The 118,319-nt window shown below is 43.2% G+C and overlaps 3 protein-coding genes across 3 annotated transcripts; all 3 read left to right on the top strand.

Annotated features, from left to right (window-relative positions):
• Nucleotides 1-20,607: 20,607 nt before the first annotated feature.
• On the top strand, nucleotides 20,608-27,342 carry CXCL9 (C-X-C motif chemokine ligand 9). Its single transcript, XM_044224021.1, has 4 exons — nucleotides 20,608-20,719; nucleotides 22,515-22,641; nucleotides 24,207-24,291; nucleotides 25,288-27,342. The coding sequence occupies exons 1-4, from the start codon at nucleotides 20,656-20,658 to the stop codon at nucleotides 25,390-25,392; spliced, it is 381 nt and encodes a 126-aa protein (XP_044079956.1). The 5' UTR covers nucleotides 20,608-20,655; the 3' UTR covers nucleotides 25,393-27,342.
• Nucleotides 27,343-44,008: 16,666 nt separating this feature from the next.
• SDAD1 (SDA1 domain containing 1) lies at nucleotides 44,009-72,925 on the top strand. Its single transcript, XM_044268009.1, has 22 exons — nucleotides 44,009-44,236; nucleotides 46,383-46,487; nucleotides 46,949-47,047; nucleotides 51,395-51,505; nucleotides 53,157-53,228; nucleotides 53,362-53,462; nucleotides 55,046-55,103; nucleotides 55,703-55,777; nucleotides 57,122-57,223; nucleotides 57,762-57,831; nucleotides 58,524-58,627; nucleotides 61,081-61,138; nucleotides 62,227-62,285; nucleotides 63,048-63,124; nucleotides 63,287-63,384; nucleotides 63,489-63,565; nucleotides 64,511-64,637; nucleotides 66,714-66,808; nucleotides 66,948-67,138; nucleotides 67,239-67,323; nucleotides 68,155-68,316; nucleotides 72,778-72,925. The coding sequence occupies exons 1-22, from the start codon at nucleotides 44,147-44,149 to the stop codon at nucleotides 72,823-72,825; spliced, it is 2,064 nt and encodes a 687-aa protein (XP_044123944.1). The 5' UTR covers nucleotides 44,009-44,146; the 3' UTR covers nucleotides 72,826-72,925.
• A 14,209-nt stretch (nucleotides 72,926-87,134) lies between these two features.
• Nucleotides 87,135-112,916, top strand: NAAA (N-acylethanolamine acid amidase). The gene is made up of 11 exons (XM_044224595.1): nucleotides 87,135-87,337; nucleotides 87,977-88,141; nucleotides 91,590-91,716; nucleotides 96,152-96,242; nucleotides 101,054-101,130; nucleotides 106,302-106,474; nucleotides 106,624-106,686; nucleotides 107,623-107,689; nucleotides 108,572-108,600; nucleotides 111,615-111,692; nucleotides 112,306-112,916. Exons 1-10 carry the CDS (start codon nucleotides 87,135-87,137, stop codon nucleotides 111,688-111,690), a joined length of 1,071 nt encoding a protein of 356 aa, XP_044080530.1. The 3' UTR covers nucleotides 111,691-111,692; nucleotides 112,306-112,916.
• The last annotated feature ends 5,403 nt before the right edge of the window (nucleotides 112,917-118,319 follow it).

Consider the following 118,319-nt stretch of genomic DNA (forward strand, 5'->3'; position numbering starts at 1 on the left):
CCCCGCTAAGCAGAGAGCGCTCATATGCGCACTCTCTCTCTCTCACAAATAAATAAATAAAATCTTTCTCTCAGATAAATAAATAAAACCTTTCTCTCAAATACGTAAAATCTTTTTTTTCCAAAGATTTTATTTATTTATTTGACAGAGAGAAATCACAAGTAGGACAAGTAGGCAGAGAGGCAGGCAGAGAGAGAGGAAGGGAAGCAGGCCCCCTGCTGAGCAGAGAGCCCAATGTGGGGCTCGATCCCAGGACCCTGAGATCATGACCTGAGCCAAAGGCAGAGGCTTAACCCACTAAGCCACCCAGGTGCTCCAATCTGTTGCATTTTTAAGACTTACATTTATTTGAAAGAGAGCACGCGCTCACACACATGAGTTGGGGGGAGGGGCAGAGGGAGAAGGAGAAGCCGAACCTCCCATATCCCTGGCTGAACAGGGAGCCCTATGTGGGACTCAACCCCAGAACTCTGAGATCATGACCTGAGCCGAAGGCAGACACCTAACCAAATGAGCCACCCAGGCACTCTGATTTGTTGCTGGAATTAAACAACAGAAGAAAAATTAAAGAATCAGTCTCATTTACAATTGCACCAAAAACCATTAAGATACTTAGGGAATAAACCAAAGAGGTAAAAGATCTATACTCCAAAAACATAAAACCACGATGAAATAAATTCAAGATTACACAAAGAAATGGAAAGACGTTCCATGCTCATGGATTGGAAGAACAAATATTACTAAAATGTCCGTACCACCCAAAGCAGTTTACACATTTAATCCCTCTCAAAATCCCACCAGCATTTTTCAAAAAACTAGAACAAATAATCCTAAAACATGTATGGAATGACAAAAAACCTCACATAGCCAAAACAACCTTGAAACACAAAAGAAAAGGCATCTGGATGGCTCAGTCAGTTAAGCATCTGACCTCGGTTCAAGTCATGATTCCAGGATCCTGGGATAGGGTCCCACATAAGGGTCCCTGGTCAGCAGGGGGTCTGCTTCTCCCTCTCCCTCTGCCCCTCCCCCAAGCTCATGCTTTTCTCTCTGTCTCTCAAATAATTAAGTAAAATCTTTTTTAAAAATATTGTATAGAGGGCACCTGGGTGGCTCAGTGGGTTAAGCCTCTGCCTTCGACTCAGGTCATGATCTCAGAGTACTGGGATCAAGTCCTGCATCAGGCTCTCTGCTTAGCAGAGAGCCTGCTTCCCCCTCTCTCTCTGCCTGCCTCTCTGCTTACTTATGATCTCTCTCTGTCTGTCAAATAAATAAAAATAAATCTTAAAAAAAAATACTGGATTGAGTATTCAAAAGTTGCTAGTAGATATTAAAAATTCTTATCAAAAAATATTTCTGGGGCACCTGGGTGGCTCAGTGGGTTAAGCCGCTGCCTTCAGCTCAGGTCATGATCTCGGGGTCCTGGGATCGAGTCCCGAATCGGGCTCTCTGCTCAGCAGGGAGCCTGCTTCCCCCTCTCTCTCTCTCTGCCTGCCTCTCTGCCTACTTGTGATCTCTCTCTGTCAAATAAATAAATAAAATCTTTAAAAAATATATTTCTAACTATGGATAATGACTTACTATGGATAATCATTTCACAACATACATAAATATCAAATTACGATATACACCTAAAAAGAACAATACTTTATATCCATTATATGTCAATTAGAAAAATTTGGAGAAAAAAATTAAAATCTAATGCAATACCAAAAAAAGAGAAAGGAGAGCACGCTAAGAGTGCGCAATCTTCTGGTGCGTAACAGAGAAATACAGTACATACTAACCATTACTATGGGGCCCTTAACTAAACCATGGGAAAAATATGAAGTGGCAAAATTTCTCCTTCCTGCTCTCTCATTTATTTTTCCTGACCCCTAAGTCTACCCGAAAAGTCCCCTATTTTATTGCCTATAGTCAACTGATTTTCACAAAGGCGTTAACCAATAGAGATGTAAAATGCTCTCTGTTCAAAAAGCATAGCATTAAAAAAAAAAGCATAGCATTCATTTAACAAATATCTATTGCATCCACTACATACCAAGTTATAAAAATGAATATATCATGTGTTCCTAAGTTACTATCAGTGAGAGAGATAAAGGTAAATAAATTTGAACAAAAAAAAAATGCTGTAGACTGAAAAATTTCCAAATGTATAAGAAAAGAGAAAATTAGGAAAGCCTTTCTTGGGAAAGTATAATGGGGATCTGGAATTTAAAAGATGCATTGTATCTAACAGTAAAAGGAAAAAAATGAACTCTAGCAGAGGAAAGAATATGACCAAAGACAAGAAAAAAATATGCGTTTTCAACCTGAAATAATATAAAATTAGAGATAGTAATACTGTGGAAAATGATGGAGAGACAAGACGTAGATTATGAAAGGGTTTTTTTTTAAGATTTTATTTATATGTCAGAGAGAGAGACTGCGTGCACAAGCAGAGGGAACAGCTGGCAGATGAAGAAGCAGGCTCCCTGCTGAGCAAAGATTCCCGATGTGGGACTTGATCTCAGGACCCTGGAATCATGACCCGAGCTGAAGACACTCAGTGGACTGAACCACCCAAGTATCCCAGCCTTTTTCTTGGCTAAGCATGCCATCACCATTGTATATTTATAAACTACTTACATGTTATAAAACATACCCAAAAAATAACATAAGATTGTTAGACTATGCTGTAGTACTAAACCTCCCAAAATATTAAAGACCTAACACAATGAAAGCTTATTTTTTGTTCACACAAAGTTCCACGTAGGTTGGCAAGCTTCTATGCTGACTCAGGAATACAGTCTCTCTCTCTCTCTCTGTCTCTCTCTCAGTTGAAGATTGCCATGAAAGGAAATACAAGGATGGAAGTGGCTTACTGGCTTGAAAATGCTGCACTCCATACTACCTTGTCCAGCACAAGGTATTGCCTTACCTAATCACAACAAGGGGTAGAAATTGTAAGAGAAAGTGTACTTGTCTCTGCCACAGCTAGGTAATTTTTTAAATGAGTTTTTTTTTTTTTAAAAGATTATTTATTTATTTATTTATTTGACAGAGAGAAATCACAAGTAGATGGAGAGGCAGGCAGAGAGAGAGAGAGGGAAGCAGGCTCCCCGCTGAGCAGAGAGCCCGATGCGGGACTCGATCCCAGGACCCCGAGATCATGACCTGAGCCGAAGGCAGTGGCTTAACCCACTGAGCCACCCAGGCGCCCCTTAAATGAGTTGTTTAATTGTAAGGCAAAAAAAACAAGGCTAATGAGGAAATCTAGCTCAGAAAAAGTAGTCTACACAGATATTTTAAAAAGTCTAAAAATAGAGAAATTAAATCAGAGATGAAGAATTCCTTTTCTAGTTAAAAGATCATGTCTAGATGTAAGTAAAATTTGAGGTACACAGTGAACAAATGGACACATCTACTGTAATACAGTCATGTTATTTTGTTTTTTAAGATTTATTTGTTTTAGGGAGAGGAGGAGAGCACACACAGAAGCAGGGAGAGTGGCAGAGAGAGAGAGAGAATCCCCAAGCAGACTCCCCCACCTGCAACTCACTGAGCACAGAGCCCATGTGGGGCTCTATCCCAGGACCCTGGATCATGATCGGAGATGAAATCAAGAGCTGGCCACCCAACCAGCTGAGCCGCCCAGGTGCCCCTCTATAGTCATGTTATCTATCTGAGGGGCAGAATCTCTTTTTTCTAGGGAAATACATGATGCACAATGATCTCTATATTGCAACATGATCTAAGAACATGGCTTTAAGGATAAGGAAAAAAATGATTATAATTATGTCTCTTGATTTTGTCACGGTATATACTTAGGTAATTCATTGTTCGTATCTGGAACATGGCAACTATCATCATTCTTACTCCATTCAAGGGCTAGCTGAGAACCTCAATAAAGCACGAAAAATACGACAATAATTACTCTGATGATTCTCAACAAGTAATTAAAGTCTGCCTGCACCTCTGTCTTCTCACCTATATAACCAGAAATAGAAATCCTCCATAAATGTGAGCAAAGTAACGGTCAAGAATTAGTTAAAATACTATATCTAGATGATAGAATTATAGGTGATTTTTACTTTTTACTTTATTTTCCATGTTTTCTACAAAGAACATTTTCACTTTCTAATAAAAAAATTTAAGCAAAAGAAAACCAACTGTCGGGGCGCCTGGGTGGCTCACTGGGTTGAGCCGCTGCCTTCGGCTCAGGTCATGATCTCAGGGTCCTGGGATCGAGGCCCGCATCAGGCTCTCTGCTCAGCAGGGAGCCTGCTTCCTCCTCTCTCTCTGCCTGCCTCTCTGCCTGCTTGTGATCTCGCTCTGTCAAATAAATAAAATCTTTAAAAAAAAAAAAAAGAAAACCAACTGTCAAAGACAGTAAGTGTTAATCTTAAAGGGCTAGGATTTATGTTCTCAGTGACCATGAAATTATTGAACTCTGAGAAAGATCTTAAATGAAAACAGAACTATATATATATCATATATATCTCATACGTGTGTGTGTGTGTGTGTGTGTGTGTGTATCTCAAAACTTCTTTGTCCAATGCTAGATTAAAATTAAATTGCTTATATTAAAAAATCATTAAACCACTACTGGATATATTTCAGGTCACTAAATAATAATAATGTCATTATTAGTCTCCCTGCTCGCCCTCTTGCCAGCTATCATTTATTCTCTACACAACAGCCAGTAATACTTTTAAAACACAAATGAGATTATAGATCCCCTGGTCTCAGCCTTTCAACAGTATAAGTCTGTAAAGTGCTACATAAATTTCCCACATCATTCCTACTGTTTGCCTTTCACGGTTCCATTCTAGCTATACAGCCTCCTACTGGTTCTCAAGCACAACAAACACATTCCCACAGCATATTCCTTCACTTTATCCAGGTCTCTACTCAAATTATCACCTTCTCGGAGAAAGCTTTCCTCACGGATCTATTGAAAATAGCACTACTGGGAGGCTTGGGTGGCTCAGTTGGTTAAGCGGCTGCCTTCGGCTCAGGTCATGATCCCAGCGTCCTGAGATCGAGTCCCACATCGGGCTCCCTGCTCGGCCGGGAGCCTGCTTCACCCTCTGCCTCTGCCTGCCTCTCTGTCTGCCTGTGCTCGCTCGCGCTCTCTCTGACAAATTTAAAAAAAAAAAAAGGAAAAGAAAAGAAAATAGCACTACTTCTATCATTCTTGATCAATCACCATTTGTAAACATAGTATGTACTTTTTCATGTCTTTATTCTCTATCTCCATAAAGGTCTGTAAGAGCAGAAACTCTACCTGTCTTATTTGCTACTTACTGTTGGTACCTACAAGAGTACTAGACACATAATAATGCTCAATACTCACTTAATGAATAAAAAAGTTACTCGCATTTTCCATAGCTAGAATCCTTTGGAAACATACTCGCTCCAAGGACAGGACAACTTTCCAAAGACTTTAGAGACTTCTTGAGTCTTAGAAGAAACTAAACTTGGAAATAAAGAGAAGCTTACTAGTCTTGTTGAATCACCACACAAGCAAAGAAGGAATGATGACCTTCTCCCATTACAATATCCAACATGTGCACTGGCAAACTGTTTATTGGACTACAAAGTCCCGTGGGAAGAGAATTAAGGTTTTAAGCAGGGACTTATCTGACTTTCAAAAATAAAAATGTTTCAAAACTAAGTTTAATGCTTTAATAGCAGCAACAGCTGTTCAGAGGAGGGGAAAGTCGCTCCCACCCTGAACTTCATCCTGTAAGATAATTCTTTCAAAAAAAATTAAAAAAAAAAAACCTTGTTATTTTCACTTGACATAGAGAAGAGCATGTTGTTTACATATTATGCAACATTTTCCCAGGACACTCAAATCTAATTAAAGCCAGAATAGCATGGCTATCTCATTTTCTAGGCACAGATGCAGGAAACTCCCTTAGTTAACTTTAGAATGGGAAAGGAGGAGAAAAGAAAAAGGGGAGTTGAAAAAAGCTTAACATCAATCTGAATTTAAGAATTAAAGAATCTGCAACGCTGCTATTCCAAAACCAGATCATCCTGGGATGTGTCATTTTTAGAGATCAGCAACTTCCCTAAAATTATAAGCAAAATGAATATATATATACACATGTATTCATAGTTTTTACCAGACTCTCAGAGTTCGATAACGTCAATCATATCAGTTTGCAAAGCATTCACCTCAGCCATAGGGTTACCAATATACTATTTCGTATCTGGGAAATCCTGCATGCAAATTATACTGAAAATACCCAGTGTGGGGATTATTTAAGAAACTTAAGCTGACCTCAAAGATCTGGGCCCTGAAGAAGAAACTTGTGGTTATTTCCAAGGTATTCCTAAAATTTCCAAGACCATCTGGCCTATTTGATTAATCAAAATAACATCCCCCCTTTTTAACCTCTAGGACCACTCAGGCAAAAACTTTGTGATTAGAAATTAAAGACCTCCTTTAAATTATTATATGAGATGAAAGGGAAATATTCCTAGAATATTCCCAATTGCAATGAAGTTCAACTTAATAATTACTGTGCACTTACTAATCAAGATCCACTGGCATAAAAACAAGACATGGTACCTGACCTCAAAATTATAAAAATCTAGCTGAAGAAACAAAACATGTATATAAAACAAATGTCACCACCAACAAAAAATAAGAAATACTAATACTCAGATTAAGTGGTATTTATAAATAAAACAGGTGAAAAAGAATTCTATTATGTTGGAAGTAACAGATGTGTTGAGCATAGCAGAAATATGTATTAAATCAGACAAACATGTAATATCACTAAAATCCTGTAGTGGTATAAAACAAGGTAAAGTTTTAAAGATAAAATTAAACAATATTTATATTCTTACAATGATAACCCTAACCCTAACAGAAATCAAAATTATAACTTGCCTAAATGGAATAAAGGGTAAAAGCAAGACTAAACCATGAATGTGCCACTCTATACTGTGTAGGTAATAGAACTTCTCTTCTTGTCAATGATATTGTAAGAAAGTTCCAGGAGCTATCTGGGTGGCTCAGTCAGTTAAGTCTCTGACTTCAACTCAGGTCCTGACCTCAGTGTCCTGGGATGGAGCCCTGCAACGGGCTCCCCATCAGCAGGCAGTCTACTTCCCCTCTCCATCTGTCCCTCCCCCTCCTTGCCCCCCCCTCAAATGAATAAATTTTTTGGAAAAGGAAAGAAAAAATAAAATTCCATGCAGCAATGAAGTCAACAATAAGTAGGGACGTAATAATATGTGATCTACCTAGCCCTGCCTTAATAGTTCTAGGGAGGCGCTTGGAAAACTTCCTGGCAATCAACAAGAATAGTCCTGTTAAAAGGCAAATTGAGGAACACTGAAATTGTTAAAAGTTTATTTGAGTGTACATCAATTCAAATTGGGTAGCGCCAAACCAAAATGCTTAGGAACATTCCATAGAAGAAGCTCAGGAAGTTTTTATAAAGAAGATGTAGAGGCAAATCAAGAAAATTATCTGATTGGATATAACTTTTGCAATTGCCTTATTTGGGAAAATCTAGTTGTCTGTGATTGGTTGTTCTTAAGTTTAATTTTCTGAGATTCAAGTGCATTGGCTCTGGCTCAGACTTTGATTTGCTTGCATAGGCTTCCAAGCAACATCAATTTAACAACCTCCTTGTTTATTTACTTCAACAATCCATAATGAAATCATCAATTACAAGTTGTAAAAAATTATACTAAACATATTGCTCATGAATTTAGGTCTTAAAGAGCAATTATATCTCCTGATGATGGGTGATCAATATGAATAAATGAAATTTATATGGATATATGTTGTCTTGTCTAATCTCATCAATGCTCAATCATTACCCAGAAGGAACACTAATGGGAATAGGGTAAGATGGTCAACATTATAAATGCTGAAATAAGTTTAAAATTATTCAGGAAAGGGATAGATGACCTAAAATTGTAGTATATTCAGGGAAGATCTGACAAAGGAAGCTGAATGTGTAGCTGACTGCTCAAAGTAACTTCACTCTAAGTGAACCTCTTATTGAGGAGCACGCAGAACTTCAGCTTAGCCAGGGAGCAAGAATCACAGAATCAGCATTACAGATATACATCATTCCTCTACACATACAGACTTCTGTAAACAGTTCAACATACCTATGACACTAAGACAATTATGTAGCTTGGAGAGAAAGGAGGATTGAGGAAAAAAAATACTAGAAACATTATAATCTCAAGTCACAGACCTCAGACACTAAAAGTATACCATATATATGTGTATAATATATACATGTTTTTGTTTACTTATTCCAAATATATATGTAAACAAAAACTAAATTGGAATTATACATTTTTAGTAAACAGAAATATGAATATTAGTATCATGTCTACCTCTAGCTAAGTCACTCAAAATAAACACTTACAAAATAAGAATGAATTATTTTCAACAAACGACATGCAAGACACCAGAAAGCCTAATTAACAAATACCACAAAACTAAAGAAAAAAGTAAAATAGAACAGATCCACAATGGCAGACATCATAACAGGAGTTGAAAATGTTAGAGCACAATTTTCAACTGGGAGCACAACCACGATTCCTACCAGGAGAAGTACATTTAATCTTTTCAGTGAATGCCAAATGTAGTTTGAAAATGCACATTCAATTCGGTAATTTGAAAAACAGTAACATTATTTTTGTAACTAAGAACTACAAAAAATAAAGCTTATACAATCCTCATGACTGAAAGATTCTCAGAAAATAAAACAAAGTGTTTAGAATAAACTTTGTTAGTAATGCTATACATTAACATTCATTTGTTACAAACATAATAGGCACATCTAAACTCAAAAGAAGTACATTTTATTTTTTAAAGATTTTATTTATTTGACAGAGATTACAAGTAGGTGGAGAGGCAGGCAGAGAGAGGAGGAAGCAGGCTCCCCATGGAGCAGAGAGCTCTATGTGGGGCTTGATCCCAGGACCCTGGGATCATGACCTGAGCTGAAGGCAGAAGCTTTAAACCACTGAGTCACCTAGGCGGCCCCATTTTATTTTTTAAATACTTTGTTTCATTAAAAATTTTTTTAAAGATTGCATTTATTTAGAGAGTACATGAACACCCATGTGTGCTCAAGGCAGGGAGGGGCAGATAAAAAAGGAGAGAGAGAAATCTCCAGCATGACCCTGAGATTACCACCTGAGCCAAAACCAAGAGTTAGACACTTAACGGACTGAACCACCAAGGCACCCCTCTTTTATTAAAATTTAAAGAACAAAACTAATATGTGAAACAATTAAAGATTTATAAAGAAAAAATTCACCTCTCCTTCTTTCATTGTAACCAATGTTGAGATCCTTCCACATCTCTTCCCCCAGTCACACTAACATTCCATACATACACACGTGCAAAAGTTAGGATCCTCAATGTATAAAAAGGTAAGAGTAAGTACAAGACAAAGTGCCCTACCCACCCACCCCTGACTTTTTTTTAATTGTACAGGGAAAAAATGTATGAAGTACATGGTTTTATTAGGGTTCTTTCAGTTGCAAGATACAAAAACCCACTTAAACCAGTTTAAGCAAAAATGGGGAATTTATCTTGCATGTAACTAAACTACAGAAAGTGGGGTGAGGGGGTGGAGAGCCCGTGCCAGGGATGGAGGATTGAAAAATCCAAACATCCTCAGGTCTTTGACTTTTTCTCTTCTCCTCTTAATTTTGCAGTCTTTCTGTCTCAAGGAAGTTGATTTAATTCCCTTGAGAAAACTGGAACCATAGCTACTTGCAACTCTATGCAATCTTTCATTAAAGCACTTGAAAAAAAATTTCCTTCCAGCTCCAATGAGAAGAAATCCTGTGGCACAAAGTCTGCAACCAGAAAGATTTTAGAGATGAGTGCTAGAGAGCCAAAATAACTGCAGGTCAGGAATGGCTTGAGTGAAATTAAGAGGAGACCTATTTAGTGATCTGCAAAGCCTGATGAGTTAGGAAAACGATTTAAGGAAGAACTATCATTGATTTTTAATTCTGCTTTTACTAGATGTATGTCCCTGAAAAAAAAATATGAATTTTGGGGTCTCACTTTCTTCATCACTAAGGTTATTATCTGCTTTCTTTTTTTTTTTAAGATTTTATTTGAGACACAGTAAGACTGAGAGAGAGCATGCATGGCATAAGTGTAGGGGGGATGGAGAGAGGGAGAGAGAGAAGCAGACTCCTGCTGACCAGAGAGCCTCACATGGGACCACATCCCAGGACCCTGGGATCATGACCTGAGCCAAAGGCAGATGCGTAAACACCTGAGATCCAGGCATGCCTATTATTTGCTTTTGGGGCATGAAGCTTGTGGGGGGGGGTCAAATCGAGTGAGGTAACCATGTAAATACAGGACACAGGTATGAGATAATATATTTTATTTTAAAATCAAGGTTTGGTTTTTTGTGTGTGTGTGGTGCTAGAGTACATTACAAAGGGATTTTTAGTTCCCAAAAGCTAAGTTTTGTTGTATTGCTATTTCCTCTATTTCATGACTTGTAGATCTCCTGGACTCTAAAAGGTAGAAAATAAGCACATTTTCAAAATAATACCATTTAATACTAACCTGAAGTACCACTGAGTGATGAGATTAGAAGGGGATGGTTCCTAGGTTGTAAACATGGATATGTAGAAAAAAGGAACAAAATCTTCCCTTATTTCAGGTACAAATGAAAAAATAATGAATACTGTCTTTCTGAAAATAAATAAATTGGAAAAAAAAAGTATATTTTGCAAAGCCTGAGATGTAATGTCCTCATTTTAAGAGAAGATATACAAAAGTAACATTTGGAATTCAACTTTGATTCAGGTCTCATAGAGAACTTCCTGAAATCTACTTCAAATAAATTTTATCCTAACACACATAAGCAGGTCTGTGTGTTGTTCCATTTCTCTTGACCTACATTTATAGAGATATGGCAAGTCATTAGCTGACCACAGAGACATTGAAATGAAAACTTCATTAACCACACAAAACAAGGAATACATACTTTGCAAAAAATATTTTGGAAAGTCACCAATAGATAGTTCCAGAGGTCAAAAAGCAAAATCAACAATCCCTGAAGATTGAGAGAATCAGATTTCTAGAGTTACCACAATACTCAATGTCCAGTTTTCAGCAATAAAAACTCACAAAGCATACAATGAGACAAGAAAATACTGCCCAATCAAAGGGAAAAAACTGACAGAAAATCATTCCTGAGGAAGTCCATTCACCGGACCTACCAAAGACATTAAGGCAACTGCCTTAAACATGCTCAAAGAATAGAAGGAAACTGGAAAAATGATGTGTGAACAAAATGAGAACACCAATAAAGAGACACAAATTATAAAAAGGAACCAAACAGAAATTCTGGAGCTGGTAAGTAGAAAACTGAAAAGAAAAATTCTTTAGAGGGATGCGTCAGCAGTTGTGAGCCATCCAAAGAAAGAACCAGCAATGTGAAAATAAAACAACTGAAAATATTGAGTCTGAGCAGCAGAAAGAAAAAAAAATGAAGAAAAGTGAACAGAGCCTAAAGGACTTAGAATACCATCAAATGAACCAATATACTCATAATACAAGGCCCAGAAAGAGAAGAAATAAAAAGGAGCTGAGAAAATACCTGCCTAAATAACATAAAACATCCCAAATATTATGTGCTGGGCTACATGAATCCAAACATTCAAGAAGCTCAATGAACTCCAAGAAAGATAAACCCAAAGAGATCTACCCAATAGTTAAATGATCAAAACTGAGAGACAAAGAATTCCAAAGAGGATTCAAGAGAGAAGGGACTCCTCACATATAAGGGATCTTCAATAAGCTTACAGCCAATTTCTCATCAGAAATGATGGAGGCCAGAAAGAATAGGACTACATATTAAAGATGATGGAAGGAAAAAAAAAATCTGTCAACCAAAAATTCCGTATCTGGCAAAACTACCTTTTAAGAATGAAAAATAAATGATGACATTTCCAGATAAACAGAAGCTAAATAATTTCAATACCATCAGACTTGCCCCACAAGAAACATTAAACGGTGTTCTTTAGGCTAAAATGAAAGGACACTAGGGAGTAAACTAAAGCACTATGAAGAAATACAGAAAAATGGTAAAAGTACATAGTGAAGAAGAAGAGAGAAGAGGAACAGTAAAAGGAGAAGGAAGGATGGAAGGTAAAGATGGAGGAGGTAGAGGAGCTGCCACTGCCAAGGATATATTGCTAGTTAGAGAGCCCACATGGAGATTTCTTGGGCCAATTAATACCTGAGCTATACTGCTGGGGAAAGAGGCCACAAGGAGGCCTGTGATACTATTTTAACTGTCCAGCACAGGAAAAGGAAGCAAAAGAAAGGAAAGTATATCTATATATTACAAAAATAAACAGATATCAATATTATATAGAAAGGAAAAACTTCTAAACATTCAAGGGCAAAAAAATTAAGATAAAAAGAAGGCAATGAGCTTAATGCTATTTAATATAGATGAAAATGGAGAGTCAATGAAATTTTTATTCACTGGGTGGTGGAAGCATAAACAGTACACATTGACTATATACACACACACTATGAACCCGCAAGACTACTCCTAATAATACACTCAAAAGAAACACATATATATGTGCACCAAAAGATATGTACAAGAACATTCATAACAGCAACTCTCACTTTAGCCCAAAAGGGGAAAAATATCAAAATATCCATTAGCTCAATATACACTTTGTGGTAAGTCATGCAACAGAATTCAACAGAGCAATTAAAATGAAACTTCTCAGGTGCCTGAGTGGCTCCATTGGTTGAGTGACTGCCTTCAGCTTCAGGTCCTGATCCTGGAGTCCCAGGACTGAGTCCCACATTGGGCTCCCTAATCAGCAGGGAGTCTATTTCTCCTGCTGACCTCTCTCCTCTCATGCTCTCTCTCTCTTTCTCTCAAATACATATTTTTTTAAATGGAACTCCTCCATCATGACATAGATGAATCTCAAAAACATTAAGTCATAAAGATAAGACACTAAGTAGGACATACCTAATGTCATTTATATAGTTCAAAAATAGGCAAACTAATTTATGATACATCTTTGGGGAAGAAGGGAATGCTACAGTCAGGCCACTGACAGTGAAAATCCAGAGTCATGATGCTGGTATAGATTACTGTACACATACATATTTTACCCCTGTATATAGGCTATATGAGTTACTAAGGCTGTCACACAAAATACCATAGATTGAGCAACCTGAGCAACAAATTTATTTTCCCACAATTCTGGAGTCTAGAATTCCAAGATCAAGGGGTCAACAGAGTTGGTCTGTTTGTGAGACATCTCTCCTTGCTTTGTTGATGGCCCTCTTCTCCCTGTGTCTTCACATGGTCTTCTCTGTACATGTCTGTGTCCTAACCATTCTCATAATAACATCAGTCATAATGGATTGGGGTCCACTGTAATGACCTCATTTTAACTCTGTTACCTCTTTACAGACCCTGTCTCCAAATACAGTCATTCTGAGGTACTGGTAGTTAGAACTTCAACATATCATTTTGAAGGAACACAATTCAGCTTAGAACATGCAATATACTTCAACAAAAATTATGTAAGAAAAGACAACTAAATTTAAAAAAGCAGAACCTTTAACTGAAAATGAATTAAAGCTTCCTATTCAAAATATGTAAAGAACTGACTTACATTCATAAAATCAATACTCTGACCCCATTTGACATGTGATCTTGAGAAGACAGAAGATGCAGATACTAAGCCAAGACAAACTAAAAACTCAATAAGAAACTGAAATAAACACTGATCTCAGGTGCCAAGTTTCACACATTAAATAAACAAAAGTAAATACAAACGACAAAGGAATTGGGGAACGGGTACATCTACATACAGACAGGGGCATTACAAGTAATCAGTCAAAATGCTTTAGAAAATATAAAAATGTTTTTATCCCTTGTCTCTATGCTTCCCAAAAAGGAAAATATTCCAAAAAAGTAAAATCTTTGAAAAAATAAGGTTTTTTGAATTAATGAAATAGAAACAACTCCAACAGAAGCAACTCCAATGGTCAGAGAATAGACTGCAAATATGAAAAAAATCCATTCTTAAAATATATAAACTATGTAAAAAAAGACTATTTAAATATATTGCTTAGTGACAAGGGTCTGATGTACATACAAGTGTACCTATGTGTTTCTGAATCTCCTCACCTCACTCCCTTGGTCAAAATCCTTGAAGGTTTGCTCTCCGCATAGGGATTTACAAGGCCCTTCATCCTCTGGTTGCTGCTGTATTTCCAGACTTATTTCTCACCACTCCAGTTTTATCACTGTACCCTTCACCCTTACCATAGTTCCTAACAGTCTCCAAATTTTGACATCCTTTTCTTCACTCCTCCTGCACAAAATGCCTCCCCATCACCTTCTTCTAGTAATAAATTCCTACCAACTCTCACTTCCAGACCTAATTCAACCAGAGCTGTGACTTTTTCTGCACCTCTAATAACTGAGTACAATCCTTTATTATACCACTTCTACAATAATCACTAATTTATATGCCACTTTCCCCCTGCTCAACTGTGAGCTCTTTGAGGGCAGAAATTATTGTTCATATCTGTGTCCTTAAAAGCTTGGTAAATGAAATAAATGCATGATAAACACTAAATTAAGGGTCTCAAGAATATGGACTTTTTTCTTGTAAAGTTACCTAGATAAGGAATTTTAATGTAAATCACTGTAAATAAATATGTTTTTTAAAGCAAAATATTTTCTCCCTCTTCAGGATAATTTTTCTTCAAATCAGGCAGCAGCTTCTTAATAACTATGATAACATGTCATCAGCCTATCACAGAGCAAAAACGTTGTTACTATCTGCATTCAGCCACAGGTGTTCTTTAAGTGGTGTCCTAACGTTCCCTCTCAGCATAGTTTACTAACAGATTTAACCTAGTCCTCCAGCTTTAGAGAAAAGATATAAGCCAGGAGGCCTGATACAAGATCAGTAAAAGAAGAAACTTTCTCTTCTCTGTTATCTGAGACGTGGACAGGACTTGCAACCCCACACAACTATGACTTGCCTGCAGACACCTTAGCATAGTTTGGAAGGAAGGAAGGACTCTCCGCATGAGGAAAAAAGAAGAAAAAATAAAAATCGGAAGGCTACGTAGGGGCTTCTGAGACTTTCAAGAAATAAAGCCTTTTCAAGTCAGCATCCTTTAACACTAGCAATCGCTGCCGAGCGAAGGGGAAGTCCACCCTGTTAAGAAATCCGAACAGGCCTGGGGATTTCATTTTGCAAGAAACTTCCCCTTTCACAAGTAAAAGGAAGGCCTATTTTCACTGTGACAGAGTCTGTACAACCGTCCATAATTAAAGCGACCACACTAATCCCATAAGCAAACAGGGCGAAAGGGGGAAGTCCGGGACACACGGGAACACACAAGCGTGCCTCCGCGAGGCTCCGGAGAGTTACATCCGCGCTGGGCTCCTTGGGGAACAGGAACTGCTGGGAGCCAAGCAGGTTCAGGCCATGTCCAAAGGGAAAGTGAGACTTTGTCGTTGATTCCAGAGTGCTGATGATCCTTGGCTCCTCTCCCGGACTGGGAGAAACGCCCGCAACATCCTCTCGCTGGGTTTCTGTTTCTCCTAAAAGCCCTATCTGGCCATAAACGCTCATCGACGGGATTTTCTCGGTCCTGCCCAGGCAGGAAAGTGTTCTCAGAGCTTTCAGGCGACTTCCAAAGGGCAGCCTGGGAAACGAGGACGGCACGGCCTGGGCGGCGGGCCCGGCCCCAGCCTCCGTCCGCTCCCACAGGTCACGCCAGCCTGCGCATGCCCGGGACGGGACGGAACGGTCCCGGCCACGCAGCGGGGCCTCCAGCACCCACCCCACCCCCACCCCCCGTGTACTGAACGAGGTGGGCCTTCCGTGGCTCCCAACTGACCCCAGCCCCTCTATTCTCTTGTCCGAAAGGCCTTCTCCGGTCACTACACACTGTGGTCGAAGGACCCTACGAAGCCTCGCCAGGCAGCCCCTCACCCGATATCCAGGCCCTCCTGGCGTCCACCCAAGCCTCGTGTGGAAACTGCAAACCGGGCCCCGCGCCCGGCGTCGTCCCCCTCCCGCCCAAAGAAACAGCCTCCGGAGCGGGAGACGGTGGACCCGACGCGGACAGAGAGCAGACATCCCGAGGAGCGCGGCCACTACCTTTCTCTCAGGGCGCTCCTCCGGCCGGATCAGCGCGGGCAGCACGAGAACCCAGCAGCGGCGTGAGCGGTGCCTGTAGCGTCCCCACTGAAAGTTCTGGAAGCCGGCTGGCTGGGCATGCGCAGTGCGCACATCTCGGCCCCCAGGGAAGTCAGCTGGTCCCCTCCCCGCCTCTGGCGGAACTTGGGAGTGCTATGCACGCGCAGGCGCAGTGTCGAGGCAGGCCTGGAGCCTTTGTTCACTCCGGCTCTCTCGCGGTCCTGTGCGCTTGCGTGGATCCTCGAAGGGGGTCCCCGTTCTCCTGTGGTGCAGGGACCCTGGAGCGTAGGATCGCCCGCAAAGGCAACGCTGCCTCCGGTGTCAGCACGCGGTGCTGTGAGAGCGGGTGTGGGATCCTGACCAGGTTTGGGGGTCAGGAACGTCTTCCCAGGGCAAGTGCCAACCTGGGTATCCACGCTGGGTAGGATTACGAGTAGGGTAAGAAGGCGGAGCAGGCCCAGCGCTCCCGGCGGGGAAGCCGCCTGAGCAAAGTCAGCGCCATCAGAGGGAGGCCTGTGTCCCTTTGAGGAAGAGAGGGAAGAAAGGGTGTTGGGCCGCAGTGATGCAGGAAGAGTCTGGAAAGGTGGGCAAGGGCAGGCCGTGCAGGACCTTAGTATTTATCCTAAGAATTTCCATCTCCTTCTCTGCTGGAAAGAATGATCTCTAGCTTTGTGGTGCTTTGCAGTTGACAATGAACTTTTGCCTTTAATTTAAAAAACCTGCAGGGTCAGTCATAGTTTTATCAGCAGAGGGAACTGAGGCTTGTAGAACTGTTTTGGGGAGTCATTAAGTAGCAAAGCTGGGACCTAAACCCAGCTCTGTGCGTGGCCGCAGCCATTACCAAAATCACGCATAACCAAGCGAACAAGCTGCATCCAAGGTCAGCAGTTTTCTTTAAAGAGTGTTCTGCGCGGGTCCAAACATGTGCACCATGTTACAGGAAATGCTAACATATGTTCCCCATTATCCTATAGCTTGCATTCTCAGTGGGGTGAGGAAGGAGATTGCCCTCAGGACACAAAAACTGGTCCTTGAGGAGACTAAAAATCTTAGATAATGCACTAATTGGTGGCCCACTGAAGTTGAGCCCTACAAAATCTTATTTCTTAAAATTTAATCATTCTCTTTGGGGAGAAATTCAATTTAGATTTAAGTTAATTTAATTCAGTTTAGTCTCAGGAGACTCAGTAACCAAAAAAAAAGGTTAAGAAATGTTGTCCTGAGCTCAAGTGTCCGTTAATCGATAATTAGATAAAGAAAGTGAGTTATATGCATACTATGGAATATAATTCAGCCATAAATAAGAATGAAATCTTGCCATTTGCCACAACATGGATGGAACTAGAGAATATAATGCCAACCTAAATAAGTCAGAGAGAGATAAATACCATATGATTTCACTCCTTTGTGGAATTTAAACAACAAAACAAATGAGCAAAGGGAGAAAAAAGAGAGGCAAACAGAGAAACAGACCCAACTAGAGAGAATAAACTAATGGTTGCCAGAGGAGGATGGGTGAGGGATGGGGTGGAGAGGGGATGGGGGTTAAGGAGTGCATTTAGGATGAGCGGCAGGTGACGCATGGAATAGTTGACTATACACTATACACTGGAAATTAATATCACACCCTATGTTAATAGGAATTTAACAGAAAACTTTTTAAAAAATGTTTCACAAGTACTGGAACCTCCAAGTCTTAGTTGTTCAACCAGAATAAACACATTTCCTGACTTTGCATGCAGTCATGTGAATAAGTTCTGGCCCATAGAAGGTGCTGGAAAGTGATGAGTGTGACTTCCAGGATAGGTCTAAAAATGAGGAACATGCCCTTTTTCTGCCTTCCCACCATCCTGTCCTTGGAAATTAGACATGGTGGAAAGACCCCTTCACCAGCCTACAGGAGACACTAACCCAGAGGTGGGTGTTAGTCCACCTGCCTTTGTCAGGGAGAAATACACTTCTGGTTTAGTCACCTTTAATTTGGGTGTCCATTACCTGTAACAGGTCCCTTACCCCCTTTTTATTTTATTATTATGGTTCAAAAAAACACGTAACTTCAAATTTACCATCTTAACCATTTCAAAGTACACAGTTCGGTAGTGTTTAGTATATTCACACTGTTGTACAACAGATCTCCAGAACTTTTAAATCTTGTAACACTGAAACTCTATACCCACTAAGATTAATTTCAGCTCACTCTTTCCCATAGGCCTTTGCAACCACCTTCTCACTTTCAGTTTCTAAGATTTGACTTCAGATATTTCGTATTTGTCCTTCTGTGACCGGCTTATTTCACTTAGCATATCTTCAAGGTTCATCCATTTTTTTGACAAGGATTCCTTTTTTAAGATAATATAATCTGGGACACCTGGGTGGTTCAGTCAGTTAAGCGGCTGCCTTTGGCTCAAGTCATGATCTCAGGGTCCTAGGATTGAGCCCCACATCAGGGTCTCTGCTCAGCAGGGAGTCTGCTTCTCCCTCTTCCTCTGTGCTCATGGTCTCTCACACTCTCTCAAATAAATAAATAAAATCTTTAAAAAATGTTTTTAAAAAAAGAGAAGATAATCTACTGTATGTAAATACCACATTTTATTTATCCATTCAAATGTCAAGGACATTTGGGTTGCTGGGCCTCTTAACTATTCTGAATAAGGCCAAGTAAACGTGTGTGCAAACATCTCTTTAAGACCCTGTTATGGATTCCTTTAGACATTCCCAGTAGTGGGATTGCTGGATCAAATGGTAATTCTATTTTTAATTTTTTAAGGAACCTCTGTATTGTTTTCCATAACGGCTGCACCATTTTACATTCCTACCAACAGTGTCCAAGAGTTCCAACTTCTCTACATCCTTTACAACACTTGTGGTTTTCTGGTTTTGTTTTGTTTTGTTTTTTGATAGTGGCATCCTGATGGGTATGAGGTGATATCTGCTATGCTTTTGATTTGCTTTTCTCTAATGACTAATGATGTTGAGCATCTTTTCAAGTGTTTGTGGGTCATCTGTAAATTTCATTTAGAGCAATGTCTGTTCAAGTCTTTGCCCACTTTTTAATCCAGTTATTTGGAGTTTTTTGTTGTTGTCGTGCCAGTTCCTTATATGTTTTGGATATTAACTCCTTACCAGATAGGCAATTTGAAATTATTTTCTTCCATTCTGTAAGTTCCTTTTTTACCATCTATTGTTCTCTCAGGTGCGTAAAAATTTCTAAGTTTGATGTAGTCCCATTTGTCTTTTTTCAACTGATCCCAGTAACTAGTCAAACCACTTAAAAAATAGCAATAAGCTATAGCAGCAGTGATATAAAAAACAAAAGGGGGCTCCTGGGTGGCTCAGTCAGTTGAGCATCTACCTTTGGCTCCGGTCATAATCCCAGGCTCCCTGGGATCAAGCCCAATGTTGGGCCCCCTGCTTAGTGGGGAGTTTGCTTCTCCCTCTCCCTCTGCCCCCAGTCATGCGTGCGCATGCACTCACTCTCTCTCTCAAGTAAATAAATATATATTTTTTAATGTGCTTCCAGTAGGGGCTCCTGGGTGGCTCAGAGGGTTAAGCCTCTGCCTTCAGCTCAGGTCATGATCCCAGGGTCCTGGGATCAAGCCCCGTATCGGACTCTCTGCTTGCTGGGGAGCCTGCTTCTCCCTCTCTCTGTCTACTTGTGATTTCTGTCAAATAAATAAAATCTTTTTTAAAATGTGCTTACAGTAGGAAATGACCTGGTCCCTGAGGAAATTAAGATGCTGATTATTGGGGCACCTGGGTGGCTCAGTGGGTTAAAGCCTCTGTCTTCAGCTTAGGGTCCTGGGATCTAGCCCCGCATTGGGTTCTCTGCTCAGCAAGGAGCCTGCTTCCTTCTCTCTCTCTGCCTGCCTCTCTGCCTACCTGTGATCTCTGTCTAATAAATAAATAAAATCTTTTTTAAAAAAGATGCTGATTATTTAAGATGATCGGGTAGACAATAGAGGAAAAATTGTAGCTATATATTATACAGAAGGATATTTTGAAAATAGTAAGAAAATTGGAAAAAGTGAATTATTTATCTGGACCTTAGTATTTTCCATCAGAAAACAACATCTCTAACCCTTGTTGTATAGTATTATATTCATTATATAATGTACTCTTCACCCAGGTGAGTGGGTGTGAGTGTGCTAAAGGGTGCCAATGATGCTGGTTTCACATCCTTTCTGTAAACTACCCATTTATGTGAAATAGAAATAAAACATGCAGAAATTCCCTTGGATCTGAGAACAGGGTTTCTCCCAGCACCACTAGGCTTGTGGTCAGTTTAGCAAAGTCAGCTAAGAACAGCCAATCAGAGTTTAGTTTGGGAAATGGATTTCCCAAATAAATATGATTCCCAAGAGCATATTCTCTAAAGAAATTCTCAGGCGTGAAATCCAATACAGGAGTAATTCAGTAGAACTCCATACTACCACTATGAAGAAAGGTAGTATTCCTCTTTTGTTGAGTGTCATCTTCCTGACGCTGATTGGAGGTCAAGGTAAGGGATTCGGAGTTATATTAGGTTAGTAAAGTCAGAAATGTGAATTGCTATAAAAGTCTCATGATTTGCCCAATAAAGTTGATGGCATGCATCAGTAGGTGATATGAGTTGTTCATAAAAGCTTCTCAGTGATGTTGTTCATTATCCAGAGTTCATATATTAGACCTGCTAAGTCAAACATAAATCATCTCAGCCCAGGTATGTGAATTCCTGTCATATAGTAAGTGTCCAATAAATGTTTGTTGAACTGGGTGGTAATGAGATCAAAGAATTTGTCTCTTAAATTATTTTTGTAACTCTGATATTGTTTCTTGGTAAGTAAGTCTGTGGTTAACCAATTAAGGGTCTAATAATCAGAGAGGTCCCAAATCTGTTTACTAACCACCTTTGGGCAAATTTTTTTTTTTAAGATTTTATTTTATTTATTTGAGAGAGAGACAGTGAGAGAGAGCATGAGCGAGGAGAAGGTCAGAGGGAGAAGCAGACTTCCCATGGAGCTGGGAGTCCGATGTGGGACTCGATCCCGGGACTCCAGGATCATGACCTGAGCCGAAGGCAGTCGTCCAACCAACTGAGCCACCCAGGCGCCCACCTTTGGGCAAATTAATGAACTTTTCTAGATTTCAGTTTTCTCACCTATAAAATTGAGACTTTATAGTTATGCTTTTTCTACCAACCACACAATGTGTGGCATATAGTAAGCCCTGAGTAAATATATGTTGAATGAATTAAAGGATTAAGGAATGAAGATAATGTATTTCAAAGAGTTTTGGAAAGCTTTTAAAGTACTGTCAAAAAGCAAGGCAGTGGGGAGGGTGAGGTTGGTGGCTGTAATTGATTATTATAAGTAGATCTTTCTGCCCAAACCAACACCAACTCCATTCCACTAAGGTCAGATAATAAATGGCTTCTGGAGTTGCATAAGGAATTGTGGCCCACATTGCACATGTGAATCAGGTATCTGTGTGTCTGACCAATGATAGGCATTTATTAAATATTGTGAAAATCTCCTTTCCTAAGATTGTAAGATACGGTAGTTAAGAGCAGTATGTTTGGACTCAAGAAAATCTGAGGTAAAACCTCGCACCTGCCCCCTAAATGCTGAATGACTTTGTTCTTTCTGTAACTTCTTTGAACCTTAGCTGCTTTATCTATGAAATGGAGATAATACCTCTTTCAAAATTTTGTGGTAATGATTAACAGTGTAGGTTCACAACTCTTGTCTAAAGCCAGCCCTTTTACTCGGAGGGCGGGGAGTGACCAAGAAGAGACAGGCCATTCCAGGTTGGTAGGTGGCAGTTTTAATAATAGCAATGGAATAATAATAATAATAATAATAATAGCAAAGGAAACTTACATATGGACTCGTCTTGAGCAGCAGCAAAACAAATGGATCCCCATAGCTGCCTACCAGATCTTAAAAACTTAAAAAGCCACCCTAACTGGGCTTAGTCATGTGTTCAGTGTGGGTATTTTCAATCTCATGTCAACCACTTAAAGGCTATGTCCTTGGAGCAGCCTCTGGGAGCCAGAAAGGCAAGTGGAACCCACACTGTAAGTACAGGGGAGAGGAAGAGAAGGCTTCAAGGGCCCAGGTCCAGCTCACAGGTCCACTGGTGGTAACTTTATTTATCACAGTCCCCAACAAACATACTCAGTATGTGACAGTAACAACCGTGATCTAGTCAAATGTATCATTTTGATCGATCATCTAAATTGGGACATTCCCTTTAAGCAGTGTTTTTTTTTTCTTTTTCTCTCCCTTTTTGTCTACCCTTTTTCTTTCCCTTAGGAACCCCAACAATGAGGAATAGACGCTGTTCCTGCATCACCACCACGCAAGGAACAATCCAGTCAAAATTCTTAAAGGACCTTAAACAATTTGCCCCAAGCTCTTATTGTGAGAAAACTGAAATCATGTGAGTAAAACCTCATCCAACACACATGCACCAAATTGGCAGGAACATTAAATTTAGTGTCAGAATTACCCTTAGGACCCTTCCCCGTACAGACTCTTAAAATTCAGATGGCTGTCCCTCCATAAGTGTGGTCTACTTTTTTTCTTTTAAACAACAAGGAATTTCTGGTAGACATTTAAACCAAGGAGAACATATCACCAAGCATGTAGAAAATATTTAACGCAAATAACTCAAAAGAAGAAAATAGAAATCATTTATACTTCTACAGTGTCACTTCTACAGTGACAAGTACTAATCACCCTTTGGCATATAGTCTTCCAAATTTCCCTCATTTACATTTGTGTACGTATATAGATACAGCATATATATATACACATGCACATATATATTGTATGTAAACATAAAAACAAAATTATATGTTACATACTTCTATAGTCTGCTTTCTCGTTAACACTATATCATGAACATTTCCTCATGTCAGTAAATCTTCTGTAATATCATTTTTTCTAATAATGTCATTCCTAACGGCCAAATTACATTCCATCATATGGATGTACCATAATCTATATGAGCAATGCCTAAATGTAGATTATTTACAATTCTTCGCTATTGAAATCAAACTTACTATGTCAGTATCATATCTTTAGTTCTTTCCTATTAATAATAACTTTCACAGGGTGTTATACAGAAGTGTGGAATCTCTCTATTATATACCTGAAACTAATATTATACTGGATGTTAACTGGAATTTAAATAAAAACTTAAAAATAATAATCTTTTTAAAGATTAGAATTGCTAGTTTCAATCTTTTGAAACCTAAATTAAGGCTGATCTATAGAATGACTGTTCTTACTCTCAGATTATACAGAAAAAGTAAAGAAAAAATTTTTAAATTATTCCTGGACAGTCTGCCATAAGTGATTTAAAATAGTCAGCCAGTCTGTTAGTCATGTCTTTAAAAATTTTATGTTTTAGGGAATTTCATTAGAAAATATAGCAAACTTCATGCTGATTTTCATTGTTTCTGGAAAAAAATAGCTATATCGACAACTTTTCTATTTTGCTTCTTCATTTAAACAAAAATGGCTATTTTCACCACAGCACAACTAATATTATCTTTAGATATAAGCTTCTCTCATTGCATGTACCTATTGGATTTTTTATTTTTTATAATATAAATATTATTTTAACAATTATTTTTATAATAATGAAAACATTGGTGTCTTAGAAATATAACAGTCAGGGACTAATTAGATAAAATCTTATGTAGCCTTCCAATGGAATATTATGTAGCCATTAAATGTGTATTTTCAAAGAATATTTAATGACACTGGAAATGCTCATATGATAATTTTTTTAGTTTAAATAATTTAAGGTTGTGTTTCTCCTAGAAATCCCCCCAGTCATTAAGAAAACAAAAAGGTGGGAAGAAAAACTGAAAGTCTCAGATGCTTATAGTGATGACATAAATACATTCTAACCAGGGAATTGAATTCTGGAAGTAAGATGAGGCATTTAAATTACTGAAAGTAGAAAAAAAAAACTCATTGCTGTTTCCTTGGCAGTGCAACAATGAAGAATGGATATCAAACGTGTCTAAACCCAGATTTGGCAGTTGTGCAAGAATTGATTAAAGAGTGGGAAAAACAGGTCAGTGACCAGGAGGAACAAAATTTTCTTTCTTTTAGAAATTGACTTTGGGAAACAAAGAATCTATGTAATTTCTTTAAGGATATTTTTTTTTAATTACTGTGTTCCTACTTTGTTCCTAGAATAATGTCATCATTGTAATGTGTAATTGTATTTCTGCATATAACATCACTTGTCTATATTCCCCACTAGAAGTGTTTTCCATGAGGAGAGGGAGCTTACCTTTCTTATTCAATATAATAAATATGTGTTGGATTGAAAGGTAGACACTGAAGGCGGAAAAAGCTGTAGGTCCCTTCCTGCTGTAGCAGACGTGCTAACACTTAATTATAGTACAATGTGAGAAAAATAAAGATATGTACCAGAATCTTGAGGATTATAGAAGGAGTTATCTTTTTCCTTGCCAGAAGGAGGGGCAGGGAGAGAGTGTTAAGGAAGACTGTTCATATGTCTTCCTTTCATATGTTCCCCAAGAGAATAAAGACAGCATGAAAAAGCATGGACTCAGGAGAACTTGCTGCGTTCAGGGAGCCTCAGGTAGTGTGGCTGGAGTTTGTGTGAAGGGAGAGAAGAAACTGAGGTAGAAAAGTAGACCAGGACAAAGCCAGGAGTTTGCTTCTGGAGTCTGATGGTGTAGTGGTTCTGCCGAATACTAGCTCTCAACTTCGGGCAAGCCACCTTCTCCAAGCCTCCGTCTCCTCCTCTATAAAAAGTGGATGATAATAGTGCTAGCCTCAGAAGGTTGTGGGTTGGACAAGCAGAGTTGGAGTAAGGGCAGTAATAAGCCTGGAGAAGAGAAGAAAGAAGACCAGTTAGGAGGCTACGGCCTCCTCGAAGTCAGTGACGTAGAGAGAATCGAAGCCCTTTTGAGAGTGAAGCAAATTTAAACCATTTTTGAAGATTAAAACAAAACAGTCTGGAGAGTCCAAATATAATATAAGGAAGGAAAACTGGTAAGATAAAGGAATATTACTCTCATTTTCTTTCTCCTCACAGGTCAACCAAAAGAAAAAGCAAAAAAAAGGGAAAAGATATCAAAAAAGCAAGAAAGCTTTGAAAGTTAAAAAATCTCAACATCTTCGTCAAAAGAAGACCACATAAACAACCACTTTACCAGCAAGTGTTTTGTGTGAAAAATGTTCTTTTTTGTTATACTGAAATAATTCTAAAAGGGGATGGCAACTTAATACATAAGCTTTTTTTTTTCTAGAGAAGTTTAAGCATTGTTGTGAAATTGTAATTAAAGCTAGAAAGTTGCTTTTAAAATCCAAATGTAGAGCGTTGTTACAGGCTATAGTTGGACTTTGTTCTTCTACCACCAACTTCATCATGCTGAAGATCACAGTCTTAACACCCACATCTGGACAATTGCACGCACAATCACATCCTGTACACGGTCCCATCCCACACACAACAGCTGCCTGGAAGAGCAGCCCTGTATTTCCCAGGCCACAGATTCCAGCCTCTAGAGGATATTCTGAAGCACATGCCGGTAAGCTCCAGCCTGTCCACATGTTAGGAAGCCAAGGAATTTGGAACCGAGCTGGACCTCACCAAGCTGCCAGGCCATTTAGCATCTGTACTTGAACCCACCTATAGGTCTCACCGTGTTTCTGAGAGACCCATGGTGGTTGTTTCTGGGGACCACCACTGAAGAACACTAGCACTTGGCTTTCAGAAGCTTATGTCCAGCTTCTGAGGACATGGGACTCCATCCTAGCTGCCCGAGCTCACACTGTATGTCTTACTGTTTATCATTGCTTCCATCAAGCCTGTTCTCACTGTCTCAGCGACACGGGTCTACTCCTCATCACTCTTTCCCCAACACTCCACAAGAACGCCGCCTTCTCCCTACTGATCCTACTTGGACCAGTCTTTGGCTCGGTTTAATCCTGCCTCTTAAGCAAAACCTTCTGGACATTCAAATTCTCTTAAAACTCTTCTTTCACTTGTGCTCAGTACCATACAGTCGAGCACTTGACGGTTCTCTAATTAATTTTTGCATGTTGATTCTATTTCTCCAACCAGATTGCCAGCTCCTTGAGGGCAACCAACCACTGTTTACTTCCTTGAATCTGTCACCATGCCTAGTAGACTGTGAACTAGGTTTTGACTAACTTGTCAGTTGCAGTTTTGACAGGTAGGAGGGCAACCAGACCATCTCAGAGCAGGAACTAGCCATATTGGCTACTCCGCGTTGTCTAACCCTTGGTAACCTCTTTTATTCCTTATTTTCAGACCATTGTCACTGCAGGAATGGGGGTGATGCAACAGTCTTGCCTTAGGACAGGATGTGAACTTGGCCTCTCCAGCAAATAGGAAGAAAATGTTTAATCACGGGATATTCTGAACTGTTTTTATGAAATAGTACAGGATACTTAGAATCATAGAATTTATAGTAGGAAGGAGCTTTGTGCAACCTTTCCCCACCCAGTACAAAAATTCCTCCAGTACCATTCCTGACATGCCTGTTTTCTATGTCTGACAAGAAAGCCACCAAGTGCCTTTTGAAAACTCATTTTACGTAGCTATAAATGTCATTGTCCGTTTGAGAGTTTGTAGAGTATTTCAAAGTTTGTAGAGTTTTGTGATTATCAATTACCATACCAGGTCTCAGAGGAAGGGTGAGTATTAAGACACAAAGAGCTGGAGGGAGCAGGAAATGCTGTTCGCGGAGGCATGGCTGGTGCCCATTTAGCTTCAACAGGGCTTAGAAACCCTCTTCAAGAGCAGGTTCAGTGAATTGTGTAGGAGAGAACATCTCTGGCCAGAATTTAAACTTACCCCTACTCTGCCAGACTTTGTCACCTCTAACATCGCAGGAGATTTCTAGTGCTGCCTAGAGGTGATCCCATCCAAACAGCATCATATCTAATCGTGAAACTCTTCAGCTTCTTCAATATGTAACCCCTGAAAACTCTGAACATTCCATAGTTTGAGAGTTTGGACCCAGTTACAAACTGTCTCACAGGTAAAGTGGGTAGTGCAGGGTGCATGGGTGGCTTGGTGGGGTAAGTGACTGCCTTCCGCTCAGGTCATGATCCTGGAGTCCCAGGAACGAGCCCCACTCGGGCTCTCTGCTCAGCTGGGAGTCTGCTTCTCCCTCTGACCCTCCCCCATCTCATGCTCTCTCTCTCTCTCTCTTTCTCTCTCTCACATTCTCTCAAATAAATAAAATCTTTAAAAAAAATGGATCGTGCATAACAAATAACCAGAGACCACATCTTTGACTAAGTACCTATGACATGTATAACATGATAATCATTCATTACTTATATATACACGTATACTCTCTGAGCAATAATTAAGTTCAAATCAGTTTTGGCATATATAACTTGTACTTTCAAATATTTTCTTTGTTAAAAGACAATAGCATCAATAAAAAGACCATTGATCAGAAAAGAAATACAGATTTTTTTTTAGTGTCTTGAACATGTACCTCAACTGTTAACACATTTAACAGTAATTCTCATGTGTCCTTATTCATTTTCTTCCGCGTCAGATAGTGTATAATTGAGATAAAGACAAGGACTTCTTTGAGGACAGAAAAAAAACTTCAACTGATAATATGACAACAATGCCTTAAAGCAGCATTGACTTTGAAGAGTTATGTAGAAGGCAGTTTATTTCCTAATCCTGAAAGATAAAGCTATTTCAGTGAGATATACACCTAGGAAACAAAAGACGCCCTCTTTTCCATATCCTGAAAGTATATATATTTAAATACCGTAAAGCCTCATTTAGTTTTAGTGGAGAACTAAACATTAGAGAAGTTCTTTAAGGGTCCAGGAAACGAAGTTGAAGATGTTACGCAGTGTGGACTAAGAAAGTTGAGAAAGTCCAAAGACTATCAGCCTTGTCCACTTGATATACATGTGAGAGGCGGCCAGAAGGTGTGATGTTTGGACAGGAAGCAGCCGCTGACGATGGACATGACTCCCTGCAAGGGCTTTAAGCTGAGAGACTGCAGGAGGCTGTGGAAGGAGCTATGATTCTGGATTCTGAGACACCTGGGTTCAGATCAGAAGCCCACCACTTACTATCCACATGAGCTTGTTCAAGTACACTGCTTAACCTGCCTGTGCACCAGTTTCCTCATTCAGAATTGTTGTGAGGAATGGGCCCGGCATAGATCTGATGCACAGAAAGTACTTGGCATCAGTCCCAACCTTTAGTAAACCACTCACCTCTGGTGTACCTCCCTTGCAACAGAGGGTTCCACATCTCATACACAGAGAGATGTTCCCAGGAATGAAAAAAATACATTGGAAAAGGCCCAAAGCTCATCTGACAAGTTCTCTGTATCTACATTTTTATACTCATAGTCCAGGCCATTATTGTCCCTTTCCTAGACTATAATGGTCTCCTATTTTCTCACCTGTCTCTCTCTCTTTTTTTTTCTAAGATTTTATTTATTTATTTTACACACAGAGAGAGATCACAAGTAGGCAGAGAGGCAGGCAAGGGGGGCGAGAGGCAGACTCCCTGCTGAGCAGAGAGCCTGATGCGGGACTCGATCCCAGGACCCTGAGATCACAACCCGAGCCGAAGGCAGAGGCTTCACCCACTGAGCCACCCAGGCGCCCTCTCCTGTCTTTTTTGATCAAATTTTCTCTTCCTTACCATTCTGACGGCCAGAATAATCCTTTCAAAGTACAACTCATAGGATATCACCCCTTTGCTTAAAATACTATAACTTATAATTAAATCAAACATACCAGGACCTGCAAACCCCTCTGCGTTTAGGCCCTGCCTGCTTTTCTGACCATGCTCCCTCCATCCTCCCCTTCCCTAACTGGGCCTCAGCCTCATCTTTCTGTCTCTCCAGCACACTGAGCTCATTTCCTTCTCATGGCCTTGGCACATGCTGTTCCCTGTCGTGCTGGGTTATGCTATACCAACTTGGTTAACCTGGGAACTCTGTTTCCCAGAATCTCCATCCTTGTGTGGTTCTAAGTCAGAATTAACCCAAGAGGCACTTCGGTGAGATTTGGAAGCCGGGAGTGAGGGAGTGGCCATTACTCTTGATTAGATAAAATGACAAACTTGTCATTGTGACTAACAACCGGCCCACAGCCTCCACTGGATACTCGGAAGTGCACCCACAGAGGCCGTTATCACACAAAAGCAACCGCTCCCCATAGGCCACCTGCAGTCCCACTGTGGCCCGGGATGGGTTAAGGCCTCTTGGAGTTTCGTACAAGGTCGGATTTGTCCAGCTGTCCCAGTGCTTCTGAAGGGTTGATGGGTGAACCTTTGTCCAAGTCCCTGCTCCCAGACTTTTAACTCCAAAGGTCCTTCCTCATTGCGTAAGATCTGATTCCTACAGTAAACCCTTTATTCCCGTAATACTCAGATAGCCTCTGCTTCCCTGATACCCGGGCCTTCTTCTTTGCATGACTGTTCCTGCCTCATCATTTGAGTATCAGCTCAAATGTCAAGTCCCAGAGTCTCTGTCCCTTCTCAAGCTTAATGAAATAGCCGTCATGTCCCCAAACCCTCTCTACTGTAGTGCTTTCCAAAGTCGGGCATGCGTACCCTCTAAAACAGATGAAATGAGAATATTTATAACATTTTTCCTTAAAGAAAAAATTTTTTATAAAGAAAAAGCTGAGGTCTCTAAATCTGAACCCAGCTTCACTCAATGCATTTGTCAGGTGGTCGTATCTTGTGGAGCTTTCCTGAGCAAAAAGTGAGACACCCACAACTGGAAGACATTGACACACGCCCCCATCGGTCACTTCCAGACATTGCAACGATGGATTGCCACTTAACGTGGGCGCCGCCTTCTCTGGCTACCTCTAAACAGAACTGGGATTACGAGGATTATAAAATACAGTGCTAACGGAGCCATCCTTCACAAAACGGGCCAGCAGCTTTAAAAGAGTCCTACTAAGAAATTCATACGGGAGATAATATTAAGAATGCCAACATAAACTACCAAAGTATAAGACACACATGCCGAGGATGCCTATTATAATGTTATCTAGAAGGACACACAATTTTGAAGATCTGGAAACTGTAATATGTTTCATTCTCCTTTATCACAATCTGATAAATCAATCAAACTTCATCACAATCTGGAATTTTATTTTATTTATTTTATTTTTTTTTTGACAGAGAGAGATCACAAATAGGCAGAGAGGCAGGCAGAGAGAGAGAGAGAAGGAAGCAGGCTCCCTGCTGAGCAGAGAGCCCGATGCGGGACTCGATCCCAGGACCCTGAGATCATGACCTGAGTCGAAGACAGCGGCTTAACCCACTGAGCCACCCAGGCACCCCACAATCTGGAATTTTAAATATATTTATATATTTTATATATTTTAAATATTTTTTTAATATTTTAAATATTTTAAGGTTACTTTTGTGATTATTGCCAGTCTCCCATCCCACCACAAACGCTAGTTTAAGTTTCCTAGTGCAGAAAACGTTGTCCTCTTCATCCCTGCATCCACAGACCAGAGCCTGGCAATTTGGAAGGACTTAATATGTATTTTTTTACTTAAATGGCGCATGCTTCACCATAAATTTTCTTCTAGGCCTTTCCCAAATCACTCGCAACTACTCTCACCGCTATTATTTAAAATTTCTACACTCACTTCCGCCTTCAGCTTTGCTGATTCTCTTTTATTCATTTGTTCCCCTCACCCCTCACCCCCGTCTGACTCCCACCCCATTCATGATTCAAATCTGGCTTTCCCATCCCACCCAGGACTCCATCCCTGGATGCTCCTGGAAACACTGAAATACTCCCTCCATGACCACCCTGTCATAAACTTTAAGAATCGTTCCCTGATTTAAAATTTAAATTATTTTGCTCTACCAGAAAGCAGTTTGCATCTGAACAAAGTTTTTGTATTAGAACAGTTGGTAAAGAAATCAGTAAAATATTTAGTCAGTAAAATATGCTTGTGACTTTATTTTTTTTTTTAAAGGTTTTATTTATTTATTTGAGAGAGAGTGACAGTGAGAGAGAGCATGAGCGAGGAGAAGGTCAGAGGGAGAAGCAGACTCCCCATGGAGCTGGGAGCCCGATGTGGGACTCGATCCCAGGACTCCAGGATCCCGCCCTGAGCCCAAGGCAGTCGTCCAACCAACTGCGCCACCCAGGCGTCCCTGCTTGGGACTTTAAATGTCAGTGATCTCTAGGTCAGTTCATTGGGAAAGCTATTTGAGATTTCTTTATCCGTCCTGGGAATACAGAAAGTTGCTTTCTTCAAAGAAAGGAGGATACAGGGGGAGGTTGCAATTACAGATACTTTCTTTTTTGGCCTGTATAGAGAGAAGATGAAATTAAGTGATGGGGGGAAAAGCAACCTTCCCTGCTGATAAGGAGTTAATGAGGTTCTTGGTAGTCACTAAGCGAAGATCACTTGAGGCATTTTGATACGAAGCTATTTAAAAGTTCGCAGGAGGATTTTTGACCCTACGTCTTAAGGAAGTAATTAAATCACAAAGAGCCTTAAATCTAAGTCTGTGAATAACATTATGAACTGGACCAAACTGATACAAGATTAGAGGGAAAGATGTCAAATTCTCCATAACTATTTGCTCTCTTTCAAAGCTTGCTATAGGGCGCCTGGGTGGCTCAGTGCCTTCGGCTCAGGTCATGATCTCAGGGTCCTGGGATGGAGGCCCGCATCCGGCTCTCTGCTCAGCAGAGAGCCTGCTTCCCTCTCTCTCTCTCTCTCTCTCTCTCTCTCTGCCTGCCTCTCTGTTTACTTCTGATCTCTCTCAGTCAAATAAATAAATAAAATCTTAAAATTAAAAAAAAAAAAAAAAAGCTTGCTATATGAGGGGCGCCTGGGTGGCCCAGTGAGTTAAGCATCAGGCTCTTGATTTTAGCTCAGGATGGTGGGATTGTGGGATCGAGCCCTGTGTCAGGCTCCGCACTCAGAGGGGAGTGTGGAGAGTGGAGAGTGCCTTCTCTCTCTCTCTCTCTCTCTCTCCTTCTCCCTCGGCCCCTCCCCCTGCTCATGCTCTCTCTTTCTCTAAAATAAATAAATCTTTTTTTAAAAGCTTGCTATATGAATAAAGAAATTTCATTCTTTAAATATAGCATTTTATTTTTTTTATTTTTTTTAAAGATTTTATTTATTTATTTGACAGAGAGAGATCACAAGTAGGCAGAGAGGCAGGCAGAGAGAGAGAGGAGGAAGCAGGCTCCCTGCTGAGCAGAGAGCCCGATGCGGGACTCGATCCCAGGACCCTGAGATCATGACCTGAGCCGAAGGCAGCGGCTTAACCCACTGAGCCACCCAGGCGCCCCTAGCATTTTATTATACTGTTTCAAGTTGACTGTTTTCATAAAGAATTCACTTTGCTATAGAAAGGATGGGGGGTTGCTGGTATTTCCATCTTGAGAGGACAAAGCCTGGCCTCTCCCTTCTGTGTAGAGCTCAGGACCCATTAGGCTCAAGCCTTTCTTAACCATCAGACACACTGAAATTCCTCCAGAGGAGGAACTGAACACCAAAATCTGTAATTATGAGAGAAATGTCAAAAATAAAACACATAACAGGAAATAAGTTTTGTTACTTAAAATTGTGATCAATCATTTCCATAAATTACCAGCAGCAGAACTGACCTCAAAGCAGATCCATATCTCTGGCCTGGAGCCTTGGATGAGGACCAGATTGGCATAGGAGTTTTTGTGGAATGGAAATTAAAGCAAGAGTGAGCTCAATTTCTCTGAAAAATAAAGAAACAGGAATTGTCTCTGGCAGCTGGGGAGGGTGTTGGGGATTCTGGAACAGCTAAAAGAGAGGCAGGAGGGGGAGATGGGAAGGGGCATAGCAAGCCGGAGTAAAGGTGGAGAGGGACGGCGGGAGGTTCCCTGGCTCAGGGTGACCTGCTCTAAAACATTGCCGTGCAAGCTTCCATGTTGAATGTGAGCCTTCCTGGGACTCTGGAAATACCGGGAAAGCTTTTGGATTTCTCACTGGTGGATAGAGGCTTTCATCACGTGGATGCTGAAGGTGACTCCAGAAGGCTAGAGCATTTTGCGGCCACTCGGGTTATGTGGCGGCCACGGAGGTGTGCTGCTCAGAGCAAGAAAGACCCTGCCATTCAGCGACAAGCAGGCCCGTTAGCCGCAGCCTGGCTCCCGTCCGGTTTCGGGCCATGTTCTTACTGGGCAGCTTCCAGCCAACGACTGAGTACAGAAAGAGCCCTAGGGCCTGGCCATGTTTGCCAAAGGCAGGATTCCCCTCCTGGGCAGTCTTTACCGGGGAGCTCCCCACCAGGTCAACTAAGACTTTGTTAGATCTGCCTCACAGTCAGGCTATCTCTGCCCAGTTCTGCTGCCTCCCCTGTTTTACTTTTGTGAGGGTTACCTCCCGTAAACCTATGGTACGTCCGATTCTATCTCCATGCCTGCTTCCCAGGGAACCCAAATGATACAGGTTACATGCACTTTTCATTTTGATCACTAAGTGTTAGCTGCATTATCTTTATCATTCTTTTTTTTAAATTTATTTACTTGACAGACAGAGATCACAAGTAGGCAGAGAGGTAGAGAGAGAGGGGGAAGCAGACTCCCTACTGAGCAGAGAACCGGATGCGGGGCTCGATCCCAGGACCCTGGGATCATGACCTGAGCCAAAGGCAGAGGCTTTAACCCACTGAGCCACCCAGGTGCCCCTTTTATTATTCTCTCCTACATCCCCAAACACAGACTTTTAACACTGGGAGGAAGCTTACAGATGAAAGTACAAGGAAGATTCTGGAAATGAAGTGATGTTACCTGTCTGCCACACACTGGCCGAGTAGTTCTGGCAAGTCTCCTGGCCTCTCCGAGCAGCAGTTCACTCCTCTGTGAACTAAAGCATGAGGAACTAGGACCTCTAAAGTGTCTTGCAAAGCATTCAGTGTTCACTCTTCCCTCCAGTGCACCATAGTTTTGACTTAATGGCTACCTGATGGCTTCACCTGGCCACATTTTACAATGATGCTCCCAGCGCTCTTTAACTATGTTTATATTCAAAAATAAACTGCTGGGGGGCGCCTGGGTGGCTCAGTGGGTTAAAGCCTCTGCCTTCAGCTCAGGTCATGATCCCAGGGTCCTGGGATCGAGCCCCACATCGGGCTCTCTGCTCCGCGGAGAGCCTGCTTCCTCCTCTCTCTCTCTGCCTGCTTGTGATCCCTGTCTGTCAAATAAATAGATAAATAAATCTTTAAAAAAAAATAAACTGCTGTAGGGAACTAATCTAGGACTGCCAAAATGCGAGAAGACTACTTCTCTGGTCTTAGGTTATTTTAGCTTATTTTGATAGCAATGAGATAGAAATTAGAAAAGAATTTCTAAGGATTTCATTATTTCTTAATCTCCTATCAAATACAATGCTAAGTAATGTCCAGGTTCTTTCTACATTGCTCCATTCCTCTGCCTGAAAGTGAGAGTTTCCAACCATTCAGTGACTTTCTGTGGGTCTCTCAGGTCGAGGAGGGGGGTTCAGACAACAGAGGGGATGCTATTCCTTTTGTGGGTTTTTTTTGTTGTTGTTGTTAAGATTTTATTTATTTGCCAGAAAGAGAGAGAGAGAGAGAGAGTACACACAAGCAGGCAGAGAGGCAGGCAGAGGCAGCGAGACAAGCAGGTTCTGTGCCAAGCAAGGAGCCCGATGCAGGACTCAATCCCAAGACCCCGGGATCATGACCTGAGCCGAAGGCAGCGGCTTAACCCACTGAGCCACCCAGGCGTCCCGATGCTATTCCTTTTGTAACTAAGAAGAACATTCTGCGGAAGGTAGAGGTTCACAGCTCTCCCTAGAGCATCCTTGGTGTAATCTGAGACCAGCCCCCTTCACGCCGATGTCAGGGAGAGACCAGTGCATGAGGCAGGCTACTCCAGGTTGGTAGGTAGCAGTTTTAGTAAATAAAGGGAACTTACACACTAGGTTTGTCTTGGGCAGCAGCAGGATGAATGGATCCCCACTAGCCTACCAAATCCTAAAAGTTTATAAAGAGGCCTTGACTGAGTTCTGTCCCATATACTGTGCAGGTGTTCTCAACATCACACCATTATCTCAAGGCTACGTCCTTGGAGCAGCCTCCCAGAGCTGGAAAAGCAAGCGAAACCCACATCGGAATGTGGAGAGGGGGTGAGGAGCCTCCGATCTCCCAGGTCCAGCTCACAGGTCCACTGGCAGTCTTATCTTTCAATGACCTTCCTCAATAGGAAAGGAGAAAAGTGTTCTCATCACTTTGATTTATTTCCTAAAATAAATGTGATCCTTGAGGTTGAAGGTCCTTGAGAATATCTCACCACAACCTTCATATCATTTGGGCCACAGAGAGGCCCTATGTTTTTTCCTAGTATTGAGAGAAAGAAGAAGAAGAAGAAAAAAAAAGCAAGGATAATTTATCAGCAAAGAAAGAGAATTTATGTGCTTTTGGGTAAATTGGAAGGGGTGGTGAACCATGAGAGACTATGGACTCTGAAAAACAATCTGAGGGGTTTGAAGTGGCGGAGGGGTGGGAGGTTGGGGTACCAGGTGGTGGGTATTATAGAGGGCACGGCTTGCATGGAGCACTGGGTGTGGTGAAAAAATAATGAATACTGTTTTTCTGAAAATAAATAAATTGGAAAAAAAAAGAGATGAGTTCTGAGAAGCAATGAAAAAAAAAAAGAGAAAGAGAATTTATACATATGACATCTCTCCCCTTCTAGCAACTTGTCTTCTTGAATGGGACCCCAAAATGTTTGTATACTTTGCTAAAACAAAACAAACAAAAAATGAGCCATAATCTATTTTATTTCTCATGTTGCGCTCACTTTGGCAGCACATATATTTTATTTCTCATGCGATAGAAGAATTATATAGTGGTATTAGAACATCTTGGGTCCAAGATGGGAATTTTCCGAATGGGTTCCTCCGACAGTGAAAAGCAGGAAGACCCAGACTCAACCACATTAATAGTCTTTACATTTTCTAAATTAATCTAGCAGTAACAGCAGATCTTACAGAATAAGGCAATGAACTGCATTGATTTTATCTGGCACACCCAAGATATCTGGCAAAAGGATAAGAGCCAGCTTCTGCTTCTGTATCCTTTATGAGATTAAATATTGATATAATGCGCTGCAGTTTTATCTTCAAAGGAGCTATTCCCACTATCACAAAATCACTGAGTATCTTCCAAATCCAACGAAAATGTTATCGCTCTTTGAAGTCTGAAGTATAAAGACATAAAAAGGAAAGTCACTAGACCGATCTTGAGGAATATTTTGACATAAGAACTTGGCTGTGGTTGTTTCAGAGAAAAAAAATTATATTAACCTTGAAAAGAAATTTGCCGTTACGTTTGCCCTTGGTCATTTTGGCAAATGGTAAAATTTTCTTGTTTAAAAAAATGCATGAGCTCCCTCCAGTGGCTAATCTAATAGTTCTTAAAAACAAGATATTTTAATTAGAAAAGGACTAAACACACGCCTGGCTTTTCTAAACATGATTGCTATTACTGGTTTCTAAAAGAGAGACAATAATTAGAATTCACGTGTTAGTCACTTACTGATCTTGAAGTAAATTTTGCCTGCGGATGTCTAAGATATTTTTTAAGTTGTTACTTTAGTAAATCAAATCGCTCAACTAAAGAGGCGGAAGACACAAGAGACCGTGTATTTATTCATTCAACAAATATTAAGTGAGGACCTACTATGTGCCACATATTGCCGTGAGTGTGGAGGATCGAACAATGAACAAAACAAAGTCGCCGTCATCATACTCTAGTGGCAGACAGTGAGACGACAATGGAACTAGTGAATACACACTAGGCCAGAGGCTTACGAGAGCGATGGAGAACAACAGAGCACAAGAAGGACGTGTGGAGCGGCAGGCAGAGTAGGAAGTCAGGGAAGGCCTCGCTAGCAAGGTGTCTCTTGAGCAGACGTGAGGAAAGCGAGGGAGCGAGGGTTGGGGTGCTTACGCCAGAGGAGGCACTTGTGATGAGCCCTGGGTGTGAGATGTAAGTGAGGAATCACTGAATTCTATACCTGAAACCAGTAGTACACTATATGTCACCTAACTAGAATTTAAATAAAAACTTGAAATTATAAATTAATTGATTAATTAAGTAAAGCAAATGTATTTCTGAGAATTTAAAAAATCTCTTTAAAAATAGATTTGAAGAATCCCTTTTTTTTTAAGATTTTATTTATTTATTTGAGAGAGAGACAGTGAGAGAGAACATGAGCGAGGAGACGGTTAGAGGGAGAAGCAGACTCCCCATGGAGCTGGGAGCCCGATGTGGGACTCGATCCCGGGACTCCAGGATCATGACCTGAGCCGAAGGCAGTAGTCCAACGAACTGAGCCACCCAGGTGCCCCTGAAGAATCTTTTTAAAAAGCTGGGAGGTGCACCTGGATGGCTCAGTTGGTTGAACATCTGACTCTTGATTTCTTGGTTTCAGCTCAGGTCATGATCTCAGAGTCATTAAGCCCTGTGTTGGGCTCCACACTCAGCAGGGAGTTTGCTTGAAATTCTCTCTTTCTCTCTCTCTCTACCTATGTCCCACCCATCATGTGCTCTTTCTCTCTCTCTCTCAAAATAAATAAATCTTCAAGGAAAAAAAAAAAAAAGGAAACAGCAAGAGGAAAGGCCCTGAGGCTTGATACATTGAAGACAGGAGGCTATTATGTCTGGACGGAGTGGGCAAAGGGAAGTGTGATGGGAGAGAAGAGAGGAAGTGTGGGGTCAGATTATGTATGCCCTTCTCTGCCACTCAAGGACATTAGCTTTTTTTTTTTTAATTATTTTTGTTTATTTTCAGTGTAACAGTATTCATTGTTTTTGCACCACACCCAGTGCTCCATGCAATCCATGCCCCCTCTAATACCTACCACCTGGTACCCCGACCTCCCACCCCCTGTCCCTTCAAACCCCTCAGATTGTTTTTCAGAGTCCATAGTCTCTCATGATTCACCTCCCTTTCCAATTTACCCCAACTCCCTTCTCCTCTCCATCTCCCCATGTCCTCCATGCTATTTGTTATGCTCCACAAATAAGTGAAACCATATGATAACTGACTCTCTCTGCTTGACTTATTTCACTCAGCAGAATCTCTTCCAGTCCCATCCACGTTGCTACAAAAGTTGGGTATTCGTCCTTTCTGATGGAGGCATCATACTCCATAGTGTATATGGACCACATCTTCCTTATCCATTTGTCCATTGAAGGGCATCTTGGTTCTTTCCACAGATCTATCTATGAAAGACCCACAGCAAATATCATCCTCAATGGGAAAAAGCTTGCAGACTTCCCGTTGAGATCAGGAACACGACAAGGATGCCCACTCTCACCACTCTTGTTCAACATAGTATTAGAAGTCCTAGCAACAGCAATCAGACAACAAAGAGAAATAAAAGGTATCCAAATTGGCAATGAAGAAGTCAAACTCTCTCTCTTCACAGATGACATGATTCTTTATATGGAAAACCCAAAAGACTGCACCCCCAAACTACTAGAACTCATACAACAATTCAGCAACGTGGCAGGATACAAAGTCAAGGACATTAGCTTTAAATATGAGTGAGGGGGCACCTGGGTGGCTCAGTGTGTTAAGCCTCTGCCTTCAGCTCAGGTCATGATCTCAGGGTCTTGGGATTGAGCCCCCCATCGGGCTCTCTGCTCAGCAGGGAGCCTGCTTCCCCCTCTCTCTCTGCCTGCCTCTCTGCCTACTTGTGATCTCTCTCGGTCAAATAAACAAATAAAATCTTAAAAAAAAATAAATCTGAGTGAGAACAGAAGTTGGGGTGGTAACTTGATCCATTTAAGGGTCCCTCCAACCACCACTATAAGAACACATATAATGGGGGGGGGCAAAGGAAGAAGCAGAGACCAGTGAAAGGTATCCAGCGGAGAGACCAACGGTATCCAATGCTGCAGATAAGATAAAAGGATGAAAATTGACCATTGAATTTAGCAACATCAGGGTGATGTTTTAGTGAAACAGTTTTAGTGGAATGGTGGAAGAAAAGGACTAGTTGGCAGTTTCTTAAAAAGTTAAATAAAACATATCATATGATCCAACCGTCCACTCCTAGGCATTCACCAAGAGAAATGCAAATGTATGCCTGCATAAAGACTTTAACACAAATATTGGTTGCCAGAATCTGGGAATAATTCAAACAGTCAACAGGTAAATGGGCAAACAAATTGCATTATACACATATGATAGAATATTACTAAAGAATTAAAGGAATGACTACTGATATACATACACAGCACAGATGCATTTCAAAATTGTTATGCTAGGGGCACCTGAGGGGCTCAGTCGGTTAAGCGTCTGCCTTCAGCTCTGGTCATGATCCCAGGGTCTTGGAATCGAGTCCCATGTCCAACTCCCAGGGAGTCTGCTTCGCAGTCTCCCCCTGTCTGCCACTCCCTCCACTTGTGCTCATTGTCTCTCTCAAGTAAATAAATAAAATCTAAAAAAAAAAAAAAACCAAAATCTTTCATTAAAAAAATTATTATACTAAATGAAAGAAGTCCGACACAAAATAATGTATGGGGCGCCTCGGGGGCTCAGTCAGTGAAGCCTCTGCCTTTGGCTCAGGTCGTGACCCCAGAGAGCCCCGTGCAGGGCCCCCGCTCGGTGTGGATCGGTGGGGAGTCCGCTTCTCACTCTGCTCCTCTCATCCGCTCCTTTTCTCTCTCTTTCTCTTTCTTTCCCTGCCTCAAAAAGATAAATAAAATCTTTTAAAAAGAGAGAGAGAGAGAGAAATGTATGATTCCATTCATATAACATTTCTACAAATGCAATCTATGGTGACAGAAAGCAAATTGCATGTTTGGGGACAATGGAGCACAAGGAAACTTGGGGATAATGGACATATTCATTATCTTGATGGTGATAATGATTTTTTTTTAAGATTTTACTTATTTATTTGACAGAGAGAGATCACAAGTAGGCAGAGAGGCAGGCAGAGAGAGAGAGAGGAGGAAGCAGGCTCCCTGCTGAGCAGAGAGCCCGATGCGGGACTTGATCCCAGGACCCTGAGATCATGACCAGAGCTGAAGGCAGTGGCTTAACCCACTGAGTCACCCAGGCGCCCCTGTGATAATGATTTTGTGGCTGTGTACACATATCAAAACTCATCAAGTTGTACACTTTATGGCCAATATCTTGCACACTAATTACCTCTTAATAAATTGTAAAACAAATACATGTTCATAAAAAAACAAAGGGTAGGATCCCCTGTGGAAGCAGAGGTGTTGGCCTTAGATGGGCTCAAAAAATACCACATCAAACCAATAGTACATCAAACCCATCATTCCCAGGTATTATTGTTTTATGTAAGGTTAAATAAGTAAAGAGAATATATTTCGCATCAGTTTAATGGAAAATTTCCATGGATCATCATATAGATCGTACCTCCAGTTATGAAGCTGGCATGAGAACTGGGTTTGTTCAACATTCTCCTTTTACAAAGAAGGAAATATTTCCTAAGGAGCCTCATGACATTCTCTTACACAGATGAGAGTAATAAACTTGGGAGGCTACTGCCTGTCTCAATCAAGTTATTATTTGTCATCTATGTACCCCCTCCCATATCAAAACTATGCGCTTTCAAAACCCAACTGTATACCCGTCTTCATGAAACCTTTCCTTATCCTTCAAAACAAACACAATCTCTCCTTCCTTCAGCCAAAGCTTCCTTGTACCGGGCCAAAACACCCATTGGTAGGACTATCCGTCTCACAAAGTTCTGACCAAGGAGATAAATGCATTAGTGTTGCATTGTTCAGAACTCTTATAAGGCTAGTTCAGCGGGAGCTGCACCCTTTCACCTTCCCACATCTTTCTTCTTCCTACTGCTTGTAAGAAAGATTTAATGGCTCAAGGCTGGCATTCAAGCTGCTGTCTGGAATATCACATTCCCGCAAAAGGCACCCCAAATAAAGATATGAGAAGAGGGTGCTTCTTATGCAATCAAAACTTAAACTAGCCCCTAGTCTGGGCGCCTGTAATACCGAGATTTTTACTCCAGTTGAACCCAGACGATCGGATCCGCATTATAATTATTATAGGGTCTCTTCTGCAAAGGTAGAAAGGGGATTTTCTTTCCTAGAGTAACTCACTTCAGGTCAAAGTTATTTAGGGATCAGAAAAAGATGGAAAGTTCCTTTGCCAATTCAATATATATATTTCTATAGGTATTTCTAAATATAGAAATGAATATGGAGTTTTCTTGGTGTTGCTCTGGCCCATATACTTAAACATGGGGGGCGCCTGGGTGGCTCAGTCAAGCAGCTGCTGGGCTCTTGAGCGAGGGGTCCTGGGATGGAGCCCCCTCATCGGGCTCCCTGCTCAGCCGGAAGCCTGCTTTTCCCTCTCCTGCTCCCCCTGCTTGTGCTCACTCTCTCTTTCTCTCTCTGTCAAAATAAGTAAATTTTTAAAAAAATGTATGTATTCAGTTAGTCACTGTCAGCCTTCGTTTTCTCCTGAGCAGACTTACACGCCCTCCCTAGACGAGCACAAAAACCCTCCTATCAGTAAGACTCCAGAACCTCCCCTGACTCATTTTTCTCGGCTCCTTCCGGGCTACCCATCCCGTTCCCAGCATTTAGTCACACCAAACCTCTGGCCATCCCTTAAATCCACCAGGCTTTTTCAAGCCTTTGTACCTCAATACAGGCTTTTTTCTTCGTGTGGAAAACCTTTCTTCCCCTCCTCCAGAAAAGCTCCTCTTCTTTCAGGATTTCAATCAAGTAGTACCATAACTACGGGACGTTCTGGTTCCTCTAGGCTGCGTTGTCCTTTCCATGGCTTCCACTGCTCTCCTGTAAGAACATTTTTATTCATTTGAAAAGCGCTTATCTATTTGTCTCCCTTTTCAGTCTGTGAGTTCCCCAAGGGCAAATGCCCATGCCTCGTTTATTTTTGGATTCCTAGCACCTACCCTAGTTCCTGACATACAGGTGGCAAATAAAAGTTTGTGATATGGCCTGAGTGTTTTATTCATGTCATAGTTTTGTGATGGAAGAGTCATAGTACATAAGCTTGTGATTTTGACGGGAATTCTATTAAATAATTTCAGAAAGTTTTTTTAATACATTTCATTTTGAGGATACTTTTTTCCTAATACAACCTATAGGCTTTTTTTTTTTAAAGATTTTATTTATTTGAGAGAGAGACAGTGAGAGAGAGCATGAGAGAGGAGAAGGTCAGAGGGAGAAGCAGACTCCCCGTGGAGCAAGGAGCCCAATGTGGGACTCCAGGATCAAGACCTGAGCTGAAGGCAGTCCCCTAACCAACTGAGCCACCCAGGCACTCTAGACTTATTTTTAATTTAAATCTATGAGTGGGGTTTTTTTTAGTTTTTTAAAAATTTATTTACTCACGTAAATAATATCTACACCCAGCATGGGCCTTGAACTCATCACGCGGAGATCAAGAATCACAGGCTCTACAGACTGAGCCAGCAAGATGCCCTTCTGAATAGGCTTATATATATATATATATTTACTGCCTACATTTCCTTCTTAATAATGTCATAAGAACCTGACTCAACAATTAATAAACAGAACAGCCGTTTTCCAAACCTAGTTGAGAAATTAATGGTGGTTTGCACACAGTCTTGATTTTGTCTGTGCTCAGGTGTGATTACAGTTACCTTGTTTTGGGCTCATTCTGTCCAGTTCTGTGATGACCTGAAGTGAAATGCGGTTGCTGTTTTGTGAATTCGATGTTTGTTTGTTAAAAATTTATTTATTTTAGTAATCTCTACCGAAAACGTGGGGCTTGAGCTGACAACCCTGAGATCAAGTGTGGCATGCTCTGGCCTACTAAGGCAGCCGGGTGCACCTGAAATTGTTTCTTTTAAGCGAGAGGATACCACCGTCCCTCTACCAACGCCAGATCCGTTACTAGGTGACAGCTGTGAGGCTCCTTTTTTATTTCTCATCTAGTTCCAGCTGAAACTGGACGGAAATCTTCAGCTCCCACACCAGTGTGTATGACTTTGGGCAGTCACTTTGCCCGAGCCTGCTTCCTCCTCTGCGCAGCGCAGATAATGACAGATCTAATATAGAGGGCTTTTCCGAGGATTAAGTGAGTAATGCAAGCCAAGCGCCTGAACGTTGCCTGGCAATGAGTGAACGATCACGCGTATTTTTGCATGAGCAACGCCCTACGTCGTTCTGGATTCATTCACCACACTTGTTGTTGCACACCGTGAAACTGCAGAAACGTATTCTCTCCGAATGACCAGCAGCCCGTGCCCGAAGAGTCCCTATAAAGCTTATAACAAGGGCGGTCCTTTACACACAAATTAATTTGCATTTTAAAATCAATCAGCACTATTACATTTTATCCAGGCCACACCCCTTTTCCCTCGGGTGACCTTCGGTGGGTTGAAACAACCAAAAACTAAACAAAAACGATTTAAAGTTACAGCAAAAAAGCATCACGCGGCTCATCGCTCACCCCCGCTCCCCCCCAAAAATGGGATAGATGGTGCTCTCTACTCCCAGGGGAAAAAGCTTCTGTCCTTAGGCTGTGGGATTTAAAAAACGATTAATTCTTATCTATTTGTTTCATAGGAGTGTCAGAATGACGATATAAACTAATGTCTCTGCCGGTGGGGGGGAATCAAAACCTCGTGTAAATCCCTAATAAGCAGTTCGGCGGTGGGAGTAAATTTGACACTCCGAGGCTCCCGTACGCTCTCCGGTTTCTGCCCTTTTTTTTTTTTTTAAAAGAGCCAACATGGCGCCGCCTACCGGGCGTCCCTGGCGCTGTTTCCGGTCATTCTCGGAAGCGGGAGTCCCCCACGCGGCCGACACGGTTGGCGGTTGCCGGCGGCTTGGGGTTTCTTGAAACTATTCGTGGCGGAGTCCGTCAGCAGCCGACATGTCCAGCAGAAACAATAACAAGCTGCCCAGCAACCTGCCGCAGTTGCAGAATCTGATAAAGCGGGACCCGCCAGCCTACGTGGAGGAGGTGGGAGTGCGGCGCGGCGCCGGGCCCGGGCAGGGGGAAGGCGTGGAGGGGAGCTGGGTCCTGGCTCGCCCCCCGTTCTTCGGTTAGGTCCGGGGATCCCTCGGGAGGAGACAGGTTGAGGAGGGGACATGTCTCTGGTTTCGTTCCCCACGTCGTGGAAATGGCTGCCCGTCACTATTCTGAGTCCCTGCTGCCAAGGAAACACCCTTAGAGATTTTATTTTATCATTATTATCATTATTTATTTGCTTTGGGGGTTTCTCTCCCGATCTCATAGAGGTGGAGGGACAAATGACCCCTCCCCATCTCCAGCTTCCACGTAGATTTTCAGCCTTTTGCTTTCAGAGACCCCTAAGTGGAGTGAGTCGGGGACACGGGGTGAGCCGTGTGTCGTGAGCCTGCCACCGGACGTCTGTGCGCCTCCGGACGCAAGATTCAAAGCTGGCCGTGGGGACAGTTAAGGAGCGGGGAGGGGTCCCAGTCTGGAGGGATGTCAGTGCTCTAGAAGCAGCACCGACGAGCAGAGAGGACACTTGCTGAGCGGAAGGAAACGGGGCCGCAGGGTGTCCGGAGAGAAGCAGTTTTCCTGGGAGCGTCGGGATGGCTGGGGTGCCCCGTCCCCTCCGGAGAGTCCTTAACTCCTCGGGTCTGGGGATTAGAGGGGAATAAGGGAGGGATGGCCTGGGGGTCCTGGACCTGTGTGGTGACTGATGAACGTTAAGGGGCGTGATGATACCCGTTCTTAACTATCTCAAGGCAGGTAGTGGCGGCTGGACTGTGGCTACGAGGGGGAAGAAGTGAGATAAGGATCTTGCCGGGAGCACACGGGCTTCTGGGGCCCCCTCCTCACTCCGGTCAGTGGTGATGCGGAGAGAGCAGGGTCGTATCTGAAGCATGTAGGGGCTATAGATCTTTTTCTTGACTCCTGGTCTCGGAGAAATGTGGAGGCCTAAGAGTTTTGTTGGGGGAAATCAAGAGTTTTGGTTTTTGACCATGCTAGTTTAAGATGTCTATTAACACAGATGCCAGGCAATTGGAGATCATGAATACGGAGTGCACTGGGCCCCTTAGGGCTACTAATACAAGTAGTCATTCCCAGGGTGCCTGGGTAGCTCAGTTAGCACCTGACTCTTGATTTTGGCTCAGGTCATGATCTCGGGGTCCTGGGATAGAGCTGTCATGGGCTCCCGTCTCAGCAGGGAGTCTGCTTGGAGAGTCTCTCCCTCGGCCACTCCACCCACTCATGCCCTGTCTCTTTCTTTACTTTCTTTTTTTTTTTTAATAAATATTTATTTATTTGACAGAGAGATAGAGAGATCACAAGTAGGCAGAGAGGCAGGCAGAGAGAGGGGGAAGCGGACTCCCTGCTGAGCAGAGAGCCCGATGTAGGGCTCGATCCCATGACCTGAACCGAAGGCAGAGGCTTTAACCCACTGAGCCACCCAGGCGCGCCATCTCTGTCTCTTTCTAAAAATAAATAAATCTTTTAAAAAAATACTCATTCTCACAGTGTCTCTCATACACTCACACAATTTAAAACTGTGCTCTGGGGCTGGAGAGTAGATTTAGGGCATGAAACTGAGGCCTGGTGAGTTCCAACATTAGATTGCTGGGTTATTAGAATTTAATATAACTAAATGCGATAATGTACATAATGACTTGGCGTATAGCAAGTGTTGAATTAAGTGGAAGCTGTTATTATTTTTGTGTATTGCTTTTGCTGTTGACACATCCTATCTAGAACTCCAGGATAAAATCCTAATCATTATTTGAAGGAAGACAGGGATTTTGACTGGAGAATTTTATATAGTTGCAATATAATTTACTTATTCTGACTTATATTTTTCTGCTGCTGTGAGTGCTCTCCATATGGAATATGAGTTTTTGATTCTTGCTTTAATGTGCTTTACACCACATCACCTACGTTTCTAATGATAAAGGAAAGGGTCTTTAGATTACCTCTGATGTGCTCACATTTTTCAAAACTTACTTTGAAGAATGCCGGTAAGGAAAAGATGTTCCTGCGCTCTTTTGCCATACCTTTTTCTCCATGCCACTGTCAGACGTGTCTACTAAGTAATTTCTCATTCTTTACTGAGAAAGCCATATAATAGAAGATGACCAACTTAAATTTTACTTTCCTACAGTTTCTACAGCAGTATAATCACTACAAATCCAATGTGGAGATTTTCAAATTACAACCAAATAAACCCAGCAAAGAACTGGCAGAGCTGGTGATGTTTATGGCACAGGTAAGAGGATTTCTGAATAAAACATAGACCAGTTGTTTTATACAGTTTGCAGACTATTTTTCCAGTAATACCCAACCTTATTCCAGTCAGAAATGGAAATTTAATTAAAAAATTTTTTTTAAGTTTCCCTTTTTGCAAATTTTATTTTCTCCCTAAGCTGAATTAGAAGATTTTGCTGGAGCATTTCACAGAACCAACCAAAGCAAAACTTTGAGGCTGTTTGGGTTTTTTTTGTCAAATTAATCATAAAAGCAGATTCTAATTCCAGTCACACATGTTTTACTAAGATTAGAAGAAATATGAAAGAAGTCAGGAAATTGGCATGTAGAATAGAAAAATGATTTGAAACCGTCTACTTCTGTGAGACAGCCTTTTACTCTCCTTTTGCAGAGCATCATGTGTATGTGCATATGAATTATAGGAGAGAAAGAAACTTCAGAAGAAACTTTGCTTTGTTACAGATTGGTCACTGCTATCCAGAACATTTAAGTAATTTTCCTCAAGAGTTGAAAGATCTTCTCTCCTACAATCACACTGTCTTGGATCCAGATCTTCGAATGGTAGGTCCAGTATTTGGATTGATCTGTTGTGCTGTGTTTACGTGTGCAAATAATATGTGTTTAAATGAGGACAGCCTCAGCTAAACATCTTCTTAAAATGTAAATCAGAATGTATCCCCTGTTCCTTAAAATCTTTCTATGGCTTCTCATCTATACTTAGAATAAAACTCAAAATTACTAACATGGCCTGTAAGTCCCTATATGATCTGCTTCTTGCCAATGTTTTGATTTTGTTTGTTTGTTTGTTTTGGGATTTTTTTTATTCTTTTAAGATTTTATTTATTTATTTGACAGAGATCACAAGTAGGCAGAGAGGCAGGCAAAGAGAGAGAGGAGGAAGCAGGCTCCCTGCTGAGCAGAAAGCCCAATGCGGGGCTCGATCCCAGGACCTTGAGATCATGACCTGAGCCAAAGGCAGAGGTTTTAACCCACTGAGCCACCCAGGCACCCCAAGATTTTATTTTATTTATTTTTTTTTTTAAAGATTTTATTCATTTATTTGACAGAGAGAGATTACAAGTAGGCAGAGAGGCAGGCAGAGAGAGAGAGGAGGAAGCAGGCTCCCTGCTGAGCAGAGAGCCCGATGCGGGACTCGATCCCAGGACCCTGAGATCATGACCTGAGCCGAAGGCAGCGGCTTAACCCACTGAGCCACCCAGGCGCCCCCAAGATTTTATTTTTAATAAATAAAATTTTTAAAGATTTTATTTATTTATTTATCAGAGGGAGAGAGCGTGCACACAAGCAGGCAGAGGCAGAGAGAAGCACGCTCCCTGCTGAGCAGAGAGCCCGATGCAGGACTCAATCCCAGGACCCTGGGATCATGACGTGAGCCACAGGCAGCGGCCTAACTGACTGAGTCGCCCAGGTGTCCCAAGATTCTATTTTTAAGTAATCTCTGTACCCGGTGTGGGGTCCGAACTCACAACCCTGACATCAAGAGGTGGATGCTCTACCGACTGAGCCGGCCAGGGCGCCTGCCAGTAGTTTTGAACTCTTCTCCTTTTTTGCTACACTCCTCTCTCTCCGATCTTTCTATTCTTCCAGCGTGCTAACCCTGCCGGCATGTTCCTTTGAATACGTGTTTCCTTCTAGTCACGCAAATCTCTTATGCATTAAGAACCCTAATTATAATTTACAGTTTTTACAGTACTTTCTGTATTCATTTACTTTTAAATTTTAAGAGTTTGGGGGTGCCTGGGTGGCTCAGTGGGTTAAAGCCTCTGCCTTCCGCACAGGTCACGATCCCAGGGTCCTGGGATCGAGCCCCGCATGGGGCTCTCTGCTCTGCGGGGAGCCTGCTTCCTCCTCTCTCTCTCTGCCTGCCTCTCTACCTACTTGTGATCTCTGTGTGTCAAATAAATATATAAATAAATCTTAAAAATATAAATAAACAAGCAAATAAATAAATAAATAAATTTTAAGAGTTTGAATAAAATTCAGTTCGAGTTGGGCAGTGCCAAACCAGAATTGATTAGGAGCACTCCTATAATGCTTGATTTTGTAAATCTCCTCATTAACTGGCCAGTTGGAGCATTTAAATATCGTCACTTTAGTGGTTGATACTCAGTCCTGGCCTAGATCCCCTTTACCAGCCCCGTGCTCCCGTCTCCCTCGCCTGGGGTGAACGTTGGCTGTTACTGGCCCCCAGCTGTCCTGTCTCCGGTGCCTTGTCTCCGGCTAAGTGACAGCCCCCGCATCTGGGAGGTTGCCCTCTCAGCCTGTCGCGGGTACCTGGCTATCCCAGAGGTACAAAAGCCCAGCCTCTTCTCTCAGTGTGGGTCCAACTTTGTGCTACAGTTTGTGCTCCAAGGCTTCTGTGTGACTGGACTAGAGCTGATCTCCAGCCAGGGACGTATCCTTGCTCAGCTTTTCTTTGGTCTGCCCTGCCCTTCTTCCTTTACTTCTCTTCTAGAAGAGACCATCCTCGACAAATCACAGTAATGAGTCGGCCTCTGCTTCTTGGGAACTCAGCCTAAGGCATTTTCAGATTTCATACCTCTGCTTTTCAGACACCCCTGCAGCAGGTAGAACTGACACAAATATTATGATCACAAACATGTTAATATCTTATGCCAAAACTTCTACTACCTGTGTAGATTCAGTTTTGTTTCTTTCTCTTACATATTCCCAGACTTTTTATAATTCTACTGTTTTTATACTTCTTTAGGATTTTATTAATTTGATTAGGCCCGAAAGAAGAGATACCATCAGACAAGCCAGAGTTTCAAGGTCTGGGTTGTCAACTGAATGACTTTCAGTTGGGATGTGGGACCTGGCAGCACAGCCGAAGAGACTTCAGACTGTTAGTCAAAGGACGTCTACTTACGTCATAAAACTTCAAGTCCCTCTAGGTCATACAGTTTGGGATTTTGAGTATGAGACTTACTGTCTTCCCAAGGAATTAGGTTTCCTTTAAGTTTTGTGTGTCTCATAGTACCCAGCCAAACCAGTCTGCGGGCATTGTTAAATAAGTAAATGTGTGTGTTTCTTCATAGTTCTTTATCGTGATTAATAGGTTTTAAAAAATAATTAATGGAGATTTCCTTTCCTTGGAAACAAGGGATTGAGTCTGTGTAATTAGCATTCCCCTTTAAAGGATTCATTTAAAAAAGCTGGTGGATCCTCCTTTTTTTTTTTTAAGATTTTATTTATTTGTTTGTTTATTTATTTGACACACAGAGCGAGCACAAGCAGGGGGAATAGTAGGCAGGTGGAGAGGGAAAGCAGGCTCCCCGCCGAGCAGGGAACCTGAGGCGGTGCTCCATCCCAGGACCCCGGGATCCAGACCTGAGCAGACACGTAACTGACTGAGCCACCTGGGCGTCCCTAAAACAAACTGGTGGCTCCTCTTTCTAATTGGTGATTGTGATGACCACCGGTCCTTTACAGCTGCTGGGCTTTCTGCCTAGTGTTTGGTTATTTTCCCAGGACTTTTGAATTATTCCCAAGGTTTTGTTCACTTTTTCCTACTTACACAGATAGAACAGACTTCGTTTCTTAATGGAAGAAACAAAATACCCATGTATTTTGTGGTGCCGAGCAGAGTACAGAGGGGAGAGACAGAGAGAAAGGGAAGGAGAGACTCCAGGCAGACTCGATGCTGAGCTTGGAGCCCACTGCAGGGCTCGATCTCCTGACCCTGAGATCATGACCTGAACTGAAACCAAGAGTCAGACACTTAACCAGCATTAACCAAAGATGCCCCTTGTATTCATTTCTTTTTTTAAGTGTTATTTATTTTTTTGTTCAAATTATTATCACCTGGACAGCGGGAGATTCTCAGTCCTTTTCACTAAGCTCTTTTTTTTTAAAAATATTTTATTCATTTATTTGACACACAGAGAGAGAGATCACAAGTAGGCAGAGAGAGAGGGGGAAGCAGGCTTCCCGCCTAGCAGAGAGCCCAATGTGGGGGCTCAATCCCAGGACCCCAGGATCATGACCTGAGCCGAAGGCAGAGGCTTAACCCACTGAGCCACCCAGGTGCCGCTAAGCCCCTGTTATTTTTGAAAGCATCCTACATTCTGGCAGAAATCATTCTAAAACCTTTTTTACTGCTTTTCCTGCCACAAGACTTGGAATCAACTACTCTCCAAGGATTACTTGTTCCATTCATGCAGAACGGTAGTCGAAGCCAAACCTGGGCCATAAGGGTACTTGTGAAAGTTGGTGGTAAGCGGGAGGCTGTAAGTGCTGTTGGCTGATTCTTGGTGCCAACAGTACGTCCAGGGACTGTCTTGGAAGGTGACAAATTCAGACTGATGATTCCCATTTATTCTGTTCTTGTTACCCCACCTTTCTTACCTTTGTGCATTCATGGGTCGCTAGGGGGTTGTCATTTTTTTTTTTTTAAGATTTTATTCGTTTATCTGAGACAGAGCACAAGCAGGGAAGAGTCAGAGGGAGAGGGAGAAGCAGATTTTCCCGCTGAACAGGGAACCCAATGTGGCACTTGATTCCAGGACTCTGAGATCATGACTTGAGCCGAAGGCAAACACCTAAACAACTGAGCCACCCAGGTGCCCTGGGTTTGTCCTCTATCTTGACACTTCCTTGACCTCCATGTGTAAAGCAGCCCCCCCACAGTAACTGCGTATCAGTGATCCTACCGTTCTTCGTGGCACATGTCACTGTCTGAGAAACACCTGTTTATGTGCTTCCTTGCTCCTCTGTCTGCTCTTCTGCCCGCTCCCAGTGGAAGGTTCGTGAGGGCAGAGGCTGTTCTGTTCTAATGCCCAGAATAGTATCTAATCGGTAGAAGGTTGCATGCTCTTTTGGGACATACATTTTCCCTTTTCTCATCTTTTTCATCATCACATGGTATGTTTTCTTTTCCTTCCTTAGACATTTTGCAAAGCTTTGATCTTGCTGAGAAATAAGAATCTCATCAACCCATCGAGTTTGCTGGAACTCTTCTTTGAACTTCTGCGTTGCCATGATAAGCTTCTGCGAAAGGTGAGTAGCAAAATTGCTTTATTCCCCCCTTATATTTTCATTTTTCCTTACAGTGACGTTAAAACTTATAGATTGAATTTTTTTTTCTTTTTTTAAAGATTTATTTATATATTTATTTGACACACAGAGATCACAAGTAGGCAGAGGCTCTCCACTGAGCAGAGAGCCTGATGCGGGGCTCGATCCCAGGACCCTGAGCATGACCCAAGTCGAAGGCAGAGGCTTTTAACCCACTGAGCCACCCAGGCGCCCCTAAAACTTATAGATTGAATTCTCAATACTTCATGTTGTTGGATGCAGTTAAGAATAATTTTAATAGGAAAAAATCCGTGCTTGTGTGTATACAACGTGGTGCTAATAGCTAACATTTATTGAGTGCTTGGTTTTTCCCAGCTACCATTCAGAGCTTTTTAAATATTTGTTTACTCCCAACATGAGATCGGGTTTATTATTACTGTTATTTTACAAATGAAAAGGCTGAGGCACGAGGAGGTAGAATAAGATGCCCAGAGTCACGGGCCATGTTAGTGGGGAGTCACAAATATAAACCTGGGCAGTATGGCTCCGGAACCCAGGCCTTTTTCATCTGTACTTCACCAGCGAGCTAAATCAGAGCATGGACTGGACACCGCTAACTCTAACAGCCCCCACCCCATCGCCCAAACACTTCTTTTGTTACTAAGATTTCCCTGTGACTTGTATTTGCTTGTATAAGTAATACTAGGGCTGAAGGTTTGTGAAAGAAATTGAAGAAAGAAAAATTTAAGTTTGCATTTGTTAAAAAACTTTTTTTCCAAGTATTAGAGACTGCCACCATTTGATTTTAGCAATTGTATTTCTGGGCCTAATTGTGAGATAAAAGTTGTCTATGGGAGCATATTTTGGGCACCTGTGGATTGGTATACCGGTTAGGGGCTAAGTAAATGGAGCAATTTTTCTTTATAAAAATAACTTTATTGTGATATAATTCACATATGATTCATCTATTGGAAATGTACAGTTCAGTGGTTTTTAGTATATTCACAGAGTTTGCAACCATCACTACAGTCAATTTTGGAGAATTTTTATCCCCCTCAAAAAGAAACCCCGTTCCCATTAGCATTCACTCCCCATTTCCCCATCTTTCTCAGGCCTGGGTAACCACTAATCTACTTTTGGTCTCTATAGATCAGTGTGTCCGAGGTGTTTCATATAAATGGAATCCCCCAACGTGTGGTAGTTGTGTCTGGCTTCTTTCACTTAGCGTCTTGCTTTCAGAGTTCACCCGTGTTGTGGAATGTGTCAGTACGCCCTTCCGTTTTGTTTCCAGGTAATACTCTGTCATATAGGTGTACCACACTTTGTCTTTTCATCAGTTAGTGGACAGTTGGGTTGTTTCCAGGTTTGGGCTATTACGGATAATGCTGCTGTGAATGTTTGTGTGAAAATATATTTCATTTTTCTTGGAATTGTTGGGTTATATGGTAACTCCTTGCTCAGCCTTTTTAGGGCAACTTCCCTTTTGCATTTTTGCTGCTGCTTTTGCATTTATGGTGCTTATATAATGGAAAGTTGTTCAGATTAAATTCTCCCACGTACTTGTACTTTTCTGCAAACTGAGCAACGTTAGAAATGTTAGTTAAATGTGTATGTTTTTGTTTCCTTTCCTTAGACTTTATACACACATATCGTCACCGATATCAAGAATATCAACGCAAAACACAAGAACAATAAGGTGAACATAGTAAGTACCTTTTGTTTCCCATGTTCGCAGTATGCACCAGCAGTGTACAGGTTAGACGTACTATACATTGTACATATTATACATATAATACAGTGTTAATATATTAAGTCTTCTTTCTCCTCTTTTTCTTGAGGTGTTGCAGAATTTCATGTACACCATGCTAAGAGACAGCAATGCAACTGCAGCTAAGATATCTTTGGATGTGATGATTGAGCTCTACAGAAGAAACATCTGGTAACGTATATGTGTTTCTTGAGAAGGAGACAGACTCTCATTCATTTATAATTACTACAGAGTACATAGACAAATATTTTTCTTGATCTCTGTCACAGATTAAGTTGGAAATTTTTTAAAAACAGCAATCCAAATAACTAATAACATCGGCAACCATTTCTTGAGCCGCCTACGCCGCATATGATTTTTTCAACCTTTAGAACAACATAATGCAGCTTATCTGGCATTATCCCCATTTTATAGGTGACAAAACTAAAGTTCATGGAGTGTAAACTTAGTAGTTAGGCAAGGGCAGAGCTGAACTTCAAACCCAGATGTCAGACTGTGAAATCTGTGCTCTTTCTACTCTGCCAGTCTGAGGATTTTCAAGTTCATTAATCCCATGTATGTAAAGTATCAGGCTCTGTAAACTTTGGTTTATTGGTACATTGCTCCCAATTCCTGTCTTTTTTACTATAAAAGTAATTTTCATTGCAACAAAAAATTAGGAGAAGCTAGAAAGGTTATTAAATTTTTTTTTGATAGTTTTACCACCCAGAGGTGATCACTGTTAATAGTTTATGATATTTTCTCCTATTCTTTTCTTTAATGTGATCTTTCCTTAATGTAATCTTTTTTTAAAGATTTATTTATTTATGGGGCTCCTGGGTGGCTCAGTCATTAAATGGCAGCTCCGGTCATGATCCCAAGGCCCAAGGTCATTGGATCGAGCCCAGCATCGGGCTCCCTGCTAGGCGGAAAGCCTGCTTCTCCCTCTCCTACTCCCCTGGTTTGTGTTTCCTCTCTCGCTTTGTCTCTCTCTGTCAAATAAATAAAATCTTCAAAAAATAAAAGATTTATTGATTGTATAAAGAGAGAGTGTATGCATACACAAGCAGGGGGAGGGGCAGAGGAGAGGGGAAGAAATCCTCAAGCAGACTCCTGTTGAATGTAGAGCCCCACATGGGGCTAGAGTCCAAGCTGAGCCACCCAGACGCCCCCTTTAACATACGAATTTTTAGGTACAGTTGGATTTTGCAGTACTATTAAGTTTTTATTCATTTTTTTGTTTCTCTTACCTTGACTATGTTCCTGTGTCCTTAAAAATTCTTCAAAACAACCCATACTAAATGGCTGCAAAATTTTCTGACATAAAACTGGGCTAAAGTTTAATTAAATGTTTACCTATGGTTGACAATTTAGCAATCCATGACTTTTTCCTATTACTATTTATTCTTTGCAACCCACAACTTTATTTTTTTATTTTTATTTTATTATTATTTTTTGAAGATTTTATTTATTTATTTGACAGACAGAGATCACAAGTAGGCAGAGAGGCAGGCAGAGAGAGAGAGGAGGAAGCAGGCTCCCCGCTGAGCAGAGAGCCCGATGCAGGGCTCGATCCCAGAACCCTGGGATCATGACCTGAGCTGAAGGCAGGGTCTTTAACCCACTGAGCCACCCAGGTGCCCCAACCCACAACTTTTTAAACTGTGGAGTCTAACATGCAGGAATATATATTGTCTGTTTTGTGCCATTGTCAATGCTTTGAAATGCAAGAGAATGAAAATTTACTTGGAAAACACTCATCTGTCTTACCCCAGGAATGATGCCAAAACAGTCAATGTGATCACAACTGCATGTTTCTCCAAGGTCACCAAGGTGAGCATCCGCAGAGCTGCGTAAAGGCCGTGAGTAGCAAGGAGACGGGCGCGGGAGGCAGCAGTGCCGTACGGGCTCGCGGTTCGCGTTTGGTCGCGCTGCTCCCTTTGTGTTCGGGCTGCCTCCCTGGGTCATCTGTGCTTTCGAGGAGGCAAACGAAGTGAGGGGTTTTTTAAATGCTTTGTAGTAAACTCTAGCCTTAGTGTTTGTTTTCTTCTATAATTCTTGACTGTTTGTTTGGGCCCGGGCACAGCTGAAAGAAATTTAAGAATATGTTTGACTTTTTGTTAGAAAGGCTACAATGTCACTTTTTGGGGTAGGGGCAGGGATGTAGAAATTCCTGGTAGTCTTCTTAAAGAGTAACTGCATAGAGCCTGGCTGTTCTGATCTAAATATATCTTTAAAATTATATATACTTTTGGGACAAATAGTGTTATAACAACATTGTGTTTTAATTGAGAAAAATGGGCCCAAATCCCATCAGTCTGATTTTGTTCCTTCAGATCCTAGTTCTGTGCGAGAATAATACATAAACAGAAGTATTTATTCTTTGTTGTAAGCTGGGGTGAGTAATTGACTTCATTCTGATTGGTTTTTAGATATTAGTTGCTGCTTTGACATTTTTCCTTGGGAAAGATGAAGAGGAGAAACAGGACAGCGATTCAGAATCTGAGGTTATATGTTCAACCATAGATGCTTCTGAACTTGACCGTAGTCTATCAGATTTCATTGTTGCTCCCAGTACAGATTGTAAAATCCATGACTGCTCAAGTTAGAAAGACGCTTACATATTACCTTTATCTTTTATTGTGTTCTGCCATGCTGAGATTTTATTCTATTTAGAATTTGTCACTTACATTCACTAAGATTGGGTAAAGAACTAATTGTATTCATTTAGCCTTGTTCTTAGTTCAAAAGCTATACCTCTAACTCATTATATAAACTTAGAATGAAAATTGCTGCCAGTGTATTTTCTGAGATGATATCAGTATCATAGAGTGTTTAGAGAAGGAGAGGAATAATATCGTGGCATCTTTTTAAAAGGCAAAATGAAGATATATGTCATGAAATTTTTTTTATTAAAAAATATTTTTTAGTAAAATCAAAAATTTCTAAGAAAAAATATCCTTTCTCATATTAGCATTGTGGTAACAGTACGAGACAATGTAATAAGCTCTTTTAATTCATTTTGATATTAAATAATGTGTGAATAATATATTCTTATTATAAAAAAGTTAGAGATACTATAGGTAAAAATTTTCTTAATCCTGTCTTATTCCCACTTCCCTGTTTCATCTTCACAGATAACCATTTTATTTCCCATGCATTTATGTGTATGTGTTCTATGTATATTAGATCTTTGAAATATACATAAATAATATGTGCATTAGTCTGCAACGTGCTTTCTTTGTGTTGTATGTATAGATACACCAATGCATTTAGTACATACAGATCTACCTCCTTCTTTTAACCTCCATATATTCCAGAATATGAATGTTTTATAGCTTAAGCATTTTCCTAAGGATAGTGTTTCCAGTTTCCTTTTTCAAATAAAAACGAAGTTGTATTTTATACTTGCATAAGAATTAAAAGCAGAATATAAAAACAAAAATCAGTGCTGCAGTGACAGTCTTTATATGTACCTGTTTGTACACATAGGCAAATCTCTTTTTTTTTTTTTTTAAAGATTTTATTTATTTATTTATTTATTTAACAGACAGAGATCACAAGTAGGCAGAGAAGCAGGCAGAGAGAGAGGGAGGAAGCAGGCTTTCTGCTGAGCAGAGAGCCTGATGTGGAGCTCGATCCCAGGACCTTGGGATCATGACCTGAGCCAAAGGCAGAGCCTTAACCCACTGAGCCACCCAGGTGCTCCTAGGCAAATCTTTTTTATTGAATTTTAAGTCGTGCTCATTTTTGATAGCAGTTGCAGAGTATAAATGCAAAGAAGTCTCTGAAAGCCTTACTATTTGCTTCTATGCAGATTTTCCTTGTTTACAAAGTAGTTTCTTCTTCAGGATGAAGGACCAACAGCAAGAGACTTGCTAGTGCAATATGCCACAGGGAAGAAAAGCTCCAAACACAAGAAAAGGTTGGAAAAGGCTATGAAAGTACTCAAGGTGAGACTTGTACCTGGCAAATGAGGTAGGAATCATTAGACTGTAGAATATGGGGTTTTTAGCAAAAGTTTTTAAGAATTTGAAATAAATAGAATTTTTGAAGAACTTAGAAATGTGTGATGAATTTTCAAGTACTAGTTTTTTAGATGATGAAATGTTTTCAGCTCTAGCAGAGTCTGTGACTTGAATAAATTTGATTAAACTCACTTTTCACTTGTGATCAAGATGGCCTATAATAGAATGTTTTTGCTGGATTCATCTCAGAAGAGTATACGAATGAAATACATTTTGTATTTTGCAATGGTTAGTCTGAAACCGCATTAATTTAGCCCTTCTTTGTCTTTAAATGTTTATATTTCTAAATTCTTTTAAGTCTCACGGGTGCTATTTGCTGGAACATTTCTGAGGTTTAATGTAAAAAGACAAAAACCACCTTTAGTTCTAGTTGAAAGAAAGTTTTTGAAAGAAATTTGTTGTAGGTTCCCCTCCTGCAATAGTGTGGCATAATGTAAATGTTTTTCTTCTCATTTTATTTCAGAAACAAAAAAAGAAGAAGAAACCAGAGGTGTTTAACTTTTCAGCTATTCATTTGATTCATGATCCCCAAGGTATTATAATTATGACTTGCCAAGTTCCTTTCTGGCTTTTTCTCTGGCTGTTACCAAGGAATATAAGCTCCCTGGCACTTAATAAACAGTAATTGTTATTTACTAGTTGGTTGTAGCCTGGGGAATTATGTTCTAAAGTCGGAATTCCCAGTGCACAGCAAAATAAGAATGTGGAAGAAGAGTCCTTTATGTCTTTAACGAACAGCAGTGGTAGGACATTGTGCTTGACTAAATGGAAACTTGATAATCTCTTACCGGGGCAGATTCTGATTTAGTAGGTCCAGGGTGGGGCCTGAGATACTGTCTCTCTAACAAGCTACCAGGTAGACCAGCTGCCGGTGGTCTGTGGACCCCACTTCGGGAAGCAAGGCTCTGAGAACTGTGAAGTGGGGCTCTTATCAAACAGTCAAGATGTGGATGCTCAGAGCCTTGGGGATCCTTCAGACTTAACTTTGGGCACCAGTGAAAGTCCATTCACCTGTGTGTGAATCTTTTCACCTTCTTTATTGCTGCTGTTCGTGACCGTCCTGGTTCAGCAGAGTGGTTGCAGGCGCAGTCACTGATCTGCCACACTCAGTGACACACTCACTGCCACAGTCCCTGATCTAACCACTGTCTCGCTCTACACCTGTCAGATAATGCTGTGCAGACCGTGGACTCACAGTGTACTTCTCTGATCTTCTGCTTTCCAGATTTTGCAGAAAAACTGCTAAAGCAGCTAGAGAGCTCTACGGAGAGGTTTGAGGTGAAAATGATGCTCATGAACCTCATCTCCAGATTGGTGGGAATTCACGAGGTTCGAATTACATTCTGTTTCTCATTTTGGTGAGAATATTAGAAATAGAATTATTCCTGGTGAAAGGAAAGCCACTAAGGTAGAGCAGCGGCTTAATTTTATCCCTCAAAACCATTTAAACCCATACAATTTAGAGAAGAATAAAATCTTCCACTCCGAAAATAGCAATTTTTATCACTTTGTTTTCTTATCAGTAAATATGGATCTTTTTTTTTTTTTAAAGATTTTATTTTATTTATTTGACAGAGCAAGATCACAAGCAGGCAGAGAGGCAGGCAGAGAGAGAGGAGGAAGCAGGCTCCCCGCTGAGCAGAGAGCCCGATGTGGGCCTCGATCCCAGGACCCTGAGATCATGACCTGAGCCGAAGGCAGCGGCTTAACCCACTGAGCCACCCAGGCACCCAGTAAATATGGATCTTAAATTCTACATAAATTTTTATGGACAGACTATTTTGTGTTCTGATTTTCTACTTTATTTGATCGACATGTATGTTTTTCTGAGCCATCATAACCCATGTATTTTTATCAGCTATTACTCCATTCTGCAGTTTCTTTATCCCTTTATAGCTTTACTGACTTCCAGACCACTCTGGTGGGAGATTTTCAGTGTTCGCAAACCTGAATTCTCTGGTCATTTATTTCATGTTGAATTAAATTGTAGGAGCTCCTTGGTGGTATTTTATATACATATATATGTATATCTGTATAGTACGTACATATGGAAACTTCACACATACAGACCAACTGCTATTGTAGAAAATGAGATTTCTAGGGACGCCTGGGTGGCTCAGTTGGTTGGGCAGCTGCCTTCGGCTCGGGTCATGATCCCAGCGTCCTGGGAGGGATCGAGTCCCACATCGGGCTCCTTGCTCAGCAGGGAGCCTGCTTCTCCCTCTGCCTCTGCCTGCCATTCTGTCTGCCTGTGCTCGCTCTCTCTCCCTCTTTCTCTGACAAATAAATAAAATCTTTAAAAAAAAAAAAAAAAAAGAAAATGAGATTTCTAGAAAGTTAGGCCATGAAGAAATGGCATTGAGGTTGTTCCCTATCATTTCACTCTTGAGATTTGCTGCTGTGTACATCACTGAATGTGTTCCCTTCTTCAGAAAGTTTAAAAAAGAAAAAAAAGTTTATTTTTTAAAGCTCTTAAAATGTATGTATGTATGTATATATTAATTAATTTATTTTTATGTAATCACACCTAGCATGGGGCTTGAACTCATGACCCTGAGATCAGGAGTTGCACACTCTTGCAACTGAGCCAGCCAGGCACCCCCTTCAAAAAGTTTATTCAAAGAAGAAAAGTAAAACAGCCTTATTTATTGAAAATCTAGCAGTGTCAACATGTATTCAGTTAAAAATTAAAGTACATGTGAGTGAAAGCACTTGTTCCCTTTTTCTAAGAAAAACTTAACATCTTCATGAACAAAATGCCTTTTCTCCACGGGCTCTAGTCCTACAGCAGGATTACCAGATGAATTTATGTTATATTTGTGCAGAAATTTCATGTCAGGCCTGAATTGAGCTTCATAGGAAAGCAGAAGTGATGTGTAATTTAAGCAAGCTTTGATAGAAGTGATACTAGAGTTTCACAACTGACTACAGTTGAGCATCCGTCTTTATACTGAAGCTACGTCTTCCTTATTACTGGTCTGGTTCTGGTTTTGCTTTGGGGCTAAATAGAAAAAAACCAATTTATTCTGACACGGTGAACTTTGCGTAAGACAAGGCCATGTCCAAAGTTCCTCTCCTTGTAGTTAAAGAGGACAGCTGCTTTGGTGAACATTTTGTAATGTATGGTAATGTCAAATCACAATGCTGGGCTCCTGAAACGAATACGATACTGTATGTCAACTACCGTTTGTAAACTACAGTTGCTTTAGTAACTAGACCCTGTCACCTTTATTTAGGTAGACTCCAGACTGCTAGTCTCTTCTCCGTAAAATACAGAGCTCAGAGTATTGTGGAGCTAAATAGCAAGCTTCCTGCAGTGTGATTGGACTGGTATCCAGTAATAAAATGAGAACCGTGCGGGTTTGGGTGATTAAATTATACCAGGTACTATTCAGGCTCGAGTTACTATTTTATCCCTTGCTTTGGGGCCTTAATATCATTGCTGTTCCTTCCTATAATCCTCTTTATCTTTGAAGACTTAAAAAAGTTAGTTCTGCAGCCACACCGATTTTAAAAGTAGAAGAATGTTACATTTTGGTTGCCTTTTTTCCTCCTAGTTTATTGTGCATATACTTCTTCCTTGACATAATGAGGATGGCAGGAGCATGCCCTCCCTTTCCTTGGGTAACGCAGTACAGTGGATCATGAATACTTATTGAGAAAAAGCAAAAATAAATAATGATCCCTAGTTAGTTGAGCGTGGTGAGAAAATTGCGTTGGGGAAAAATAAAACTCTAGAGCATCAATTACATAAGTATTAAAGATTATGCTTCTTTCCACAGCTTTTTCTCTTCAATTTCTACCCGTTTCTGCAAAGGTTTCTGCAGCCCCACCAAAGAGGTAAGCTTCCCACTTGCCCACGTTCCTTTGTTGACCTTGGGTTGGAATAACTACCCATGCCTTTTCTTTTGGAATTATTAAAGGCAAGAGTGAAGAGTAAAGTGTGTTCTGTTTAAGAGGGGAGGGAAACCCTTTTGTTTTCTTTACCCCAGTCTGTCATGGGTTAATTATTCTGCTTATCAACTTTAAGAAACAGTTATTTTTAGAAGACAAAAGACTGGATTCTCAAAGCAAGTCTTTTTGTAATATTTTAAACAGGTAGAAAGTTCTAAACAAGCAATCTGACCTACCGTAACTATAATAGGTACCAGAATTTTATGTTACGTTATCATTGTCCTCACATGTATTCTCAGTTAAAAACAACATAAGGGCAGGAAAGAAGAGATGGTCACTTTTGCCTTTGACCTTGAACCAAGATAGAAAGGAAGCCAGCATTTACTGAACCTCTAACATGAGCCAGGCGCTGTGCTAAGTGCTTTACATAATCATCTCATCAGCTCCTCGCGTCAGTCCTGTGAGGTGCAGAAATAAAAAGACCAGGGTCCCTCGGCAAATAAATGGCAAATTGGGATTCACCTCACTTCTTCCTTTTGTCGGAGGTCTTGTTCCTAATATACGCTGCCCCTTTGAAGGGAGAGCATGCGTATATATTTATGTTTTTAGTTATTTATTTAGTGATTTCTAGGCTGGACACTGAGTTAGTCGCTAAGAATTCCACGGACGACATAAAGGATGTCCTCACCTCCGTAGAGCTTACAGTCTGGAGGGAGATCCAGAGAGTGCTGTGTATAAAATGTCTGCATGAAGAGAAGTATTTTGAGGAAAAGGGAAGAATAAAGACAATACAGAGTGCTGGGGCAAGTTCTAGGTTAGAATGTATCAGGAAAGGCATTTTGAAAAGGCAGCGACTGAGCAGGGACCTGAGGGAAGAGAGATGTGAGCCATGCAGGGCTCTGGGCCTGCGGGTTCCGGGTGGACTTAAGCAGCAGTAGCGTCTAAGGCGAGAACGTGCTCGCCGTGTTTAATAATAGTCCTGAGAGGCAGAGCAGTAAACCGACTGTGATCTTTCTGCTCTCTTATATTTTTAGAAGTAACAAAGATCCTTCTGTATGCTGCCCAAGCGTCTCATCACTTAGTACCCCCCGAGGTGAGAACTCTACCCCTTGTTTCTGTCTCCTAGCAGTGCCACTACAAACTAGATCATGGTGGCTTTTCTCACTGGGCCGGTTTTTCTTCAAAATGAGAAGAGACACTAACTCTTAAAGAGATGGACATACAAGGTTAGTTACAGAAACTGAAAAAATTTTTTCCTATAGAAAAGTAAAGTTCATTTCAGAAAAGTTGAGAATTCTGACTTTAATTGCTAAATCTTTTGTCAGAGAAGTCAAGAATATTAATAAATAAAAAAAAGTATCAGTAAACTTATTTATAGTAATTATTTTTCAACGCTGATAATTCCTTTCTTTGATTAAAATAGCATTGGAGGGGCACCTAGGTGGCTCAGTTGGTTAATCATCCAACTCTTGATCTCAGGAGGCTCAGGTCTTGATCTCAGGGTCATGAGTTCAAGCCCTGTTTTGGGCTCCATGCTGGGTGTAGGGCCTACTTAAACATAAATAAAATAGAATAAAATAAAGCAAAATCATTGGGTTGTCCTGAGTCAAAGCAATTGTTTAAATCCAACTTGAAAAATAATACTAAAAGAGAGCAGAATTTAATCTAAGGATAGCCAGGAAGACTGCTACCCGAAGTATTTTTATCTGTCTTTCTCCGTGTTGAGTCCTTCCAACTCCCAGACTGAGGACGGAAGAGTTTTACGTGAACAGCCTATTGTCCCTTCGTCCTCACATGTTTGAGTAGAAGAGGCATTTTATCAGCACTCACCTCTTTTCTTTTATTCCCAATTCAGATCATTCAGTCAGTGCTCGCGACTGTGGCCAACAATTTTGTCACCGACAAGAACTCTGGGGAGGTCATGACAGTAGGGTATGTTGAATGTCCCTGGAGGCAGAGGATATGTTTTTAATGGACAGCTGACCCTGGAAGTCCCCAATTTATATATCTTTTGATTTAGTCTTTTTAGGAAACCTTAGATTAAACCATCTGAGATTGATGTTTGGGCTTTTTAAATTCATTTTCCTTTTCTAGAATCAATGCCATAAAAGAAATAACAGCTCGATGTCCTCTAGCCATGACTGAAGAACTTCTCCAAGACCTGGCTCAGTATAAAACACACAGAGATAAGAGTAAGATGCCTGTTTTTCTCCGTAGATCAAAGAATATCAAGTGACTTTTTTTTATCAATAGACTCTTTGCTCTGGAGTTCCTAATTAAAGGTGTTATTTTACAGATGTGATGATGTCTGCTAGAACTTTGATTCAGCTCTTCCGGACACTGAATCCTAAAATGTTGCAGAAGAAATTCCGGGTGAGTGAGACATGCATGTTGATCAAAGGTTACAGTCGCAGAAGGGGAGACTAGCTTCCTACAGTGTGAGTTTTAGTGTTTTTGAAGCTTCCACTATGAGTACTGGTAATTTAATTCTCAGAACACAGTTGAATTAAATCTCGTCACTTTAACTGTTCTGTAGTCAGCACACGCTCTTTAATGCTGACTGAGTCTACAGACCCATCAGGCTGTTACCTCTTGAAAGCTTGTGATATCATTAACAGATGAGAATTCCAGAGAAAGGTCAGTAACTGATGCTAGTATTGAACAGGCTATTTCCCAGCCAGGTAGAACCTCTTGGGAAGCGGGAAGGACGAGAAATGTGTGCATGGAACAGAGAGCGAGCTGGCGATCTCAAGACTTGAGAATTGGAGTAGTTGTTCTCCGCTCACTGCCAGTTTCCGGATCATACCAGAGGAGAGCAAGGAAGTAGGAGCAGTGTCCTGGCTGAGGAATTTACTTTGCCCCAAGGCAGAAGTCGACTGTTTCTGTCCTTTGATTACTTCCATTGTTCATGATTCTCCCTTCTACATTCATCATCTTAGAGAGTCCTTTCTTTCGGAGGCTTAAATTCCCGACCCTAAGTTCTATACCTGAGCTGGGATCTAGAGTGTGTGCCTCACTGACGGAGCCACCCAGGTGCCCTAAGAATCCTTTTCATGAATAATGCCGTCTAAGAACCTTATTGAAAACCTTATTTAAAAAACAAAGAAACAAACCCTTATTTTAGGGGGTGGAGAAGGTGACTGAGGGCTCCATCGGTTAGCATCCCACTCTTGATGCTCATGCTTGGGCTCCGTGCTCCTCAGGGGATCTGCTTGACGTTGTCTCCCTCTGCCTCTACCCCCACGAGCACGAGCACACGTGCGCACTCTGTCTCTCTCTCAAATAAATAAATCTTCAAAACAATGTTCTTTCCTTTAGGGGAAGCCTACAGAGGCCTCCCTAGAAGCAAGAGTGCAAGAATATGGAGAATTGGATGCTAAAGATTACATTCCAGGAGCAGAAGTTCTAGAAGTTGAAAAAGAAGAGGATGCTGAAAACGATGAAGGTTTGTTTTCATTTCACCATTATTGGAGATAAAATCACTCCTATACAGTATCGACCTTGAAATCTTTATGCTGGCTGAACATTCATTGAACAGATACTTATTGAGCAAGGACTGTGTGCCAAGCACTGTTAACAGGCACCGGCGATCAAAATGAGCGTGGTTCCTGCTCTTAGGGAACTTGGACTGTAGTGTAGAGGTCACGCCCTCAGGATGGCTGCCCCTTAGGTAGAGCATGCGGGGCATTCGGGAAAAATATTAGTTTTTTGTTGCCTAGAAAAAACGATGAGGATTAGTCCTGAGCAACCCCCCAATAAGCAGTCCCCTTGTTGAAGAACACTTGTTGAACGTTATTGAATGCTTGAGAAGACTCGGTTCTGATTTCCAGGATTAGCCTTTATTCCTTGATTACTAGAGTCCTGTCTTCTTCATATTAATTCATGAATTGTATCAGCAAAACTTTGTAAAGCCTTAACCCGTGAGCTAGCCACTGTCATTAAAGATGAATGCTGTCCTGTCCTTGAAGACCTTTCTTAAATAGCTCAGCAATAAAGTGTTACCAGCATTTATGATTGAAATGGGGCCTAAGGGCCAGAGAGAAGTCAGGTCTACCCCAGAAGTTCAAAATAGGTCTCAAAGAGGGGCATCTGGGTGTGTCGGTGAGTTAAGCATCTGGCTCTTGGTTTTAGCTCAGGTCATGATCTCAGGGTCCTGCTATTGAGCCCTGTGTCCCCACTGACTGGGGAACCTCCTTGAATCCCTCTCTGCGTCTGCACCTGCTCGAGTGGCCTGCGTGCTATCTCAGATAAATACATTTTAAACAAAAAACCTCGGGACGCCTGAGTGGCTCAGTTGGTTAAGCGGCTGCCTTCGGCTCAGGTCATGATCCCAGCGTCCTGGGATCGAGTCCCGCATTGGGCTCCTTGCTCAGCGGGAGCCTGCTTCTCCCTCTGCCTCTGCTGCCACTCCGTCTGCCTGTGCTCACTCGGGACAAATAAATAAATAAAACCTTTAAAAAAAAAAAAACCTCAAAGATGCTGACCCATGAGTTATATCTTGACTAATAAGTGGAATGGTGGAATAGTGGAGATTTTCCAGGCAAACTGAGCAAAGCCCTGAAGGATATAAGAAACTGTTACAGTGCGGGCGCCTGGGTGGCTCAGTGGGTTAAGCCTGTGCCTTCAGCTCAGGTCATGATCTCAGGGTCCTGGGATCAAGCCCCGCATCGGGCTCTCTGCTCAGCAGGGAGCCTGCTTCCCCCCCTCTCTCTGCCTGCCTCTCTGCCTACTTGTGATCTCTCTCTGTCAAATAAATAAATAAAATCTTTAAAAAAAAAAGAAAGAAAAGAAAGAACGCATTAGAGTGTAGGATACAGGGTGGGGCGCAGCAGGCGACCAGACTGGAGCTAGAGCTGAGGCCTCCGCAGCAGTGGTTGTGTATACGCCATACCAGAAGATGGACCACTTCCTTGTGGGGAACAACTGAAAAATTGCAAGTATCTGTGATTTCGAAAGCTTGCTGTGCTGTGACTCCAGTAAGAACTAACTCCTCCTCATTGAGATATCTATACGGTCCTTCCGCATCCAGAATCTTCCACTTCCGTTCTCTGAATGACCGTTTCTAACGAGTTTCTAAAAACATGTATAAATGCGCTTAGACAAGTTTTCAGACCCTTGCTGTGTGGCCAAGAGAAATGTCCACTTGCTGTTTTGGTGGAAAGAACATTGGCTCTAGATTCAGACGTGATTTTTATGATTTCACCGTACGGCCACATTTTCTAGCAGTGTGGCTTGGGTGGGTATCTTAACTTACAGGGTCTCTTCCTCTTCTTTTGAGTCATGAGAGTTTAAAAAAAAAAAGTGATTCTAAGGTTTTAGCGTATGGTAGATACATGGTCAGTGCTTATTTCCCATTCTATAAATTAGTTAAATTGATGTGGTTTATTTAGCAATAAACATTGTCCAGTTCTTGGTCAGCAGAGCTCCATTGGCTTTAACCTTACTTTTGCTGAATGTATTTAGACTTACCGTGAGTACAGCATAAAGGGACAGCGCTAACAATGTCTTGTGTGTCACACAGACGGATGGGAGAGTACCAGTCTCAGTGAGGAGGCAGATGCCGATGGCGAGTGGGTTGATGTGCTACACTCTTCTGACGAAGAACAGCAAGAAATAGTAAGTCCTGGAATGTCCTCGTACAGGGCCTCACTCCGATGTTTCTTAAGACCTAATTCGTGCTGGGCGGGGCCGTGGGGAGCACTTGGCTCTCACTTGAGCTGGTCGCTCTTTCAACCTCTCTCGTGTGCTTTCCAAGTCCCAGAAGCTCAACAGCATGCCCGTGGACGAGCGCAAAGCCAAAGCGGCAGCCGTTAGCACCAGCCGCGTGTTGACTCAGGAAGACTTCCAGAAAATCCGCATGGCCCAAATGAGGAAGGAACTCGATGCTGCCCCGGGGAAAGCCCAAAAGAGGAAATACGTTGAAATTGATAGTGATGAGGAGTCCAGGTAGAACTCCCGGCGCTGCTCCCCCTCCGCTCCGGTGCTGGCGCGTATCAGGAGAAGGGCCTCCGCCCTGGTTTCAGACGACACTTGTCCTTCCCCGCAGGGGCGAGCTGCTTTCTCTTCGGGACATTGAACGCCTTCATAAGAAACCGAAGTCTGACAAGGAGACACGGCTAGCAACGGCCATGGTAAGTGAAGTACCATTTCAGCCCCTGGTTCTTCAAACAAAAAGCAAATATGGTGAAAAATGAACTAAAAGGAGCAGTATTTTATTCTGATGTTTTAAATAAAGGTATAAATAGCGTAGAAGAAAAGGCACAGGCGTTAGTTCTGTTAGAGGAGTTTTAACAAATAGCCCGGAAACCACCGATCCAAAACAAGATGTAGAACACAGAAAGGCCCTACCCCTGTGCTGGTATCTGGGCGGCTCAGTGCACTTAGCCAAGCTATTGGGAAAGCAGGGGAAGTTTATAGTCGTTAAAGAAAAGCCTCTGGCACGTGCTGTGGCCGTATCTGGTTGCACATCTCCAGCCTCCAACCTCCTGTCCAGCCAGCTCCGGTTTCTACACCTTGTTTGTTTTGCGCACCGTCCCATGCTGAAATGGGGCAAGGTTCCACATCACCCTCTGCATTCCACTGGTACTGGAACCTGTTCAGAGGAGTTTAAAAAGCCAAGTTCTTCCTTCTCCACCTTCTCATTTTCTGTCCACACTTCCTGAAAGTCTCCACCCTCCCCCTCCTTTCTCCCGCCGTGCACGCCTTCATCCTGCCGAAAACAGCTCATTCCTTCCTAGGAAGCTCCTCTGATCTGACTGGCTGAATTATGCCCTTTTCTTCCACTGAGCTCCCTTGCCCCATTTCAGTGTACCATGGTCATTTCTCCCCTGGAGCGAGTTACTGGGGACAAGGACGGAGTTCTATCCTCCTTTGGTCCTTCGCGTCCGTAGAGCGCCTGGCATGGCGGAGACGCGTCTGTGGGGCAGGTGACCCTCGAAGTGTTCTTGTGTGTGTGCTAATAGGCCGGAAAGACAGACCGAAAGGAATTTGTGAGGAAGAAAACCAAAATGAACCCATTTTCCAGTTCCACAAATAAAGAGAAGAAGAAACAGAAGAATTTTATGATGATGCGATACAGCCATAACGTCCGGTCAAAAAACAAGCGTTCCTTCCGAGAAAAGCAGGTGAGTTCAGTGAGGCTTGATTGGTGAGAACGCTGCTGTCGTTTTAAGACGTCTTCACTCTTGAGGCAGATGTGCCTTTAGGACGCTATGTTACGTGTGTCTTAGGATTAATGGAGAGCATTATTGGAGAGCACGGAGAGGGGGAAAGTGGTCAGGACATGCAAATCCTACACCTGACTGGGTTGAGTTCACCTGTGTGACCAAAGGGGCATCCATTTCCATCCTCTATAATCACAGGAGTGGAGGCTAGACGGTCTGTAAGGTCAGCCCTATGCTAACAGTCTTGACACTGCATCTGTGAAATACAATACGATCCTTCCTTATGTGCCCTTTTGCAAAGCTTTTATGTTTACAGATTTTAGGGATTTCATTTTATCCATATACAGGCTTTGCTGTGTAGTCCTATGCTGCCCAGCTGGCTGGCTTATTTAGTAATTCATTATAATAAAACAGATTCATGTTTTCTTACCTTTCTCCACGGGGAAGGTACCAGAGCATTTCTAAATGTATTCTGAAGGATCGCCAGGAAACCAAGTCAAGAGCAAACCAGGGTTCCTAGATTGCTAGCCAAGGCCAGAAAGTTAATGGCCCGATTTCCAGGGCAGTGTTCCATCTGGGGGAGCACCAAGGGAGTATTAACTAAATTAAGGTGCCATTTAAAATCTACCTGGGGCTCCTGGGTGGCTCAGCCGGTTAAGTGTCTGCCTTTGGCCCAGGTCATGATCCCAGTATCCTAGGATCAAGCCCTGTGTCTGGCTCCCAGCTCAGTGGGGAGCCTGCTTGTCCCTCTCCTTCTGCTGCTCCTCCTGCTTGCGCTCTATCTGTCAAATAAATAAAATACTTAAAAAATAAAATCTATCTCTGCTTACTTCATTTTTCTGGTTCTAAACTATATCCAGCAACATCATGTAAATAATACAGTGACAGCATTTTGAAGAGAGGTTGTTAAAATTGAGATGTAAAGCAAGGTACCCCTTCGGATTTTAAATACCTGAGTGGTGGGGTGCCGGGGGGCTCAGTCAGGCCTCTGACTCTGGATCTCAAGGTCGGGAGATTGAGCTCACAAGCTCAGCAGGAAGTTGGCTTGGATTCTCTCTGGCCTTTTCCTCCTGCTCTCACTCTCCCTCTTCTAAGTAAACAAATCTTAATAAATAAATATCTGAACTTTGCCAATTCAATTTAAGTTCATAGTTGAATTGATTCAGGCTGTTAACTTGTCCTGCAGCAGACCTTTGTAGGACGGTAGGGTTGAAGAACGGTAACCACTGAGTTTTAGCTTGGTTTGTTCCTTCCTTTATTACAAAGTTTTTGTGACCGAGGGTGTTTCCCGACTCCCTCCTTCTCTGTTGTCTCAGCAAGATTTTTTCTGGCATGATATGGAAGCCTAGCTTCGTTCCCGGCCAGCACCTCTTGACTCATGAGTTGAAAGCATTTTTTATTTAGAAGTAAGAGTTCACGGGACATCGGACCTGTTGGTTCAAGAATGTCTTTCCTTTGTTCTCCAGTTTCTTTGTCATTTAGAACCTTAAGAGTAGAATTTCTGTTTATGGATCCTTGCCCCATATTTTCTTCAAGGTCTCTTCATTACAAAATTTGACTCTGGGTTCCTGATTTTCTCTTACTCTCTTCTTCACTCTAAACCAGCCCTTCCCAATAGAAATTCTATACAAACTGCATGAATAATTTTTAAAAAATAAAAAGAAAGAGGTGAAATTAATTTTAGTAATATATCTTATTTAACCCAATAGATCCAAAATAGTATCATTTCAATATGTGATCAGTATAAAAGTTATTAGATACCCTACTTTCTTGTTTTTGAACCAGCTGAAAGCCAGTGTGTTTTACCCTAGTGGCACATCTCAGCTTGGACTAACCGTTTTTCAAATGTCCAAGCGCCGCATATAACTGGAGGCTGCGGGATGGGCCGTGCAACTTCAGAGCATCCCCCAACGGATGCGTGATCTCAAATAGAAGAACCCAGTTCAGTCTACCTTTTGTGTCTGTCTTTTGCTCCTCACACATTACACGTCTGACATTTATGGTCACCCAGCGTGTGAATGTTTTGTTCCTACACGAGCAGTTTTCTATAATACTGGCAAGGTGTCCTGCAATGCGGGGCTGACGTTGTTTTCCTGGAGGCGGTGTCAGATCCCACAGATTCATTGATCCCACAAGCCACTGTCATGAGACTGCACCTGCCGCCTTCCCCAGCTCCCCTCCCCAAAAACACACACGCGCGCACGCACACGTCAGAAAGCAGTCGCAAGCCCCGGTGATAACCTGTGTTTCTGACCAGCTACCCACTCTTTCGGTTTGATTAATTTGCTTCAGCTGCTTACGGGACTCAGAGCAGTGGTTACTTAAGTTTACCAATTTAGTAAAGGACACAGATGAACAGCCAGGTGAAGAGAAACAGACGGCAAGGTCGGGGAGGGTCCTGAATGCAGAACCTTCTGTCCCTATGGACAGACGTGGGATACGTCCCCCGCTCAGTGCAGATGTGTTCACTAACCTAGAAGCTCTCAGAGCCTCACATTAAAGGGATTTTTTTAAAAAATTTATTTGACAGAGAGACAGACACAGCGAGAGAGGGAACACAAGCAGGGGGAGCGGGACAGGGAGAAACAGGTTTCCCGCCGCACAGAGAGCCTGACGTGGGGCCCCATCCCAGGACGCTGGGATCATGACCCAAGCCGAAGGCAGATGCTAAACGAGCCACCCAGACATCCCTAGAGGGATTTTTTGAAGGCTTCATCCCATAGGCAGAATCAATTATTAATTCCATTTCCAGCCTCTTTCCCCTCTCTGGAAAATCATGTGTGTTCAGGGTGGAGGGGGCCAAAACTTCGAAGGTCTTTCTTGGACCAGCCCATTTCCAGGAACCCATCTGGTTGCCTCAGTACAAAAGATGTTCCTAGTGCTCTGACCACGTGGAATTTAGAAGCGTTTTGGGAACCTTGTGTCAGGGACAAGGTCAAAGACAAATATTAACAGGAGATGCTCTTATCACTTAGGAAATTACCAGTTTTAGGAGCTCTGTGCCAGGAACCAGGGCTAGAGACCAGTGTATATTTTCTATTATTTCACACACCCAAAGCACCCTCTGGAAAAATCACATTTCATACCCCTTCTACTCCTCCATGATATTTTGTTGTCTTGAATAAAATGGTCTTCGTGGCTTGACAAGTGTACATGAGGTCTTTTTTTTTTTTTTAAGATTGATTGATTTATTTGACAGATCACAAGTAGGCAGAGGCAGGCAGAGAGAAAGAGGAAGGGAAGCAGGCTCCCCGCTGAGCAGAGAGCCCAATGTGGGGCTCGATCCCAGGACCCTGAGATCATGACCTGAGCTGAAGGCAGAGGCTTTAACCCACTGAGCCACCAGGCACCCCGCATGAGGTCTTGTTATACATTTTTGGAGTACACTCACAGAACATGTGAAAAGGTCGGGCATCTGGGTGGCTCAGTCAGTTAAGTGACTGCCTTTGGCTCAGGTCATGATCCCAGGGTCCTGGGATTGAGCCTAGCATTGGGCTCCCTGCTCCTGGGGGAGCCTGCTTGTGTGTGTGTGCTCTCTCTCTCTTTCTCTTTCTCTCTCTGCTAAATAAATAAATAATCTTAATTTTAAAAAGAAGAATACGTAAAAAGGTGAGACTAGAAAAGGAAGGTAAAGCTTATGGCAGAGAGAGGAGGAGCTTGCGGTGCGGCCTTAAGAAAGGTAAAGGAAGAGGAAGAAGAATACACCGGTTCCTTGTGTTCAAATGCTGGCAGTTGAAGGGGGAAGGGGACTGAGATGTTTTTATTACAAAGTTTAATGAGCAGAATTAAACCTATGTAACCTTGGGTTATAACATCATTCTCTAACATACAGTTCTTACCCTGTGCCTTGACTATTCTAAAGCTTTCCATTTTTTAACTAACTTAATCAGTATCCAACAATATGAATAGGTACTGTGATTTTATATTTGACAGATGAGAAATTAAGACGTGGATGTGTCGAAGAAATACCTCCTCAGCCATACAAATTAAGTTAAAATGAACTTAATTTTTCTACCTTAAGTGTCTACCCTTAGCTATTCTGCCTGTCTACAAAGACATACCAAGACCCGGATATTAATAAAGGCAGGGAAGCAATAACTTAAAAATCATAAAATCCAAAAAATTTAAACATTTAGATAGAAAGGCCAGTTCCACCCCCCAAAATTCTTCAAAGCAAACAAACAAAACCACGTATCTATATTGTTAAAATTCAAAAGCCAGGGGTCTTAAAAAATTTCTAGGAATCAAAGAACAGTGCTTGGGAATCCATGGAATAGCATCCGTCACACACCTAAGACACACACTTACCTCAGGATGATGTGTAGATTTAGTGATTCCATTCTGGTACACTGCTGTATAACCAAATTAGTATAACGGGGTACCTAAGATTCCCACGTTTAAATAATTTTTCTTACGTTCCAGCTGGCACTACGAGATGCACTTTTGAGAAAGAGAAAAAGAATGAAGTAACTTCCAAGCAAATTTTCCATCCCAAGAAGAATGCTACATTTGTATCATTATTTTGAAAATTAATCAAGCTTGTCTGTTTACATTAAAGAGTCCTAAAGTACTTTATTGTGAAAAACACAGTAAATCTGTTTTGGAGATGGGTAGTAGTGGGAACGTGTGAGATGTCACCGGTGGCGGTGGTGTAAAATCATTTCACTTCGCATTCATGCAAAGAAGAAAAATGTTGGGTGCCTGCTGACTGGCCCTGTAGATACAAGAACGAGTGAGCCGTGGCCCTCCCAGAAGGCATCCGCAGCCTGTTTGGGAAACGCCAGGGGCAGATGCGTGTCGTGTGTGTATCTGGAGCGAAGTGTGAATGGTTCTCTAACAGAGGTAGGTCTGTGCTTCGCGGGGCTTGTAGAGGCCTCTGCAGGGCACGGGAGTTCAAGATTTTCTCTTTAAACAGGACAATGTTACAAGAGTGAGAGGTTCTTACTTGTATATAGGCTTACCTGCTCAGAACAGGTCCCTGCTGTACAGGTTTTTCATAGCCAGTTAAGGTCTTTTAGTCCATCCAAAAACTGTAAGTATTTTTTGAATGCCAGGTATAGGCTTTTTGGTTACGACCTTCCTTTTTAAATTGCCTTAAGTATAAGTAGTAATCGTGGAGTGTCTAGTTCGTCATCTGGACCACCAGAGAGGAAAAAGAAGTCGGATTGGTCCCCCCAGCCTGCCTTCATGCTGTGGTATCTTCAGCCCACTGTTTGCTTTGTCTCAGTAAAAGGTTCCTAATCTCAGATAGGTCCTGTTGTGTGTGTTGGCTGCTGTGCTGGTCTCCCCTGGCGTGGCTGAGTAGACTTCAGGGGACACAGGGCCGTGGTCAGCCTCTGTTTGCAAGTCGTTGATTTGGAAATAGCGGGTGCCTTTGCCTCCAATTTCCTGGGTCATATTGTGGTAGATGAGAAAAGTGTTCTCTGTTATTTTAGAGTAAAAGGCAGTTTTCTGCCCACCAGAATTAGAAAGTAGCTTCTAAAACTTCTCTTGTTCACTCTGTGTTCACTTTTGGTTTTACGTGAAACTTTGGGGCCTTCTGCAAAGATGCCTCAGATCACTGGACCTTCGTTGTAAAAATCTTGAAGTTCAGGGACTAAGTCGCACTGGCCTGAAGAGGAGTTCTCAGAGTCAACTTCAGTGGCTTTAGGGTTTAACAGGAAGCGTCCGATGCAAATTTGCTATTTCAGACCTGAAACCTCTCTCTCTCTCTCTCTCTCTTTTTGTTTGTGCTCTTGAACTGGGTGTCTCCTTGAGAGAGGTAAATAAAATTAGAAATGGCATAGCCCCTAGGGTTCACAGCTTTGCTGCATGACTTCTGATGGTTCCTGGAAGTCTCCCCCTTCCTTCCTCAGGACATTCGGACCCCACTGAGAGGCCTGGAGGCCAAAGTCCGTTCTGTGCTGGGACTCCTGTTCTACTGTGACTTCACCCTGCTCTTAACTGAGTTTATATGCAAGATAGAAAAATAGCTAGTTGAAAGGTGAAAGTCTTAACTCTTATGTCTTCAATCACATAGTATCTTAATTCTGCCCGATGTCTTATTGTATAAATCTTCCTTTGTGAATGTGTTCTGTAAACCTGAAGATCACATTCTCACAAGGTTGGATGCTGTCAGCAAAGGCAGAGAGATCTTTTAGGGTCAAAGAAGGTAAAAATACCTAGAAGAGGTCATCAGGGTCTGAGCTTCAACTTTTCAGTCTCTGCTTTTCTGTCAGTCCGAAGTATGGATCCATTTCAGGGACGAACACCCATTTCCAAGCTCAGAATGTTTACAAAGTGATGTCTGAACCTAGAATTCTGGCCCATTTTGTATATGACCCCAGCAGGTTCCACAGAAGGCAGAGTCTGTTCCCTGCTGTATCACCAGTGCTGGTTCAGTGCCCAGGAAGTTAGGGGCTTAGCAAGTATTTGAATACATGGTTTATTCCCTGTCCGTTCTCTCTCTGTAAATATAAGACCACCTACTTCGTTGATTGTTTTGAAAATTTTGAGAATATTCTCAGCACTTACCTTGGTATTTGCCACAAAGTGAGCATTCAGTAAATTTCTCATCAACGATTATATATCTGCTTTTATTTTATTTTTGTTTCATCTTTGTGAAATGAAACAATAATTATAGTTGTAACAGTTATTTGTTTTACCCCTCCCCCATTTGGGGGGGGGATTAGTTTGAAATACAAAAATGTATATTGAATGCTCAGCAGGTGACTGTTTGTGCCATATGACACAAGGAAGGAGGCCGACTTACAGAGTGACTGTGTAACACAAGGCTGCTTATGGAGCTATCAGAAAAGGCATAGCATAGGGCTGAGAGCATCCTAAGAAGGGGGAAGTTCAGCTGGCCAGAGAGTAAAATGGCTGTTTGCTAACAAACTGATGCTTGCCATAAGCAGGAACGCAGTTGGAAATATTCCTGGATATAAAAGTTACGGTTTAAAAAGTGGTAGAATTTCTTAAAAGTTATGTATAAATTGTGTTTTCATTACCTCATATTCTAATTCTTTGAAAATTTATAATGTTTAAAGTTTCACATGACAACTCAGAATTAAATCAGAATGTTTAATTAGAATATTCTGTTCTTCAAACTATTGTAGATAAACACATTTTAAACTGTGTTACCAAGAATAGTACAGTTCTACCAAATGACAGCCTTTTACTGTATAAAAATTAAAACTAAAAATTAACTTGTTTATTTTTTAATGTATTTTATGAGACTTAAAAAAGATCTTGAAAATTAATAGAAAAGTAAAGCACTGACATGGCGCTTTTTCTCTTCTATAAGGAAATAAACTTTTCTCTCCTAGTATAGTCTTATTTGGTACTTAATTAAAAATGCAGGTAAGAACAGAGCACAGCTAATTCCGTACTGCCTAAATACCGGGTTGTATGCCTTCCTTGTTCCGTCGATCCAACTGTCCATCCAACCTCACTGTGGAAATGGTTAAGTTTTGATTTATCCACATGATGGAAGATTTTAAAGCCATAGAAATGTTTACAATAGGAAATGTTTATTATAAATAAAAAGAACAAAGTATTTATAGCATAATCAAACTGCACGTTTAAAATATGAAAATACTCTGTTGTTTATTAAATAATACTGTTTTAACTTGAATTTCAGTGATTACTAGAGAGATGGAGGTCATTTCACATAGATTTTTGCCATTTTGTTCTTTTTTATAGCTTTTTTTTTTTAACGTGTTGATTTGTAGGAGATTTTTATATATTCCAGATACCAATTCTTAGTCAGTTACTTGTGTTACACATATCTCCACAGATCAGCAATGCCATCTTTGACAGACTAAGTTCCCATATATATTTTTGTCTGGGAATTTTCAAAACCAGTCCTGGATGCTTTTTTAAAAATGAACTTTTTATTTTTTTAAATTTTTAAAAGTTATTTATTTATTTTAGAGAGAAAGAGCGGGGATGGGGTGGGCAGAGGGAGAGCGACTCCTGAAGCAGACTCCCCCTGAGTGCAGTGCCCAACGCAGGCTTCTATCCCGGGACCATGGGATCATGACGTGAGTCGAAACCAAGCGTGGACTGCTCAACCGACTGAGCCACCCTGGTGCCTCTGAATGGACTATTTTTTTTTTTTTTTTTTAAGAGCAGTTTTAGGATCACAGCAAAGCTAAATGCACCAGAGGAATCCATTTGTTGCAGTCAATAAACCCCCATCAGTATCACGACAAGTCGTAGCTTACATGAGAGTTCCCTCTTAGTTTTGTATATTCTATAGGTTTAGACAAGTGTATAATGATGATTACCCACAATTACAGTGTACAGCGTGGTTCCACTACCCCTAAAATCCTCCCTGCTCTGCCTGTTCACCCCTTTTTCCCCCCAACCCCTGCAACCACTGATCTTTTACTAGAGTTTTGCCTGTTGCCAAATGTCATGGAGTTGGAACCATGACACTCTACCATTTTCCTACCGTTTTTTCCCACTTAGTATGTATTTATGTTTCTTCCATGTTTCTTTTCATGGTTTGGATAGTTCATTTCTTTTTAGTGCTATTTAAATAACTTCCCATTCTTTGGATAGGCCATGGTGTGTTTATCCATTCACTTCCTGAAGGACATCTCAGTTTCTTCTAGGTTTTGGCAATTATGAATAAGCTGTTAGAAACATCTACGTCCAGGTAGGGACATATGTTTTCACCTCTGTGGTAAATTAATACGAAGGAGAGCAGTTGCCGCTCTCTATGAAGAGTATATTCTAGTTTTGTAAGAAACTGCCAAATTCTGTTCCAAAGTGGCTATACCCCATTTTGCAGGAGGCTTGGCGGCTGTCCTAAGTTTCTCTCACATTTTACTATAAGCAACAAAAAGAAGGTGGTGACAACTTCAACATATTGACTGGAAGTCAAGCTCGGTCATTCAGTTCTTTCATTACATCTTCTACCTTCCCCATTCATGTGGGTGACAATGTTGTTAAATGTCCTGCCACTAAGTAACAACCACTTCACTTCGCCAATAACTTGTTCCTCGCTTCCCCTGCAGCCACTACTGGCGGTCTCCTTAGGGACCGTCAGACTTCTCGTGGTCTAGTCCAGGAACTGGAGGCTTTCACTAATACTGCCTGAAGCCCTTCCAGCTCCACCTACTGCTCAGTTCCAAAGCCGTGCCTGCAGTTCCAGGTGTTAGGATGGTAACCCTCATGGTACCATGTCTTTATTAGTTATCTACTGCTGCATAACAATTTGCCAAAGTTGAGAGCCTAAAACGATGAATGCTGTTCTGTAGTTTCTGGGGATCAGTAATTTGGGGGTGGCCTAGCTGGGCTTAGAGGAGCCACTTCTGAGACAGTTCATTCCTATGGCTATTAGCAAGAAGTCTCTGTTCCTCTTTCCCTCTTGGTAAAAGGTCTCAGTTCCTTAAGACAGGAACCTTTTCACAGGGCGTTTTTAGTGTCCTTAGGGCCTGACAGCTGGCTTCCTGCAAAGTGAGCGATCCAAGAGCACGAGGAGCAGGCTGCAACGTTTTTTGTCATCTTGTCTCGCAAGTCAGATGCCCTCACTAAAGCAGTATTCTGTTCACTAGAAGCAAGTCATCGAGTATGGCTCACAGTCTCGGAGGGGAAATAGGCTCCACCATTGCATGGACGGAGTGTTGGAGGATATGTGCATTTTTTTTGAAACTACCACACTGCTTTGAAACTGAGCAAAATGAAAGAGGAGAGTCCAACATGGTGGAGGAGTAGGAGACCTGAATTTCGTCTGGTCCCAGGAACTCCTCTAGACCGCTACCAAATCTTTCTGAACATCTGTAGACTCAACAGGAGATTGAAGAAAAGAACAGCTGCAACTCTACGAATAGAAAGGTGACCGCTTAGTGCAAGGTGGGACATACAAAGAAGTGAATCCAAGGCGACATATGGGTTAGACCATGGGGGAAGGACCCGCCGTCAGCCGGCTCCTGGCAAGTAACAGAGCCAGGCAGCACGAAACCAGAACTGCCAGTTAGAAGTCGGCTCTGGTGAGGGACATCCCTCGGGTGGCTAAGTGGGGGATGGAACCCTACCTGGGACAGTGTGGTCTCAGGACCCTCGGGGTCACAGAGAGACCAGGATGTCTGAGTGCGGCAGAGCTCCCAGGTGTTGGAGCAGGAAAGCCGGCTGCAAAGAGTGAGCTGAGGAGTGGGCTCTCAGCTCGGCCTTGCCATAGACCTTGATCCCGGCCACAGTCAGGCCACCGCTCTTGGCTCAGGAGTGCACCACTGGAATCTGCAGGGTTTGGAGACTCCAAACAGAGTCCTGTGTCAGACATAGAAACGTTGGGTCACAGACCAGGTGAGCACAGAGTGTGGCAGGAGACGGGTGACTGCCTGCTCTTCCCCGAGGGCTCACCGAGGAGTGGGGCCAGAGATTGGGAGGCCGCCATTGTTATTCTCATCCTCTAAACGTGCACAGAAATCCTTCAGGGAACGAAAGCCACACAGAGCAAACCGGAGCAGATTACTTAGCCCGGCCCCTCGCTAGGGCAGTGCAAGTCCACCTGCGGCAGAGACATTTGAGAATCACTGAGACAGGTCCCCACCCCCTGCAGAAGATCAGCAAGAGCATCCGGCCAAGACCCAAGTTTACCACTCCAGGAGAACTGCAATACGCCCAACCCTAGGGGAATACAGCACATAGAACTCGTGGCTTTTTTCTCATGATTCTTTAATCTTTCAAAGAGAATTTTTAAAATTTTCATTATTTAAAAATTTTTTTCTTTTTCAATTTCTTGTTTTATCAACTCCTTTTAAAATTTTTTAATTTTCATTTTTACAGTTGCATTCTATCCCTTCATTGTATTTAACCTTATTTGTGTGTGTGTGTGTGTGTGTGTGTGTGTGTGTGTAGGTTTTTCTTTCTTTAAAATACTGGGATGCAGTTTCTTCTAACAGACCAAAGTCCACCCAGAATCTAGTGTGTGGCTCTGTTCTATCCACCTGTCTGATCATATTCCATCTTTTTTTTCCTTCCTCTTCTTCCTTTTTTATTTTTCTGTTTTGTTAAACGCTTTTTTAATTTTCAAAATTACAGTTACGTTCTATCTTTTCAATGTATTTAATTTTATTTTTGTATATGTTTTTCTTTTTACATTTTGAGATGTAGTTTCCTCTAGCAAACTAACCAAAATACACTCAGGAGATCGTGTATTACTCTGTTCTGCTCACCTGTCTGTCTGTTTATATCCCTTCCCTTTTTGTTGTTCTTGTTATTGTTGTTTTCTTTCTCTTTTGTTTTTTTTTTCTTGTCTTTTAAGTCCATTTTTACAAACACATTCTACCCTTTCATTGTGTTCAATTTTATTTTTATTCATATATAAGTTTTTTTCCTTTATAATTTTGGGATCTAGTTTTCTAAAAAAAACAGACCAAAACACAGAATTCAGTATATTGCCCTATTCTGCTCACTTGTCTGATTATATTCTCCACCCCCCTTCCCCCAGGTTTCAGATCTCTTCTAATTTGTTTAGGGTATGTTTCTCTGGTGTCGCTGTTGCCATTTTAGTATTTTGTTCTCTATCTGTTCTCTGGACAGAATGACAAAATGGAAAACTCAACTCAAAAAAGAGAACAAAATGCAGTACTGACTGCCAGGGACCTAATCATTATGGGTATAAGTAAGATGTCAGAGCTAGAGTTCAGGGTAACAGTAAGTAAGATGTCAGAACTAGAGTTACAGACAATACAGTGGTACTGAATTCATATCATAAAGATACTTGCTGAGCTTGAAAAAAGCATAGTAGACACTGGATAATCCTTTTATGGAGGAAATAAAAGAATTAGAATCTAACCAAGTTGAGATTTTAAAAGGCTGTTAATGAGGGGCGCCTGGGTGGCTCAGTGGGTTAAAGCCTCTGTGTTCAGCTCAGGTCATGATCCTAGGGTCTTGGGATCGAGCCCCGCATCGGGCTCTCTGCTCAGCAGGGAGCCTGCTTCCTTCTCTCTGTCTGCCTGCCTCTCTGCCTACTTGTGATCTCTATTTGTCAAATAAATAAATAAAATCTTTCAAAAAAAAAAGGCTGTTAATGAGATGCAATAAAATTGGAGGCTCTAGCTGCTAGGATAAATGAGGCAGAAGAGAGAATTAGTGATATAGAAGATCAAATGATGGAGAATAAAGATAAGAAAAAGAGATGAACAACTACTGGATCACAAGGGGAGAATTCAAGAGATAAGTGCTATCATAAAGCAGAACAGTATTAGAATAATTGGGATTTTTAGAAGAAAAGGAAAGAGAAAGAGGGGCAGAAGGTATACTGGCGCAAATCATAGTGGAGAACGTCCCTAATCTGGGAAACGAAACAGGCATCAAAAAGCTGGAGGCACAGAAAACCCTCCTCAAAATCAATAAAAATAGGTCAACATCCCGACATAATACTGAAACTTAGAAATCTCACAGACAAAGAGAAAATCCTGAAAGAAGCTTGGGACAAGAGGTAACCTACAAGTGTAGAATCATTAGACTGGCAGTAGACCTATTCATGGAGACCTGGCAGGCCAGAAAGAATTGGCATGATACATTCAGGGTGCCAAATGAGAAAAAATATGCAGCCAAGAATACTTTACCCAGCTAGGATGTCATTCAAAATAGAAGGAGTAATAAAAATCTACCAGGACAAGCAGAAACTATAAGAATTTTTGATTACCAAACCAGTCTTATAAAAAATATTAAAAGTCATCCTTTAAGCAAAGATAGAGTCCAAAAGAAACATAAACCAGAAAGAAACAGAAAATATACAGTAACATGCACTTTACAGACAATACAGTGGTACTGAATTCATATCTTTCAATAGTTACTCTGAATATAAATGGGCAAAATGCCCCTATCAAAAGACACAGTGTGTCAGATTGGATAAAAAAGCAAGGCTTATTGATATGCTGTCTGCAAGAGACACATTTTCCCTGCATATTTTCAGACCACAGTGCTTTGAAACTGGAACTAAATCACAAAAGAAAAGTTGGAAAGAACTCAAATACACAGAGGCTAAAGAGAATCTTATGAAAGAATGAACATGTCAACCAGGAAATTAAAGAAGAATAAAACAAATTCATGGAAACAAATGAAAATGAAAACAACTATTCAAAACCTTTGGGATTCAGCAAAAGAGTTCCTAAGAGGGAAGTACATACCAGTACAAGACTTTCTCAAGAAATAAGAAAGGTCTCAAATATACAACCTAATCTTTCACCAAAAGAAGCTGGAGAGAGAACAGCAAAGAAAGCCTAAACCCAGCAGGAGAAGAGAAATAATAAAGATCCGAGCAGAAATCAATGAAACAGAAACAACAACAACAACAACAACAACAACAACAACAACAATAAACAGTAGAACAAATCAACGAAACTAGGAGCTGGTTCTTCGGAAGAATTAATAAGACTGAAAATCCCCTGGCCAGACTTACCAAAAGAAGAGAAAAAGGACCCAAATAAATAAAACCATGAATGAAAAAGGAGAGATCACAATCAACACTAAAAAAATAAAATTATAAAAACATATTATGTATTCTTATATGTTGACAAATTTGACAATCTGGAAGAAATGAATGCATTCCTAGAGTGTATAAGCTACAAAAACTGAACCAGGAAGAAATAGAAAACCTGAACAGACCCATAGCCAGCAAGGAGATTGAAGCAGTCATCAAAAATCTCCCAATAAAGAAGAGTCCAGAGCTAAATGGCCTCCCAGGGGAATTCTCCCAACATTTAAAGAAGAATTAATACCTATTCTTCTTTTAAAAAATTTTTTTTCCAAAGACATTATTTATTCTCATGAGAGAGAGTGAGCGTGATTGGGGGGAGGGGCAGAGGGAGAAGCAACTCACCAGAGTGGGGAGACTGATGCAGGACTTGATCCCAGGACCTAAGACTGTGACTTGAGCCAAAGGCAGACACTTAATGGACTAAGCCACCCAGGCACCAACACCTATTCTAAAGCTGTTTCAAAACCAAAATGGAAGGAAAACTCACAAACTGTTTCTATGAGACCAGCATTACCTTGATCTCCAAATCAGATAAAGACCCCACCAAAAAGGAGAATTACAGACCAATATCCATGATGAACATGGATGCAAAAATTCTCACCAAAATACCAGTCAATAGGATCCAACAGTACATTAAAAGGATTATTCACCATGACCAAGTGGGATTTATTCCTGGTCTACAAGGCTGGTTCAACACCTGCAAATCAACACGATACAATACACTAATAAAAGAAAGAACAAAAACCATATGATACTCTCAACAGGTGCAGAAAAAGCTTTTGACAAAGTACAGCATTGTTTCTTGATCAAAACTCTACACAGTGTAGGGATAGAGGGTACATATCTCAATATTATCAAAACCATCTATGAAAACCCCATAGCAAATATAATTTTCAATGGGGAAAAACTGAGAGCTTTTCCCCTAAGGTCAGGAACACGACAGGGCTGTCCACTATCACCGCTGCTGCTCAACATAGTGCTAGAAGTCCTAGCCTCAGCAATCAGGCAACAACAACAACAACAAAAAGGCATCTGAATGGGCAAAGATGAAGTCAAACTCACTCCTTGCAGAGGACATGATACTGTATGTGGAAAACAAAAGGCTCTACCCCCAGACTGACAGAACTCATACAGCAATTCAGCAAAGTGGCAGGATAAAAAAACCAATGCACAGAAATCAGTTGCATTTCTATACACCAACAATATAGACAGGAGAAAAAGAAATTAAGGAGTTAATCCTATTTATTTATCTATTTATTTATTTTAAGGATTTTATTTATTTATCTGCCAGAGTGAGAGAGAGAGAGAGAGAGACAGCAAGAGCAAATAAGCAGAGGAGCAGCAGGCAGAGGGAGAGGGAGAAGCAGGCTCCCCACTAACCAAGGAGCACAGTGCGGGGCTCAGTACCAGGACCCCAGGAAAATGACCTGAGCTGAAAGCAGACGCTTAACTGACTGAGCCTCCCAGGCACCCCAGGAGTCAATCCCATTTACAATTGCTCCCAAACCATAAGATACCTGGGAATAAACCTAACCAAAGAGGCAAAGACTCTGTACTCAGATAATTATAGAACACTCATGAAAGAAACTGAGGAAGACACAAAGAAATTGAAAAACATTCCATGCCATGGATTGGAAGAAAAAATACTGTTAAAATGTCTATACTACCCAGAGCAATATTTACATTCAATGCAATCCCTTCCTATCAAAATGCCATTGACATTTTTCACAGAACTGGAACAACTAATCCTAAAATTTGGATGGAACCAGAAAAGACCCTGAATAGCCAAAGGAATGTTGAAAAAGAAAACCAAAGTAGGCAGCATCAAAACGCCAGACTTGAAGTTCTATTACAAAGCTGAAGTCATCAAGACACTGTGTGGTACTGGCACAAAAAAAGGCGCATAGATCAATGCAACAGAATAGAGAGCCCAGAAAGGAACCTTCAACTCTACAGTCAACTAATCTTCAACAAAGCAGGAAGGAATATGCAATGGAAAAAAGACAGCCTCTTCAACAAATGGTGTTGGGAAAATTGGACAGCTACATGCAAAAAAATGAAACTGAACCATTTTCTTACACCACACCCAAATGTGAGAGAGGAATCCATCAAAATCCTAGAGAAGAACATGGCAGCAACCTCTTCAGCCTCGGCTGCAGCAACTTCTTTCTAGACACATCTCCAAGGGCAAGAGAAACAAAAGCAAAAATGAACTAGTGGGACTTCATCAAGATCAAAGCTTTTGCACAAAGGAAACAGTTGACAAAACCAAAAGACAACTAACAGAATGGGAGAAGATATTTGCAAATGACATAGCAGATAAAGGGCTAGTATCCAAAATCTATAAAGAACTTATCAAACTCAACACCCAAAGAACAAACAATCCAGTCAAGAAATGGGCAGAGGACATGAACAGACATTTCTGCAAAGAAGACATTTAGACGGCCTACAGACACATGACAAAGTGCTTAACATTACTGGACATCAGGGAAATATAAATCAAAACCACAGTGAGATACCACCTCACACCAGTCAGAATGGCTAAAATTAACCATTCAGGAAAAGACAAATGTTAGCAAGGATGTGGAGAAAGGGGAACCCTCCTATACTGTTGGTGGGAATGCAAGCTGGTGCAGCCACTCTGGAAAACAGTAGGAGATTCCTCAAAAAGTTGAAAATAGAGCTCCCCTATGACCCAGCAATTGTACTACTGGGTATTTACCCCAAAGATACAAATGTAGTGATCCAAAGGGGCACGTGCATCCTTATGTTCATAGCAGCAATGTCAAACAAGAGCCAAACAATGGAAAGAGCCCAAATGTCCATTGACAGATGAATGGTTAAAGAAGATGTGGTATGTATACACAATGGAATATTACACAGCCATCACAAAAGTGAAATCTTTCCATTTGCAATGATGTGGATGGAACTAGAGGGTATTATGCTAAGGGAAATAAGTCAATCAGAGAAAGACAATTATCATATGATGAAACAAGGCAGAGGCTCGTAGGAGAAGAGAGGAAAAAAATGAAACAAGATGAAACCAGAGGGAAACAAATCATAAGAGACTCTAAATCATAGGAAACAAATTAAGGGTTGCCGAAGGGGCAGAGGATGAGAGGGAAGGGGCGGCTGGGTGATGGACACTGGGGAGGGCATATATTATGGTGAGCACTAGGTATTATATAAGACTGATGAATCACAGACCTGTACTCCTGAAACAAATAACACATTATATGTTAATTAACTGAATTTAAATTTTAAAAGTTTTGGGACGCCTCGGTGGCTCAGTTGGTTGGACGACTGCCTTCGGCTCAGGTCATGATCCTGGAGTCCCAGGATCGAGTCCCACATCGGGCTCCCAGCTCCATGGGGAGTCTGCTTCGCTCTCTGACCTTCTCCTCGCTCATGCTCTCTCTCACTTATCACATCTCTTATCACAAATAAATAAATAAAATCTTTTAAAAAAAATAAAAAATAAAAAAAATAAAAAGTTTTAAGTGTTACCAAAACAGGAAAAAAAATGAAAAAATAAACAACAAAATGAGATACAAGCTATAAAAACATTATATCCCGTGTTTCTGACACAATATTTACCTTCATGCATTCTCCACCAAAGTGTTTCTTAAACTCTAGGTTCTGATCTGTAGATGAACCATGGAATCAATGTACACCATCTCTGAAACCTGCCCAGCACAGAACAGCAGAAAGGAGAGGGTTAATAGTTTCTGTAATTTCAGATCTCCCTTTTAATGTTTGTTTTAAACTGTCTTATAACATGTATAACCTCAATATTAGAATAATATAGAAATAATAGAATAATAGAGAAAATTATGTGATCAGCTTAATTGTGAACCTTGACTGTTTAGCCACAATATTGATTTGTTCATCCAATACATTTTATCATGGTTGTCTTACCGATCTCTTTTTCTAATCTTTTTCATATCTACCTTAAAGTGGCAGAAAGTTGCTTTATTTTTTAAAATGCAAATGTACCTCTTTTATTAGGTTTTTTTAAAAAAGATTTTATTTATCAGAGGGAGACAGTGAGAGAGGGAATACAAGCAGGGGGAGTAGGAGAGGGAGAGGCAGGCTTTCTGCCCAGAGCAGAGAGCGGATGCGGGGCTCGATCCTACAACCCTGGGATCATGACCTGAGTGGAAGGCACACGCTTAACCTAATGAGCCACCCAGGCGCCCCCAAATGCACCTCTTTAAACTCAAGTCATCTGTTTACTCTTCATTGATTCTCATGATGCACCTGTGGCTTAAGCGCACAGGTGCGGTTGCAAATAAGCAAATCAAAACCAGGGTCTTTATTTAGATTTTATGCCAAACCCGGAAAGAGTGACAGCAGAGGCTTGAAGCTGTAGCCCAGCGACATACAGGCCATAAACATGGGGGCGGGGGGATCAGAGGTACCAGTGGTGCATTCTGTTTGATGGGGGGAGAGGGGAAGTTAGAAATAAACCTGGAAAAAGTGAACCTTCTAAATGTCCTCCACACACTCTACTTACACAAGCCGCGGTTAACCATTAAGAACCCCCAGCCTCGCTGAGTCCGGTGACTTTCCTTACACAAGCTTTCTGTCTCCCAGATGCGGGGAACGGAGAGGGGAAGTTCGTGGTTATGAGGGTGGTGTTTGCGCTGTGACAGCCCGGCCTGGGGGCCAGCACGCAGGCCACCAGCGGTGCGACATCCAGCGGATCATTCAGCCCCTCCAAGCCTCACGTCGCTCGTCGGGAACCGGGCAGGAGTTCGCAGGACCTACCTTTGGCTTGTCTGACGGTTAAACGAGAGCGTCCGCAAAAACTCCTGCACATAAATGTTAACCGACTCTTACGCTTTGTTTTTTCTTTTTAGCTGAAAAGACATGGGGGTGTTAAAATAATTCTCCCTGTAAAACCCAGATAAACTGTTGAAGGGCTTAACTGTAAGGAACGAGACGGAGAGGGACGGACGGACCCTTCCGACGACAGCAGGTTTCCCGCCACCTCTTCGCTGCTGAAAATCGCCTTCACGCCCGTCGGGGCCGCGGCTTACGGCGTCGCGACCGGGGCAGGGAGGGCGGGAGCGGCGCGGGAGCCGCAGCGTCCCCCGCAGCGTCCGGCCCCCGGGATCCGGCCCGCGGCCCCGGCGGGAGGGCCGGCGCTCGCCGCGGTCCCGCGGTTTGCGGTCGGAGAGACCCGGCGGGTCGGGTCACGCCGCGGGCCCCGCCCCCAGCGCCCGGGGCTCCGCCTCCGCCGGCCCTTCCCGGGGCTCCCGGCCGCGCGGTGCCAGTCGCGGCCGCGGGAGCCCGAGCCATGCGCGCCGCGGGGCCGGGGGCGCGCGCGGGGCCGGCGCTGCTGCTGCTCTGGGCCGCGGCCGGGCTGTGCGCCGCCGCCTCGCCACCAGCCCCGCCGCTCTTGAACGTGAGCCTGGACGCGGCGCCCGCGCTGCGCTGGCTGCCGGTGCTGCGGCGCTTCGACCTGGACTTCGTGCGCTCGGCGATGGCGCACATCCTCGGGTGAGCGCGGGCGCGCGGGCGCGGGGCCGAGCCCCGGGGCACCGCGGGCGGCCCGAGTCCGCGTGCGGGCGGCCCCCACGGTGCTGCGGGCCGGGCTGTCACCGAGCCGCTCCCCCCCCGCCCCCGGGACCGCCCTGCCCTCCTCCACCCCAAGCGTCCCGACCCGCGGCCTCGGGGGCGTGCGGGCTCGGCGGGGACCGCATCCGGCGTGTGCGGCCGCTCGGGGAAGCGCCGGGCTTGAGGCCGATCCAGCGGCTAGTCTGGCCGCGGAGCTCGGTGTCCCCGGAGGCGCGCCCTTGCCGCCGACATTCTGGGTCAGGGCGGCGCGCCGGCTGTCACCCGCCCGCTCGGCGCGGAGTCGGGGACGCAGCCCACACCCTCGTGGCAGGTCCGGCGAGTCTCGCGAGTCCGCCCCTCGGGGACCGCAGCCGCCCGCCCGCCTCCCCTTCCGAGCGTCCTTCTCTCGGGCCCGCGATGCTGCGGGTCGCGTGACGCGGGGCCTGGGCGGTCGGCCGTCTGGGGGCCGAGGAGCCCGGCTCCCCCGAGGATACGGGCTCTAGGAGCGCCCCCGCCGCCCGCACACGGGCCGCACCTTCAGCCCCGCGCACATCAGACACCCTCGCGGTTCTTTGTTTCTAGGAATAAGGTCCCCAAGTGGGTCCACGCGTGGGTCGGGAAGGCGGTGGAGCAGCTGGAGCCCTTCCTGCCGCAGCCCTTCGCCGACGAGATCCGCGGCCTGTGCGAGGTCCTCGACTACAGCCTGGCCGACTGTCTGCTGCTCAACCTGGTGTACGAGTCCACCGCGTGAGTGCCCCGCGCCGCCGGCGTCCGTGCGGTGCCCGGGCTCCCCGGGGCTCCCGCCGCATTGGTCGCAGCGGACGTGCTTGCAGGGTGATGGAAACGGGGTGGTGACCCGGCTGCCCGGAAACCTCCTGCGCTTCCTCTTTGCCTCTCGGGGTAAATCTGAGCAGCAGATCAGGAACTTTGACAAGGAAAGCAGCTTCTCTGACCCTAGCCTTGCACTTTTCCTCTCCCCGAAGCCCGTCTTTCTCCCTCCACCTATTCAGGTAGTGTCCCACTTTCCAAACGCTGAACGCGTACTTGAACAGAAGTTTTTAGAACTCAGCCCACTTGCATGGACCGTCTAGGTATCGCGGGGACCCTGCACCCTTATAATGCAGGGGGTCATCCCCGCACTCATCTGTCCCCTGCATTTATACCTCTGTGTCTGCATGGCCGGAGAGCCTGTCTTTCCTTTCAGAGTCTGTACCCTCCAGGGTTGGCGTCACAGGGAACGTCGTCCTGGCTGAGGCAGAGCCAGCATTTGGTAGGCAGGTGGGCGGGATAAAGTGGCACAGGGAAGTGAAAGCGGGTGTCAGGGTGTACTTTATCCCATGGAAAGTGCAGGGGAATCTTAAGTCTTACTGGCTCAGTAGTAGGTCCTGGAGGTAAGAGAGGTTTGACCTGGTTTCTACCTTCAGAACTTACTGTTGTGCCACCAGACCAGCCTTTTCTAATGACATACTTAATAGCTTTTGGCTGCCAGGACATGGGGAAAGGAGTTCTTGGGATAAGGCAGCTTTACTGCCCCTTGGTGTCTTGCCTGAACCCCTGGGCAGTTTAAGAAGCACAGAGTAGATGCACCTTGGTGGCTCAGTGTGTTAAAGCCTCTGCCTTCAGCTCAGGTCATGATCCCAGGGTCCTGGGATCGAGCCCCACATTGTGCTCTCTGCTCAGCAGGGAGCCTGCTTCCCTTCCTCTCTCTCTGCCTGCCTCTGCCTACTTGTGATCTCTGTCAAATAAATAAATAATCTTTAAAAAAAAAAAGGCAGCACTTTTCTCTTTAGGGAAATGTTTAAAGACACAGATAAGACACAAACTCATTAAATGAACCAAGTTAGTTTTGCTATTCTCTTCTCCTACCTCCATCTTCTTCCTATTCTGACATGTGGCTTTCTCAACTGAAAAAAAAAAAAAAAAGGTTTTACTTCCACTTTTGTTGTTGTTGTTAGAATCTATGTATTAGCAGATTTAAGCAAAAGTTCGAGTAAAAACATTCTAGCTTTTGGATTTGATGCTAAGGTATGTGCTGAACTGCCTGACAACCAAAAGCGCCATCAGACGCTGTTAGAATTCACAAGGGGGGTTGCCTGGGGGGCTCAGTCGGTTAAGCAGAGTGAAGCTTCTGCCTTTGGCCCGGGTCATGGTCCTGGGGTCCCGCGATCCCTGCATGGGCAGGGTCCCTGCTCCGCGGGGAGCCTCCTTGTCCCTCTCCTCTGCCGCCTGTACCTCTCTCGCTGTCTCTGTTGCTATCTCTGTCTCTCAAATAAATAAATTTTAAATAAAAAAGAATTAACAAAGGACATGTTCTGTTCACATTTCTGATGTGAGGCTTTTTGAATCAGAATAATACCAGCTACCCTTACTGAGCCTGCTGGGCACAGGCACTGGAGACAATTATGGCTATTTGTGTAGAAAGCAAGTGCCAGAAGGGAAAACTTGCTGAACGTCTGGGGCCTGGTAAGTGGTCAGAGCTGCTGCTGTCAAAGCTCCTGTGTCTCCCCTGAAGCCCGCAGCTCCCCTCTTGTTCCTGTGCTTGTGGGCTACCTCACGCTAAAATGTTTGGCTTAAGGGGTGCCTGGGGGGGGGGCTCGGTAGGTTGGGTGTCTGACTCTTGATCACAGCTCCGGGCCTAATCTCAGGGTCGTGAGTTCAGGCCTTGCATTGGGCTCCGCGCTGGGCATGTAGCCTACTTAAAACAAACAAACAAACAAACAAAAACCTGGCTTGACATGGAAATATTGTTGTCATACCAGTTTTGAAAAATTCTCTGGGAGAGATTTCCACACACGTTACTTTAACCATTTCCAGGTTTTATCAGTCCCCTTTTGGACATCACTCTTTGAGGATCAGAAATCTTGGGAAAAATTAAGAACTAACCAGACTTCCTTTTTTAAACAAACACAAAAATTAAGTAACATTCATTTTCTCCTATGATAAAAGTAATATGTAGTTATTATAGGAAATTAGCAAATACAGAAAAGTAGAGAAAAATCAAGCACAATTCTTCGCTCGGAAACAACCAACAGCCCTTCCGGATACTACCTCTCCATTTGGCTTGCGTGACGGACACCTCTTTCCCCAGAACTGGGCATGCTGTGCGTAGGTATTTTTCCACAGAACGTTACATATTCTCAGAAGAAACACTTAGGTATCTTAACAAACCTCTTCCTCTTTTCCTCAATAATACTTCTCTCCAGCTGGGAGTTGGGTTTTTTTTTTTTTGAGATTTTATTGATATATTTGAAAAATCGAGGGAGACAGAGCACGAGCAAGAGGGGAGAAGCAGACTCCTTGCTGAGGACAGACCTGGATGGAACAGGACAGACCCAGATGGCCCTGGGGCTCCATTTCAGAACCCTGAGATCATGGCCTGAGCTGAAGGCAGATGCTTAACCGACTGAGCTACCCAGGTGTCCCAGCTGGGAGTTTATAAAAGATCTGCTTCTCTTATGAGCTCTGTGCAGGGAGCCCTGATGGCCACAGGGGAAGTGCCAAGCCCCTAAGAGTTGACTGTTTTCCCTCAGAGGACAAACTGAAACATTTGGGGGACAGAATGATTTAGTGCCATTATAGATGCGCTGAGAAATTCATAAAAGAGAAGTGAATTTGAACTAGCTTCGAATGGTATGTTCTATAGACTACATCCCGCCAGACAGAGGAATAAGCAAAGTTCCGAGGGCTAGCTGAGCCCAGAAGAGTCCGTTTCAGATTTATTTATTTATTTAAGGATTTTACTTATTTATTTGAGAGAAAGAGAGAGCACGAGAGAAAGCCTGAGAGGGGGCAGAAGGAGAGGGAGAAGCAGGCTCCCCTCTGAGCAGAGAGCCCAGTGGAGGGCTCGATCCCAGGACCCTGGGGCCATGACCTGAGCTGAAGGCAGACGCTTAACCGACTGAGCCACCCAGGTGCCCCTCAGTTTTAGATTTAGGATGAAATTCTCTTTCCGTACATTTTCACCACCGTGTGTGCTGAGGGCAACATTCTGGTAACACCGAATGAACCCTGATGAGGTGTGTCTGGTTGTGCTTTTCTCCTTGAATTGTGGCTCTGTATGCATGCGCAAGGATCACCTGTCATATGTATTCATTATAAGAATTGTTTTACTTTAAAAATTTTTTAAATGAAACCTCATTCTCCTTTTTCTTACTTTTTTCTCATTCATTCATATTGTATTTGTCTCTTTTCTCAGATTCTGCACCAGTATTGTGGCTCAAGATTCCAGAGGCCACATTTACCACGGCCGGAATCTGGATTATGCTTTTGGAAATTTCTTACGCAAGTTGACCGTGGATGTGCAGTTCTTAAGGAACGGGCAGGTATGGTTCGCATGCTCGAAGCCTGCGCAGTCAGAGACCAGCCAAAGCTAGCAGTCTCTAGGACGGATGGTCTGCTGCCGAAGCGTGTTTCTGGCTTACGGTACGGAAAACATCCAAGTCCCGGAAAAGCAAAACCTCGGGAGGTTTATGTCCATTACGCTCCGGGAAAGAAGGGTCATTTACAGATACGGAGCACCTGCTCATTTCCTTATGGAAATCTCTGTCAGAATGTGACCAGTCATCCACGTCAGCTCTCCCTCTGCTTTCCCGTGCTGAGGAGGCTTCTGGAATAGGGAGGGGCGGCATGGTGTCCTGGCTGGAAACCGCCAACTTTGAGGTCCGACAGTCCTGGGTTTGAATTCTGCTTCTGTCCCTTGCTTCCTTTGAGAAGGTGGGAAATCCTTGAGACACGTTTTGCAGACTCCAGCTCAAAGAGGTTAATAATCACCTTATGAGGTAGTTGTAAAGGTTACGTGATCTATGCAAAGCACGGGAGAAGTGCCTGATCAGTTGTGGCCACGTAATGAACTGTCCTTCACTCTGTAAAGTCTGATGGGCCCACAGCACTCTCCTAAGTATGATCTTTAAAAAAATCTTCCTTAGATCATTTTGTTTTCATCATAGAAATATAGCCTAATATGTACTGTTTTCACATTTCTGTGTAAACATCTGGAGACAGTCTTTTTTCTTTTAAAGATTTTATTTACTTATTTGACAGAGAGAGACACAGCGAGAGAGGGAACACAAGTTCAGTGAGTGGGAGAGGGAGAGGCAGGCTGCCGGAGGAGCAGAGAGCCTGATGTGGGGCTTGGTCTCAGGGCCCGGGGATCATGACCTGAGCCGAAGGCAGACGCTTAACGACTGTGCCCCGCAGGCGCCCCAGGAACAGTCTTAATCAGTATTCATTGAGTACACAAAGCACGTTATTGCAAGGAAACAGTGTGCTAAAGCCAGATTTTGGCTTTGGTAGACACTGTTTAAGGACAAGGACTACATTTCACATGTTCTTTGCATTTAGGAGTTGAGTCACAAATACTATAAACTCATTTATTAAACACTCACTTGGTCATCTGGTTTTACAAACAAAACTTTTTCTTATAAAAACTAAAATAATACATAAATACTTAAAGGAAACATTTCTCATTTTTCTGTCTCATTCCTTTACTTCACCACTGTTAACAATTTGGTTTATAGGGCCCCTGGGTGGCTCAGTCAGTTGGGCGTCTGCCTTTAGCTTGGGTCGTGATCCCAGGGTCCTGGGATCGAGTCCCGCATCGGGCTCTCTGCTCCATCTGGACCCTGCTTCTCCCTCTGTCTCTCTCTCTCTCATGAATAAATAAAATCATAAAAAATATTTTTAAATTTAGTTTACAGCTGAAGAATTACTTCAAAAATGGTTTTAAGTGGTAACAATGACAGAATATACATCCATACTAATTTCCAAAAGGAAATCTGCTAAAATGTTAGCAATTATTACTGGACAGTGGGACTATATTTTCACTGACTACTTTATGCTTTTCTGCGTTATCTACAATAAGCAAAAAATCTTCTAAGTGGACAGAGGAATAAATGCAGTAAAAAATAATTATTTCAACAGTTCTCTCTAGAACTCACCCTGTTTTGTTTTGTTTTTTAAAGATTTTACTTATTAGAGAGAGAGAGAACAAGCAGTAGGGAGGGACAGAGGGAGCGAGAGAGAAGCAGACTTTCTACTGAGCAGGAAGCCTGATGCGGGGCTTGATCCCAGGACCTGGATATCATGACCTGAGCAGAAGGCAGGCACTTAACCCACTGAGCCACCCAGGCACCCCTAGCCTCACCCTAACTGTTAATGCTTTGTTTGTTCCTGTGCGTCCTGGAGTGCCTGTGAGAACTGGCCAGCAGGCACGGCTTGACTCCTAGTGCTCAGGTTATCATTAGGAAATCGAGCAGTGGACACCGGAGTATTGTCTTTCCGCTGAGGGCTCACGGCCAAGACATTGTTGTGCTAAATTAAGAACAGGTGATCCACAAAATAATTCATCTCTTATTCTCGATTATTGTTCATAATTTTTAAAGGATTTTTATATATCATTCTTCCTTAGATGCTCACCGCAGCCACATTTGTGCCCTCTGAGGGGCACAATCGACATTTTCATCTGCACTTTCCCCTTGAGAGGCAGAGACCTCACCCGGAGAACGTTGTCCCAGCTCCTGGGGAGGAGACCCGGCAGAGGCAGGACCAGAGCCAGGCCTTTGGCCTCCTAGTAGCTTTCTTCCCCCCAAACTCTGACTAGGCTGTGATTTAGAGGCTCTTGCTGTTAGCCAAGGGTCTGCTTATGCAAACTGACTTAGCAGGGACAACAGAACATGGACGTTTAGAAACAAAGACAGGTTTTCAGAGCCGCAGGATAAAAGCTGGCAGATTCTATCCCAGAATCATTTATAATTGGGCATGATCAAACATCTTGGAAACTCCAATGTGATTCTGCCTTTTTAAACCTTAATTTGCTCTTTCCTTCAGGAGTAACCCTGATATGAGTGTCATGTGTCATTCGAAGAAAGTGACAGTATAATTACTTTTTTCTTTCATATAATTACATTTTGGTTTTTTTTTTTTCATATAATTACATTTTGTAAAGGTTTTAGCAGCAAGGTAGAATTATGCCCATTTTACTGCCGTGAATGGAAGTGGGGAGAATTCAGAGAAAGCCCTCGAGGAGCTGGGTGAAGGTCACTTATAAAACTAGGGCCACTGCATTTTTTTCTTTGTAATTTAGCCACCTTAAATTATTCTTTACAAATAGATGAGGTAAAACTAAATGATCAAAAAGATTACAGACTTAAGATTCAGCTTTTTTTTTTTTTCAAGACTTATTTATTTATTGGGGAGAGCATGAGTGGCAAGGAAGGGCAGAGAGAGAGAGAGAGCCACAAGCAACGGGGAGCAGCAGGCAGAGGGAGAAGCAGACTTTCTGCTGAGCAGGGAGCCCGGCCATGTGGGGCTCCATCCCAGGACTCTGGGACCATGACCTGAGCCAAAGGCTTAATCAACTAATCCAATAAGCTGCCCCTAAAATTTAGCTTTCAAAGGAAAAATGTTAACTCAGGCTCATTCGTTTCTCAAAATAAAAAGAACAGGCACATTCTCTCTTTAAGCAATGAAATCTGGTATCTGCAGTAGCTGCTCCAATGTAATTTTACTCCTTGTAGTCCGATGATGGTCTCCTGCCATCATGGGAGCTTGTTACCTTAGGCTCCAGTGGAAGTGTTCCCTGTAACTCGGATAACCCCGAGGATGACATTGGAGATACGTGTAAAATAGTTTTTTAATATTTAAAATTTAGGGGGTTCTGGGTGGCTCAGTTGGTTAAGTGCCTTCTGCTCAGGTCATGATCCCAGGGTCCTGGGATGGAGTCTCGCAACGGGCTCCCTGCTCAGTGGGGAGCCTGCTTCCCCCTCTGCCTGCAGCTTTCCCTGCTGTGCTCTTTCTGTGAAATAAATAAGTAAGATCTTTTTTAAGATTTAAATATGTTTATGACTGACAGACAGTCTCACTTCTTTCCTCTTACCCCATAGAGCTTATGAGATGCATGATTTAGGGGGCGCCTGGGTGGCTCCGTGGGCTAAGCCTCTGCCTTCCGCTCAGATCGTGGTCTTAGGGTCCTGGGATCGAGCCCCGCATCGGGCTGTCTGCTCAGCAGGGAGCCTGCTTCTCCTCTCTCTCTGCCTGCCTCTCTGCCTATTTGTGATCTCCATCTGTCAAATAAATAAATAAAATCTTAAAAAAAAAAGATGCATGACTTATGATCAAGTCAACACAAGATTTTAGTCGGAGCCCATCTGCTATTTTGAGGATGGAGTTTCTTAATCTTTTGGGGTGCATGGTCCCCTTTGATGCAGCCAATGGTCCCATCTCAGGATATTTTATAATACTTAAAATAAAATGCATGGATTACAAAGAAAATCAGTTTTGTTGGAATACAGCCATTTCAATGTCATACTTTTTCTCAATACATTAAATGGTAAATTTTAGCTGTGCATCTAATAACTCCCATACTGACAGTTATGAATGGTATTTCAGGACATGTAATTATACGATGTCAAGGTAGATATGATAGCGTTATACATGTGAAACTATCTGCTCTGTCTGTGGCGGCAGAATCCTGGGCACTGCTCTGACTACAGGATTTGTCGAGTGTGTCTGTTACGGAAGGAGTGACATTTCAGTTAGAAATCGGTGAAAATAAAGATGTACCTTTTCTCTCCCATGCAAGATCACAGACCTACTGATTTCAATCCATGGCACCCCCAGGTCAAACCTGTCAGAAGGCAATTTAGGAGTTTTTATTATGTTGGCACTTGTAAGAAAAAAACTCAGCGAGGGAGACAAAACAGACGACTTCCTTGTGTGTTTGACGCGAATGGCAAAGTGATGCGTGTCTCTGGGTTGCAGGTGGCCTTCACAGGAACCACGTTCATTGGCTACGTAGGAGTGTGGACCGGCCAGAGTCCATACAAGTTTACAGTTTCCGGCGATGAACGAGGTAATTAGAGCAAACCCCTGAGCATTTTGGCTCCGTGCCTGGTCGGTTGTCCCCAGGTACTTCCTTGGCTGCCGCAGCTGAACATGCCATCGGATCCTGGCTACACCACCAGCAGGGACCCCCCGCCTAGTAGGGGAGGGGGGCGGTGTGCCCCGAGCCGTGAAGATGATTTCAGGGGGTGTGAGTGCTGCAGAGTGTGCAAAACGGGGCACCCGGGGGCTGCAGTCGCTTGATTTCAGCTCAGGTCACGGTCTCAGGGGAGTGAGATGAAGCCCCGCACTGGGCTCCACACTCAGCGCGGAGCCCGCTTCAGACTCCCTCTCCCTCGGCCCCTCCACCATGCTCTGTTTCTCCCTCTCAAAGAAACAAGTCTTTTAAAAAAGAGAGAGGGAGAGAAAGCAAAACAGGAAGATGTGATGGAGAATGAAGGAGGGGGTGGGGCAGGTACTGCAGGTCACGTGATCCGGAGCCAGGAGCTGGGGGAATTCTAGAAACAGAGCATTCCTGGCCGATTCTAGAAACAGAAGATGAGGGTGTGGTTGTAGCACCGGGAACTGGCGTTACAGGCGGAGAGGAGGGCAGAGGCCGTGCTGAGGGTCAGGATGGGGAGTTTGGATTTTCAAAGTGATGGTGGAAGGGAAGCCCCAGGAGGGCTTTAGGCCGGGAAGCGAATCACTTGGGCTGCTCCCTAGAAATCGGCCTTTGGGGGCGACATGGAAGCAGACGGTTAGAAAGCTGCTGCAGCCATATAGAGGCTACGTGATGGCATCCTCCGGGCGACAGCTATAAAGCCTTCCACAGCTTACCGGCACCTCTGGTCACTTTTCTCAGGGTACCTTCATGACAGTCCTGTCAGACAGGCCGGGCTGGTCGTATTGACCCCGCTGGGGAGGCAGAAGAGGAAGCGGAGGCTGCGGGGGGTGGGGGGGCGTGTGTGTGTGGCAGCTGGCCGGTGGAAAGGTGGTTCTCAAACTGGTCCCCCAGGTTTGGTGGTTATACGACTCCGCCACCGGTCCCCAGGTCTCAGGGGACATCAGTCAGCTCCACAGAGCGTGGGAGACCCCGAGGTCTACAGACGCTGTCTCTGTCCTCAGGAACTGGCAGCTGAGCTAAGAAGAAAGTCATAAAGTTGAGTGTTGGTCATTGGTGGACACGACCGACGTCATGTGGCCTGTTCCTTTGGTTAGGTCTGTTCTTACCTTTCTACATAAGGTTGGCGGGAGGACGCTGGCGGAGCACGTGCCAGTGTCCAGGGCTCCGCTCTGCATCCCAATGGGTTCCTAGAGCGTTTTCTCAAAAGTCAGCAATGAGTGAGACTGATTTTCTCTTCTTTTTTGAAAAGATTTATTTTTTTAGAGACAGAGAGAGAGAGAGCAGAGGGCAGGGGCAGAGGGAGAGAGAGAATCCTCAAGCAGACTTCATGCTGAGTAAGGAGCTGGACACGGAGCTGGATCTCAAGACCCCGAGATCATGAGCTCAGCCAAGATCCAGAGTGGGCCGCGTCACTGACTGAGCCCTGTGGGTGCCCCACTGACTCTCAACCCGTGGTGCTCAGACCACAGACACTGACTAAGGTTTCACCCAGAATGTCTGTCAACAAGTGTGTGTTTCCAGGCTGGGCTTTGTTTCCATCATTTTGTGACTCCCAAGTGTTTAACAACGGATTAGTAGAACCTAAGGTCCGAGCCGTCTAGAAATAACTGAGTTTTTCTGTGACGTGCACATTTAATGAAATACCGTCAGACCGCCTTTTTAATACTTATATTAGTGAAAACTAGTTCTATTTTAGTCTGCTACGAGGGAGTTAAAATGTTTGAACCATAAGGTAAGATGTCTCTGCCAAGAGAGATAAGATATTCAGCTGAGTTTCTGGACGTTATGGAGATGGTCAACAGCTCCCCCGCCCCGGGGAAAGGTAGGGCTGGGAGGAGGACCCACAACCGGCTAGAGTCTGGGGAGGCGTAACTTACCACCTGGCAGGTAAGCGCTCAGCCTCCCCGGGGTCTGCATCGGGCTGTCACTCGCTGGCTGGGCGACCGCCCCCAGGGGGCTTCAGTTCCCTCACCTGGAGAGCGAGGGAGGAGGTCGAGCTGCTTCGTGGATGTGAAGCTCCCAGAGCACAGAGCAGGGGCCGTGGAGCACCCGCCTGTGTTGTCCGGCTCCAGCCCGGGAGCACCAGCTGCCGTCTCAGCCCCTCCACGCCCACAGCTGCTGGCGTTCGCACCCCTGCGTGCCTCCACAGAGCTCTTGCCCTTCCCTTTTCCCCTCCTTTTCTTCTTCTTCTTCTTTTTCTTCTTCTTCTTCTTCTGTAAATTTTACTTATTTTTTTTTCAGTGTTCCAAAATTCATTGTTTATGCACCACACCCAGTGCTGGCATGCAAGCCGTGCCCTCTCTAATACCCACCACCTGGTACCCCAACCTCCCACCCCCACCCCTTCAAACCCCTCAGATAGTTTTTCAGAGTCCATAGTCTCTCATGGTTCACCTCCCCTTCCAATTTCCCCCAACTCCCTTCTCCTCTCCATCTCCCCTTGTCCTCCATGTTATTTCTTATGCTCTACAAGTAAATGAAACCATATGATAATTGACTCTCTCTGCTTGACTTATTTCACTCAGCATCATCTCTTCCAGTCCCGTCCATGTTGCTACAAAAGTTGGGTGTTCATTCTTTGTGATGGAGGCATCATACTCCATAGTGTATATGGACCACATCTTCCTTATCCATTTGTCCGTTGAAGGGCATCTTGGTTCTTTCCACAGTTCAGCGACCGTGGCCATTGCTGCTATGAACATTGGGGTACAGATGGCCCTTCTTTTCACGACATCTGTATCTTTGGGGTAAATACCCAGTAGTGCAATTGCAGGGTCATAGGGAAGCTCTGTTTTTAATTTCTTAAGGAATTTCTTAAGGAATCTCCACACTGTTCTCCAAAGTGTCTGCACCAACTTGCATTCCCACCAACAGTGTAAGAGGGTTCCCCTTTCTCCACATCCTCTCCAACACACGTTGTTTCCTGTGTGTTTTTAATTTTGGCCATTCTAATTGGTGTAAGTTGGTATCTTAATGTGGTTTTGATTTGAATCTCCATGATGGCTAGTGATGATGAACATTTTTTCATGTGTCTGTTAGCCATTTGTATGTCTTCTTTGGAGAAGTGTCTTTCATGTCTTTTGCCCATTTTTTGACACTATTATCTGTTTTGTGTGTGAGTTTGAGGAGTTCTTTATAGTTCTTGTGTATCAGCCCTTTGCTGTGTCATTTGCGAATATTTTCTCCCATTCCGTGGGTTGTTGACTCTTTGTTTTGTTGACTGTTTCCTTTGCTGTGCAGAAGCTTTTGATCTTGATGAAGTCCCCAAAGTTCATTTTCGCTTTTTTTTTTTTTTCATTTTCGCTTTTGTTTCCTTTGCCTTTGGACACATAACTCGAAAAAAGTTGCTGTGGCCGATGTCAAAGAGGTTATTACCTATGTTCTCCTCTAGGATTCTGATGGATTCCTGTCTCACGTTGAGGTCTTTTATCCATTTTGAGTTTTATCTTTGTGTATGGTGTAAGAGAATGGTTGACTTTCATTCTTCTACATAGAGCTGTCCAGTTTTCCCAGCACCATTTATTTAAGAGACAGTTTTTTCCACTGGATATTTTTTCTTGCTTAGTCGAAGATTATTTGACCGTAGAGTTGAGAGTCCATATCTGGGCTCTCTACTCTGTACCACTGGTCTATGTGTCTGTTTTTGTGCCAGTACCATGCTGTCTTGGTGATCACAGCTTTGTAGTAAAGCTTGAAATCGAGCAACGTGATGCCCCCAGTTTTGTTTTTCTTTTTCAACATTTCTGTAGCAATTTGGGATCTCTTCTGATTCCACACAAATTTTAGGATTGTTTGCTCCAGGTCTTTGAAAAATGCTGGTGGAATTTTGATCGGGATGGTATTGAAAGTATAGATTGCTCTAAGCAGTATAGACATTTTAACAATGTTTATTCTTCCGATCTATGAGCATGGAATGGTCTTCCATCTTTTTGTCTTCTTCAGTTTCTTTCATGAGTGTTCTGTAGTTCCTCGAGTACAGATCCTTTACCTCTTTGGTTAGGTTTATTCCCAGGTATCTTATGGTTCTTGGTGCTATAGTAAATGGAATCGATTCTCTAATGTCCCTTTCTGTATTCTCATTGTTAGTGTATAAGAAAGCCACTGATTTCTGCACATTGACTTTGTATCCTGCCACGTTGCTGAATTGCTGTATGAGTTCTAGTAGTTTGGGGGTGGAGCCTTTTTGGGTTTTCCATAGAAAGAATCATGTCTTCTGTGAAGAGAGAGAGTTGGACTTCTTCATTGCCAGTTGAGTTCCTTTTATTTCTCTTTCTTGTCTGATGGCTGTTGCTAGGACTTCTCGCACAATGTTGAATAATAGTTCCTTTTCCCCTCTTCTTGCCCTCACTTGGCCTCCACCCAAACCTGTTCCTTTCCTGGTTTTCCGTGTCTCAGGATATGATACTTCTTTCTGCTGCGCTGATCGTACCAGGAGAATCTTTTGACCCCTCATTCCCGGGTCTTAGCACCGCTGCCCAAACTGGACTGTCTCTTCCAAGGCCCTGGAAATGTGTGTGTACATTGGTTTCTACGGCTGCCATGAAATTTGAGCTTTATCTTTGAAAACTGGATGCCAGTAAAAACCACTCTTCATCCACCCACTCTTCTCTCCCATCAGCTTGTACTCTGGGAAAGAAATAAGACGGAAGGAGTTTTAAGATGTGGCACTTGGGCAACAGTTCGTACTTATCCATATTGTTTCTTCCTCCACTCGGCAGACAGAGGCTGGTGGTGGGAGAATGTGATCGCTGCCCTCTTCCAGAGACACTACCCGGTCAGCTGGCTTATCCGCGCTGTGAGTACTTGCACTCCGAGCTCCCCACCCTCACTCCGTCTTCCGTGCGGTCATGGTGTAGCGCCCTATGTCATTTAATGACTTTCACATTGACATTCAACAACTTTTCCATAAACAACATCTGCTTCAGGTTAGAAGTTCCTTGAAAGGATGGGCATCGACGGGTTTGCAGAATGCACAGTGATAAGAAGCGTCGAAGAAAACAGAGCTGGACACTAGTTGAGTAGTCGTTACAGAGTATAAATTCCCGGTTATAAACTAAGTCGCGGGCATGTCATGTATGGCATGGCGATTACAGTTAATAATACTGTATCGCCTAAGTGAAAGTTGTTAAGAGTAGATCTTAAAAGTTCTCATGCAAGAAAAAGAAATTTTTGTAACTCCAGATGGGGACGGATGTTAACTAGACTTACTGTGGGGATCATTTTGCAGTATACGCGAATAATGAATCATTATATTGTACGCCTGAAATAATATAATGTTACGTGTCAGTTATACCTCAATAAAAAGAAAAGTCAGTGGTAGAGACAGATTTTAGTCGGTGCTGTGCTGTTGTAGTTAGGACTAGTGCCCAGGTGGACAGACTCAACGTTGATTTGTACAGAGGTGACCGGTGTTTTAAAGGGAGAACGTGGGAATAGAGAAGGATGTGAACAGGGGCCCAGTAGAGTTGGAGAAGTGAAAAATTACGGAAAGTGGAAAAGAGGGCTTGTCCATGCAAAGCCTAGCTGGGGTTTCTAACTGGTGCTCATCAAAGTTAGCCTCCTGCCCTCCTGCAGAGACCGGAAAACAGGGGCCCTATCTTTTGTTTTTTAATTTTAAACTTATATCTAAAAATGTATTCATTGAACAAAATAAAATCAAGTACGCATATAAAACTTTGTACTATCAGATGTACAAATGTTTTGGGGATCAAAATAAATGTTTTATGAAAGTCACTCTAAAATGACAGGATTCTCTGATGAGTAGTTTTTCAAATGAAATACTTCCCTATACTTCATTTTATTTATTTTATTCATCCTGAGAAATGTACTCCGCAACCCCCGTCATTTGTTTCACCCGTCACCCGCCCACCTCCGCTCTGGTGATCGTTACTTCTCTACAGTTAAGAGTCTGTTTCTTGTTCTCTCTCTCTCTCTCTCTCTCTCTTTCCCCTTTGCTCATTTGTTTTGTTGCTTAAATTCCACATAAGTGAGTGAGTTCATAGGGTATGTGTCTTTCTCTGATTTCATTTCTTTTGTTTAGCATAAAACTCTCTAGCTCTATCCATGTTGTTGCAAATGGCAAGATTTCATTTTTGATGGCTGAGTAATATTCCTGTGTGTGTGTGTGTGTGTGTGTGTGTCTGTGTGTGTGTGTGTGTCTGTGTGTCTGTGTGTCTCTGTGTGTGTGTGTGTGTGTGTGTGTGTGTGTGTGTATCTGTGTGTACCACATCCTTATCCATTCATCCTTCAATCTGTCAAGGGACACGTGGGCTGCTTCCATAATTTGGTTATTGTAAATAATGCTGCAATAAACTTAAGGGTGCATAGATCTTTTCAAATTAGTGTTTCTGTATCTGGTGGTGGAATTACTGGATAGTAGGGTAGTTCTATTTTTAACTTTTTGAGGAAGCTTTATACCATTTTCCACGATAGCTGCCCTGGTATACGCTCCCACCAGCCCTGCCCTGGTGTGTACTCCCAACAGCACTGCAAAGTGCTTCCTTTTCCCCACATCCTCGCTAATACTTGTTTGTTCTTGTATTTCTGACTTAACCTTTCTGATAGGTGTGAGGGGATACCTCACTAAGCGCTGGCTGGGACAAGCAGTCAATTCTTCCCGCAGCCTTATTTTCTCAGGCAGGGGCTAGAAGGAGGGGCCAGGTCACCTTAGGGCTGTAGCCTGGAGCTATTAGAAACTGGTGTTTGTTCAAGTCATTATAGGCCAAGGTTAAGGCTTTATCGAGCAAGAATGCTCAGAGGAGCCTAGCCAAAGTTTGGTCCAGGAGGGAATCTTTGTTAGAAGCTACAGTATTAGGCTACTATAGCCTCCTAATCTTGATAACTGGTGGAGATAACAGTTAACTGTAAGCTTTTCAGCAGATAAAAATGTACCCTTCTTTTAGAATCTGCATTTGCAAAGATCAGTATTTAGCAAAACAAAGGCATTAGAAAGTAGTTCTGCACACAACAAAAAGAAAGTTTGCTTTGGTGACCTCTTGGACAGTAGAGTTCAGGCCCCATACAAATTGTAATTTGAGGACATTTTGTGCAAGGATCTGGCCCTCCCCAGCTTTAGCCTTTTTGGCTTTTCTTAGCCTTGCTCTAAATGATCTTAGTCCCTCTGGACCTGGACATCTCCTCAACTTCCTATCTGTTAAGATCCTAAAGATCTTAACAAACTGTGTACCCTTCATACCTTTTTTTTTTAAGATTTTATTTATTTATCTGACAGACAGAGATCACAAGTAGGCAGAGAGGCAGATAGAGAGAGAGGAGGAAGCAGGCTCCCCGCAGAGCAGAGAGCCCAACACAGGGCTCGATCCCAGGACCCTGAGATCATGACCTGAGCCGAAGGCAGAGGCTTCAACCCACTGAGCCACCCAGGTGCCCCCCCTTTAAGATGACCTCTACACCTTTTCATCATAAGATGTGAAAAAAATCCAGAGTATTGCAAATGTTGCCGTTTAAAAATAAAACTAGAATTTAAATCTAACTGATAGGGACGTCTGGGTGGCTCAGTTGGTTAAGCAGCTGCCTTCGGCTCAGGTCATGATCCCAGCATCCTGGGATTGAGTCCCACATCGGGCTCCTTGCTCAGCAGGAAGCCTGCTTCTCCCTCTGCCTCTGCCTGCCATTCTGTCTGCCTGTGCTTGCTCTCTCCCCCCCGCCTCTCTGATAAATAAATAAAATCTTTTAAAAAAAATAAAAAAATCTAACTGATAGAATCTAAATACCCAAATGATTTTTAAATGTTTTCGGTAAAATTTACCTACAGTGACATGCACAGATCTTAATGGTTTAGTTCCATGTCTTGAAAGTTGTACACACTCATTTATCCACCCACATAGGCACCAATAAAACAAGACACAGAGCATTTCCAAGTCCCTGGAAATTTCCTTCCAGTTCCCTTCTCACCAGTGCCTCGCCGCCTCTGATGCTCTCCTCTAGTGAAACCACTCTGACCTCTGTCACCACAGACAAGGTTGCCTGTTCTAGAATATGTGTAAGAGAAATCATAGAGCACAGATGCTCTCACACTCTGCCGGATACTTTTCTAATTCATCCATGTTCTTTGTATCCCTCGCTCATTCATTTTTATTACTGAAGAGTATTCAGGTGTATGGCTATGCCACGATTCATTCATTTTCCCAGTGATAGACATTGGATTGTTTCCAGTCTTGGGTGTTGTGAATAAGCCTGCAATAGAATTCCCGGTACAAGGCTTCTAGTCAACATGCTTGTCCGTTTCAGTTGAGTAAGTGCTTAAGAGCGGAATTGCTGTGTCATAAGGTCGGTGTATATATATAAATTTTTTTTTAAGATTTTATTATTTATTTTTTGAGAGGGAGAGCACATGCACAAGCAGGGGTAGGAGCAGAGGGGGAGGGAGAAGCAGACTCACCACTGAGCGAGGAGCCCAATGTGGGCTCGATCCCAGGACTCTGGGATCATGATCTGAGCTGAAGGCAGTTGCTTAAACAAGTGAGCCACCCAGGCACCCCAAGGTTGGCATTTTTGTAATTGAGGTATAAAGCTGTGCCATTCATGTGTCATACCATTCATCTATTTAAAGTGTACAACTCCCTGGTTTTTAGTATAGTCAGAGTGGAGCAACCATCTCTACAATCAATTTCAGAACATTTTCATTCCCTTGGAAAGAAATCCCGAACCCACGAGCAGTCACGACCCATTTCCATAATCTCCCCAGCCAGACAGATAAGGTGCTTGTCCTACCCTGACTCTGCCACCCAAAGGAAGCAAGTCACCGCCACCTTTGGGATTTCTTCCTCACGTTCTTTGGCTTTTTTCTCACCGGATTCTGCTGGAGGCAGTGAATTCTTTGATAGTTGTCGCGGGATGGTGTTGGTGACATAAAACAGGGTTCCTGACTCCTGCTGCCTCCCTTTATAATTTTGCTGAGTTCAGAACAAACCACTTCAGTCCTAAATACCTCACCCCTCACGGTCCTATGTGTATGGGAGGGAAAGGTCCCAAAGCCCTGCCCTGGGTGGATGGTTTATGGCGCTGAATGAGGGCACCTTTGCAGACGCTAATATTTTGAATTGTGCTTTTGCTTGACTTTACCACGACCCCTGACAGTGTGCCCGGCAGTATTCGGATGGGTGAGCAGAAAACGTCCTTTCCAAGAGCGCTTGTGAAGACACAGGCAGGAAGGGCGGGCTCTTCTGCAGATGAGCTTGAGCAAGGAAGGGAGCCCCTTACCTGCCCATGCAACTGCCCTTGGGAAGCCTTCACGAACCCCGGGGGTTTCTGAACCCCCTGCTCTCTGCTCTGATGTAGCGTGCTGTCTTCTGTCTCCAACCTTTGCCAGACTATTCCACTGAGCCAGAACTGTCTTCCCCACCCCCACGCCCAGCCCCACAACCACGACTTGGACCAGCCTCACTTCCCTTTGTCCCTTTGGCCTCAGCTTGTGCAGTTCCTCCTGGGCTGCTTCCTAAATGTCCTGGGTGACGTTGGGTCTCCTGCTATGACTTTTCCAGCAACTGCTTCTCCCATGTTGACACCCCGTACACTGTGTCACCACTGCCCGTTGACTTTCCTGTCACTCTTGGAAATCTGGAGTGAACAAGGTTCACTGTTCTGTCCCCATGCCGGCACAGTGCCCAGCACATGGTAGGTATTTAGAAAGGACTTGTTGAAAGATCAAAGGACCAAGGACACGGGGGCAGTCCTGGATGAAGGTGACCCGCCTAGAAAGCGTGTGGCGCAAGGTTGGTGAACCGGGCCTTGAACTTGTCAACAGTTCTTTCCTTTTGTGAGAAAAGTCCCGCTGCTGTTGGCTCCCTACGGAGCCCTCATGAGAGGAGGTTGAAGTAGAGCAATTCAAGGTGGTAGCCATGGCAGAATGTATCAGGAGAGTGTGCTTCAGCCCGTTTGTCCGTCTGCTGGCGTGGACCGCTGCCGCAGGAGATGAGGCTGATGCAGGCGCGTCTTCTCGTTCAGACCCTGAGTGAGTCGGAAAACTTCGAAGAAGCTGTGCTTAAGCTGGCTAAGACACCCCTGATCGCTGACGTCTATTATATCGTCGGGGGCACGTCCCCGCGGGAGGGAGTGGTCATCACGAGGAACAGAAACGGCCCAGCAGACATTTGGCCTCTGGATCCTTTAAATGGAGCGTGAGTAGAATGAAAACCCTGGCCATTAGGTATCGGTCATGTTTTTCAACTAGTGCAACTAGAGGTCTTTTTTCGTTTTCGTAACTTGGTCTTGGCTGCGTGCCGGATGACCTTGGTTGGGTGAGACAAGGTGTTGCGCTCTGTTGTAGGTGGTTCCGGGTTGAGACAAATTACGACCACTGGAAGCCAGTACCCAGGGAGGACGACCGGAGGTAGGCCTCTGCACACTTTTGGGTTCCCAGTGTTTCCTCGGGGTCGGGAGAACGGGCCCTTTATAGGACGAGAACTGGAGAGGACTTCAGGCGCTGCCCCTCCCAGAAAATGTACCTGGGTGCCCTCACCCATGGCTTGGCCAGACTGGAAGAGTGTGGGGAGGGCTTCTTGGCCACTGGCTGTTGGAAGGGAAGGTTGGCCCTGGCCTCAGGGTCGGAAGGCCTGTAGCCACCCCTGGCTTTGCTAGTGACTCCCTGGGCGGCTCCTCCCGCCTCTGTTTACTAAGCTGTAAAAGAAAAGGGTAGAATAAGAATCAAAGTTTTGCATGGAATTAAGACTTGTTTGGAAGGAAAACATTTGCTTTAAATAAATAAATAAATAAACCAGTTAGGGGCTTTCTTTGGTCCTTCTAAAAAATTTTTTTTTAAAAAGATTTTATCTATTTATTTGACAGAGAGAGCACAAGCAGGGGGAGCAGCACAGAGACAGGGGAAGCAGGCTTCCCACAGAGCAGGGAGTCTGACACAGGGCTCCATCCCAGGACCCCAAGATCATGACCTGAGCTGAAGGCAGACGCTTCACCGACTGAGCCCCCCAGGGACCCCTGGGCCTTTTAATTTTAAACATTTTATAAATCTGTGCATCCCCAAACAATAGGCAGTTAGGTATTTCCTCCTGGCTTAACTGCCCCACATGTTTAATGGCAACTGTTTCATTTCGTAGCAATACATTTTCATCTTCCCAGCTTCCCTGTGTGCCCACAGGCCTGGCTGTTGAATTAATTTTACCACGGTGGTCTGAGACTAGGCAAGAAGCAGGTTTGGGGGCCAGGATCTGCTTTGGTGAAAGGAGCTAAAGCAGCTGGGCCTTGTCCTGGGAGCCTCAGGGTGAGAGCTGGTGGCCTTCAGGGTTTCCTTTGACCCTTCTCCTTACAGGACGCCAGCCATCAAAGCCCTTAATGCCACGGGCCAGGCCAACCTCAGCCTGGAGAAGCTCTTCCAGGTAACTTACCAAGCCGTGATGTTCTCCTCTTACCCAGGATGTTTGCTGTCTTTGTTAACAGTGATTAAAAAAAAAAGAAGAAGAATGTGAAATCTCTGAAATCAAGCATATGTGGTAGATGACAGTGTCAGAATCAGAGTTTCACCTGGTTGAAAACCTTCTTAAGAGTTTATTTATTTAGACAGACAGCGGGAGAGGGAACACAAGCAAGGGGAACGGGAGAGGGAGAAGCTGGCTTCCCGCTGAGCAGGGAGTCTGATACAGGACTCGATCCCAGGATGCTGGCATCAGGACCCAAGCTAAAGGCAGACACCCAACGACCAAGCCACCCAGGCGCCCCATGAAAAACCTTTTAAAGAGTCCAATGACAATTTGGCATAAAAGATTTTTTTAAAGTTTGCCTTTTGTGACTAACGGAAGTCTAAAATGAGAATTACCTTCTTTTTAGGGATTCTCAACTAATGACTTGATAATTAGATTTGTTTTTATTGTGGTCCACTTCATTTAACTCATTAAAAATTAAAATTCTATTTATAGAATCCTTCAGACTTAACCTAAAAGGTCACCAGGACCCACAAGTTAGTGGGAAATGAAAGTCGAACAGAATGTATAACTAAATTTTTTTTAAAAGTCCGATGACATTTTGTGAACTGGTTTCAGTGTAAGTCAAAGTATCCCTCTTCACCTCAGTTTTTCTGCCTGTTAGAGACACAGATGGGTAGATGTTCACTGTTTAAAAGGAGAAAGGATTCAAAAGTCTGTAACTCTGTCCCCCTAAGACCCGCAGGAGTGTTAGGTAGTTTTATGCTTCCCATAGATTTACCTTTTAATATTCCTTCTACCTCTTAATAGTCTTTGTAATATGATTTTTTTCCTTTGCAGGTTTTGTCAGTGTTTCCGGTTTATAACAAGTAAGTGACATGTTCGACGCATCTGTTCACACATCACCCCAGAAGGGGGGACTCAACTCCCATACTCCGGCTCAGCAGGGCTCTGGGTGCCTCTCGGTCGGGCTTTCCAGGTGCTGTGGGTAGAGCAGTGAACCGGGCCGAGTCCCTGCTCTCACGGGAGTAGGGAGGAGGCAGGGAGGGGCAGAGAAGCATATCATGAGTCAGGTGAGAAGCCCATGAAGAACAAAGCTAAGGAGGCTGGAGTGATCCAGAAGGAGGAGGGCCGTGATGTGTTCATCCTAACTCAGTGTCGCATGGGGGCCGCCAGCCCTGGTGTGGAGCACTTTAATCCCACTGTTACAACCAAACTTTAGACACCCTTGGCCTCCCTGTAACTTGCTGGGCCCTTCTGCTGCCCCGGTGCTCCGCGTACAGATGATTCAGCATCGAAGCTGCTGTTTCTTTTTGGGCCTGAACCCTTGACAGGAGCATTCTGTGGGCAGTGGCTTCTCAGGTGCAGCCCACATCGTCCTCTGCGGTGAAGCTCTTAATGAAACCTAAGTGGCAGCCGCAAGACTTGGACAGGAAACTCGGAAGGTCCCAGAAGACCTGAAGGTCCCTGTCAGCAGAAGAGCCAGGCTGACTAGACCAGCAGCTCCTCCTCGTGCCCTCCAGGTGGTGCTTCATGGCCTTCTGGGCACCTAGGGTTAGCTCCTTGGGGGTGCGGACACCTCTTGCTTAGTGTGTGGGGCTTGGTTTAATAATATGAAAGAGGAAGCATCTGCAAGTCAAAGCCGTTTTATCTCCTCCTTTTACTCAATAAATGCCCAAACCCAGCATTTCCTACCTCCTTGTTCTCACATCTGCTTTCTCCAACGTCCGAATACAAAAGGGTCCTCTTCAGGAAACAGCCTAATACCGACAAATCTGTACAGCAATTTTTAGTTTCAAATACCCAATTGATTTTTTTTTCTTTGAAATGATCGTCTCTTACACAAACACAACATACTTTTCCTGATGGGCTCTGGAAAAAATTCCGTATATAAGTACTTTAAGATTCCTTAGCTGTTATGACATTTTCAGAACTGGCGGTGGCCTTTCATTTTGTACTATAATAGGAATATATCTTCAAATTGTCCCTTTGAAAGATTTTTCTGTAAGTGTGGCCTGATAAAAAGATGAACACTAAAAAATTTATTCTATAAACAATATTCTAAGAGCGATACAGAAAAACACATCAGTGAGTACTTTGCCACTCTAACAAAGGAGCTGTGTGGGTAACGAATGATACCCAGTGCTGTGCGGGGTAGGGGGAACCCAAAAGACAAATGAAAGACCCCCCTCAGTTGTAGCATGTATTGACTTGCGTGTTGTAAACACTCCCAGCTGAGCCTGTTTGGACCTCATGATGATTGGTTTCTGCACTTCCTGCGTGTGTCCAGTCGGCTCTGCCAGCCTGTGGCCGTCCGCCGCGCACACAGCGGACTCCCTCCTTTCCAGTCGGGCACAGTTCTGCCCTTCTAATATTCGTTTGAAAGAGAAGGGTGTTCTTTTCTGTGTGTTCTTACAGTTTAAAAATAATTTTTTAAATGATATCTTTTTTTCTAAAAATTAGCATTAAAATTAAAGAGTTGTTATATATTTTTTTAAGATTTCATGTATCTGAGAGAGAGAAAGCATGAGCAGAGGGGAGGGGCAGAGGGAGAGGGAGAAGCAGACTCCCCGTGGTGGAGCAAGGGGCCCGCAGGGCTTGAGCCCAGGACCCTGAGATCATGACCTGAGCCAAAGACAGATGCTTGACTGACTAAGCCACCCAGATACCCCAATAGTTGCTATATTTTTTAAAGCATTGCCTATGCTGTCAACAGCCCCTATAATTCTAAACAGGTACACCATGGCCAATGGGTTATATTGTATAGAGTTGAGCATTCTCCAGTTGTTACTTTTTCCTCTATTAAAATTCTGAAATAAACATATTTGTACACCCCCCCCCACACACAAGCACCCTGCTTTTGGATTATTTTCCCTGGCTGAATTCCCAGAAGCAGGGTAACTGAGTTAAAGGCTAAGACTGTTTAAATGGCGTAGGAAATGTTTTGTTGAAATAGAAATTATAAATAGTAAACCAAGTAATATTTTTCTCCTTGTATAATTGAAAACCCAGGAGGAGCTGCATTTATTTTTTTTAAGATTTATTTATTTATATTAGAGAGAAGAGTGCATGAGTGGGGGGGCGGGGGTGTTGCAGAGGGAGAGGCAGAGAGGGGAAGCAGGTTCCCCGCTGAGCGGGGCTGGACCCCAGGACCCTGGGATCTTGACCTGAGCTGAAGCCAGGAGCCCCCCCCCCCCCGCTCAACCGACTGAGGCACCTGGGTGTCCTGAGGAACCCCATTTAAAGGATGTTCACCACTGAGCCAGAATTAACACGGATTCCGGACTGTCGGGACCTTTCCTTGCAAGGAAGGCCCTTCGCGGTGTCAAGGTCACGGAAAGAAATCGCAACACAAACCGCTCAATGCTGCCCCCTTGTGCCGCACTGTAAACTTGCACCCACCTGCGGCGGAGTTCCAACCTCTGATGCGTCTCTAAGCGGAGAGAAACTAACACAGCGGTGGGGCATAGAATGATGGCCGGAGTGAAGAACAGCTGAAGCCCTTCAGGGGATCTCCGTTACCCTGGGGCGAGCTCTGCGTGTACTTACGGTGCTGTCTTCAGCCCAGTGTGCAATTTGGGCCCCAGTTTCTTCCTAATCCTCAACAACCCACCTCTCCCCCATTGCCACAGTGTGAAACCCCGAGGAGTCCGAGAATTTTAAATTTGAACGTGGCCTTCCCCAGTGTTGTCAAAATAGAATGGAGGGACCCTGTGCGATCGCTCGAATTATAAATGTTAAACATTCTGACGTACATAGGCTTCTGTTTGTGTTAGGTCTCATTCTAGGTCTCAAGGGTTAGGTTGTTTTTTTTTTTTTTTCCCCCTCTTTGGAATATTAGAGACAATGGCTTGCATATAAAAATCTCTCTCTCTGTTCTCAGCTACACAATTTATACGACAGTCATGAGCGCTGCCAGCCCGGAGAGGTACATGACGAGGATCAGAAACCTGGGTTAAATGTACGTAAGTGAAGAGCGGGTTCAATCGCACCATGAAAGTTGTGCTCATCTGTTGTGTGTTCGTTTGGGCACGTCGGTGGGTGTGGGCTGGCGTTTCCCAGAGAAGACGGGAACATCTTTAACAGCGACACGTACAGAATATCTTCTGACACACATCTGGCAAACGGTTGTCACCGGTACCAGGTTAATGTCACTATGAGGGACTTATCTTGAATGTGTTGGTACAAGAGCTCATCTCGTGCCCAGGGCCCGTGGTCCCTTATTCGGACCTGCTCTCAGGGTGAGGTGTTATGTCTTCACGGACACAGAAGGGGACATAATTGGGAAGACTTGCCTGTCCCCAGAATAATAGTGAGGTGGGCCCAGCTCCTTTGCAACCTGAGAAGACGGACAGCGAAGGCAGGGGACAGCTGTAGGATTGATTCCAGCATGGATGAGCCCATCCGTGAGGGAAGGGCATGAGGAAAAAGCCAGCGTCCTCTTTGCTGTGCCTGAAACCAAACCGAGGCGGTTTTCCCTAGAGCTGGGGTCAGATGTTTGGGTCATTTGCTCATCGTGATGGTGTTACGAATCAGTGTTTGAATTAAGTCCATTCATTGTTCTACCCTTACAGATGAATCCTTAAAAATGAAGTTCCGGAAGAGCTGTGCTTTAAAAAACAAAACAAAGCGGGAGGGTTGAATCATTTTAGGGACGACGCAGGTTCCTTCCTCATTAAGCTTTTCAGGCTTGGGAAGCGAGGGCAGGAGGACCACCGCAGGGCGCGTGGGTGCTGGGGCTCCTGCGTGCGCTTCCTTCATCGCTTGCCTTGACCTGCTCGAAATGCGGTCTCTACCGACTCGAACAACTCAAAGGTAGTTGGTCTCAGAGGTCAAGCCGCTTCTCCCCACAACATGTAGCAATGTTGTCCGACCTCAGCTGATGAAGAAACGAGCTGACCAGACCTCTTTGTTCATTACGCAGTGCTTCTGGAAGAGTCTGTGAGAAAAAGGTCCTTCTGGGAAGTGGAGAACTGTAGCTTGGATAGAGCCTGTCTGAGTGTCTGTTAGTCTGAGCTTTGCTCCTGTGTTTCCCTGGGGTGGGATTCTCACTTTGCAGAATGTGTCTAATGTTTCTTTATCAAAACCAATGGGCCTCGTTTTTCTAAATAGCTATTTTCTTACTGCTTTTTGAAAACAATGTAAGATGTCGGGAAGGTGAATAAACACTTTTCCAAGACATTTATTTAACGTTGTGGCTGCGTTCTTATTCCCGAAGCTGTGTGGCTCTGAGCGGCTGTCCGCGGAACCAGCTCTCCTAGATGTTATTCAAATGTCAGGACTCAGAGGAGGGCACAGCTGCATTGTAGAATTTAATTTTTTTTTCACATCTACAAGAAAGAAACTTCCATGAGGATGAAGTGAAAAAGGGTTAAAATGCACAAACAGTGAATTGATGGGATGTTCTTCAATCTTGCTGGGGTACCAGCAAGAACGACGGAAAATGGGATAAATGGAAGAAAGTGTCAGCCTGGCACCAGTCACCCCCCCTCACCGTAGCCCACACCTCACTGGTGGCCCAGAATATTCGTGTTTCTTCCAGGACAGCGTTGGAGCCACATTGTTAAATTTCCATCATCCACTGTCCTTTTAAAAATCAACATCAAGGGACGCCTGGGTGGCTCAGTCAGTTAAGTGTCTGCCTTCAGCTCAGGTCATGATCTCCGGGTCCTGGGATCGAATCCCACGTTGGGTTTCCTGCTCAGGAGGGTGTCTGCTTCTCCCTCTCCCTCTGCCCCTGCTTATTCTCTCTCTCTCTCTCTCTGGCAAATAAATAAATACAATTTTTAAAATAAAAAAAATAATAAAATCAAACATGGAGAGTAATTTACTCTTGCCGGATATGTTAAGCTGTGATGGAGACTAGAAATTTCTACTCCTTCGTCACTGCCGTTCTTGTTTTCTAGACTACAGACTGTGATCTCTGGATGGAAATTTGGGGAGTAGCCTAATTTTAACCAGGCAGCAGGGTGGCATTGGGGACTTTTCAGTAGGAGAGTGACTTACGTAATCTCGATCTCTGGTTGTCTTTAAGACCCGTGTTCCTTGTGCCGTGTGGTTTCACTCTGATGTGTCCCCATGTAGATTTCTTACCATTTAGCCTGCTTGGGGTTTGGTAAACTCGCCAGACTTCAGATGTACTTCTCTGATTCAGCTTTGGAAAGCACTCACTCTTCTCTTCTCTTGCTATTCTACCTTCTCTTGTGTCTTTTCTCCTGAACTCCCTAGTGTGTGTGTTATCACACCTGCTCTGCTCTGTCTCAGCTCTCTGGGATTTGCAAGGGTGGGGGAGGGGCGGCGTGGGGACAGGGCGCGGAGAGTAGGGGGGTGGATTTCTCTTGCAATGACAGATTCCAGGCCATGTTTTTATTTTTTTCTGCAAAATCATAAATATTTCTTTAGTGAATTTACTGAGTTCTTTGTAGCAAGGATAATAAATTTATTTATTATATGTGTTGGACGGGATGTGGAGAAAGGGGAACCCTCTTACACTGTTGGTGGGAATGCAAGTTGGTGCAGCCACTTTGGAGAACAGTGTGGAGATTCCTCAAGAAATTAAAAATAGAGCTTCCCTATGACCCTGCCATTGCACTCCTGGGTATTTACCCCAAAGATACAGATGTCGTGAAAAGAAGGGCCATCTGTACCCCAATGTTTATAACAGCAATGGCCACGGTCGCCAAACTATGGAAAGAACCAAGATGCCCTTCAACGGAAGAATTGATAAGGAAGATGTGGTCCATATACACTATGGAGTATTATGCCTCCATCAGAAAGGACGAATACCCAACTTTAGCAACATGGACGGGACTGGAAGAGATGATGCTGAGTGAAATAAGTCAAGCAGAGAGAGTCAATTATCATATGGTTTCACTTATTTGTGGAGCATAACAAATAACATGGAGGACATGGGGAGATGGAGAGGAGAAGGGAGTTGGGGGAAATTGGAAGGGGAAGTGAACCATGAGAGACTATGGACTCTGAAAAACAATCCGAGGGGTTTGAAGGGGTGGGGGGGTGGGAGGTTGGGGTACCAGGTGGTGGGTATTAGAGAGGGCACAGATTGCATGGAGCACTGGGTGTGGTGCAAAAACAATGAATACTGTTACGCTGAAAATAAATAAAATTTAAAAAATATTTTTTAAAATTTTTAATTTTTTTAAAGATTTTATTTATTTATTTGACAGAGAGAGCGTGAGTGAGGGAGCGAGCACAAGCAGGGGGAGAGGGAGGGAGAGGGAGAAGCAGGCTCCCCACAAAGCAGGGAAAGCCCAATATGGGACTTGATCCCAGACCCTGGGGTCATGACCTGAGCCGAAGGCAGTGGCTTAACCCACTGAGCCACCCAGACCCTCAAATTTATTTATTTTAGAGAGCATGAGCCAGAGGGGTAGAGAGAGAGGGAGGGGGAATGTCAATCAGACTCCCTGCTGAGCACAGAGCCTGATGCAGGGCTTGAGATCACAACCTGAGCTGAAACCAAGGGTAGGACACTTAACCAACTGAGTTACCCCAGTGTGTTCCTCTTTATTTATTTTTTTAAAGATTTTATTTTTAAGTAATCTCTGCACCCTGCCTGGGGCTTAACCTTCCAACCCCAGATCAAGAGTTGCATACTCTACTGACTGAGCCAACCCAGTGCCCTTAAGGATAATATTTTATTTTAGGCCACCTGGGGGGCTCAGTGGGTTAATCTGCTGCCTTTGGCTCGGGTCGGATCTCAGGGTCCTGGGATCGAGTCCCACATTGGGCTCTCTGCTCAGCAGGGGGCCTGTTTCCCTTCCTCTCTCTCTGCCTGCCTCTCTGCCTGCTTGTAATCTCTCTCTGTCAAATAAATAAAATATTTTTTTTAAGAAAAGGATAATATTTTATTTTAGATGGGCTATTTGCTACTTTTTCAACCTGCTAGGATCTTTATTGGATAGCATCTGTTTCTTGCTTTGGTTTTATTGTTGTTGCTAAACTTCTTAACCCCTACTTATTTTATAATCTGCTTCTAAATTTAATCACCTTCAGGTGTCTAACTTGGCTGTTTGTTTTCACTCACTCTCCCTCATGGAAGTTTCTGTGGTGTTCCATACTTTTAGATTGTGTTCCCTTGGAAATGCTGAAGGCCAGCGTGGACAGTACGCTGCCCAGAAAGGACATGGGTCTGTTCATTTCTCAGCGTGTGATTTCTTTTTTTTTTTTTTAAAGATTTTATTTATTTATTTGTCAGAGACAGAGGGAGAGAGCGAGTGAGCACAGGCAGACAGAGAGGCAGGCAGAGTCAGAGGGAGAAGCAGGCTCCCTGCTGAGCAAGGAGCCTGATGTGGGACTCGATCCCAGGACCCTGGGATCATGACCTGAGCCGAAGGCAGCTGCTTAACCAACTGAGCCACCCAGGCGTCCCTCAGCGTGTGATTTCTTAGAACATTCAGTATAAACCGAAGCCTCAGTTTACATTATGTGAGGGCAAGCCTGTGGTTTCACCTTCACAGGGGAGAGCCAGGCGCTGTGCGGGCTTATGTTCTAACTCTATCTTCTGTGCATCTAAGGCCGTGTCCCTTTATCCCCCACTTCCCGATGCAAATGTCGAAGAACCCAGGGGTCTAAGTTCCTGGGACCAGCAAACGTCCTTCGGGCCACCATGCCTCCGGTGCCAGCCCCCAATCCGAGCTTCTCTGTATGCCCGTCCTCCCTATGTTCCCTTCGGCCCCTCTGGTTGCTTGCTAGCTCAGCTAAGTATCCGGCTTTTAAGAAAGGTGCTTGTTTTTTATCTTTAGTTTTGTAGTGGGAATGTTTTTTCAGGGTATTTATCCCTCCAAAATACCCAGAAATCAAAGCACTGATGAGCAATTTTTAAAAAAATTCATCCTGTGTAATTATGGAGAGTACCTTGTTGGGAGCGGATACTGGAAAAGTGAAAATCAGCTAGCGTGACATGTTAGTAGACCAGCTAAAAAATTAAGATGGATTGCAAGATGTGCAAACAACCTTAATGTTCACGGACAGACGGATGGATGAAGAAAATGCAGGTGTGTGCACATGATGAAATGTCATTCAGCCTTTACAAAGTAGGTGACAGCACGCATGAACTTGAGGACATGATCCTGAGTGAAACGGGCGAGTCACAGGACAAAGACTGCACCTTCCACTTACTTGGGGTCGATGGGGCTCAGGACACACGACCCCGCGATATGGCACGTCGGCACATTGAATACTTTAAGAAATCTGGGAGAATAGCAGAAGCAGGAGGGCCGCTCTGACCTCCTCCCCCAGCCCTTCATCCTGGAAACAGGTCCTAGAACCCTTCTGCGGAGGTGTCCTCCCCGTACCCAGAGGAATGGAGCCTTCTTATCTTTGAAGACGGTGGGACCCAAAAGAATCCTAACGAGCAGTCCTCTTGAGTTATTAAAATTACCTCATACTCCTTAGCCTACCGCAAGCCTCAATGTCCGCCTCCTCGTCATCCAACGTCCCATAAAAATGCACAGACCCATCTCTTTGGGTCTTTGTTTCCTTATGAAGGCCGTCGCATCATGTGAAACTTCTATTGAATAATTTTGTAAGTTTTTCTCCTATTAATCTGCCTTTGTCTCTTTAATTCTCAGACCCAGCTAGGGATCCTGAAAGAGTAGGAAAAAACCTTTTTCCTCCTCTACAAAATATCTAAATTAGACTCAGACGCTAGGTGCTAGGAAGAGTTCTGCAAGTTCGCCAAGATGCATGAGTTCTAGACACTAGATGTACAACATTGCACCTATCTACTCTCTTCTAGTCTCCTTAACGATACTGTACTTTACACCTAAAAATTCAGGAAGAGGGCTGAGCTCATGTTAACTGTTCTTATCACAATAAAACATTTTTAAAAGCCAAAAATATGTTTAATAAAAAATGTCCCTAGGACATGGACATGGCTTGGCCTACAGTGGTTGTATAGGAGATGGATAGAGTTGATTTTTAAAGTATTTTATTTTTTTTTAAGTACACAAGGAACATATGCCTTTTATAAAAATAAATCAGGGCTGCCTCCGTGGCTCAGTCAGTCGAGCCTCCCACTCTTGGTCTCAACTCAGGTCACGGTCTCAGGCGTGCGATGGAACCAGCCTCATCAGGCCTCACGCTCCGTGGGGAGACTACTTCCCTTCTCCCGCTCCCTCTGTCCCTCCCACCTGCTCGCACACTCTCAAATAAAATCCTTAAAAGATACGTAAATAAACCAGGGGCACCTGGGTGACTCAGCCAGTTATGCATTCGACTCTTGGTTTGGGCTCAGGTTGTGATCTCAGGGTCGGGAGATCAAGCCCCGTGTAGGGCTCCACATTCAGCCCAGAGTCTGCTTGAGATTCTGTCCCCCTCTGCCCTTCCCTGCACTCATTCTCTCTATAAAAATAAATAAAATCTTTAAATCAATCAGTCAAACAGTACATAGTGGAAATCCTTTGCCTGTCTTCCAGACTCACAGACCACACTCTCCCCGGCAGCATTCCCTAGAGATCACTGCCCTCTGTGTTCATGAGGAGGTTTTTTTAGTGCTTATGTGTTTTAAAATGTAGATTTTACTCAGCTCTGTGAGGCTAACAGATCAGGGGCCAGTTGCCATTAG

This window comes from Neovison vison, chromosome 11 (assembly GCF_020171115.1).
Source record: "Neovison vison isolate M4711 chromosome 11, ASM_NN_V1, whole genome shotgun sequence".
Classification (NCBI taxonomy): domain Eukaryota; kingdom Metazoa; phylum Chordata; class Mammalia; order Carnivora; family Mustelidae; genus Neogale; species Neogale vison.

Excerpts from the sequence above, each read along its gene's own strand:
- CXCL9 (XM_044224021.1), top strand. The coding sequence starts at position 20,656 with ATGAAGAAAGGTAGTATTCCTCTTTTGTTGAGTGTCATCTTCCTGACG. Across the intron at positions 22,642-24,206 it reads TGTGAGAAAACTGAAATCAT|TGCAACAATGAAGAATGGAT; the intron begins GTGAGTAAAACC and ends TTTCCTTGGCAG. Across the intron at positions 24,292-25,287 it reads TTAAAGAGTGGGAAAAACAG|GTCAACCAAAAGAAAAAGCA; the intron begins GTCAGTGACCAG and ends TTCTCCTCACAG.
- SDAD1 (XM_044268009.1), top strand. The coding sequence starts at position 44,147 with ATGTCCAGCAGAAACAATAACAAGCTGCCCAGCAACCTGCCGCAGTTG. Across the intron at positions 55,778-57,121 it reads ACAGCGATTCAGAATCTGAG|GATGAAGGACCAACAGCAAG; the intron begins GTTATATGTTCA and ends TTTCTTCTTCAG. Across the intron at positions 62,286-63,047 it reads ATCACTTAGTACCCCCCGAG|ATCATTCAGTCAGTGCTCGC; the intron begins GTGAGAACTCTA and ends TTCCCAATTCAG.
- NAAA (XM_044224595.1), top strand. The coding sequence starts at position 87,135 with ATGCGCGCCGCGGGGCCGGGGGCGCGCGCGGGGCCGGCGCTGCTGCTG. Across the intron at positions 88,142-91,589 it reads CTGGTGTACGAGTCCACCGC|ATTCTGCACCAGTATTGTGG; the intron begins GTGAGTGCCCCG and ends CTCTTTTCTCAG. Across the intron at positions 96,243-101,053 it reads AGTTTCCGGCGATGAACGAG|ACAGAGGCTGGTGGTGGGAG; the intron begins GTAATTAGAGCA and ends TCCACTCGGCAG.